Source organism: Carassius gibelio, chromosome B1 (assembly GCF_023724105.1).
Source record: "Carassius gibelio isolate Cgi1373 ecotype wild population from Czech Republic chromosome B1, carGib1.2-hapl.c, whole genome shotgun sequence".
NCBI classification, from domain to species: domain Eukaryota; kingdom Metazoa; phylum Chordata; class Actinopteri; order Cypriniformes; family Cyprinidae; genus Carassius; species Carassius gibelio.
The window spans coordinates 20,574,083-20,718,261 of record NC_068396.1 but is presented as its reverse complement, the minus strand read 5'-3'; the positions used below and the strand labels follow the sequence as shown (position 1 = coordinate 20,718,261).

At 35.9% G+C, this 144,179-nt stretch overlaps 1 protein-coding gene across 1 annotated transcript; it reads right to left on the bottom strand.

The window, feature by feature from the left end:
- Positions 1–37,746: 37,746 nt before the first annotated feature.
- On the bottom strand, positions 37,747–138,911 carry nlgn4xa (neuroligin 4 X-linked a). Its single transcript, XM_052544760.1, has 6 exons — positions 138,608–138,911; positions 131,935–132,695; positions 110,590–110,742; positions 61,733–61,918; positions 57,255–58,044; positions 37,747–40,340 (listed from the first exon to the last, which is right to left on the bottom strand). The coding sequence occupies exons 2-6, from the start codon at positions 132,395–132,397 to the stop codon at positions 39,449–39,451; spliced, it is 2,484 nt and encodes an 827-aa protein (XP_052400720.1). The 5' UTR covers positions 132,398–132,695; positions 138,608–138,911; the 3' UTR covers positions 37,747–39,448.
- Positions 138,912–144,179: the final 5,268 nt, after the last annotated feature.

The window sequence follows — 144,179 nt, the reverse complement described above, 5'->3', positions numbered from 1 at the left end:
TATCTACAATATCTTCAGGATTCATATCTCACCCTGTTGATTAATTCTATCAGTGGCAATCTTTATATCTCTCCCTGAAGACCTCTTGAAGGGTAAGCTTTACTGGGCTCTGTTCACAATGCATGCAGATTCATTTTGCTTCAGTTTTCTAAAAAGACAATGAGCCTTTTTATGACAATTCTGTGGTATTTTAGATGTAATGGATGTAGATTATAGGTGTCTGTCACACTAGTGCAATGCTAATAATGATAATACTGGGTATAAAGACAGTTATATAATGAAAACTCAGCTGCTGCTCCAACTGGTTTTGCTTCACCTGTTTGTATGAGCCTCCCAGCTATTAGCTGTTACATTCCTTTCTTTCAAACTACTGTGCGACCTTCCACACGACCCCCATTCACCCTCTAATAGATTCTGTGCGCAGTTTCTAAATGAGCTTCAGCCTGAGAAACACCTCTGCTGGATCTTTTCAGAACAATTGATTCACAAAAAAAATAAAATAAAATAAAAAATAAAAAAAAATTGCACAAGATTTAATGGTCATTTACTATATTAAAATATTACATTTCTGCTTTCTCTGCCTCTATAAGGGACAAGTGGTTTGGAAAATTAATGTTACTGTTGAAATCAATGCAGGTAAGGTTATTTACACAGTCAATGTGTACAAGTGATTTAAAATCAAACAGTAAATAAATACTTGTTTTAGTGTAAAAATATTGTTAAATAAAATCAGTATTACCCTCACAGTCCTGCTGAATATATATATATATATATATATATATATATATATATATATATATATATATATATATATATATATATATATATATATATATATATATATATATGAGAAAATTATATCACATGAATAGATGTCAGCAGTCTTGCAACACTGCATGCATTATACATTTTTCTATATCAAAGTTTTGTCATTTTGTCACAGTTATAGGATGATGCAGAGTGTGAATCAGATTAAGACAGCCATAACTTGCTAAAACACTTACAGATTCTGAAATAACTGGGATTCCATTTTGTCTTTGAGGATGATGAAGAGTGTGATCAAACAGTAAATAAATAATTGTTTTACTGTAGAAGTATGGTTAAATAAAAACAATATCACGCTCACAGTCCTGCTGAATATACAGTACATAAGACAGTCATGACAGTCAACTTGCTAAAACACTTACAGATTCGGAAATAACTGGGATTGATAAATTATGTTTAATCTATTGCACACAGGCACACCATAAGGTGCACGTTTATTTAAATAATTTAGCAAAAACTGAAAAATTATAGCTTCGCTTCAGTATACAAAGTTAGTAGATAAGATTTCATACCAAATTGTTAATAGATCAAAGTCTACTGTAAATTATAATACAGAAAATATAATTTTTTGTGATCTTTCAAATGCTTAGGTGTCAAAGTGTTACTTTGGTGAGCTATTGTAAGTGGTTTGTCACACTTTTGTTGTTGTTGTAATGACGCACGAAGAAGGAGTAGAGGTGCAGTAAAGGTGCTTTTTTTGATAAAAATAAACCCACATTGACCATTGACATTAACATTAAAGGGGTCATATGATGCAATTTTAAGTTTTTCTTTCTCTTTGGAGTGTTACAAGTTGATTGTGCATAGATAAGATCCCTGAAGTTAAAAAGACTAAAGTCTCAAAACCAAAGAGATATTCTAAGTTAAGAGCATGCCACACACCCCAAAACGGCTCATTCAAACATGCCACCACATTTCTACATCACAATGTGGCAATATTTGTGTAAAGCCACCCAAATATTCATGCAAAGAAATAAGGCATGGTTTCAGTAACTGCAATTAGTGTTGAAGCAGCCATGTCAGGGAGATGCTTTTTGTGATGCGAAAACAAAAGCACTTTATTTTGGCCTTCCAAAAGTATATGCATTTAGTAATCTTTAAGATTACTTACAACAGAACAGCAATACATTTTATGGACGACTGTTTCTTGAACCTACGAGAGGAGGTAATTCTGACTTTGCTACGATATTGTCATACAATTAGATATTGAGCAGATCTACAGCCTGAAGGAAACATCAGTTTCTTAGTTCAAACACACCTTTGTAAAATGTGCATATGATACTTTAAGGTACATATTGCAGGACCTGCCACTAGAGGGCACACTACCAAAACAATAACAATCGTGTGGTTTGATGACGCTAAGAAGGAGCATGGAATAATGGGATTTGTTGTCTTCTATCGAACCGCTAACAGCCATCAATCAGATGGAAAAATAAATCATTTATTTAATGCAAGTAAACAATTTGCGCGAGTAGATTACATACAAAGTCAATGTAAAGATCCTCGCCCGGGTCTAGAGATGCGATGCCCCGCCTTTGGCGTGTATACCCCACAATACTAATCTTGTTGATCATTATAATAGCATACATTTTCTGTAAAGATACAAATCAAAACAACTCACCTGTCAAGTAAAACACAAGCGAGATCTGGCCCAGGCGCAGGCGGATTTTATAGCTCTTAGCTCAGCATCTTCTCCTGGAATTCCTGAATCTAAAACAAATGCCCCGATCTGGTGATCAGTGATCTATATATTGTGTCATTGTCACACCCTCTGGATTCAAGTGAGCCAATGTTGAATGGTACCTTTTGGAGGGAAGTTTTACAACTCTTTGTTTCTAGTATGGTAGCTAGCATATGAAATTAGATTGGGGGATTCAAGAGAAGAATCTTTAAGATTCTTATAAAAATAATTTGTTGCATAGGCATCAACATGTAATACACTCTTATTTCGATCATGAAAATACGAACTCATAGATACCAAACATCATATAGATGAGGTTATATTAACTAGTGATCCATCTTAAGCATTTATAAAACATATACAATACACAAAACACAATGCACAAGAACAGTAACAGCATACACAATGCCCTAATGCCCTAAATATGTGAATGAATTCAAATAAAGGTTTTTCTATGAATTAATTAGAGAAGAGTCTCTTTTTTATGTACCTGATTTTGAAACACTTGAGTTGCTTAGCCACATTCCTGGGTGTCATAAACCTAAAGTCTTATCAGATAGTGTGCCTTTGATTGCTATGGAACCAGAGGCCTGTTCTGCCTTTTTTGAGGTGACAGTTGCATTTTGGGGTGGAAGGGTCCATAGACCATGTGGTTAGATGAAGAGGTGTTAGATATTATTTCTTAACTATAATGTGTCTGATTGGTCCAAATGCTACTAAACAATAAAATAATGATCTTTAAAAATAGCATCATATGACCCCATTAATCCAGGATGAAGAACAGAACAAGACAAGAGTGTTTATAAGGACAAGAAAACAAAGGAGCAAACAAGAAGATTAATCAACACAAGTGAACTGAATGAATGATGATTAACTAATAACTAGAACAGGAACTAAACCAAATAAGGGCAAACAGGAACAGAACAGGAACATGCATGTGACAGATATTGCCCTTCTTCCAGAAGGTGCAGAGTTCAGTGAGCCATGGCAGATCAGGGGACTCAGTAGGCTGTGGTGGACCAGAAGACTCCAGAGGCCATGGCGGATGAGGGAATTTAGGAGGCCATGGTGGATCCTCCATTGCCTTAGATGGCTTGGCCAAGGGTATTTGCCAAAAAAAAAAAAAAAATGGGGGGAGAAAAATAAATCCAGGTGGGAAACCTAGAGGGCACTTTTGTGGAGCGGGCTCTGGGGGCACAGAGCTGACAAACTCTGGGGACTCAGGAGACAGAGGGCTGGACAGGGCCAGCGTTGGCAAAGGAGACTTATGAGATGATGGAGAGCTGGATGGGACCAGCAGAAATGAAGGAGAGCTTTCTGAAGTGGACTGTGGAGAGATGATGGGGCAGAGAACTCTGGAGGCAGCGCCATGTCCAAAAGCGTGGAGCCAGTGATGGCCGAGGGGCCTGGGTCAGCAGCAGCTGGTGTGCCTAATTTAGCGGCGGCTGGCAGGCTTGACAGCAGGTAGACTGTCAATCCTGGGCTGAGGACTAGGGAGAAGCTTTATAGGACTTGGGGAAGTGTGGAAGGAAAGGAGGGAATGGACTCATTGGAGCAGTATGTGGAAGGAGCTGGCTTGTTGTGAGCTGGATTGTCCACATGCTTCTGGATGGGAGGAGGATGTGAATCCTCCACATCTACAAAGAACTTGGAACCATTTATGGCTAGCACCTTATTAATAAAATCTGCTACGGGTCTGCAGCAATTGCCAGAAGTCAATAAACTAAACAAATTATCAACTTTTAATCCCATCCCTCAAATTCACTAGATGAAACACGCTCAAAAAACTCCACATACTCCTCCAAAGCCCATCCCTTCTGCTGAATATTTAGAAGGAAATCTTTAGCCAAGTTCATCTTTGTGTTTGGGGGTCGTGGCTGTAGTAATGGTGCACGAAGAAGCACAGAGTTTTTAATAAACAGCAACACACATTGTCCAATTAAATTAACATTATTTCAGAATGAAGAACAGAACAAAACTGAGGGTTTATAAGGACTAGGAAAACAAGGAGCAAACAAGATGATTAATCAGCACAGGTGAACTGAATGAATGAATATTAAATAATAACTAGAACAGGAACTAAACCAAATGAGGGTGAACAGGAACAGGTGTAACATTGAGTCAGAAGGTCGGATCCATATGCAGTAGTTTATTAAAGAGAATGGTCAGACAGGCAGAATTCAGGTAACACCGTCAGGTGTGTCAAGGGATCCAGAATCCAGAATCCAGATCCAGAATCAATAATAATAAAACGCAGAGGTCGGGGCAGGCAGCAGAGAATCACAGTCGTTATAAACAATCCAAAGTCACACATGGAAGGAACAAACACTAGGGAAACGCTTGGAAATGCAGGACAGAACTAAACAAGACATTGCCCTATAGAGAGTCCAAACACAGTTTATATAGGGGAGAGGTAATGGGGAACACCTGGTGGTTATTAGCCCTAAGCACGGGATTATGGGAAATGGAGTTGGTAATGGAAATACAAGATGCCAGAGTCCTTAGTGGAGTGCCCTATATTGGAGTTCATGGGCACTCCAACTGATGATTGTGACATAGCCCCCCACCCCAAGCATCAGCTTCCAGATGCTCTAAACAATCTAGGAGGGCGGCGGAGCAGAGGCAGAACATGGGGAGGGATGGAGTTCCAGGTCCGTGCGGAAGTGGAGTGGCCGGGGACTGGGGCAGAGCCAGCAGAAAGGAACCCAGGGTGGATCACGTGGACCTGCAGCCCTTCCTGGGCCTAACATGGAGAACAGAAGACCCCCTTGGCCTAACATGGGGAAAAGGAGCCCTTCCTGGGCTTAACTGGGCAAAAGGAGCCCTTCCTTGGCTTGAATGGGGAACAGGAGCCCTTACTGGGCTTAAGTGGGGAACAATTGTGCCTGGCATTTTGTGTACGGGTGTTGGGCTGGTGGCCATCTCATGCAGTGGGGCTGGGCTGGCAGCCATCTTGTGCAAAGGCTCTGTGGCAGCCATGACAGGATGAGTCTCAGGGAGCGGCGGCCATTTTGTGAACATCCTCTGGGCTGGCAGCCATTTTGTGAGAAGACTTAGGGACTTTAAGGTCCTCTGCCTCTCCCACAGTGAAAGGAGAACCACATAACAAGAGAGCACAGTCCATAATGTCTCTTAAACTACAGATAAATTTCCCCTCAGGCAACCATGATTTTGATGGTTCATTATGTCCAAAACAGAACAAGTCCTTAAACAAAACTTCATCATGAAATGGTACTTGATAAGACAACTCACAGAACCGGTGAACATACTCCTCAACAAATAGTCCTCCTTGACGAAGACTTAATATCTGGTCTACTGGGTCCATGGTTGTGCTGGGTAGCTGAAACACTAGCTGCGTTTACATGGACACTACTAATCCGATCGTTATAGGACTGGAAGCACAATCAGAATAAAAAAGTCACATGTAAACACGTCAATCAGATTGAATTGGCTCGATCCAACAACATTTTTTATGGGATTGTAAGGGATGGATAATACCTTTTGTAATCCAAGCGAGTGGACATGTAAACATTTGATCGGATTGAAAACCGAAATGGGAAAGTACTGTGCATTCGCAGTGACGTAGACACAGCGTAATGACGTATGACCCGCTGAACGAGCTGTTCTTCCCGGTGACTAAAGTGTCCCCTTGCACTCAGCGTATGTGAAGTGGAACAGGATCACGTTCCACCAGTCCTAGAAGACTAGTTTTGGGTGCGGGAAGGGACAATTTTACACTTTTTTTTAAGTAACGTTAAGCAGCACAACAGTTCATGTGGTGGTTGTCGCCTAATTATGACCCAAAGTAGATAAATATCCTGTGTGCTTTTTAAAACAGCATGCGACAGCAGCGGGTATATTCATGCAGTGTGGGCATGTCAAAAGAGTAAATCCGATCAGAAGCCTGTGACATGTAAACGCACATATCAACCCAAACACTTTATTCAGTGTTCATGTAAACACTACGTTCGGATTCGTCAATCAGATTGAATTCAATCCGATGGAAGAAAAAAAAGTGTCCATGTAAACGCACCTATTGACATAGGGGTGGGAACAGATATCTAGGTAATGAGAGGATACCAGACTGCTGGATCCTGATATGGCGAAGTCTTCTGTAACATGGAGTCAGAGACGGTCGGATCCATATGCAGTAGTTTATTAAAGAATTCAGGTAACAGCATCAGGTGTGTCAAGGGATATCCAGAATCAATAACAATTACAAGCAGAGGTTGGGGCAGGCAGCAGAGACTCACAGTCAGTATAAACAATCCAAAGTAGGGCTGAAACGATTCCTTGAGTAACTCTATTACAAAAAATGATCGAGGCAAATTTCTTTGCCTCGAAGCCTCTTTTAATTTATTTTAAATCTCACATCAGGTTCTTTGGCAATGATTTTTTTTTTTTATGTGACAACGCGATTACGTCACCCACAAAGCGGAAGGAGAAACAAGCTCTGCGTCGGAAGTCGCATACTGCAAGGAGTCAGCAGTGTTTTGATATGAGTGTGCGGGCAAACGTAAAGAGAACCTCGTGGCGTGTGTCCATTGCAAGATAGAGCTGGCATACCACAACTAGGGCCCTCTGATTTCCGCGATGCAGAAAACACGGAGGGAATCGCGGAATCCAGTCATAAAAACGGAATTTACAGTTTAACGCGGAATGGCAAGGAATTTGCCAAATTTTGAATGAATTCATCAAAAATAGCTCATTGCACTTACATCAAATCATGATATGGACTAATATCTGTAAATATTAAGCCGGAATAGTCTGTTTAAATATGAATCCTGCATGTTCTGCGTGTCTTTGTTAATGAATGGAGCAGAAGCGCGTCTTCATTCATTAAAAACACTGAAGCGCGCATGAAGCTCGCGGTGAATTCAGCATCTGCTGTCTCTCTAAATAAGACGTGAAGACATGAACAACATCTCCAGAACTGCTTTGACAGTCACTTCATGAGCATTTGACCGTTTGAGTTGAGTAAAACTAGCGTCACATCACACTGTAAAGGCACGCCAACCCGTCAAAATAAAAGTCAGGTTAAAGACTGTTGTTCAGCAGAATGTACATAGCCTACTACAAAAAAACAAAAATAAATCTTACTTTCTTTTTTAGTTTTAATCACACAACATTTCTTCCATGTTTTATTTTTTTATAGTAAATCCCCTCTGTTTACCAAAAAGTTAAGTAAATTTTAAATAATTAAAAGATAAATTAATGTTTTATGTGTTTAATGTGCATCTCAGAAAATGCTTTATTTAAAACCCCAACTGAATGGCACTTAAATGTACTTAATTCATCTGTCAACTTTATTGTCATTGTTCACAGTACAAGTAAAGACAGAGAAACAATGGGTAATAATTAAATGCTTATTTTTGATGTATGCATTGCATTCTATGCATTTAAAAAATAAATAAAATAAAAATCTAAAAAAGGAAACTTAGTTGTTCTTTTAAGTGACCCAGGAGTGTTATTTTCTCTTGCCTAATTAATATTGCACTTTAATTAAGCAAAAACAAATTTTATCCGATTACTCGATTAATCGATGGAATTTTTGGTAGAATACTCGATTACTAAAATATTCGATAGCTACAGCCCTAATCCAAAGTCACACACGGAAGGAGCAAACACTAGGAAACCGCTCGGAAATACCAGACAGAACTAAACAAGACTTCGCCCTATTAGAGAGTCCAAACACAGATTATATAGGGGAGTGGTAATGGGAACACTTGGTGGTTATTAGCCCTAAGCACGGGATTATGGGAAATGGAGCTGGGAATGGAAATACAAGATGCCAGAGTTCTGAATGGAGTGCCCTCTATTGGAGTTCATGGGCACTCCAGCTGATGATTGTGACAACGGGAACATGCATATGACATGGTTGTTGTTTCTTTGTTGATTTTTTATTTTAGATTACCAATACGGCATACAATCAGCATATAAAACCTGGTTAAAAAACACATAAGTGATGGTGCATACAGTTCAATCTCTATCCGTAACTGTGATGTGTTATGGGATACAGAAGGCATTTTTTTTTTTTTTTGGTGTGTGTGTGTGTGTGTGTGCGTGCGTGTGTGTGCATGTCCAGATGACTGTGCAAGTAACGTCTAATTAGTAGACATATAAAAATGGACACCCTACCCAGTGCTGTTAAGATTATAGCGCTCTTTTACACAGTCTCTAATGAACCCACTGGACTGCCTGCTGGAGTAACTTGGGCTTATTAATTGTAAAGAAAGTTGAAGAGAAATAATGTATTTGTGCACATTAGTGGTGGTAGTGTGAGTGTGTGTGTGTGTGTGTGTGTGTGTGTGTGTGTGACTGAATGTTTTGGAAGGCATTAGTGCAGACAAGCAGCTTCTCACGGTGGCAATTAACACTTAACGAGATGTGATAATTAGTCTGTTTGGATATCCTTGCCAACCACGGTGAGTTTCTTTCCTCTTCACTCTCTTTGAGTTATTACACTGTTGATGCTAGTGACCACTGGATCCAAACCCCAAACCCCCCCCCCCCCCCCAAATAGCTAAACCCTCCCTGCCCAAACTAATACAGGCAGTTAACAGCAGTGGAGCCATGCATTACTCAACAGAGCATTCTCAATCATATTAACACATCTCTCCAGAGACAACAACATACATCTGCCAAACAAGTAGTTTCTTCAGCCTTGTCTAATGCATTGCAATTTTTGCTAATATAAATTTAACTCAAAAATGCATACACTGGTAGCAAAAAAATAAAATAAAATAAGAAACTTGGTAACTACATATGTTACATTAAATAACATTCATTTTAAGAACTATATTTAGTAAGAAAATTAATAACAAGCTGTTGCTTCGAAGATGCTGTGATCCATAACCATTCAGTCTATACTTATTACAGTTATTCACATATACTAAATCTGGCTATTATTAACATTTATTTTCATTGTCAGAAGAAGCTGTGTTATAAATATACATTTAAGTGTCAGAAAAAGTTAGCTATGCATTCTAGGGTTAATTGAAGCATGCAAGTTTTATATCTTGTAATTATCTTTATAAATTTAACGGCTTGCAATCCATAAAAATAATAATAATAATAATTATAATAATAATAATCTTGTATAACTTTTTTTATCTGAACAGTTACCATTTTAATATCCCAAACCGTTAACTTGCTTAGAAAAACTTCTGGTAGAGGATTTTGTGTATAGGCATCTTGATATTTTTAACTGAAGACTGAGCTGTCACATCATTATTTGGCCCCTGTGCGGTAGCTAATACGCTAACTCGGGCTGGATGATGGACATTCAATTAGATGGCAGTCAACCTTATCTGTAAATGGCAGCTCTATGACTGATTATAACAAGAACCACATTTGTGAATCAAATACACACACACACACACACACACACACACACACACACACACACATATATATATATATATATATATATATATGTGTGTGTGTGTGTGTGTGTGTGTGTGTGTATTTGATGCACAAATGTGGTTCTGTGTGTGTGTGTGTGTGTGTGTTTACTGCTTGTGAGTCACTATTGTGGCCTTGAATGGCAAGAGGTTCACTCTCTCTCATGGAATATTGCTATACTTCAGCAGATCCGCGACAGCATGATGGCCAAATAATGATGAGTCATAAGAGAGCATTTTTGAGTATTTATTTTCAGTCGTTTGTTTCTTAGTTAAAATTAAGTATATATAAGTATGTATATATAAGTATTTTTGGTTAAACTTTATTTTAAGGTGCCCTTGTTACAGTGAAATAATACATGAATGTACTGGGTAATATCAATTAATTACATGTACTTACTATTCGATTAGGGTCAAGATTAGGGTTTGGTTTAGGGATACTTGCATGTTATTATGCATCATTTCTTGTTATTATAGTATTAAGTACTTGTAACACGTAACAATGACACCTTAAAGTAAAATGTAAACATTGTTTTTTGTTTTAGCAATCCTTCAAACAGCTTAACTTGAATTTGAATGCACATGCTAACAGAATAATCAGGAAGCCTCTGCTCAGTGGAGTGGTCAGAATAAATTTTCACTTTAAACTGTCTAATCAAATTTGAAGTGTAGAGACTTATTGCCAATCAGTCAATCAATCAAACAATCAATAACACACACACACACACACACACACACACATAAATATATATATATATATATATATATATATATATATATATATATATATATGAGTATGTGATTTTTGTTACAAACACGCCAGGTTCCACCTCCACACAATCACGGCACACACCCTCATCTGAATTCTAACCATCACCACCTGATCCTCATCACCTGCCATCCATCACAGCCCTACATAAACCACACACACGCACCCAGTCATTGTCCGGTCACGTTTGCGACAAGATCATTCATCTGCGCTAACTATAAGGACTAACTCCTCTTTACCTTCTCTCCAAGGATATTCTCCGAAGTCTACTCCTCCTTCATCTTCTCTCTAAGGATTGTTCCCGAAGACTCCTACAAGCCCTCACGGTGCGTGTGTGTGTTCATCTCCATCCCGGCATGGATCCCAATCCCTCATCCACTCCTCACTACCTGCTCCTCTGCTTGTGTCTTTAAATAAACATTTTACTCATCTGTTACTCCTCTGTCTCCGAGTGATCCGTAACAATTTTACCGTGTACTGTGTATGTGATATATATATATATATATATATATATATATATATATATATATATAGACCAAAGGTTGGACACACCTTCTCATTCAAAGAGTTTTCTTTATTTTCATGACTATGAGTCACACTGAAGGCATCAAGACCTATGTGACCAAGAAGGAGAGTGATGGGGAGCTGCGCCAGATGACCTGACCTCAACAGTCACGAGACCTGACTGTTGAGATGGTTTAGGGGTGAGCTGGGCCGCAGACAGAAGGGAAAAGGGCCAACAAGTGCTAAGCATCTCTCGGGGAACTCCTTCAAGACTGTTGGAAGACCATTTCAGGTGACTACCTCTTGAAGCTCATCAAGAGAATGCCAAAAGGTGGCTACTTTGAAGAACCTAGAATATGACATATTTTCAGCTGTTTCACACTTTTTTGTTATTTATATAATTCAATATATATTATTACTTATGTGTTAATTCATAGTTTTGATGCCTTCAGTATGAATCTACAATTTTTATAGTCATGAAAATAAAGAAAACTCTTTGAATGAGAAGGTGTGTCCAAACTTTTGGTCTGTACTGTATATATATATATATATATATATATATATATATATATATATATATATATATATATATATATTAGGGGTGTAACGATACGCGTATTCGTATTGAACCGTTCGGTACGACGCTTTCGGTTCGGTACGCGGTACGCATTATGTATACCGAACGGTTCGTTGGAGTAATTAATTATATTTGAAAAAAAAAAAAAAGAGAGAGAGAGAGAAATATAATGATATGCGTTCAACAAGGTAGCCCAATAACCCAAACAACGTAACAGGCAACGCCCCTGACACTCCCGAAGAAGAAAAAAACACCATCTTATATGTTTATGTTAGGCTACTCAGCAGGCGCTCGCTCACTCAGTACGCGCTGAAGGCTCGTTGCAAAATAGCCAATGCGTTTAACAGACTAGAAATGAGAAGATCCTCCAATAACCAACAGGTCTGGTGTTTGGGTGCACTTTGGATTCCCTTTAAGCTATAATGGTGATGGCAAGAGAGTGGTGGATAAAAAAACAACGGTATGTCGCATCTGCAACATGACAGGGTACACCAGCGGAAAAAAAAAAAAAAAAAAAAAACACCAGCGGGAATATCTGGGATATATGCGTCAGTACTATCTGGGAAAAGACGAAAAAAAGGAGAAACATGCACGCAGCAAACTATCCCTGCAGCATTTAGAAACTATAGCTTACAGGGAATCCAACCCAAACACCAGACCTGTTGGTTATTTTAGGATCTTATATTTCTGGTCTGTTAAAGGCATTCGACATTTTGCAACGAGCCTTCAGCGCGTGCTGAGTGAGCGAGCGCCTTAGGGGCCGTTCACATATCGTGCCTAAAAACGCATGGAAAACGCTAAGCGCGTCTTTCTCCTCCTTTCCAAAGCGCTTGGGCAGAAGCGCTCATGAGGCGTCTGTCTTTGCTAAGCAACAATGACGTGCTCTCTCCATGAGACGCGGAAATTTCAGCGAAGGATAAATGGATTTGCAGCTCTAAAAATCGCTTGCAGTAGCTCTGCTACTAAATTTATTTCAAAATTGCAATCCATATACAACTATGATCAGCTGATCCTTCATCTTGGCTGAGCTCTCAACATTGTTACGGGAAAGGATGAAGCTGATTGGTTAGTTCTTGTCACATGACCCGCGGTGCGCTTGCGGCATTCTGAAAAGTTGAGATGTTTTTACATTTTGCTGTATCTAAAACGTATCGAACCGAACCGAACCGAACCGTGACATCAGTGTATCGTATCGAACCGAACCGTGAATTTTGTGAACCGTTACACCCCTAATATATATATATATATATATATATATATATATATATATATATATATATATATATATATATATATATATATATATATATATATTCCAATCAGTGACTGAGCATACAAAGCCTTGCAATGTTAACTTTCCAGTCATGTAGCAATTACCATATCAGGTCTGTAGAACTTGCTTTATACTACAAAAACTCACAGGAAAGTTTTAAGGTGTTTGTGTTGGCTGTGCTGTAAGGTGGCCTAAGACCTAAGACTAGCTAACCCAAGATATCCAAAAATATGCATTTTGGATCACGAGGAACGAGGGATGTCAAGAATACCATCTGTGTCACCTCCACAGCTTCAACCACAAGCCACAAGCCGTGCAAAATGCCACCAGGACCGTTTATGTGCCAAGAAACAACATGAAATTAGTTAGGAGGCACTGGAATTGGTAATGCCCCACCAATCATAAGCAAAAAAAAAAAAAAAAAAAAAAAAAAAAAAAATATATATATATATATATATATATATATATATATAAATAAACAAAATGAAACCGCAATATCATAGAAGAACCATTTTGATGTAACCAAAGAACATCTCAATAAGAAATACATTTATTTGCAATGGAAAACTTCAATGAATGTTAAAATGTATTTATTTAATTTACTTATTTTTGTTATTTTTATTATTAATAATATATGCCAAGAAAAGGACCTTTTTTTAAGAACTTTATTTTTTATTTTTTTTTTTTTTTTTTTTTTATGATTACATGTTTGTGTGAAAACACAAATGCAAATGCTGTACGTTAAACTTTTCAAAATCTCTCTTCCAAAGAAAAACTGCCAGTAATTAGTTCTTTCTCCTTGACTTCCCCCTCAAAGAGAACTGTATTGTGTTTTGCATGCAAGTTATCTGAGGACAGCAATAATCAGTCTGACAGTCACTAACAGTAGGTCGTAGTGACTGGAAAAAATATGGCCATATGCTTGTGTGAACATGAGGGATCGGAAAGCCACTGGAAGACAATGATTGATTATGTTCACTGTAATGCTGAAAGAGGTCAAACAGTTTCAGCACTTTTACATCAATTTTACAATGTGAATGTTGGACTAGTGTCCTGAAAGAATGGTGGTTGTGGTTAAAGTATTATTAGAGCAAAGTCTGCCATTTAAGGGAAATTTCTGTAGCCCATAACAATTTTTTTGAAGAACTGCTTTAAATAGTTGTCCTTTATGTCCTTAAAAATCATGATGTGGGCCAGCAGGTGATTGCTAAATTAATCATTCTAATTAAAGCAGGGGTGTCTAGTCCTGCTCCTGGAAGGCCACTTGTTTAGCTCCAGTCCTAATTAAACACACCTCAACAAGAGGCCCATTTCAGAAAGGAGTTTAAGAGAAAACTCTGAGTATGTTAAACCTGAAATGAGGGAAACAGGGTTTTCTGTTTCAGAATGGGAAGGATGTCAAACCCAAGAAAGCTGTGTAAGTCAAGCCTGTTTACGGTGCCTGGGAGAGGATATGGTCGGTTCACTTAGTTTTGTTGTGGCCACGGACATAAGAACTTGTGGGAATGTGATATTATGTCGCGACCAGGAGCTAATTTTGTCGAGGTAACGATATCCTTATGTCATGGCCTCGAGATGCTATGTTTAGGGAACTACATGTTTTTCTCGTGGCCACGACTTCTTATGTTGAGGGAACAACATGTTTTTCTATGACAAAACTCTCTTTAGATTCGATGCATCAGTCCAAGTCGAATTACGCATTAAACTTGTGGCCACGAGAAAAACATCTTGTCTGTCAACATTAGAAGTCGTGGCCACAAGTTTAATGCGTAATTCGACTTGGACTGATGCATCAAATCTAAAGAGAGTTTTGTCATTTTTGGCCCAACCATTCAGAAGTTATAAGCAAAAACATTGCATTTTCTTATCTCATGACCACTAGGTGGTGCAGTGCTGAAATGTTGCAGGTAGTCTCCGTTCATGCTTGTTATAGCACACACCAAGTGTGGTCTCAATATGTCTAACCATTGTGGAGATATAGCCTCACATTAATTTTTGCATACTTTTCGTAGAATTCTTTTTGCATGCTACTCAAGAACGGTTGTACGAATCAACTTGAATTCCATAAATTTTGCCAGCATGGTCTGAAGATAATATGCTTACATTTTTGTGACGACCGGTGCAACAACCTAGGACGAGTTCGAAAAAGTAGATTTTATTAAACAAATATAAAAAACAAAAGCGACCTTGCGATTTTGGAATTTTGTAGTTTTGTCAACAAGGCATTAGCCAAGGATTCATTTTCATTTTCTGGCTTATGATTCAAAAGTTACTACCAGAAACATGAGTGCAAATTTGGACAAGTGGTGGCGCTAGAGAGTTTGAGTTAGAGACTCCAAATTTGCTATGATGACTTTTCTCAGTGACCTCTAACAGTGTGACACATTTCACAACCCTCCCGGAAGCTGATCTACAGTATGGGTGGCCGTAGACTTGGAGCGGAAAGAAGAAGAAGAAAATCATGCTAACCGATGCAATAGTTGCCTAAGCACCTTTGGTGCTTGGCCCCTAATAATCTTAATGCAAATGGGCCCCAGATACTAGGTTTTCAGGAATCCTAGAAACTTCCAGGCAAGTGTTCTGGAGCAGGTTTGAAGAATCTGAGGATCCTCAAATGCAAACTGTGGGTGTTTTGCTTCAATAGCGCAGTCACACATTTGTGCTGTGTTTTACTTTCTTTCTTTTATATTAATTTATTCTTCATTCATTTATTTATTTATAATCAGGCATTATTTAATAATTTTAATATTCGATTTTAAAATATAAATATTTATGATAGTCATTATAGTCATTTATATACCCATTTAATTGATTTATTGATTAATTAATTAATTAGTCATTTATATTATATTATATTATATTATATTATATTATATCATATTATAGTTTTAGATCGTTTTTTTTTTTTTTTTTCATTGTTGTTTAGACTGTGGTTTCAAGGACTTTTTGTCTTCATGAATAAGAGATACGAGAGAATGTTTCTGGAAACTCAGGATTTATGGGATATTGTTGTGAATCAGTTTGGTATAACAGTACTTGTTAAATTTGAGCTGGTCAGATTAAATCTGAGCATTGAAACACACAAAAATATTCAATAAACTCGTCAGTCAACATCTTGTTTAATAGAAGTCTGTTAATAGAGTTTCTGTATTTTAGGTAACAGAAAAGACTTCCTGTTAACAGGTTTTTGGGTATTAGACTACTTTGGGTTGTTCTATTACAAAAGAAAACAAATATTTTCTGAAGGAATCTGGCATCCGACTGGAGATGAATGGGAATAAACAGCCCTCCTGCTTTAACTATAAGGTTGCAATAGCAAGCATCAAGTTATTATTATTATTTTTTTTATTATTATTATTTTTAAATAAATTAATTTTGCATTTCAACAGTTAAATAGAAGCCAAAGGACAATATATTTTCACATAGTTTTGCATTAGTATGGGTCTTCACCTCATGGTTTACCACCAAATAATTCAACCACACATAAAAAAAAAAAAAAAAAACAGTTGCTTCAAATTGAGAACAACACAGAATCAGCACAGCTATGAGTCACTGGTGCTGCATTCACAGCTGTCAAGCTCATTTCACTCCAATTAGGTGTCCCTAGTGGTGCCTAAAGCCACGTACATATAACTCTGACTGAGCTGTTTGAAACTTGCGTTTGGAAAGACGAGGCTGTGATTCTGTTTGACAGCTCTCCTCCGCTCAGTGGCCGAGCTCAGTGGGAAACATGGCAGATTCCTGTGTTTAAAGACCTCTGGTCCCATTCTCTTTCATTATTCTCTTTCTCGCTCTCTCCAGTAAGCTCACGGGTAAGAGATGAAGCTGCGTTTATTCTGCAAAAGGAAGTGAGGAGAATTAAATTGAGAGATGTGTCTCTCTTAGGTGCTTTCAAAGATGATGAGCAGAAACAAGGGTGTGTTGACAAGTCTGTAAGGCACTTTGAATTGTTCCTCTAGGTGGCTCAGCGATGCCTTGATAAATGTCTGGTTGGAGAGGCAGAGCCTTGCAACTTTGCAGATAATTGTAGGGCTGATTGATGAGATGTAGGGAGCACCCTAAGGTGATGTCAGCCTCTGGAGGTTGTTTGTGGTAAATGATCTGAACCTCAGGTGCTCTATAGAAGGAAGAGGCAGACAATAGTGAATAGTTCTGTGGTCAAGCACTCAGGAGAATTGAGTTGGCCAGCACAGACCAACTCACAGGCCTACATTTCACTCCCCACCTAACACAACCCTGACCCAACCCAGTGCACCAAGTTTTTTTTAAATTTATATTTGTAAAATGTATTATTAATAGGTCAGTTGAACCAATGGCAGGAATTGATCATGGGAAAGGATAAAGGCCAATCTGCCTGAAGCAGTGTTGCTCTGCTGTGGTTCCTGCTTTGTTTTTCAGTGCTAAAAATAGTATGAAATACCAGAAAATTATTTGTAAATTGCTGATAGGTTAACTTTAAGTAACTTCTCATCAAATACAAACAAGCTTCTGTATTAAATGAAATCAATAACGATCACACATCACAGCACATAAGTAAATTGAACTGGTACATATTTATATTTACAAATACTCATTTCCATTTCATGGGACTATTAAGTGCTCGCTTTTATGAGGCGCCGTGTAGGATTTAAATCAAACTTCACTTATCAATACATACATAAAACATGTGCATATACACGGATAAATTATACACATATACATGCATACTACTGGATGTTCAAAAATACATATATAAAATACACGTGAACACTAATATGAAATCGATACATATAATGTTAGCAATGTATGCATTCGTACTTGTGAATAATTTGGGTATAGGCTACATATAAACTTGACGTGTGCATAACCTACACACACTCGCATATACATATAAACTTGATCTGTGCATATACACCTATTAGACACTCGCACATACATACATATAAACTCGCTGCAAAAACACACCTGCATATACTCGCACATACATATAAACTCGATGTGCGCATACAATAACATTTACTAACTGTTCAGATAAGAAAAACATATGCATTATCTGTGTACATATATATATATATATGCAAGTGATTTCATATGTGGATGTGCGTGAATTTTCAGTGTGAATGGAAGGCATTTCAGTGTAAAAGGAAGTTCAGACAGGAACCACTTTGGCAAGTTTACTTGAGTTTACTGAACACAATTTATCTTTGGCGGTATGGTTCCTTATGGGGGTTCTTGCTCCCAGAATAATTGAACATACAAGAGCTTTAACATTAACCCCCCGGAACCATGAATTTAGAAATACATAATAATTAAGACTTTTAATAAAGTCTTTAAAGCAAACGGTGATAATCATGTAGATGTGGCAGTGGTACGTCTATCCTGTAGCCTGGTTATGAAGATGGGTGTCTCTCCGCAAAGAGGTCCATGCCAGCTAAGATTTTTGGAAGCCTTAGTGATCTGAAACAAACAAGACAACAGCCAGAAGGTGCGCAGTAATGTGCTCATGCATATAATGGGGAGGGAGGGAGGGTTGCGAGTTGTTGAGCATACTTACCGAGCAGTAGTGGCATGTATATATATGTCCCGTGTCTAATAGGAAAGATGTGGTGATTGGAGCGATTTGACAGCTGACCGCATCAGCTGTTCACAGCCTTGCCTCCGTGGCCTGACTGAACTGACGCTGCTCTCGATTTGTTTAAGCATGAATGGAAGTAACCACATTTGCAATCATGGACAGGGATGTGTGTCATTCCTAACTGTTTGCTCAATCATTAAAAAAAAAAAAAAAGTTTTCAATAACAAAGCGAAAGCTGGAGGTTTTTTTTTTTTTTTTTTAATACACTAATGAACTGGAATATTAAGAATCTTCTTTTTATTTTTATTTTTTTGCCCAAAAATTATACATTTAGTAGATAAAATGTACTATATAGTTAAAAAAAGGTTGTAAAATGTCTTTATACACTTTGTTTTTGTCTTTAATCAAATTTTTGATTAAATTTAATTGAGATTAGTTATCCATGTACCATGATATTTCTTACAATACCCTTTATTCAAGAAACATGTTTTTATACAAGTTTTTTATTTTTTTTTCTTTGCATATGTTTAACTATTACACTGATAAAGTAAACATCCACCATCCCCTGCATCAGAAAAAAAAAAAGAAGAAAAAAAAAAAAAGTTAATTGTGAGAATGTTTACCCATGTCTTCATGTATATGTGCAATAGTGGCTCATATATAACTTGAGGAAATGTAAGTCTCACCCATTAGAAGAGCTTCTGCAAACTAGTAAAAAAAAATAACAGGCAGAAGTGCAAGTTTCAAACTCTGCTGATTTGTAACATATACATTAACTACAAACAAACAGCTTCTCCACATGACCTGTAGGGTCCATTTCCATATGAAACCTTTTTTGAGGAGAAAAATGTTAAATAGTTGTTACTGCATACAAGTCTTTATATAGAGTTCTTTATTCTCTATGACACCAAATATCTCAGACACTGATAGTTTCAGAACGCCGGCGAGTTCATGGACCATGATATTACACTCGCCAGCAGTAAGTTAATTGGCAGTTCCGATATAGAAAAAGGTGAGAATTTCACAATTTTACTATGCAATCTTCACGAAATACCTTCCAAAAGCTACACAAATTACATTGAGAGAGAGAGTAAAATGTCCTGCCTCTAGTTAAAAAATAGAAAATGTGTTCCCAACTAAGTCCCAGTCCTACTTGAGCTTAGCCATTTTCAGAACTAAAACCCTTTTGCACATGATTTAAAAATATTCTAGCTGAGCCCCAGCGTGAGTTTCTTTAGGCGACCGTTATTTTAGAATGTACCGCTCTCTCTCTGTGTGTGTGTAACTTGCATAGCGTTTGGAAGGTATTTTGTGAAAATTGCATAGAAGTAAAATTCTCACCTTTTCTGGATCGAGACTGTCAGTTACCTTAATGCTGGCTAGTGTGATATCATGGTCCGTGAACTTCGAGGGCGGATGATGTTGGCAACGTTTGCGTGTTATTGGCAACGTTTGCGTGTGTGTGTGTGTGTGTGTGTGTGTGCACAAATAATGCATATCGTCCCCTTGGAATTATAAAGTTCTATCTGACATTTTTGTCAAAATTGAGTTATTCACATATTCTTATTCAGTGTCAGTGTATTTACATTATGTGATAGATTTGTTTTTTTTATTTTATGTACAAAATGGGATTTAAAAAAACAAACAAACAAAAAAAAAACAATAAGGTTCTATCTACACAGTCGAATGGAACACAAAAACTTTGAAGCTCAATATCTCAAAAATACTCGGAATGCGGATAGAACCTTATAATTCCAAGGGGCACAATATGTTTTTCTTATCTGAACTGTATACGTTAGTAATTGTTATTGTATGCGCACATCGATTTTAAATGTGCAAGTGTTAGGTGTATATGCACGGATCAAGTTTGTATGTATGGGTGAGTGTTTAGTAGGTGTATATGCATGGATCAAGTTTATATGTATATAGTGTATGTAGGTGTATGCACGCATCAAGTTATTCGCAAGTGTGTATGCACACATTGCTAACATTATATGTATTGATATATATATATATATATATATATATATATATATATATATATATATATATATATATATATATATATATATATATATATATATATATATATATACATATATTATTTTTTTAATAATATTGCACAGTACCAGTGGTGGCTCGTTGGGAGAGGCTCACCTTCCTCATAATTCTGAGGTGAAATGCTAGCCTAGAAGTCTGCATGGGCTTTAAACTGAAGCCTGTACCCATCCCGTACCCAAGTGCTGAGTTCTGCAAGATTGTGAATCATGTCATTATAACAAAGTGTAGATACAATATAAATAATAGATTCATTGTGCAGTGTAGAGAGCTTACTAACATAATGTCTGTGAGTGACAGCTTTTAGTGATCATATGAGGGTGCGCTCTTTACAAGTATTCTAGGTTGTATAATACTGTCTCAGAACCGAGATATTCCCCTTAGTAAAGAAAGTATTGTGTTTCAAGTCTTAATTTTATTCGTCTTGATGTTTCAAAATTACTCTCTTGCATTTCCTAGGTGCGCCAACGCAAACTTTGTTTCTCAGGAAACACTACTGTATGCTTTTATAGACAATGTTGCATGGGATAATTTTATATTTTTAATCTAACCGGCAGCAATGGCGACACGCAAAAGTTTCTATTTATGCAAAGTCACAGCTGGAGTTACAACATATAAGCTATGACAACGACAGTCGCAGGTACTAATTATGTGCTTTATTCAAAGTTAATAGTGTCTAATGTGAGTTTGGATATCATATTGCATGACATTTATAGCCATACTGAATGCAACAATAGATACCTCAGATCTGGTAAATAAAATAAAACAAGCATGTAGGTGTAAGCTGACATTGTGAACTAAATACGAACTAGTAGGTGTTATCCATAACAAAAATGATATCAGTCACTCAGGATGTAATTTGATAATGGTAAAAAGGTTTTATATTTTTGAATTAGGTTTCAAACTTGTCCATTTCATTGGGAGTGCAGTGTGCCTCTGAGTGATTATGTTGTGGTGCATTGTGGACAGCCAAACTGCTTGTCACTGGAATTTTGTGAGTGAAAAAAGCGACATGTACTCAGAATCCGTGCTCTGCATTTCACCCATCCAAAGTGCACACACACAGAGCAGTGAACACACATCCAGAGCAGTGGGCAGCCATTTATGCTGCTGCCCCCGGGGAGCAGTTTGGGGGTTTGATACCTTGCTCAAGGGATAGTCGTGGTATTGCCAGCATGAGATTCAAACCCACAACCGTAGGGTTAGGAGTCAAACTCTCTAACCACTAGGCCACGACATGTAGTTAAGACATAGTTTAATATGGTTATAGAACAGCATCAGGTTGACTAAACATTTACTGGTTGTGGAGGGATGAACACAAACTATAAACTATGAGAATGAGCAAGCAAAATAAGGGTTAGTTTTAAAAGAGGACACAATTGTTGTATTGGGGCCCCAAACCTGAAATTTTCCCTAAGTCTGCCCCATCTAGACTTTTAAGGCATTAATGAAATTGAAAATATGCACAAAAAAAAAAATATATATATATATATATATATATATATATATATATATATATATATATATATATGCAAGAAAACAAAACAATCTGAAACTGCTCACTTAGACAATCTTGCTCATCTCAGTCTGCTCAATCTTGGTGATGTCAGTGCCCTAATGGACTATTTCACATCCAGAGATGAAGGATCGGATGACGAAGTTACTAAAGAGGAGGAGTCTGATTACAGTCTCTTATTTGCACAGGTGAGCTGCACTCTCTTTTCTAAATGTAAACTACAATTTACACTATTCTTGCTATCTAAACATACAATGGATGATCAAAAGTTCAGAGACTGTGCCCATTATGACAAACAATGGAAAACTGCCCTCTTTAGGGTAACGTTAGTCTGTTTGTGTAATGATGCAGTATAGTGCTCCTGACAGACAGCTATCGTTCAGTGGTCATCACCACATCACTCTCTGTGGTCGAAAAAGAGTATGGGTGTAACCCCGGCATCCTGGCCAAATTCACCAATTGGCCTCTGACAAGCATGGCTTCCTAACCATCCTAATATCTGCTGATTGGCTTCATCTCTATGTTTCCTCTCCACCAATAAAATCTGGTGTATGGTGGGCGTTCTGGCAAAATATGGCTGCCGTCTCATAATTCAGGTGGATGCTGACAACTGGTGGTGGTTGAGGAGATTCCCCCCTTCTATGCAAGCGCTTTGAGTGCACAGAAAAGTGCTATATAAATGAAACAAATTATCATTATTATTATTTTAATTATTATTTTTAAGTAGAAGTGAAAGTGAAACCCGTCTTACTTTGAACCTGCTTTTCTCGAAATTCAATTCCCAAAAATCATAGCTGTCAGCCAAATCAATTTTTTTTTTTTTTTTTTTTTTTTTTTTTTTTTTACGTTCAAGCTATGGACAACATAAAAACAGTTTTGGAAGGGGCTTGAAGATTTCATATGATGTCAAAACCTAAAAAAAAAAAAAAATCCACCATGTGTTGGATTTTCCAAGATCACATCACATATACTCAAACAGCTAGTTCACAGAGCAATGTATAGTCACAGTGTTGAGCAATGAAGTAAGTTAAGTTTAAATTATTAAAAAAATCACCTGTCTTAGTAAGATCAGGAAAACACTAGATGAAAGTTTACCCTTTTTCACTCTTTTTCTCTTTTGAATGCCTCTTTTCTTCCCTCCTTACATCCATTTTGATTCCATGTGCCGTACCGTACTCATGAATTTGCTTTACGCAGCAATTCTTCTGTGCTCCATCAAAGCAAATAGAATCCATCAACATGTAGATAATCACCTGCAAATAATTCATTATAACCTGCACTAGTATGCAAGTCTTCACAGTTACTCTCCGAATAGCCACAGAACACGCTGAAAGTGTGATATAGCATGTCATTTATTTCAGTGTCTCACCTCATGTGAAATCTTGATGCATTAGCAGTTTTTACTTTCTCTTCTCCATAACCTGAACAAGGCCTTTTGCTATGTAGAGGACACAGATTTTACGAAGCATAAAGCGATCACCTTTGTATACATTAAAGATGTGAAGCGGGAAGTGGTGAACTGAAAATCAATGCAATCTCCTGCAGCTGTCAGCATGCTGCATCTTGTTTCCTGCTTGATGGACGAGCCTGCTCTCATTTAAGCTCTTAACATGCCCCAGATTGTATCCCTCAACAGCCCTGTAGCGCACTCGGCCGCATCTTAATGCCCTCCATTTTGCCGTGTGCCTCAGGTGAGGTTCTCAAAAAACAGAATTCCTTGTCTTAATATTTTTCCTCTGTGTAATTAAAATATGCATGGCACCACTGCAGCCATGATAATTATGTGTGACCTCGTTGATATACAGTTGACTAATCCTCTGAGGTCGGGAGAATGCTATATGTCCTTGACGGACTTCCATAAACAGATGTTAATGACTGCATTGACAAAACCAGTGTGAAGAGGAACATTAGAATTTTTTTTATATGTTTTTCAATGTTTTATTATTATTATTATTATTATTATTATTATTATTATTATTATTATTATTATTATTATTATTATTATTATTAACACTAATATGAAAATGACTGACAAATAAAAAGAGACACATCTGAAAGGTAAACCTGTCCTATAAATTATACGTTTAATATCACAGACACAATTGTGATGCAGCAGGACTGTACGTGCTTTTGTTTTTATACAACAATTTTATGAACAAGAAATGAATTTAACACTATTATTCTAATGCCATAACATTAAGTTATTTAGTCTCACCCATGAGAGCAACAACACAAATAAAACACTGGTTTCAATGGTGACAATTTGCTCCTTAGCAACAAAGCTACCATAATTGGCATCAACCATCAACTAACCAGTGTTCCACCTCTTCTCTGAATATACCCAAATAAATAGGCAAAAAAAAAAAAAAAAAAAAATCCATACAATCATTTGCAAATAAATCTTTTTTTTTTTTTTTTTTCTCAATATCAGCTTTCCGTTTTAAATAAACACATTAAATGTAGATCTAGGGTGCACAATATATACATATATAAAATAATGAAACTAAACAAATAATTAACAAATGTGTTGTTGCATTACTATGGAGTTTTAGACATATCATTGCTGGTCACACCTAATTTTAAGGTCCAATTCCAGGTTCAAACTATCAATAACTTGTGCCTCAATAAACTACTAATTTACTGCTTATTAATAGTTAGTAAGGTTGGGATAGGATTGGGGATGTAGAATGTGATCATGCAGAATATGTGCTTTATAAGTACTAATAAACAGCCAACATGCTAACAAGAAACTAGTTAATAGTGAGAAATTGCACAATACTAAAGTGTCACCTGCTTTGCTTTCATAGATTTTTTTTTTTTCTCTACTAATGTAAGAAGCCTAAACGTCAAGTTCTGTATGTCACCAAGCAACAAACAGGCAGAGCTGTGTGTGGAGCAGGGCGACAGCAATTTTCCCTCAATGCTCAGAGCATTCTGTAATCACCCTGGCTTTTCCAGCTCCACTCAGAGTTTTCCATTTCCTGCTCCTCACTTGCTCTGAGCGATCTTGGAGTGAGAGTAAGCACCAACACTAAAACCTGCACCTTGCTCCAAGCAAAATCACACAACTCTGTTTTCACCACACACCACTCACATACTCTGGTTTGGAAGGCTGTAAGCACAGACAAACAGAGTGAAACAATGAATTGTCCCTGTGCTGCTCTACTAAAGGCAGCAATCAATCACATTTGTTATTGACTTTTCAAGTTTTTTTAATATGAAGTTTAGAGCTGTAAAATGCCATATGCAATATATAATGTTTTTAAATTAGGTATCTTGGAGTGTCATGGGTCTATGAGTGTCTTTGGTGGTTACCAAACTTAGGTTATGTAGAGTTGTTCAAGACTATAAGGTCACTCATAGACCCATGACACTAATCACATACTGAATAAAGGTCTTTACACAAAACAAGCATGCTCCTTACGGACCTAAGATCAAAGCCTTCTTGACCGAGTATTCATTATGACCCTTTCACCAGCTAACAGCATTCCTAACAGGGGTTCAGGTCAATAATTCATGGCTCTTCAAATAAAAAGGAAATATCAATATTAATGATGTTCAATCAGATCTTGTTAGTTTTATACTATGATGTGAACATATAAGTGTGAAAAATGAAACAGCTGCAAAGCGCCAACACTGCATTACCATGTTAAAATGAGGGTATGTAGTTTTTCACTGGAGTTGTGAATCACTCATCATCTGCCTGACTTTCCCTCTGACGTTTCCATTGAAATATCGACAGTGGTATAAACACCTTGTTCAGCATCCAACCAGATGTCAATATTGGCACTTTTCCACTGCATGGTACAGCACGGTACAGTTGACTATTCTGGTGGATTTTCCACTGGGTACAGTATCTGGTACTTTTTTTTTTTTTTTTTTTTTCTTTGGACCACCTCGGTTGAGGTTCCAAGTGAACTGTACCATTACCAAACTGGTCTGTTGAGGAAGTACAGATGTTCATCTTGTGGCAGCAGAGGCGGCACAACTATAATGACATTTGAATAATACCACCCACTCTAAAGCGTTACTAAACTGCAGTGGAAAATCAAACTGAGCCGAGCCGAGTCATAGGTGCCATATGAGTTTGCCTGCTTACATGGGATTTTGCATTGTGTACATTGCAGAGTTCCTTGTACTGAAACCAACATCTCACATCCTAATTATGCATGGTTATTCTCTTGCAAATAAAAGTACACTTTTGCTTTGAAATTCTTGAATAGCACTAAACTAATGGTTATGTCTATGTGCAAACAGGAAGGTACTATCCCTGCATTTACAAAGCCTAGAACAGGCTGAAGAATAACCAACAAGTACCTGAGTGGTAGGAGAAACAAATTAATTATTTGTTACCCTGCAAAATGAAAAAGAGCAAAGCTTTATCAGATTTAGATGTTTGAGAACAAATGTATGGAGATATGCTCATACAAAAATGCTGCAGAGCTTCTGCAGTTTATTCTCTTTCAGGACTGTTTCGCAAACAATATGGATGTGACTTACTGTAGAGCATAGCTAGGAACTTTGTGTCTGACACAATTAATGTCCCCCCATTTTTCAGATGTACGATACTTATAGGTGACTTAACAAATATTTAAGTAACAAGACTGCTATTAAATTGTAACTATGAAATGTATGTTAAATGCTATCAGTCTACTGAAAATAAACACAGTACATATAAATATTGATGTGTGTAAAAGATCAGAAGATCAATAGATAAAATAGAACTGATATATTTTCAAAACTTTGTTATTTTTAAATAATATAAAACCAAACATGGCATGAGCTTGACCTGTTGGTTAAAGAGATACTCCAATCAAAAATGTACCCCTGTGTCGTTCAAAACCCATAAAACTTTGTTCGTCTTTGGTAAACAATTTAAGATGTTTTGGATGAAAACTGGGAGGCTTGTGACTGTCCCATAGACTGCCAAGTAAGTTACACTGTCAAAGTCCAGAAAAGTATGAAAGACATCATCAGAATAGTCCATCTTCCATCAGTGGTTCAAACGTAACATTATGAAGTGACGAGAATAATTTTTGTAAAGAAAACAAAAATAATGAAAATACCATGTCGTTTTCAAATAAGCCTGAAGGACTTGATTATTTGGACCAGGTGTGTTTAATTAGGGTTTAATCTAAACACTGCAGGACTCCGGCCCTCCAGGAATTAAGTTAGACATCCCTGTCCTACATTGTTTAACCAAGTGGTTTTCAAACCAGTCCTGCAAGCACCTCGTAACACCTCACATTTTGTATGTCTCCCTATATCTGACACATCCATTTCAGGTCTTGCAGTCTCAACTAATGAGCTGATGAGATGAATCAGGAGTGATAGATGAGGGAGACACAGAAAATGTGCAGGACCAGTTGGAAAGCCACTGGTTTAACACACAAAGTTTGGTTGTGTAAATTAATGTTTAGGTTGATTCTGTGGTAGAAAAAAAAAAAAAAAAAAAAAAAAAAAAACATATAATATAATAATATAATATAATATAATATAATATAATATAATATAATATAATATAATATAATATAATATAATATAATATAATATAAGGAACCAGTATGAATATCAAATGAAATGAGACATGAATTTACTTTAAAATAAAATAACAACAACAGAAATAAAGTATTACTTAATGGAATAGTTCACTCCAAAATAGCTATTGTGTACACACACACACACACAAAAAATATATATATAATAATAATTATTATGTGTGTGATTGTTCTCAAGCTGTACAGTGGTTTTATATGATGAACAGAATAATATTTAAGCTGTTATTTCCTTATAACCTTGACAGCTCAAAAAAAAAGGAGGCGGGTGGGGGGGATTCCTAATTCCAGAAGCCCACGCCAGGTCACTGGATTACAACTGTAACCATATTATCTATCTAATCACTGATATCCTTAAATAAAACGTTACACAGATGGCCTGCCATTTTAAATCCAATCACTTTTTCCACTCTGTATTTTACCAGAGATTACAGTCCAACTATTCTAAGGATGCTGTTTTGTGAAATTCCCAAAAGACTAGGTATAGAGATTGCATTTTGTTTGGCAAGGGATCCCTGTCATGTGGCGTTATTAAAATGACCTCCAGGGATAGGATGACTGATTGAGTTTGTAAGGCTGAAACGAAGCCCTTTGCATTTTGTGAGTAACCCAATTTCAGTTGCATCTTCTGGGCCACTAAAAAAGTTGCCTTGCTCGGCATGTGTCATCCCTCAGATTCCCAATAAATCATTGCTGTCTTTTCATCCCCTTGGTGAAAGGGGAAAAAATAATCTCTCTGATAGGGCAGAAAATAATAATCTCTCTCCGCCCTTTTGTCCTACATAGCAAGAACTGTCAACTAGGTTCTCATATACTGTAGATGCATCATTCCAACTAATTGGAATGTCTAATAATGTAAGACCCCCTGTGGTTAAAATCATTTTTTAAATGTTGTTTACATATCTATTGGTTGCTTTCAATATACTTAAATACAAACCATGTGCAAATACATCAGTCAACACCAGTGCCGAACATTTTTACCTTGTGGTTTGAAACCACTCATTGCCTATATCAACTTGCTGGGTGGGGCTTTTAATATCATTAGCATATCATAGGCACATAGTTAATGTAAATTTGGCAACACATTAATTAGAGAGTCAAGCCAAATGCTAATGATATCAAGTATTGTTAGCTGCTGTGATGTTGTAGAAAGCGATACACAAAATACATTAATCTGTATAATTCACTCTTCCACTTCTTCTTTGGAATCAGTTTTGGGTTTAAACCTATATGGCTGAATTAATCCAATATTGTCACTTGCATTCTGGAGTGTTTACGACTTCACTTTACTGAGAAAACTAGTTTGCATGTTCATAGCTATGCTAAATGGGGTAAGAATAGTTATATTCAAGCCATTTTATAGAATGAAACAAATTATTTTACGGATAAAATTGTTTAGATATTTCATTTTGATTATCTAAGATGAATTTTAAGGGATACAATTTGTGACTGCAAGGGGACTAATGATTTAACACTATAAAGAATCAGTCCTACTGGTTAATGAGAAAGGGTTCCTAATTAAGATAAATACAGGTTCTGAAAAGTAGGTGACTATGTCTTTAAAATGATTAGATCAAACTGCAGGTGGCGTCACATAATCTGCTCAACTCCAACCTATTGTATTATTCCTATAGATAATCTGTCCAATAACATCCAATAACAATCATCTAATAGCGCTTAAGCGCTGCACACATGTCCACAATCAGCCCGCTATAACAAACTGGAAGCACTCCATGGCAAATATGGCTTAGGAAGCAAGATGGTGCTACATCTGTTACAAAATCAGGCAACTTGAAATTATATTATTAGATTTTCCCTTTCCCCCACCCAAAAAAAGGCTGTCACATTTGCTGTATCTTTGATGGCACTGGCTGTTCGTGTCGATGTAATTGACTTACATTAGTCAAATGAGCTGGTGATGGGAAGCAAACCATTTAGAAAAATGAACATATTAGAAAATCACAGCTGGCTGCCCAGCTGCTCAAAGTGAACTCCGTATCACTGTGTATCACCATTCTCTCCGTGTTCAACTAGGTCATTTCCACCACTTACGCCAGCAGGGACAACACTTAACCTGGAATTAGCTTGGCCTCTCACACTGATCTTGGATTGGTTTTGCAGTCCTCCTCGTAAGAAGGAAGGTTAGTACTTTAGATGTGAATGCTGGTCCTGGATCAGAGGCAATAGGGGAGCCTTACAGCTTTTAATCTAATCAACACAGTCAGGAAGAGCGATGAGCACATTTACTCTGTTTTGTTGGACCTCTTCCCTGCTAACCGTGTAGTGCATGCACAGCCTGCCATTAAGACGAATTAGATTTCAGCTTAGCTCTGGATGTGAATGAGGGCTAATGTTTTGAATTTGACAAATTGCTGATAGGAGCCATTAAGTGTCCCAGCGGCACTGAAAAAAAAAAAAAAAGTGAATTGAAATTTCCCTTTAAGGAATTTCAACTGAATTTATTTATTTTACGGAAAGTATTTCAAAGGGTCAGGCTAGATCCATTTGAATATTACAATCTTGTTTGTTGTTTTACTGCTAATGAGTAATAAGTGTAGGATAAAGTATCATTAAGCATCACTTAATGGAACAATTTACCCTAAAATGCATTATTTACTCACCCCGATGTTGTTCCAAATCTATGTGATGTTATTATTTCATTTCTTGTACTTCTGTGGACATTTCTGTCTTTTAATGTTCAAAGAAAATGCAATCTTTTTTTTTATTTATGTATTTATTTCTATTGAGTAAAATGAATGAGAGGGGAGGTCAAGTTTTAAAATGAATAAATAAATAAAAATATCATAAAAGTGATCTATACGGTTTATATTTTTCAGGTCTTTTGAAGCCATAGGCCAACACTAGCTTCGTGTGAGGGGCAGAATGGATCACTGACGACCTTGACATCTCCTCTTGCTGCATTTTGGAATAAAATTTTGAGCCTGAAAGAAATGGGTCATTTTATGAAGTCCACAAAACCCATATAAAAATCTGAATGATCTGAAATGAAAGATTTAAATTAATCATGCTGATTCAGTTCATAAGTTCAACTCCCTCAGTGATTTGCTTGCAGTGAATAAGTACTCCATTCTAATTTATTTTCTCGACACAATGCTAGCGTATGCAAATTCAGTCAAAAGGTTTCTTTTTGTGTCATTTTGGAATTCTTGAAAACTCCATTCATCATTCATCATCAAAAAAAGGAAAGAAAGAAAACCACATGAATGATAACATTTGTAGATTTCTAAAGATTACTACTTAATTATTGAATTCCCTGACTGTAACGGAGTGCTTGGGTTGGCAGTTTATAACTTAAATGTGTGGCACCGTGCTAGACTCATTCACTTATACATGCTGGTTGTGTTGTGTAGTTTTTGAATGTGTGATTAGCTTCTGCTTTTACATGTCAACGTTTAGTCCTCATCATTCATCACGCTGCCTCCTCTCTGTCCACTTAGCTAGCGGCAGATTGCAGATTACATCAGTAACCATGGAAATGCCTTTCCAAGGGGACACAGAGCTCGACTTCATACCGTTAGTAGAGAGAGAAAGAGCCGAACTCCTCAGTGTGAATTATTTTCCATTTCTCCCTGACAGCTTGTCTTGATAAGATTTCAAGTATCATGACAGGATCCATCTTACACTGAAGTTACTTTCCTATTTAGCTATTCAGCTGAGAAATACTGAGTCTGCCTATTACACATGATGTCCTACAGTTAATAAACCAGATTATGAAGTGGCGGTTTAATATTTGGACTAGGATACTACTTAAATCTAAGTTACGAATGATGCATATACTGAGACTCTGAATAACTCTGATTGCAAAGCATCTTATGAGGCTAATATTCTATAGTGGTTAGATAGAGATGCATATTAAAAATCTCAAGAAAATACAAAAGACGGCAATAAGTCAAATCAATTGTTCTGTTATCATTTAATTACTTAACTAATTATGTAGTCCTTAACAGGCTAATGGAATCTTACAGTTGATTTGGAGATTCTTCACTAGAAGTTCCCTGAAAGCTGTTGCCAATTGGACATGTTGTGCCGAGCCGCTCAGAAATAATGAAGTATGTTATTAAGTTGTAATTGGGAGCCGCTTGTTTTTGGATGCTGCGCAAGCAAGTGTATGTCTGTTTGTATGAGATAAAGACAGAGACAAAAATAAACAAAACAAGAGGGGGAAAATGATGAAGCCATAAGAATTACAGACTGAAACATTTATCATCAATATTCTGTCAGAGGATAGGCAGCAGCGGCCAACAGGGCATCAAAATCTAAATAAAATCGATGTGACTGTGTAATTAAAAACAACTGAATTGCCAATTATTAATCAGTTTCACATAAATAAAGATTACTTATTCATTTATTTAGCTTTCCATAAATAAAGTGTTTTCAAGCAGCTGAGAGAGCATGAAGAGGATAATATATGTAAAATATCAAGAGCACTAAACCTAATGCACTCCATCATTCTCAGTTATGTCAAACTCAAATCAAGTTTCCCCAAAACTGTGTTTTCTTCAAAAGCTATCCTTAGAAAATTTAGTGAAATAAGCATAAAAGGAAAATGAATCCAGGACAGTCTCATAAGGGATATATCACTCTTTTATTCTACGACTCATAGCTCTTGTGACATTCTCATCTCAGTTTCGGATCAGCTTTGACAATCCTCAGATATTATCAAGTTTGCATGACAAAAAAATGGACATTTAGCTGCATTTTTTTTTTTCCAAGTCGTGGCCTAATGGTTAGAGAGTCGGACTCCCAATCGAAAGGTTAGGAGTTTGAGTCCCAGGCCGGAAGGAATTGTGGGTGGGGAGAGTGCATGTACAGTTCTCTCTCCACCTTCAATACCACGACTTAGGTGCCCTTGAGCAAGGCACCGAACCCCCAACTGCTCCCCGGGCGCCGCAGCATAAATGGCTGCCCACTGCTCCGGGTGTGTGTTCACAGTGTGTGTGTGTGTGTGTGTGTGTGTTCACTGCTCTGTGTGTGTGCACTTCGGATGGGTTAAATGCAGAGCACAAATTCTGAGTATGGGTCACCATACTTGGCTGAATGTCACGTCACTTTCACTTTTTCACTTTCACTTATATTTTTGAGCGATAACATTCACAATTATTTACATTCAATATCACTGATGTCAAACCTGATATAACCTGTCAAAGCCTGTCAAAAACTAAACTAAGCCAACAAGCAAACAGATCATTATGACATAAAACTTTATACAATTATAAAATTATGCTTTTTGTTTGTTTGTTTTACAAAATTAAATAATTATTATTTTCAACTCTATTTATGACATAGTAATAACATAAAAAATGGTAGAAGGAACACAGAGGGGAACAAGAAGAAAGAAGTTTCTCTGGGCTATACTCATTACCTAGGCAGGGTGGCACAGATGAGTGTTCCTCTCCACTTAACTGTTCAGCATATATATTGGCTCAGAAGATTTCATATTCATCTATTAAGGTCTTGCCACAGAGGGAGCAAAAGCAATCAGCTGAATTGGATGCAGAGGTATTTACCTGAATCTTAATTCGTGTTTAGAGAAGAAGTGCAGAAAGATGGAGATAATAATGGGGAAAGAGTGTGAGTTTGTTGGAGTGAGAATGAATAGTTTTGTTGAATTTTTATTCTTAAAAAAAAATAATAATAAATAAATAAATAAAGAAATACAACTCTTGATAGTTGGTAACTTTCTTAATTTCCATACATTTGCCCTTTGAACACCCTTGACCATACATTCCCTTTCCGTATAGTCCTCTTCCCTTCACACTCCTCCACTTTGGATGGCTACCTTGTCACTGCTTGGATCGATTTGCCACGGTAATGACTGCTTAGAAGGGCCCACGCTTGGATGACAGACAGGGGGTAGGGAGACTGATGGAATGCTGGAGCAGGCTTAATTAACTTCCAGTTGAGTCAAGAATATTCAGGCCCACTCACTTTCCCTTCTCCTGCTGATTTTGCCTCTTATAAACAATCAGTGTGGTTTGAGAGTTTAGCTTCACAGGCTGAACCCTTTAGGTGTGAGTGTGTAGAAGTAGTTTCTGTTGGATACAGGGCTTGACATTAACTTCTTTTTTTTGCTTACCAGCCACTGTGACTAGTGGTTTTCCAAAATAAGCCAAAGCCAAAATTTTGTTGCTGGGAAATTATATTTCATATGATTAAACTTCATGACTGCATACTTAAATTTACTTAAATTGATTTCTAGGTCATTTGTACCTTTTTTAATGCATATTTTTTTTATAATTGTACTAATAATTACAGTTAATATAATAAGACACAATAGGACTGTAACCAATCAAATGAAATCAGAATCAACAAAAGAGATCTTTTCACTGTCTAAAAAGTGAAGCAGCTGAAGAGGCATTTAGAAGCATTTTTACATAGATTAATGTAATAAAGCTCAAATGTAGCATGCCATGAATGCATTTAACATAACTGCATAAATAATGTTATGTTTTAAATTACAGTTTTATATAAATGTCAATGTCAAATTTGCAGTCATACTGATTTTCACGGTAAACTGCACTCTTTTGGTCGTGTCATGTTGCGTTAGACTATATATATATATATATATATATATATATATATATATATATATATATATAAATTACATTGTTACATTTTCACTGCAGTATGTTTCTTATGTGTGCAGTTGCGTTAATTTGTTTTGATTTCTTCCCTAGATTCTTTCACACACGGACAGGCTGTGTAAACCTCAACTGCTCAATCTTGTCACTGTTATCTTTTTATCTTTAATTATCTTACACTTGTCCAAAACAAGCATTAAAGGGGTCATATTATACAATTTAAATTTTGCCTTTCTCTTGAAGTGTTACAAGCTCTTGGTGCATAAAGAAGATCTGTAAAGTTGCAAAGACTGAAGTCTCAAATCCAAAGAGATATAGAAGTTAAGACTTGTTTTAACGTGCCCCCACGTCTACGTCACTGTGTGGAAAGATTTGCATAACGCTGCCCAAATGTTCGTGCAAAGAAAGAAGGTGTACAGTACCTTTATTCTCGCTGTTGCTTTCGGAGCCATGTTGTGGAGTCACTATGTGTTTCATTCTGAAAGTGAAACTACTTTGTTAGGCCTTCCAAAAGAGGATGTTCTGTGCTGGTCGCTGGATCGGCATTCACCATGGACAAAGCAGAGTCCAGCCCAAGGTTATCACATGTGGTTGCTGCAAGCGCCTGGCTGCTCCTTCGTTGAATCCACCAGCCGTTCCTCACTCAAACCACTGGCCTTCCCTCACTCTTTGCAAGGACAGTCTGGCGCCTCTTACTGATTTTTTTTTTTTTTTTTTTTTTTTTTTTTATATATAAGATTTTGCCACTGATGATTCAAACACATATTTAGAACAGTGTGGAATAGCACTTGTTTGTCAATTCTCCGATCACAAATGCAGACATGGTTTTATTTTTACGCGGCCTGATACACAATGCGTAAAATGACAATTTAAGTCAGTATAATCAGTAATTATGCCCCCACTGGATGCAACAACGGCCTTGTTTGTAATGGGTTTTATTGTTTTTGTCCTGTTGCACTGGTGTTCTGACCAGGATAGGCCATAACAGTATGATGAGGGGTGTAACATTTCCATCACATGCTTGAGGCGTTTGGCCAATCACAACGTACTGGATAGCAAGCCAATCTGAGCACACCTTGCTTTTTAGACCAATGACTTTTGTAAAAAAAACAATGGATTTCAGAAAGGTCAGGGCATAGAGGAGAAACAATAATGTACATTATGTGGAAAATATGTGTTTTTTTAACCTTAAACCCCATTAACACTTTTCATTACACCAAATACACAAAATAACGTCCTTTTTTTAGCAACTTTAATGTCAAGCTCAGTTACTGTACAGAAAATTCAACCCACCAAAGTGGCTAGTAATAGTGACCTTGTTACTCGTCACAGGTGTAATCCACCCATATCTGGCAGGTTGGCGGGTGTTACTGTCAAGCCCTGATAGGAAATGAATTTGATAAAACTTGTAACACTGTTATATACTGTATGGATATATTATTTTTAAAGTTATTTTTTTTATTACATTGGGATTGCAATGTAATTACAATGTGACGAATGTGTAGTGTAATAAACAACTGCATGCACTTGATATGTAATTATTTAAAATTTTGTTAATTCTCTTGTAATTAATTATATTCACATTAATATCTGTAGCAGACCCAGAAAAGACTAATATTAGCTTGCCATTAAGTTTTTAAATGTATTATGCATTATGAAAGCACAAGGTGCCATTGCCCTCTCTTTGCTGAGAGATTGTGCCATTAAATTTTGCTAGGTTCAAAGAATCCATTAAATTCCATGTCTGACTTTCAATCCCTGAAAGACTCAGCATACTCTATGGAATGTATAAGGGCATCTATCACGCTTGAGTAACTGCAAATAACTATTTAAGCTTTTGTTTTTCTTCTCCTGTCATTTCAGTTTTAACTCAAAAGCTAATTTACTACCGTAATTTTAGGAAAGATCAATAAAAGCAATGAAAGTGAGTGGCAGAATTTCAAAGCAATTTATTGCACCTCTAGATGAACTCAATGCTGATTCCTACTGGGGAACATGCAAGGCTCAACTTGATGTATTGTGCCTTTAATTTTCATCTCTCTCTCTCTCCCTCTCTCTTTCTCTCTCTCTCTCTTCCAGCTATCGTAACCAATCACAAAGTCAGTTGCTCTGACTAAACAATTTAGAATTCAATTTAGTGTTCTGAAGTTCCAGTGGCTAGATTGCTGGAATTGATAACTCTGATTTGAGAACTCAATGAAGTAAAAAACTGTGAAAGTGATTTCCTCTCCCAACGCCCTGCTCTACTCTCATTTGAGTGTTTCTGTGTGGCACATACAACCATTGAGTAACCATTGAGAAACTAGTGAGCTTCAGGACAACTCTTTGACTTTTGTTGATGGTTTACTCTTTCATCACTGATGCAACATGCTACAAACATAAAGCTTCAATATCTACATTAAAAGGCAAATGGAAGGCTTTACAAATTCAAAACTTTCTACACCCCGTCTTAGCTTATCTGAAAATCTGAATTGGCAGTTTAACAAAAAGGAACTGCAGGTTGTAAAATGAGAGATTGCTCTAGCAAATGACGAACAGATGAACCGGCATTAAGGGAAATATTTGAGGACCACCTGCAGAACAGCTGATCAATTTCAATCGTAATCTAAATAAATAAATGTGTGTGTGCATATAGCTATGTTAGAAAGAAAGAAAGAAAGAAAGAAAGAAAGAAAGGAAAGAATATGATGATACTACTACTACTACTACTAATAATAATAATAATTAGGAGAATTGATTGAACCTGAAGGACAGAGGTGTCAAGAACAGCAGAGCTGTTTGTCTGTTCACAGAATGTTAATGAGAAATACTGTTCACATCACTTGTCAAGAGGGATGGGGTGCAAAAGAAATTGAATAGCAGGCATTTATGTGTGTTTATTTGTTCTCAGCTGTCATATGTTGGTATAGGAGCCAGTGACTACAGAACATTACTTGTTTTGTGTCTCCTTGAAAGTACAGACATAGGTTGTATTTCTTAAGAGAAGAGAGCGTAGTAGGGAAGTCAAATAAAGCAAGCATGAGCTTTAGTTTTCTGCCCCCTACTGCTGTATAATTGATTTGGCTTTGCTTGACATTATCATGAACTTTTCAAAGAACAGGCGCCATCAGTTTATCTTGTAAAAACCATAACAATTACTGATTTTCGAAAATAGATCATCTACAATTAACAAGACATGCAGAGGGCACTGACATTGAAAAAAAAAGGGCTGTAGCCTTAAGGTTAGTATAATTTATTTCAAAGCAAAATGGAGTGGAACCTATTTTAATAAGCTTATCCAATATAGTAAGGTAAGTCAAATGTATTTTCCATTTAAAATGCATTAAAATTTGTACCAATGCTATCAGCTACATATTGATATCACATACAGGGTGCATATAAGTTTTTCCATTTAAGTTCAACAAAAAGTCAACAAATCTGAAAACACTGTTTTTAGAAAATACTGTGATATTTTATTAAAAATGCGGCAGAAAATTTTTATACAGGTGTCCAGCCAGAAATATCATCTATCACTTAAGGCAAAAACTGCAAACAATATAAGACAAACTATTATTTAGAACCCTACATTTGATCCTTGTTGTACTGACAGGTAACAAACCAAGGGCTAACATGAATCATGAACTGGTTTAATATACAAATGTAACATTATAAACTCATTTATTTTTAAATTATTTCTTGCGCTTTCAACATCTTTGTTATAGGATGCAGAACTGGAAAATATCAGTTTTTTTTTTTCCTTTGTTTGTATTTATAGTAATCATAATTATTTGTATTTACACTCATTCACTTACATTTTAACCCAAAGTATCACAAGCCTGGCACAATACTTTACATATTGCTAGCATGTTACAAATAGAAATATCTAACATATACTTCTTTACAAACAAATCCAACTAATATAGATACCCAAATCCACTGCCTGTGTTATTTATTTATAGATATTTTTTAATTATACAATGCTGGTCACATCTGAAGCTCAGGCAGTGATTATACAGAAAAAAAAAAAAAAAAAAAAAAAAAAAAAAAAATACAAGTAGTAAAAAATAGAGATATTTATGCAGGTAAAACAAATTGGTTGTAGGTAGAAGTTGCCCTGATTTACATCAATTCCACCTTCCTCCATCAAATCAACAAAAAAAAAAAAAAAAAAAAAAAAAAAAAAAACTTTACAACTACTCTCTGAACAGCTTGAATAGGCAACTTCACCCACCACTGTAATTTAATAAGAAGCAACATTTTATTTTTAATATCTGTATGAGGTCAAGGTATGGGGTTATCAAATGTAAAGCAGCAATCAAACATGCAATATTCATCAAACATTGGGACAAAGGAACACTCAGATGACTGAAATGGATATTTAGAGACTTTGGAATAAGAATACTGTCTTGTCCTTTATTTATTTTTTCAGGTGTAAAGGCTGTTTAGCACAGACAATTTCAAAAAGAAAAAGAAAAGATAATGATTGATATATTTACACCGCACCTTAACAAAAGCGTAAGCTCATAATAGTCATATTTTGAACTAAACAACAGTAAAAGCTTTTGTAATTATTTTAATATTTGTATTTGACTCACAAGTATTTACATTTTGTCACCTTTACAAAGTTTTGTTATAATTACATTTCAGGCTGGGATTTTTCAGTTCAGTCCACAGGTTCGGTATGTGACAACACTCGGAAAATAATATGAATGTGTTCGTCTGAAATATATTATAATAACATTGCTCTCATTGTTGCTCTTGGTATATGACATATGGTATGGCACATACAAAGCTTCGTCAGATCCTTCAAGCTCTCTGTCGTTTATGTAGTATATGTCGTCTACGCAAGCAAAATAGTCCTTCAGAAAGAGTTCTCATCTTTTGGTGTAAAGTCCCTTGCCCTAAACAAGCTTGACTCCAAATAAAGTATTACTTTAGTAACATTCATTTTTTTTCACAAGTAGGTCATATTTGACTTTGATATATTCTGCAAGAAGGCTTCATAGGAAAATAACATCTCATCCACCAAGGTAAGTCTCAGAGTGGAACAAAGTCAGCACAGTTTGACACCATGACAAACAAATGTACTCAACCCCCGATGCCTTAGCAGACCATGTCCTATAGTTCTGATCTTTCAGTGCATAGCACAAAGTTATACCCTGGTGGTGGAGTGCCCATGGGGCAGGTTGGTACTGTTCTGACTACCTCCGAACGTGTTAAAATTGTGCAGGGGCTGCATTCCAGGCAGAGAGTTAGGAATCATTGATATGGTACTTGGTGTCATGAGTGGGATGTCATCAGGCGAACGTCGCAGAGTAAGTGTGTAATCAGCTGGGCAGGTAAGACGAAGTGTATCGCGGGCTGGCAGAGAATCGCACTCATGATGGTGCTCGTGTTCCATCTGCTGCTGTTTCATCTGGAACGACATCATCTCCTCACTCTGCAAATGTGCTATGTCATTAGCGTTAGCCGCCGCTACGGTAGCTGCCGCAGAGTTCCGCTGCGGGCTGGGCCCACGTCGGTTGGATTCATGTCGCCGCTTATCCTTCTTGTAGTAGAGTGCTGCAAAGGCCAGGATGTTGAGGAACAGGAGAGAAGCACCCACCGCAATGGTCACACTGAGCTCAGTGGAGTAGTCTCGCTTTGTCTCAATAACCACCGCAGAGTCATCGCCCAGATCGTTGCCTTTACGCTGGTCTGTAGTTTGTTTGGTGTTGGCGGGAGGAACACCAGGATGGCGTGTGGTGGACGGCCATGTTTTACTTAGTCTCTTGGTGTACGGGAATGGCGTGGTATCCTGAGGAGGTATCTTAGTCGTGGTCGAGACGTATTGAAAGAGTTCATTGATGTTATGAAGATGAGGTACCAGTTCTAACCAGAAGGCAACCTTAGTTGCACGATAGTGATCTCTCACCCTTGGCTTCAATCCAATGTGTAAGTAGAGCTGGTCTTTGGGGTTGTATTTAGACCAAGCCACTTCCTCGAAGCGGTTAGGCTTTGTGTGGATGAATTTGGTGTCTTGTGGAACTGGCTGATTCGGATCCCTAAAATGAGAATTAAAAAAAAAAGAAGAAATAATCAGCATTTGTTCCAGTTACAGTTCAGAAGCAAATAGCTTTAGAAATGCAATGCAGTGTGTGATTTAAAACTGCAGTATTAAAGACCAAGTCTACACAGATGCTCACAAACCCACATACAGCAATAGCTTTAACCTCTGTGCACTGTATGTGTTTAAGAACACAAATACGCTATAATAATAGCTTAACCTTAGGTTGTTGAACCTAAGGGTATTATAACATAGAGATGCCTACTACATGTGATTGTTTGCGAAGATTCGTGACCTCAAGAGTGTTCTGGGTTATGATGCCTCTTCATCAGTCTTTTTGCGTTTCATTGCACACACACACACAAAAAAAATCACACACACACACACACACACACACACACAAAAAAATCTGCTCAGTACAATTTCATAACTGACACACTTGAACTAAAAAATACAGAACTGTGCTGTATTTGAACAGTCATTACTGGTATAGCATTCATAGCCACCAAAAAAAAAAAAAAATAAATAATAAATGAACATACCATGTGATAAAGGTTTTAACCGGAAAGCCAATTTACCACTCCTACACATTATTCAGTCTGGGAGCAGCAGACAACCTAGCCGGGCATAAAAGGTTTCTAAATATGGAGACGAGGTGGTAAAAACCGGGCCGGCATTTCTCTCTGAGTGCATTAGCGTTGTCAAGGTTTGTTTCTAAAGCAATAGCTTCACTTCTCCACAGATTTTGCTCAAATTTGTTTGTTTAAAAATTGGCCTCACTAGTCATCTTTTTGTCATCAGGCTTTTTACATAGAATTGCAGAGCACAAATAATAATCATTTGACAATGATTTGGCATGACAGGGAGGAAAAATAAGTAGGCGTTATAGTGGTTTAGAGATATTGAGAAACACAGTTTGGAATGCATGAACTTAAACCTTGAAGGCTTGTGAGGACAAATGTACCGTTTTATTGTAATTTGCTTCAATATGCATTTGCGGACAATGGAAATAATTGGCCAAATACAAATTTTCAAGGAATGTAGGTAAGACTTTCGTTTAAGGACCAATTCTCACCATCAACTTATTTGCATGCATATCGGTGTTCATTAGAACTTATAAAAAAATATTAATGCCTTATTCTGCATGACCATATTTTAGATCCCTTAATCCTACCCATTCATAAACAAATACCCAACTATTCATAATGTTAACACTTTAATACAGAGACCAATTCTCAATATTAATTTGTGCTTATTAACATGCCTTTTATAGCATATTGGTTGTTTATTAGTGTTTATAAACCACATATTCTGCATGACAATCTCCTGCATCCTTAATTATCCCCAATACCTAAACTTATTAACAACTACCTTTCTAACTACTAATAAGCAGCAAATTAGGAGTTTACTGAGGCAGAAGTCTTAGTTATTATTTAATTAATAGTGAGAATTGGTCCCTAAATTAAAGTGAGACCGAAATGAGTAGCATTATCATGTGTTATGAAAGTAATGGAACCCTAAAATCACCCCCCCCCCAAATAAAAAAGACAATGCATGCATATTTGGATGCATTTTTGCAGCCATTTATGTCCCCATGGATGTAGATGTACCCACTCTGGACATGGTGCCCCTGAACACATAACCAGTGTCCATATGGTTAATCCGACCCCGCCAGACAGTGAGCTTGAATGCATGTCTGACAGAGCAGATCTAGAGAATATGGGTTTAATAGGGTGACTCTACCGGGGGCCATTACTAAATCATAATGTTTAAATGTAAATTAACAGAAAATAGATTGAAATTCAATATGTTGCAAAGCCACTGACTCTTTATTAATTTACATTATCACTTTCAATATTAATAAATGGTTTTGTGTCATGGATGGATTGCTGTTATAGATTTAAATGTTGTTATGTAAATGTGAACAGTCTCTAGTGAGTAAATATCAATGTCAATCAGGTTAAATGGGAATTTAGTTTTCTGAGCAACACAATTACATATGTAGGGATTTACGATATAGATAGCAACTATGTCGTTGTTCCTATAGCAGCTTAGAATTATGCTTACCACTACATATTCTGAAAATAGAAAGCTAATGTAAATTAGCTTGCATTTTTGTATTACAAGCTGGCTGATTTCTAGTTTCAAAATGGTATGATGATTTCAGTCAATCGTCCAAACTATTCCCAAGCTTTGTTCAGCTGCTATATTTATTCAAGTTATTATGGCTTTTGAATGGTATGTCATTGTGTGAAACTTTCAAGGATGACAGGTTCAGTATTCTGTTGTTCTTCTTGGCCTAATTTTAGATTATTATCACATTTCATAACAGCATAAAATAAAATATATCCCATATAGAATTGGACTCCTGGGGCCCTATCATACAACCGGTGCAATGCTGCCTTTTTTCCCATCCAGCGTCACGTCGTTTAATTAACAAATTATTTTGCGCCCAATGACTGTTGGTCTAAAAAAAGAGGTGTGTTCAGGTGCATTGCTGGTGCAATTGCTATTTTAAGGAGCTGAAAATAGACAGCGCCATAGACCAACTCAAACCTGGTCAAATATTTATAATTAATAACATGCTAAATATTAAAAACAAAAGGATTACAGTATAAAATAATGCTATTGTGTAGGCTACATAAATATAAAACTGTAATGGTGGATAGTCATTGCATGTATTAAAATTAGGCTACCTATCTGCAATCCAGCCTATTACTACTTATAATGATGAATGAAATTGGCTAATTAATTGAACAATCATGCCAGTACACACACATATACTATATATTAACTGACTCATCATGTGGAGCTTTGGTGGATTCATGCTTGTCCCGTAGATGATCTGCTTGCGCAATTTAACTTCGCGCACGACCAGATTCGTTTCTTTGCTTGAGAAGCGTTCAGCTTTTCCGCCAACAAATTCCGCCTTGTAAATAACGATCCGCCCTGGTGCGAGCGCATTTTTCTCTTAAAGGAAATGAGAGATGACACTCTGATTGGTGTATTGAATGTTACACCAATTACTCATTAAGAGAATAAGGTCAACCCATTCCAAAAATGCGCCCGTCGCAAAGACCGTTTTTCCGTCGTTAAAATGGCAAAAGTGGATTTGGACACACCCTGAGTGCACCTGCGCCGTGCACTTTACACTTTGCCTTTAGATCGTTAAAATAGGGCCCCTAAACATTCCATGATATGGCCATATGAGTTGTTGTGATATGGTGTGCTGTTTTATCATTCAATTCTAAGAAATGTGCATCACTGAAATTGAACAAGAGCCCTTTTCACCATACTAAGAGCAAAACAATACATGAATAAACAATATTAAATAAGCATTACTAAATAAGATAATTAATTTATGCTTTCAAATGTGCATGGTTGAAAAATAAGTGGATGAGATTAATTAGTTAGTTTGGTAATTTTAATGGAGGAAACATGTGTCCAACAGGGGAAGAAAAAAATAAATAAAGGTTTGTCTGTCAGTATGTAGAGGCCTAAAGGAATAGTTTACTGAAAACAAATCCTGTCATCATATCCTTCATGTCATTTCAAAACTGCATGACTCTCTTTGTATTCATAGAACACAAAAGGTGATATTTATGTGATTTTATTAGAAAGTGAATAATGACTTGGGCTGTCATATTGATTACTTTTTGATGCGTTTCTGTCTCTTTTTTAAAGTTTGAAAGCGCTAGTTTCTGTTTATTGTAATTGCGCAAATAAAGTAGTTAGTCATAATTTTGTGTTTTATGGAAGAAAGAAAGTCATATGGGCATGGAATTATGTGAGTGTGAATAAACAATGACACAAATGGCACTAGTAAAACTATGGCAATGATGTCGTGACATTTGAAATTTGTTACTGATGGAATGAAATGTAATGGACGGCAGCTGATGGCAAATGTTGCATTTATTCATGGTTTGACTATATTATTTATTATGGCTTGCAAGGTAAATTATTATGGAAAACATAATATACTTTTCTTTTCCACAAATGATCTTCTCAAAGAGCACCAACACAGTGCAATCATATATGGTAGGGAATCAACAATCTAATCTAGCAACAAACAAACATGAGAGAGCATTTATGCTATTTTACTTGTTTGCTTTAACCTCTGGTTATGCTAAAATATGTATGTACTGTAAGCAATAACAATACTAGCTAGATTAAAAAGTTTATAGAGAAGTAGCTAGTAGCTAGAAAGTTTAAAAATGTTTTAATAGCTTGCAATCTGAAAGTTTTCAGTTTTAAGTAGTTTGAAAGTTAAATAGTTTTAATTATATTTTCAGTGAATTAACAGTCTTAACCGCTTAAATCCTGAGGCCATTTTTGCCTCACTAAATTTAAGTTTTTTTTTTTTTTTTTTTTTCTCACATACTTAAAAATAATGACTAAAGACTGTATCAAGGAGAGTCAAAAGGTCGGTATCTTTCAATAGAAAGCTTTCTGTACTTTCAGTGAAAAAAATTAAAATAATAATAATAATAATAAATTAAATTCATTTGGACATTCTCCTGCTGAGATATGTCTGGTAAAAATGTAAGAAATATTTGTCTATTTCATATCTGTCTTATTTGACATGCAATATCTCAGGAAAGAAATAAGGTAGGAGGAAAATTATTCCCCAGCATGTTAGCTATATCTGATACAATTGCATTTTGTGGTGATAGCATAAAGTATCCAAAAGTTAGTATTTTGTATCAAAACAGTCTTTTTTGTTAAGCTCTTGACTCCTTGAAAGAATTTTAAAAACTGTTATTTTCAGAGTGCCATACACAAAAATAATGGCTCATAAAGAAAAATAATGGCTCATAAAGAGTAATAAAGTAGGTATAGTCAAGTTTAGTGAAAGCCTTAGAAAATATAATTATTTTATTCTACTTGATGAGACCTTTCAAATGACATATGACAAATAACTATCTGAGCTGTATGGTGTTTCTGACATATTACAGTACATGGCACAATTTTTTTTTTCATAAATTATGAAAACATATTTCTTCTATTTATCAGCAAATAACTCAGCACTACTCAGGAATTACTCAAACCACATGGTTTGTAAAGGTCAGACTCCAAGCTTTCAAACGACACCTATTTTGTGTTGATTAAGGTAGATATTTTGAGAAATATGCTTAATATGTTTTTCTTTGCTAGAGGGCGCCTGCCGGCTGTACACTACGGTTTAGAGGAACTAAACAGCACTGGTTAGGAGTTTATCAAAATGGTTTGATGCATGTGAAATTTGAATTTTTAAGCTTTAAAATGATACCTAATTATATATATATATATATATATATATATATATATATATATATATATATATATATATATATATATATATATATATATATATATATATAAACATTCTAGGTACATCATTCTGCTTGCCAAGTGTTCAATAGAGATTTCTTCAATTCATGGGTTTAATAATTTGTCCCGCTGTGCCTGAAGCGCGCCCATTGGGTTTTATATGTTATAGCATTATGAACAATATCGTTGGATCTCATGACGGATTATGGTAACTCTGGGCTCTCTTTAATGGGGATAATTTTCTCGAAAGATAATGACACGCAGGTGTCAGAAAAAAAGATTAATAATGTAAAACATATTTTTTTAGCATGATTAACATGTTACTAGCATGTTTCAAACATGGTCAACATGTTACTAGCTTAATTAGCAAGTTATTAACATGTTGCTAACATGATTAGCATGTTACTAGCATGGTGTTAAGATTTTGTTAACATGATTGACAAGTTATTAACGTTTCTAACATGATTAGCATGTTACTATCATGATTCTGGCATGATTCACATGTCACTACCATTGTGTTAACATTTTGTTAACATAATTAGCAAATTACTAGCATTTTGTATCATGATTAATTTACTAGCATTTTGTTGGCATAATAGCATGATTAACAAATTGCTAGAATGTTTCTAGCATGATTAGACAGTTACTAGCATGTTGATAGCATGATTCTAGCATGATAAGCATGTTACTAGCATGATTCTATTATGATTACCATGTAACCATGTTAATTTGGTATCAGAAGAAGAAAAAGAAGAAGAAGCAGAAGAAGAAGAAGAAGAGAGAGGAAGAGGAAAAGGAAGAGCAAGAGGAAGTGTAGATCAGATTTCAGTAACTTAATGACTATTTCAGAAAATTCAGACCTTAGAAAAGCAAGCAATACTCACTAGCTATTTACCCAAGCTATTTACCCACTGAGCCAATCTACAGCTCCTTAATTTCTGTGTTTCACATAAGAGCAGCACTTCACTAAAGTGGCACAGTGTACAGCATATGTCCCATTACATCCATTTTTCTTTTATCATTTATATAATCACAGTTAGATAAATACTAGGAAGCTGAAACTATGCACAGAAAATTATCAGAAAATAATAATAATAATAATAACTTTGCATTTTAAAGACAACATGAAATGTAAATCGTTATTATGATGTATATATGTATATGTGAGTCACATGGCTTAACAAACAAGAAAAACAAATGTATATTAGGAATGGTGTGCCCAATTTTTATAATAAACACTGAAATATTCTATTAAAATAAATAAACAAATATCACTTAAATATTGCAATTTGCCTAAATCAATACATTTGACACAGAGTGGCCTTAACTTGCTAGTTCCTTTGAATGGATACCAAGAGAGCTGATATTTAGTTTAAAGACAGTAGTAAGTTTCACTGTTTGTATCAGTTGTCTGTTTTCCAGATCATTTGGTGAGCTGTGCAAAATATGGAAGCGGAGCAGAAAAGTGGAGTACCTGTTTTTTAATCACTCCTTATTGCTCAGGACGGGGTTTCTAGCACCAGTGATCAAGGAGTAAACAGAGAGTGGAAAATGGGAAATATTTTAGTATTTACTGATAAATACTATACTATATATATATATATATATATATATATATATATATATATATATATATATATATATATATATATATATATATATATATATATATATATATAAAACATACATTAAATATATATTACATTATATACAGGACAGAAATATATGTCAGCATTGGCCATTTCACATAGAGAGAAAAACAGGAAAGAAATGCCTGTTGTCCTGTATAAACAGATTATAAAATTTTTATTTTGTAATAATACTGGATTTTATTGGTTTGGATGTTAAAATATTTTATACCTATATCTTTCAGCTTGAGATAAACATTTCCTCCTCCAAACATCATTCCAACAGCTTAGATATCAGCAACACACCAGCACGAGAGCCAGCACGATTTCAACGGAAAATTGTTTTTTTATTATTATTATTTTTTTTTTATTTTTATGTTTGTTAAATGAGTTTAAGGGTATGCTTGAACAAAAATAACAATTGCATTCATCCAACAAAAAAAAATAAAATACAATAATAATAATAATAATAATAAAAATAATAAAATAAATAAATAAATAAAGATGCATACAATGGTTGTGTACAGGATTTCAAGATTTTAATTTAAATAAATCTAGAAATATTAACTTAAATATTAAGTGTGAAGTATGAAGTAAAAATAACACATTATTCCTTTAAAAAATAACTAGAATAAGTCAACCTATTTCGCTACATTTTATTAAACTCAAAATGGGTTTCAAAACATCTCAAATTGGGTTACTTTCATTAACAATTTAAGAGTTTGGAACATGACGTACACTATGTATTTATGTAATTGTATGTATCATTTTCTTTCATTCAGGCTACTAACAATGTTGAAACAGGTCAGGGCTATACAACTGTTGGACATGCGGTCCACCAACAGTTCTGAAGAGTGTATTGCACTACTGTGAATCTTCACTGTTTGTATTACTCCATTTGTCTGTGTTTGCAACACTCCAGACAAGCTGCCAGTCTATGCGTTGCTCAGTAACACCAATCATTTTACAAACTGCATAGCCTTGTGCATACAGCCAAATCACAGCCACGCTGATATTCAGTCAAACAGCACTCACATTATTTAATTATTGCCTGAAGTATACAGTCATCACAGGTTTATATTCAGATTGTTCACACTGTAGGCAATGGTACATTCTTTTGAATTACAAAAGCATTTTCCATGGTTAAATCCACTGTATCCTTAGACAGCATCAGGGAATGCTATGCTTCATTTCAGTCAGTGAGTATATTTCTGTAATGGCTGAAATCTATATTGATTTTCATTTTCATTACCGGATTTGACTCTTCCAGACAGAATTTGGCAAACGGTGTGATTCCATGATGCAGAAAGGCATTTACTTAAAGATCCACTTAATGGTGTATGCAGAATATAACTGGGAATAGTCATTTCTTCACTTGTGTTTTCTGGAACTAATATCTCTGTAGAGCCATTATCATCATTTGTATTGTTATGCACACATCTGACAATATTTCAGGGCTTGTAAAGCTAACTGGTGTGTCACGCACTAACAATAAACAACTAAATTGTGCAAGCATTCAAGCAGGAAGTGTCACATAAAGAGTCATTTACATCACCTCATTCAATTCGTAGTATGACAAGGTGATATTACTAAAGTGGAGTACTAATCTTATTATTCCTCTAAAACACACAGTGGAAGTATTATGCCTTCAGAGAGTGATAGACCTTCACTATAAAACATGCAGTTTTATTTTTTCTTATTCTTTCATTTTTAGTCTGTCTGATCTTTTTTTTTTTTAGTTTTTTTTTTTTTTTTTCTGTATTACCCAATCACTGGGTAAGTGGTTAGTTTAAATTTCAGGGATCCCAATATATCCCTGTCCTCAAACACCCCTTAGCAGCAGCGTTTCTCCAACCCAGCCATTGACTTACACAAGCACAGGCTTTTTGCATCAACTTCAGGAGAAAGCTGTTCTTAGTGCTGCTTAATTTGTTTATTTCTTTGGTGATTTATTTTTTTTTTTTTTTAATGCAACACAACATACAGGGATGAGATGGCAGTTCTGTAATGCTCTGTGTGTTTTGTGATCTGTTTCAGTTTCATTGTCACATGAAGCCAGAGCTTTCCTTATCTGATTATTTTTCCCCACGTCTCAAGAAATATATGCATCCATATGAAACCAACACAAAACAATTTACTATACATGCCAGACCAGTATCGTAATCACAAAAATTGGAGAAGAAGACTTGGACTATGCGCATAAACCTTGCGTGCGGAATACAAACGAACATGATACAATACATTGTGTTAATGTTAGTTAATAAAAAGGCAAACGTCCATGTTTTTGTTGCTGTTACGTGAAGTAGCAGTGTCTGACTAGGGGCAAGACGTTGGCTAATGACGTTATTGTTTCAGAAAATATACAAATTCCCTGAATTTAGCTAAAGAATGGCATTTTCAGATTTATCCACTCTGGCACCAGCTTTAAAAAAATATCGGTTTCGCTCTCCCAAAATGCCAGATCAGTGTGGATGAAATGCCTCTATGATGTAATAAATGTATGCGTATACAGCCAAACGCATATCTGTGTGGATGGGGCCTTACTATTGGTCTGATCTCCATTATGATTAGGTGTGTTATCACTGTCTCTTGGCTCCTGAGTTGTTTATTAAAGTGTTCCATGTTTGAATCACACTCTGATTCTCAAGTCAAGAAGCACAGAGAAGAGAGCAAAACAAAACACTGGCCATGGATTAGAAGTTTAAGACAATATTTTTTTATAGAAAAATGTCTGAGGATTTCGATGTAATATAAGAGGAGACTAGTTTTCCTTTGCTGTAAACCAAATTGAGTCCTAGCAAGACTAGCATAATCTCAAGGAAGCTTATGCTACGTCTATGTCCTACGTCTTCTGATGGAACACCACTCCCTTGTGAACCTGCATACAATAGTTAAGGGGAAGCTAGAGATTACGGTTTAGATTGTTTTAACCCTCCAAAGTAGTGTGGAGCACCTTTTATAATGGATGGATGCATTTTACTTGACTTTTGAACATAAACAGCCAGTCAATGCAATTATAAAGCATGGGAGTTCCAGGACATGTTTTAATATAACTCAGATTGTATTCTTTTGAAAGAAGAAAGTCATATACACCTAGAATGGCTTGAGGATGAATAAATCATGGGGTAATTCTCATTTTAGGGTGAAAGATCTCTTTAGGATTATCTGGAAATAACCTCAAGATAATTAAATAACACTCTCTATTTCCTGCACACAGGAAACCAGCTGAAGTTTACTTCACTTAAGAACACAGATTTGTGCTACACCATCGCCTGCATCGTCATGGACGAAACTTACTACAGAAGTGTGAAAATGTATTTAACCGTAATCATGATATTTGCCTAGCTGTCACATCTTGCAGATTTGAATGCCCCTTTAATGGAACATTTACACTCCTTTCAAACTGGAATCATGGCAGAATATCCTGTGATGTCCACTTTGCAGGGCACTTACGGTTGAATGGAATAGACATATGAAGTAATAAGAGAAACATACAAAATGCGCAAAGCAAAGGGTCACAGGAACTAGGATTAAGAACTACTGCTGTCGAACACTCTTGACTCTCAGACATGGATTGAAGTGCATGCCAGATGACTCCATATCTGTGGAAGATGTGTTGGTTGCAGTTATTGAACAGGTTGGTGGGCTACATATTAAGTCAGCTTCTAGAATGAAGAAAGCTGTAGTTGTTTGTCTTGCCAGTGTTCAAATGGTTGATTATTTTTTGGACGTGGAATTACACTTAATTACACGTTTTTACTAGTAGTGATAAAATAACATAGTATATTGAATGTTTTTTTTATAAGTCACTTTGGATAAAAGCATCTGCTAAATGCATAAATGTAATTTTAAATTTAATTTAAATTTAATTTAATTTAATTGTCCATTCATTAAGAACAAAGTTATTCAGGCAGTGCTAGAAAGATATGGTAAACTTAACAGTTTTTATAAAGATGATCCTGTTAGGTCTGAAATATCCAGATATCGAGCACGTCTTGTCTTTTCGGCGATATATACATGATATTAAATGTGCAACAAGATCTGCTTAGCTAGGCCGTGAAACTAAAAAATAAGGCCAAAGATTATACAATCTTTATTTGCTCTGATCAAATGCTGTGTTTTGTTTTTGTTTTTTTGTGCGGAGAACAGAGACATGCTAAGCCAATGTTACCAAATAAACAAACAAGCCATCTCATTCAAAAATAACCGAACAAGATGTTGGCCAAGAAAATGAATACGTCCCTGACGTTGAAACAGCGCTTTTAAAGCAAAAAGATGTGACGTTAAATAAAGGCACTGGGTCACCACCGATAATCTACTACTAAATAGTATAGAAACATCAATTTTGTGCAAAGCTGCTTTGCAATGATTTGTATTGTAAAAAGCGCTATATAAATAAATTTGAACTGAGTTTAATTGAACACAGAAAATGATGATAGTGCTGAAGCAATCAAAATCAATATGGTGTTTGGGAAAAATCCATGTCAATAGTAAACAATGATGAAAAACGATCAGAAAAAGAACAAATGGGAATAAAAGATACTGAAGTGGATGGTGAAAGTGAAACAGCTGTGAAAAGCTACATTCAGATGTCCACTATGAGTTCAGGATATTCTCATTCTGAAAATGATTCAGGGAATGATCTAAAGAGTTTAGGTAGTCTGTCGGATGGAGAGGATGCTGAAAGAATGGAATCATTTATTTGTAATTTGTGTTTACAATAAAACAAATAAGTGACTTTCTCGATGAATCCAAAGGAGTTCCTAAACCAAAAATTGAGGCTTTATTTACAGATTTGAAGCAGTTTTTGATGTAAGCACTATAACATTCTTGAATTTTGGATGTCTAAATGTTAATGGATCCCATAGAGCGGAAAAAAATATTGTTTTGGTATAGGTCTGTATAGGTTTGAAAATAAAAAGCAGATAATAGTTTTCTCTTATTAATGTTGATGCTCTGAATGATGGTGTAGAAAGTTAAAAAGTTAAAAGATGTCATCTCAGAAATTCCAAATAATAGAATAATAATTTTAGCTGGTAATTTTAATTGTACTCTTGATTACACTATGAGTAGCAATCATGGCCAGCCTCACTTAATTTCTCACGCTGTAACTCTCAAAACCATTGTTCAGTATTTTTGATTTTTTACATCTTTTAAATATGGAGAGAGGCTTTTCCAATTAATATACTGTACATGGTTAAAAATTCATGCTAACAAAGTTTCTGGTGCACGACTTGATAGGATATATGTTCAAGTGGATAACAGAGGGAGAATTTTAACAGTTATATTTTGCAGTATGTTGCTGTAGCTATGTCTATAACACAGAACACTTCCTAATATAATTATTAATAATATATTGTTGAAAGGTGTCCTTTGTATAATGTTTTTTTTTTTTTTATCTTTTGGGGAGAATGGAGGGAGAGAATGTCACCGTACAAAACTTTTCTGCAGTTTTATTTTTTGCAGTTTTTGTCAAAGCAGCAAATTCTTAAGTTAAACCGCAGCAGCAGCAAAGTATAACTTGCTTCTAAAGAATTTGTATGAAGATAGGAGCCATAACACATCTATTCATGGGAAATTTATTTAGCTAAACAGTATGGATTCTTCAAAAACTTTCCTCTAATCATTGGAGAAGAAGATTTAAGAAAAGAAGAACATAAATTACCTCAAACTGTTAAATTGAAAATAAATAACTGAAAAGAAAGATATAATGTTTTTAATAAAGATTTATATAGTGCACAACCTTGTAATTTTGAAGCAACTGTTCAACTTCTAGATGGACTTCTACAGCTTGGAAAAGAAAATACTGCTGAGTTAGAAGTAACATTGTTCTTCCAGGAGAAGATGAAATGTAAATTTACTGAAACTTAAAATTTAAGCGAAATGAACCAATGAACAATGCACATTTTTGGAATTTGTTTTTTTTGTACAAAAAAAAAAAAAAAACAAACAAAAAAAAAAAAAAAAATATATATATATATATATATATATATATATATATATATATATATATATATATATATATATATATATATATATATATATATATATATATATATATATATTATTTTATTTTTTTTTTTTTTTTTGTTTTTTTTTGTTTTTTTTGTTTTTTGCTTATCAACTCTCATCTTGTTTTTGTTTTTTTTTGTTTTTTTTAATTGCAAGACCAGAACTAATCCATGGTGTAGAGTCCGAAGAATACAGCAACTTTAGAGCAGTTTGTAATCTCATGGTTTACACCATAGAGGTCAGACGGATTACCCCTTGACTGCCTTCATTGAGAGGAAAACAAAGTACTCCGGGGGGAGGCAATAACGGACACCCCAGAAGAAGTCCACAAAATATTTTTGAAGTTTTGACAAAAGGTCTTTTGGAGGATCATATACTGTCAGATGATGCCACAGCATTGAGGCAGCAAGATTGTTTACTGCTAATACTCTCCCTCTGTAAGAAAGCTGAGCTTGAATCCATTATCATCTCTTCAGCTTTCCAGTCACCTCCTCTATAAGTCCTTCTCAATTATTTTTCATATATTGCTCAGTCCCAAATAAAAATACAAGTATCTTAACACCCTCTACATTCCAAAGGCACTGATATGGAAGCTGAGGTGGATTCTGATCTGATCGACAACCCAGTAAAAGGGTGTCCGTTTTTTTTCTTCCAAATTAACCCATGCAGAAGATGCACTTTGACATATATTAAGAAAATCTTTTGAGTTATAAAATTTGTTTTTGTTTGTGAGGTTGTTTTTAATGGTAAAATAAATTGCTTTTAATAATAAATAAAAAAAGACCCCCCCCCCCCCATCTCTCTCTCCCCCTCTCTCTCTGTGTTCAAAAGTCAATAGGGTTCAGAGTTGTTTTGGACTACATTGACTTTTCACAGAAAAAGTGAAATAATACTGGATTGGAACAATGTGATAGTGAGTCCCAAAGACTTCCATCTATCCATTTCAGGTTTGTATCTCCAGTCTGCTGTTGATGTATAATACAATATGTGTGTACAATTTTCCTGACCCATAAAATCCACAAAGCCAATGTTGACACTTGACATCCAGAACAACAGTGTATGCTAATTTCCGTCAATGATACCATTAATGACCCATGTCTTGCTCTCTCTAGACTGAGCACTGAAGCTTGACAGCCATAGCGACAAATGAAGGCTACAAATGAGACATTATGTTCTGCACATTTCTCTGCAGGTTATTTATTCGCTGTCATTTTTTTTTTTTTTTTTTTTTTTTTGTGGAAACACTCAGAGAGGCTGATATCACCACTGGAGTGTTTACCAGAGGCTGGAGTGACTCTCTTGCAAAGCGAGCATTCTCCAAGTGCTGCTGAAATTGCTTTCGTTTTTCCTCCTCTGTTTTAAAGTACTCGCTCTGAGAGAAACACTTAGCTAGCGGAGGGAGAGCAGGCTGACGTGAGGTGTTGATGAGCCTGCCAATCTATCTCCTGACACACAGGTATCATCTGGAGTGGTGCCAAACAGCAGTGCCTGTTCTGCCTATAAATGGCGAATGGGACCCTGAAAGTATGAGGGGGCCTCAGTCACTTACATCTGAAGTACGTTCGGGATGAACTGGGCTTGCCCTGAGTGCAGTGATGCTGTATGAGGAAAAGGATAGAGAGAACCCCATAATTCAAGAGGCTTGTTAAGAGCTGGTCCGATACCATTAAAATAATAATCTGACTGACATTGTTGAGTCTTCAAATCGTGAAATGTGAGGAGACAGCAAAGGCCACCGAAGGTTCTTTAATCAAAACCATGACTCATTTAGGACAAGTTCCTTAAATAGAATGTGATGTTCCACATTGTGTGCTTGAGACAGTTAAAACAAGCATTCTTTATAGAGTAAGACTCTTAATCTTAAGAAATCTTAATGGACATCTGCTAAACATGCTAAAATGATCACGTAATTAAATTTTTAAGTGCAGCTTAAGATGTCACTTACAAATTTCCAAGATATCATTAGTTAATTACATTAGTTAACATATAAATAACATAAATAACAATGAACAATATTTCCACAGGATTTAATTAATCTCAGTTCATGTTAATTTCAGCATTTGTTTATGCATTATTAAAATCATAAATTGTAATTTGTAAATATGAATTAGTTCTAACATGAACAATGAATGGCTATTTTTATTTACATTAACAAAGACTAATAAAATGTGTAATAAATGTATTGTCCATTGTTCATTCCTGTTAGTTAATAATGTTAATATATTACATCTTAGTGTAAAAGGTTACCATTAATATTTATTCATGATACTGTTAAACATAACAGTATTTTCTCTCTTGTTATTTCAAACAAAAATGCTGCAAAGAAGATGGAGAAAGAGTCTTCTGCCCTACGTTTATCAGTATCTTTATGTTCGTTGGGTGAAAAGGAAAAACTCAATAAACAAAGTAAAAAATAATTTGAATGATATCTTTTTCCCCCAAGGTTTCCATAGATGTCACGATATATCGATATGGCCACAATAACCGTGATATGACAAATCTAATATCGTGAAAGCCCTAGAAGAAATCTATCAGTGATAAGAAAACAATCCTGCTCCTAGTCAGTGAAAATTAATATTAGCTGGTTCAGTCCCAATTTGTGGCCTATAAAAAGGTGTCTTATGACTAGGGTTGGGAATGGAATGCGGTTCCATTTTACAACCAGTTCCAAATTTCCAAGAACTGGTTATTTGATAATAAGCGTGCATTTCGATTATGCTTAACCATTCCAGCATTCACATTTTAATGTGATTTAAAACTATTTATTTGCAGGAATGGAACAAACTTGCACCCTGTTTGCATGCAGAGCACATGAAGCACAAGCGCGTGCACAGAGAACAGCAGTCACGGTGCGGGTTCCCGGTTTGTGTCCACTCTCAGAACATTCAGAGTATTTCCACTGCAGAAAAGGTTGTTCCAGGCCAAAACTACCTTGTTTCACATTTATCGATCAGTATGCAGAAAACTATATAAGTATATCATCATAAACACAGGCATTTTTGTCTTAAATGAATGAAAACAGATTAGAAAGAAAATGCATGTACAGTATTTTTATAATTTTTATAATTATTTTATAAAAGTGCTGCCTATCATTAATGTTAAACATTAAAAGAACAAAGAACAAAAGAACAAAATAAAATCATTCACTGATCTTGACTAAATATACTTTATAATAACTAGATTAATAACTTTTATCAATCTTAATTTTAATTTATGAAAAGAAAACGGCAATGTTCATGATTTTTTTATTACACTGTCTGTAACTGAAATTTCGTTCAGTTGTATTTATTTATGCTATTAATTTATTAGTTTGTTTCTATTTTATTACTGACAGTTTACTTGTCTTTAACAAGTGTTTTTTGTACATCTGGGCATTGCAGAGAACACACGCTCTATATGAATGCATTGTGTATTGTCATTTGGATTGATTATCATTAGTATAACCATATTTCTACTACAAATACGATGGTCAAGCTATGGATAGTATAGCAAAACCACGGTTAATTTGTGGTTCTATAGTTTTTATATAATATTAATATCATTTGCAGAAAAACCATGTTTAATTTTCATAATGGTATGTAATTAAAACATTATGTAATTGAGTAGCCAGTCTTAACAGTTTACATGGTCTGGCACTTAATTTTATTATTATTATTATCATTTATTAATGTTTAATTTCTTTGCTGGGAGGCAAACATATCAAAAATGTACACCACTTCATACCAGAAGTGGTGTATTAAAAAAAAAAAAAAAAAAAAAAACACTCATATTTAACTACATATTAGTGTAAACTACATATTGAAGGATTTTTCTTTTGAAGAAAAAGAAAAAGAAGAATAAACTGAAACAAAAAATGTTGAAATAACAAGTGAAAGAGTGTTCAGATAACTATTCATACGTATCCGATACTGAAGGCATTGAGCAAGATTAATTAACAGAACAAATAAAATGCTTCAACTTACCCAGTTTTTGCGAAATTCGTCCAGTAAGTCATTACCACCGCTGAAAGCATGACATCGTTCTTGGAGAAATTACAGTTAAAGAGATCAGTGGGGCCAATCATGGGAATTCCAAACACATAAGGCACCTCGTCTCCATGTGCTGAATCTGACCAGCTAGGTTTCATTTCGCTCTGACAGTGGTGGTAGAAAGCATAAAAATACGTAGGAGATCCGTATTGAGCATGAAGGTCCGCCGTAGCTACTGCTGGCGCCACCCATTGGTGATCAGTAAACAGTGCAACTAGAGTCTTTCGCCTGGTCTCCGGGTTCTCCTTGTCAGCCCAGTCGGTATACATGAACTTGATGGTTTCTCGAAGCGTGTCCTTGCCCTCTGGATAACCATAGAGGTGGTCCACAAAATCAGACACAGCAAAGTCAAAGTCGTTTGCAGAGACACCATCCTCACTGTCCACGATGCCATCCACAAATTTAAAACCCTCACCCTGGTTGACGCCCAACATGATGTCATAGTTGAGAAACTCTCCCTGTTCCATCAGAATTTGGGGGTCATCGGGGATGACATCACCATCAATAACCGGACCAAAAGCAATGTGGTACTTGGCCTGAGTGATGTACTGTTCAATCAGCTCCTTGTAGTTTTTGTTCTGTAGACATTCCACCAGATCTATAGTGTCTAGCATATTGCAGCCCACCTTCTCAGCTAGTATGCGGGTGTATTTGGCTGGCTGGTAGTTGACGGCCCAGCTTGACAAAGCAGTCCCACTCTGGATGATGGCTTTCTGAAATAAATCTGAAAAAAAAAAAAAAAAAAAAAAACATTGATTTAAATTGGATCATTATTTCACCCCAAAATTTACATTGCTTAATATGTGTCATGTGTTGCACATTTAAGCTTCTTCAAGAACCAGTGAGTTTTGTTTGCATGTCAAGCAAGTACATTTCAGCTTCCATGAACCATTTTTGATGTGCACTATGCATGTGTGTTGATCAGTGTTTATATGTAAATAAAAGCCTAAATTAAAACCTATTCATCATATGAATGGATTGTGTCAGAAGACTTTAAGCAGCTTGATTCATATGGATTGCTTGGTTGATGAAAACTTTATGAAGCATCCAAATTTTAGGTGGATGGACTTTCAGTGGAAGAACTGCAATCTCTCAAGTTTCATTAAAAATATTGGTAACACTTTAGTATTAGCATGCCTATTATTAACATATTGGCGGTATATTAGTACTTATGAAGCACATATTCTCTGTGACCATATTCTACATCCCTAATCCTATGCAATACCTAACTTAACTACCTTATTAATTATTAATGAACAGCAAATTAGGAGTTTACTGAGGCAAAAGTCTTATTATTATTATTATTATTATTATTATTATTATTATTATTATTAGTGTCTATCTGACACAAATGAAAGTGAGAACTGAGGGGAAATAATAATATTAATAATAATAATAAGAAGAAGAAGAAGAAGAAGAAGAAGAAGAAGAAGAAGAAGAAGAAGAAGAAGAAGAAGAAGAAGAATGAAAATGAAAATATAATTATAATAATACGGAAGGTGCTTGTTTATTTCATATTGTATATTACAATGTGTCATCAAATACTTAATTTGGACCTGGCCAAAAATGGCTTGAAAATGAAAGTGCATGTAGAATGAGAATGCTTTGTAATGACGCCTGCTGGAGTCTTTGTCCCTGCATAATGTTATATGGGTAAGTAATATCAGACAGTGCCTGACATAGACGCCAACTAATATGCATATGCATTGATGCTATACCTTTGTCAGCTCAGCCAGCCGTGGCCATAACACGTTGACACAGATTGTGTCCTAGAAAATAGCAATACCTCAGGGCACCGATCTCACTAGGCTGAACCGAGGCTTCTGCCGCACTGACACGGAGTGAAAAATAGCCTTCACTCAAGTTTAAAATATCAAAAATGTGGAGACGGCACTACTGTCAAGAGCTTTCTAATGTACAAGCCATTAAAAATATCAATATCAATGCCCAGACAATGGAGCTTAGCAGACCCTTCCCATAAAACAAAGACACATTACTCATAATATGTTTTAAACTAGTTAAAGGAAGTCCAAACCCAAACCCAAATGCATGATGGCTTTGCCAGGCACATTTAATGCATTTTGAGTGGCTTCTGAACAATTTTACATTAGATATAACACTAGAGTGCCTGAAGACAAGGGCTCAGGAAAACAGCAGGGGCAGCAAGTGAAATTAAATGCCCTTCTGCTTATTTTACAATTTACATTATGTAATTCATTCATAAATCATGGCCGACCTTTCAGACAGAACACCAGGAGGGAACTGTACATCTTGTCCTGTTATTTTGATCAAATATGGCACTTCCTTATTTGGTGTTGTGTTAGTGTTAGAGTAACTGTAGCCAGAGGTCATTTGATCCATTACTAGATTTCGTCTGCTATCTACCCAGACTGGACATTGAATGTAAAATCTATTTTTATAGTGGGACAATTGAGTTCCAGATGAATGCCTTGTAGGGGTTGTTGCAATGAAAATGACATGCAGCCAGGCACACTGGAACCAAGGGCTTTTGGTTCATAAAAGATCTTTCAATATATCAGGAAAGAGAAAAGAGGGGATTGTATGTTTGTTGTAAATGTAGATAATAATGGTTTGGAAAATGAATTTTGAATCAGAGAGAGAGAGACAAAGAGAAACAAAATGGAACATAATCACAGTTTATTTTCTCATAATTGTAATTTAGGGCATGCTCAGATCTGTATTTCACTGATTCTTTAGACATAGGACAAAATATGTCCGGCAGTGGAAACTGCTAATAAGTTTAAAAATTGTACAGTTGTAAATGTTATGGGGGATTAAAAAAAATAATAATGATATGGGGGATCAATAAAAATGTGTTTAACACAATTATTCACTTCAATTTAATTGTATCATTATTATATCAATGTTATGGCACTTATTGTCTTCTCACTACAGTGTGTCCACAGAGAAGGGTTCAATTATTCATATTCACATCCTAATGTGTTTTTTTTTTTTTTTTTTTTTTTTTTTTTTTTTTTTAATGTTTGTTAAACTTGAAAGAGTAATCTGTCTGCTAACATGAGAATGCTCCATAGAACATTTTTTTTTTTTTTTTTTTTTGCAACATTTCAAAACATCTTGATTGCTGTTAAAGTTAATATTGAAATGATATTTCACAGTCCAAGGTGAAAAGCTTCATTTGATAAAAAAAAAAAAAAAAGTTGGGAGGTTGCATCAAAGCATAGCTCAGTAGCTTAGTCAAATTTGTATTTCATTTATTTATCCATTAAAATTTTTTGTACCCTGCTTTGGCCCACTTTACAAGAATCAGTTATTGATTTGTTTATTTATTTGCTTTTTGTCCTAGAACAGGGATTAAAATAGTTTTTATTTTAATTACAATTTTTTTAGTTTGCTTTTACAAGGCAACATCTAAATGGACCACAATTTGTTGATGCAAGTCATATTATTCAAATGCAACTGGTCTCGTAGCAGGACAACAGTTTAGCAGGCTTGCAGCGTTCTTTCTAATCATTACTTATATTTATTTATGAGTCTGGACGTAAATTAAGGCGACATCAGGACAGCAGTGCTTCACTAGACCTGTTTCGCAATTAGAAGGTATTTTCAGATAAAAAGCGGGCATATTGATTATGCATTGCAGTGATGTGCTAGTACACTGATTCTGCCTCATCTTTGCTCAGGTTAACTGATTTATTCTGTTAGCCAAACAAACAGTGCTGTCCTTCATGCAGCAGAAATCATGCAGAAAGATATCGGTTCGTTCATCCGCTGGGTCAGATTGCTATCTTTCCAGATACATATCTTTCTAGAGTTTGTCTTAAATCAAGCCAAGATCACTTGACGATTGTTCTGGTGTACATCTGAATTCAAATGACTTTTTCATATATGCCTAAATGAAATTAAGGGAAAAGTGCACTATGTAGCAAAAAACAAAAAAAAACAAACTATAAAACAAAAAAAAAACAAATGCTGAACGATGAAAATGGTCTTAAAGGGAGAGTTCACCTCATGTCGTTCCAAAACTGTAAGAGTTTATTTCTCACGTTAAACACAAAAGAAGATACTTTGAGGAATGCTGGTAATCAAACAGTACTTCTATGGAAGTCACTGGTGACCAACAACTGTTTGGTTCTTCAACATTCTTCAAAATGTCTTCTTAAATGATGACAAAATATTCATTTTTTTTGGTGATTGTGACTGTGACTTTTTCGTCAATGACATTTTATCTCATAATTGAAACGTTTCATAATGCAATTCACAATTGCGACTTAATATTTCACATAAGCAGCTTTACATATATAACATTGTGACTACATTTAATTTTCATTTAATCTCACAATTACCCAATTTGGTCAGAAACTGGTTCCCAAAGAACGGCCAGATAACACAGTACTATATCTAATTGTCAATTACAGAATGCTTTTTACCTTCTGAATAGTGTGACAGGGTCAGCAAGCTAACACAGGACGCCCCAGCTCCTGATCCAAATATAGTCACCCTTTTCGGGTCGCCTTTGAAAGCCAGGATATTCTCTTTGATCCACCGGAGTGCTTGGATCTGGTCCAACAGCCCATAATTCCCTTTGGCTGCCTGGTCACCTGTACTCAGGAACCCTAGTGACACACAAACACACACAAATGCATTTAGAAGAAATCTCAAAAAGCTTTTAAAGGTGTTATTCTGAAGTAATTCATTGCTTATAAATATTCATTCTTTCAATATTTCATTTTATTTTTAATTTTTTTCACAATTCTTTTATTTCTCATATACCTGTACATCCATGGGCCATTTGATTAAAACTTTTTTTTTTTTTTTTTAATCTAATTTAAGGTTGTTGTTTTTTTGACACATTACCTTCCACTCACAAACACATGTACATAAAAGAATCGCTGCACTTGACATCCGAATAGGCAGAGCACAGAATTCTAAAAAGAGACTCTTAATGGCATGCCTTGGTTACTTCATGTTAAGGGCACTAATGGCTGCCCTCAAAACCCGCTCATTATTTACCTCGGGACCCTGTCTGTCCCTATAGCCTTTCTATAAAGTCATCATTGTGAAGAAAGAATAAAAAAGGCACCACTTTGGGTGCAAGAGACATGCTGTTAAGGCAAAGAAGATAGTTCAAGGTTACTTTTTAGACACTAATAGGGTCATTCGACCATCTTTATAGAAAAAGGTTGAGGTTACTTCCATGTTAATTGATGCAATTTAGATACTCATTCAAAGTTGAATGTAGAGATGCCCGTAATTTCCAATGGGTGAAGGGTCCATTGGCTTGATGGCATCTTTTTGCAGGGTTCTCCATGTGGATAAAAGCTAGATTCTAATCAAAATTGACATTCAGATTGCTAAAGGAGGGCAGTGCCTTCTCGTTAAATGGTGATTTGTCTTTAGGCATTGTTTGACAAAATCACTTCTTATTTGAGGCGACACTACATCAAAGTGACAACATGCAGCTACAAACATTTCCTAAAGACTTTTTAAATAATCCCCATTGCTCCGATCGGCTTACAGTAAGTGTGCCAACCTTTAACAGGCTTGTCAATGTGCACAAAATCACAAACAGGTTGACAAATTAGCCAACTGTCTTAAACCCATTAGCAAGACCCGGAAAAGCCTCAGGGGTATCAATTCTGTTCCTTTGCCCGGTCTTGGATTTCCGATTCTGGCCCATGGCAAAGGCACTTTCCTCATACACCCGCTTAGGGCCGGGTCCCAGACAGCTCTGGACAAATAGGATGAGGAGCAAGGGAAGCAGGGCTAGCCACTGTGGCTTTTTGATAGAGGGACAGATCCAGTTGGTCATGCCTACACAGAAGGGTCTTGCTGTGGGAGAGGGATTACAAAGCCCAGGAAAGCATCACTACTGTAGCTCGACTGGATAACCCGCGGCCATGGTCACATACAGAACATCATCATGACAAAGAGGGAAAAGAAGTCAGAGGAATTCTGTGAGTACAGCATTACAAGTAACCTTAATAGAAATGTAAAAAGTGCTACAAGATATGCATGCAGATGATGAAATCATTTCTCGAAACAGCCAGGCCTGATCCAGTCTCATCCGGTATCAAATAGAATATTGCTGGCAGTGTGATGAGGCACACCTGGTGCATACTGCACCTCGTCCACTTTTGCGTGTCTGCGATCTGTGAACCCGTCCATTCACAAGGTATTCTTCAAAACCACTTCTTAGCCTGTCTCTCTGCATGGACTTTATAATGACTGTATAAGTGAGGGCACTTTATCTCTAGACTGAATCGATATAGAAAGAACCGTAAATGACTTTGAAATAAATGTTGATGCTGTAACTTTGACTATTCAAAACTAAAATGATCATTTATTAAATAATACTTGCAAAAAAAGGGAAAATGGAAGGGCTGGAAAAAGTTTTATTTGACAGCAATTATTTGGGGATTTAGGGAAAGGTAAATTTGAAATAATTATTTAAACATGTTAGTTTGCTATTTTAAACTGGAAACTGGAGCTTTTATTCAAAATTATATATATATATATATATATATATATATATATATATATATATATATATATATATATATATATATATATATATATATATATATATATATATATATATATATTAAGATGGTACATTAAAATTCCTTTAATTTATCTTAAATTACTATTGTATACTATCCACCCTTTTCCTGTGTCCCATGATGCTTTGTGTGAATAATAATAATAACTTTTGTAAAGCAGCAGACAATCAGCAGAAGGTTTGCTCTATGAACACAATAATAAGCAATGTCAATGAGGTGACATTATTTTCTCCAAAAGGAAATTTAAAAGTCATTGTTGTAATATATGTCTATATTACATAACAATTCCATTTTAAAGTGTCTCTGTGAAAACACTGGAAAGAATTGTCAGGGCTGAAAAAATGTTTTGTGATTCTCAGTGCATGTCAGATAATTATTCATGGAATATATCATAAATAGAATGGGAAAAGCAGACCAAAAATGCAAAGTATAGGTTGTCTTTTTTTCTTCTTCTTCCAAACAGTAAAGAACAGGGGGTTTGGGGGGTTTGGGGAGAAGAAAATAATTAGGAGGAAGAGAATGCAGTGAACTGAAAAGTATTCTTATGTTGGTATCATTGTTATATCCCATCACGTTAAAATACCAAGCATTACATTGACTTCTGAAAATAGAAAAAGAAGGGAAATGTACAGCTAATTCAGTCAGAATTTTTTTTAAAGTAATGTGTTTCAGTCTTTTTGAGCATATCTTTTTCAAACCAGAAGTGCCTCCAATAATTTAAAATGCAGCGGCCTCATTCACAAAAAAAAAAAAAAAAAAAAAAAAAGTGATTGAACGATTGATATTTCCTAAGTAGTCTCGATATGTAGTTAATGTCAAATAGTTCTTAAAAAATGGCAGAACTAAATTGATTATGTATGTGGGGGGCAGGGGGTCACAGACTTCAAAAAGAATGTACAAGGCTTCATTTGGTTTGGCAGGAAACATCTGAAAATGACATCTTAAAAAGTATTGAAATTAAATTGTATTGAACAGCATGGTACACCATAATACAATCCTGAATTCAAGGCATTTAGCATGAAAGTTGCACTAAATTGCTAACAATAAAAATGGAACAGTCAACCACCATGTAAATTCTGCACTTTTCTGAATAATTACTTTATTATTATTATTATTATTATTATTATTATTATTATTATTATTATTAATCTTTTTTATGTTTTTTTTTTTTTTTTTTTTTGAGTGTGCATCTTCACCAATGTGTTCTGCTGCAGACGTCACAGGTATAAAAGAGTCAGGAGCATAACAAATGCTTATTAGTTATTTTAGTTATTTTATTTTATTTTTTTATTTTTTTTATGTGTCTATATACAGTTAGACACAATCTTGACACCTGCTTCCGGTTCTTATAAAGCTTAATGTGATGTTATTTTCTCTTTACAGACCAAAGTATTATATTAATACTTGGCCACATGATGTGGACGGTTTTGTATTAGTGTTGGGAAAGACACTCCGGAACATTCAACAAGGATTGATGCCGTTCCTGGTGTGTTGTTCAAAGTAAGACCCTCACTAATCCTTTGCTGTATTAAATGGTGAAGCCAGCGAGAGCCGTTTGCAGAAATGTAGGTCACCCCTCCAAATACTTTGGAGAGATCAGAAGCCTGAGCGACAGTGACAAAAAGATCTTGCCAGGCTCACAGCTAGCTGCTGTTGCTAAAACACTTCCAAATGTATCCCTAACACACCTCAGCAGGATGTATGGAAGAAAAGGGCGCTCACACTGATGTCACCACAGCAGTGTCAGCTGTACAATTATACACTAGCAACAATCCCCAACGCAGTCTACGATGACAGTTAAGACTTCTGGGGGAGCAGTAAAGTAAACCGAGAACAAACACACCATAACAGGGTAGTTTAGTGGAGAAGAGCAGTAAAAATATTGAATAAAAAATAAATAATAAATAATGGCTAACATGTCTCTCGGGATGAAAGACCATTGATTGATTGATTGATTGATTGATTGATTGATTTGTTTATTTTGTAGAATGGACAAGCAGAAGTTACAGTTACATATTTAACATATTTAATGCAATTCAATTTCATTCCACAGAAAAGATCATCATGAACACTGATGATCAAATATTTCCTTGTTCACGTATGAAAAATATATATATATATATATATATATATATTTTTTTTTTTTTTTTGGGGGGGGGGGGGTGAACGATACCTTTAATACACCAAGTTAACAAAGGATTAAAATATTGTGTGAAAAAACAAGCACAGCTTTGGCCCAAGCAATCAACCAAATCTAACCTCAGGAATGTAATGTAACACAGACATGTAATCTTTTATGTACCTTTTATTCTGGCCTGTGCCTGTAAGAGGATGGATGGTGTAGGCAACCATAAACCATACAGATAAATCTCAGCAGAGAAAGACAGCAGCATAAAGGATACGAGTATAAAGTAATATCTAGGATTAATCAGAAGTTTCGCAATATCTAATCTCTGTTGTTCATTATATATATATATATATATATATATATATATATATATATATATATATATATATATATATATATATATATATATATATATATATATATATATATATATGTATGTATGTATAAATATATCATATATATGTTTGTTTGTGTGTGTGTGTGTGTGTTAGGGCTGTCAGTTTAATGTGTTAACTTAATTAGTTATGAAAAACTAAAGCAATTAAAATATTACACAAGCCCCGCCACCAGACCTGTACGTTATCTGACATTTCATACAGTTGATGCAGGACAACAACTCCATAAAGACAGTTCTGCCCCAAAATTCAAGATATTGGTGCAAAAATGAATAAATAAATAAATAAAAAATGATGTGCATGTTTTTTTGTCTCATATATATATATCAAAGAATGTGCCCACACCATATTCCCAAACTTCCCCCACTGTGCCCACAATATGCCCACACCCAGCCTACAGTGTGGACATACTGTGGGCATGTTATGGGCCAACAACTGGCACCATTTGGGACCCACTCTGGGCCAGCCCACACTCATCCCACACTTTGGGCTGTCCCACTTGGGCCCCACCTGGCCTCATAGTGTCCATTCCATCAACACTAGAACCACCATGGTGTAATTTTTACCCATGGCTGTTATTCAAATGTGCATGCCAGATTTCCAATAAAACATCCAAGTCTCCCAGTCACTGACTTTTGCCAAAATTGTGTAATGTACAATCCCCTAGTTAAAAATTGGGTAACACTTTAGAATAAGGTTCCATTAGTTAATGTTAGTTAATGTATTAATTAACATGAACAAACAATGAATAATACATTTATTACTGCATTTATTCATCTTCGTTAATGTTAGTTAATGAAAATACAGTTATTCATTGTTAGTTCATGGTAATTCACAGTGCATTAACTAATGTTAACAAGCACAACTTTTGATTTAAATAATGCATTAGTAAATGTTGAAATTAACATGAACAAAGACTTATAAATGCTGTAGAAGGATTGTTCTTGCTTAGTTCATGTTAACGAAAGTAGTTAACTAACATTAACTAATGGAACCTTATTCTAAAGTGTTACCAAAAATTGTTTAGAAAACCAGAACAAACCACATTGCATTTATAACTATAAGCGCCAGCCAGTCAGATTTACCCACCTATATAATGTCTGTATTATCGTGTTCTTTTTATTGCTGCTTCTGTTAATTGTACATTGCTAGGCAATGCCTTTTACTTGTGTTGTTATTTCTGTCCAATCTATCCAATCTATTATATAATGATTAAAACCATTTTTTGATTAACCAAATTTTGTTGCCATTGCTCTCTTATTCAAATAATAAATTATACAACAACAACAACAACAACAATAACAAAAAATCATTAGGTGAAGCTGTGTGATTGAATGTGTCATCGCATCATCATATTCACTGTGGTGAATAATCATTTCTCATGATCTATAGGATTTTTAGTCATTTAAGTAGCATAGGTTGTCTTAATATATTGATTAATAACATTGTATTACGATATTACACCATCCAAATATTATTTACTTCCTTCTATTTGTCGCTGTCAATGCAGGGTTGTTTAGATTATATTGACCGTTGAAAAGTGATTAGTGGCCTGCATAAAAAAAATGCAATAAAATAAAAATACAATAAAAAAAGGCCTTGAATAAAAACAACAGGCCGAAATTACAGCTGATGACTAGACATAATCATTTCATGACTCTAGACACTTTATTTGTGAAGACAGTGGCATAATACAATTAAACAATATGTTATAAAATACACTGTCTTTATGATGTTTGTACATTAATTGGAAAATGATTGCAACATAAATGTATATTTAAAAAGCTTACAGTGGGATTAATCATACAGTATATATATATATATATATATATATATATATATATATATATATATATATATATATATATATATACACACACACACACACACACACACACACACACACACACACACTGTACATATACAGTATCAAAAACTACTTGTCCATTCGATTTTAATGTGTTAAAGCATGGATTGAAAACACGTTGTATCACATTGTAGCTAAATCTTAAGTAGACTTAACAATTAAGAGTGTAAACATTTCTGTCAAGTTTCTGTCAACTGTCAAGTTTTCTAGAGATTTAGTTTTCTTGATGACCTGGTACTTCTAGACAGCCCATGAGTGCATGGATTGCTTTCTTTTTTGGACGACAAGAGGAGATTCAATGAAGATTTAAGTTCACTTTGAAGAACAAACTGGTAACCACTGCATCCCACTGACTTCACTGTATTTTGTCCTTCCAATGGAAATCAATGGGAGCTGAAAATATTTATGAAGGTTCTTAAAAAAATAAAAAAATAATCTTTTACATTCCACTGAAAAAGACATACAAGTTTTGAATGACATGAGAGTAAATGTGTATCAAACATTTATTGGAAAGTTTCTGAAATATGCAGTGACTTCCTGTACTGACAGTGACTGGTACTTCTAGAAGAGCTATCGGTTAGTTTAATAAATAAAGTTTCAGTCAGGACACACTAACATCCACTAGAAATGGAGTGAGTTCAGTCCTTGGTATTGATAGTAATAACTATGTCATATCCAAGTGAACATTTGTGGAAAAAAAACAACAACAAAAAAAAAAACAACAACAACAACATTGATTTAATTTCTTTGTGATGACACCCTCTGATTTTATAATGACATAATAACAGCCACATTGTCAAAACTTGTCTTTAATGCCAAATCCTCTTTAATATATGCATTCAGCAATCATTAACTAATGTTTTTTTAATCAAAATATGCAAAGGCAGCAAGAGAAAGAATGAATGAAGAAAAAGAAAGCCATATTCTGACAGGCTGATGGTGATAGTGTTTAATTGTGCTCACTGTCAGGAAGATAATCCCTTTGGCTCTCTGATGAAATATGATTTTTTTTAAAGAAGGAGACGTGAGATAAACATTCTGGATTAGCTCAGTTGAGGTCATGTCATGCACGTGCACCATACCAGGAATTTTATTTGAGACTTTATTGGTCAATTTCTTTTGTTTGAGAATGACGTCAAAAGAGCGGTAATGAAGTCTGGTAAAGCATCTCTAAGGTGCAGGTGCTGGTTATAATGACCGCCATTAGGGCTGATGGGAAATTAACCTCAGTCCATCAACTCCGATCACTGCATTCACACTAGACCTCAATCTGCAGTTGAGATGATACAGCACCCATACAAATTTATTCTGGGATAATTATTCTAAAAAAAAAATAAAATAAAAAATAATAAAAAAAGATCAAACCTGGGGGAAGTAATTGTGGCCAAAGCTGAGTCTATCGACCGGAAGAAACTGGAACCATTATAGCTGAGCACAGCAGGGACAGACTCTAAAATAAGTGAACTCTTAGTCACCCTGGAAAAAAGTGTCTGCTTACTTACATAAGTAGGTGCTCAAAGACATGTCTGTAAAGGGACTTTGACTACAACATATGTGATGCATGGATACATTAGAACATAATATGAGTAGTCACAACTAGATAATGTCATCATTTCTGCAGTTTCTATCATTCTGCTACAGACATGTTTGACTTTTTTTTTCTGTGGAAGATAAAATATTATTTTTAAAATCTTCCTTAGTTCTTTTGTTTTTGAAAGAAGTAGTAATGACTGTTTTGTAAAAGAACAGTTCTTTCAACTGTCCAGTTTATTTCACTGACTCAAAAATATGGTCACAATGATTAATAGCCCAAATTATATAATGAATTTAGACTTCTGTCACCGTTTACTATGTATTTATAATGTATGGCTTCAGAAAATGTTTAATAAATGTTTTATGTTTATGGTGCTTCTGCATCCTATTGACTCTTGGAAGTTCCATGAAAGTCCATGGAAAAACAACATCTAGCACAATGTATCATTTTGTATTAAGAAAGCAAGCACGCCCACCACCATTCACACACTCTCACACACACACACACACACACACGTTTGTTTTTGTAAAAAGTGGGGACATCCCATAGGCATAATGGTTTTTATACTGTAGAAACATTCTATGGGCCTACACCAACCCTACACCTAACCCTTACCCTCACAGGAAACTTTGTGCATTTTTACTTTCTCAAAAAGACTTTCTGTATGGAGTTATATGTCCTCATAAGTCACCCTGTCCTTTTAATACCTGTGTCATACCCATTTCATTGTGTCCTGATATGTCACAAAAACAAGATCACACACACACACACACACTTTAATTATGATAGATGATTAGAGGATTGTTACAAAATCACTGACGAGTTACTATGAAATCCATCAAAAAAAAAAAAAAAATATTTTATTGTATGTGCGTTTATGTTTCAGCACTGATGTACGTGAATAAATCATGTCTTGTAGATTATTTTAATCATGTGCAGTGTCAAGCAAACAAAGCTATAAACACTTGGCCTTAAAAGACATCCCTTTTCTGTCTGTTTGATTAAAAGATGCCTTAAAGGGTTTGTTTGACATTGCAGCTTAGTTTCTTTATCTGTGTATTTCAAGCCTTAACAAGTAAACAAAGCCCTTGTTTTTAAGCCTGTCAGCAGCAGTTGATTGTTTCACACACAGATACTGGGAGAAAGATGCTCACGATCAAAAAAAAATAAATATATCAGTTTAAATGAAAACATTTATTTATATCTCTATGTGTTTCTTACATTTCATATGAAGATATTTTTATTCTTCACGACCCATCACAATGCATGAAAAATCATTAAACAGACCTTTGTAGTCCACCAACTATAATGACTGAGTGGGTTAGCCTTACATTCGTTTATTATTTCCATAAATGATACACCTAATATGATTCATCACTGATATCAGGAGAAAGCTCAGTGGGTTTATTTACCAAAGCAAACCTCTATTTAAAGCTTTGGATTGCATTCAGATTGTGCATCTAGTGAAAGCTGCATGTATTAACACATTGGTTATACAATAACAGCTGTGTTACTGATCACACTCCAAATGACTCTGACCAATACTCAATCCTGACTTCTTTTTTTTTTTTTTTTTTTTGCTGCCTTTTATTGAGATTACATAAACAGCAATCTGGCGCAATATTTGGTGAATGTTTATATAAAATGTTTAATCAAATGCTTTATGCCACTGGCTCTGAGCAAACAACTGGATCCAGTCTGTCACTTTGGACTTAATGTAGAACTGTGCCATCAGCCCGAGGTCCTATTCTGATGATACGCTTGCAGGATGTCAGACTGCATGATTTATATTATTTATGACTTTCAGTGAACTTCAGATATTTTTTGAAGAAATAAAAGCACCAGCTATGCTGTTCCTGTGGCTTGTTTCATAAAGAATTACGCCACTTATGGTAATTGTCTAGCCGTGAGTGTTTCTGAGCCTTCCTGTTTGTTATTTACATTTCAGAGTTACAGCACGCCATCTTCCCTGACTCAGTTGCAAAATAGTCAATCTGTCAAGTTGCAATTGAGTCACTCTATCACAATGCTCCTTCACGACTAGGACAATCTGGACCAACATCTTTGTAAGTCTGTTGCGACTATAGTAGAGATGTTCTGTATGGAGCTTATTTCCAATATCAGATTAAAAAGGAATTACAAATCTGATGTTATCCCTTGCATTAAGAGTTTATATCTCTCTATGTATGTTTTTATTTCACAATTATTACTTTATAGGTCACAATTATGAAAAAGATTTTTACTATCTTTATGTATTTATTTATTTTTATCCTGCGGTGGAAACAAGCATCCATAGAGATTCCATAATTTTAAATATAAGCAGCATCTAAAATGTAACTGAAAATACTGTACTTGCGATACTTGCTTCAAACAAATGAAAGCAATAAACATTGGTTTTATTAAGATGTGTCAGGCGATGGAGCAACAGAAAATAGTGCTCCAGCACACCTACTGCACAAAACACAGAAGCACACTGATTAAAATGAGCGCGTGTAATTATCAGGGAGTCTGTCTGATGTGTGGTGAAAACGCCATCTGTTCTTTATTTAGTGAGAATTGTGCTGTTGAGAAAGTGTATTTTCTACCATCAGCGCTGCTGATTTTATGCTGTATAAAAGGTTATGATATTGCAGGAAAATGTTCAAATTCTGTAACTTAACAATCAGATATTCTGTAGAAGTGAACACACACCCAGAGCAGTGGGCAGCTATTTATCCGGACTACACTATATATTCCTTAAATATCCATAGAGAAAGGGATATATAATTCAGTAGTAACTCAAAGCACAATGAAACGAAAGCCCGGTTCACTAATCAAATTGCATTATTCATTGTAAAGCCCCGCATTATAGTGAACTGCATGCATTTTAAATGAGTGCTCTTGGTTGACTGCTCTCCTGAAGTCATTCGAGGTCCATACAAGTGAGGACTCCTGCAGCTTACAGGCCATCTATAATGTCCCACAATCTTTCCTTGTTTCTCTCTTTTTATAGTGGGCACCTCTGTGTAGTGAATTCCCAGAATTCCTGGAAACGCTGTGTGAAGAGTGTTGCGGGGCTGAGAGCCGTGGGAACGGAGCGAGGACGGTGGAGTGATTTGGAAATGAGCGACACCTGCGCCACTCACCGGTCTCGAGTCCCACAGAGGAGATCGGAAGTATGAAGAGGAGGAGTAACGACGGTGAAGGACGAGAGAGTACCAGGCCTGGGCTTAATTTTGTGTTTGGTTTTGTTTGTGCGCAGTAGTCGTCAGTGAGGGGCTGTCTTTTTTTCTTTTCTTTTTTTTCATACTGTCATGTGTTTATGTCTCATCTTTTCTTGACTTTATCAGCATTTTAATCCATCTTGTAGGTGACCTGGGGACTAAGGCTCACTTAAAGTGGGAACTAAATGTATTTTCCAACTTGAAATATACAGTCATGCATTGTTTATTACACATAATCTGTACCAATACCATGGACCATAAAAATCAGTTAGCCACTAACTGTAGTGTGGGCTCCTCCTCAATGCATCGTTTAAATGATAACACACTCTTAAAAATAAAGGTGCTTCATGATGCCATTGAATAACTTTTTTTTTTTTTTTTTTTTTGTCTAAATGGCTTCATAAATGTTTCAAAAAAGGTTATTGGTGGTGAAAGAGGGTTCTTCAGATGATAAAAAGTTATAATAATATATAACTAAAATGACCTTTGACTGAATGGCTCTTACTGGAACCAAAAATGGATCTTCTATGGCATCACTGTGAAGAATATTTTAAGTAGCTTTATTTTTAAGGGTGTGTCTTTCATACTTTCAGTCTGTTTTTCTTAATTAGTAAAATGTAATTTTATAGGAGTTGAATCATGTAGACAACAGAATAAATATTAAAATGAAGTGCATACCAAAATGCCTCTTTATAATTATTTTTCTAGCTGACTGATGAGTTTATGGGCACTGAATGGTTATTCTGAGGTCAATATATATTACGTTGCAATGTTTAAGCTTTACACATTTTGAGCCATTTGAAAAACTGAATGAGCTTTTACATTAAACATTTCAATAAGTTGTACTGTAGGTTCTCTTATATAAAATAGCCTATATTTTGATGTTAGTTCATGATCATTATGTACTTTACATTATTAAAGAGAATGATTAAATGGGTTTAATTGCCGCTTGAACTGAGGCGCTAAAGCGACCGCACCTGCCGCATTAAACAGTGGCAATAACAAAACAGTTTTTATTGTTTGTATTTCGTTATTAATTATGAATTATTTTAAAGCTGATACTTAGTTGTTGTTGTTTTTTTAAAGTAACGAAGCACTTTTTTTTTTTTTTTACTGGACGGCAAGTGCGCTTTAAATAATATGAGGTTCACGCATTAACAGAAAATCTCGATAAGGAGAAGCATTTTAGTAATGATTATAACCGAGAATTGTTAACAATATTGCCAATATCCACTCAACTGACTGTGCTTTTCTGTACTTTCACTTTTGCACGTCTCCGTGATCTCTCTCTCTCTCACGCTGCACAATTGAGCTGTGTTTAGCAGGTGTGTGACAAGGCTGCTGTGTGGCAGCAATGAAGACTGTTTGAAACTCTTTTTTTTTTCATTAAACCTTTGATGCACATAATCTCAGTTTAATACACAAACAAAAAAAGATGTGATTGCAAAACAATAAGGAAAAAGGGATTACATGCCAATTTTTAAGTAATAACATGTATATACAATAGTCGCGAGTGGCGACATAAGCAAAAACTACACTCGCAATTTAATATTTTTGGTCGTAAATGTGACTGTTTTAGTCGCAGTTTGGAGCACTGAAGTTCACATTTCTCTTCTGATTAAATAAAAGTTATCCTTAGAAAAAATACATTTCATAATACACAAACTGAAAGAACCATAATCATTTACATATTTCCTTGTTCATTCTAAAGCCAGTGGGTAACTCTTTTTCTTGCATTTTCCATTTCCATTTATGCACTTAGCACTTTTATCCAGTGAAACAAAAGAGGAACAAAGCAATTTGTGAGAATCAACTATAGTTATAATACACATACACATTGCAAGACAATTATTAGACAGATAGATTAATATGCAGACTAGACTGATTGATTGATTGATTGATTGATTGATTGATGCATGTCTATATCAAATTATGATATTAGACCGAACATGAATGGATGAATAAATGCCCATGATAACATGTATTACTGCAAATCCATTGTGGTACAGTGTTATGACAATGTTCATATTTTCTAAATTTTGTCAAAGTTGACATTTAAATGAATGAATGAATGAATGAATTCCTTATGTATTATGAATATTGAACAGCATAATTTTAGACAACGTCTCGTCTTTCGGCATGAAAAGACAAATGTCAAGGTTTTATTATTATTATTTTTTTTTTTTTTGCAGTCTGCCCTTCTAGATATTCAGGTAATTTTCTTAATTGTTTCAAGTTCCAAGAAAGTGAAGTAACGTGATATGCTGTCATACCATATGGCTACAAAATCCCTGCCTTAAAGGGTTAAGCAAGTAGTCCTAAGCACAGTCAGATCCCAGTAATTTCATAGGAGGGAAAATCTCCAGGCACCTAGTAACTGCAGTGCCCTTCCTCATACAGGGCATTGCCATATGTCTCTCAAATTCGCTATCTTTCTCTTTTTGAGTAAAATCCTCACCGACTCAGTCAAGTGTAATTTGGTTTAAAATGATATAGTGAGGTAATACATACAGAAGGTCTGGTGTGAAGTGACTCCTCTACTCCCTCTGAACCATGAAGAGTGCAATTGGTTACACATCCTTGGAGCCAGGCTATGCCTCCCATGATCCATTAGCGTATGTTCATTTAATTCTGCCGAGGTAATTAGAATCTATTTGACACCCCTAAGAGAAGGACTGCAAGGCTTGCAGGATCATACGGTAAAAAATAGTCCTAAAGCTGAGGGAAAGTACAGTGCATAACTCTTAATAAGTTCTCATGCAAGTTCAGAAGGAAGTTTATGTTTGTGTGTGTGTGTGTGTGTGTGAGAGAGAATGTTTGAGTTAAGAGGTGGTTAGACCTTACTTGCACTCAGTTCTACCAATTTGTGCTGCAAATGTAATTGGATTCATAAATTTATGAATTAATTTCCATAGACAGTTATAAAATTAGCCACTGCAAGATGTTGAATCTTCACCCCTTGCGGTGTTTTATCTTTGGCCCTCGAGGCACAAATAAGTAAGTCTTTAATATATGACTCTATTAGACTAAGTCTTGGCAGCACTGTGTAAAAGCAGGATAAGCTTCAGGGGCATGATGTTGTAAAGGACAAAATATTCCCCATCTATCAGCAAAAACCTCTGTAGCTGTAATTGATGGAGTCCTCTTTCTGCTCCACTTCCTGTCACTCTGCCATTGTCAGATAGACATATTTTGATGGATGATGTCTTTTTCTGGACCATGATATATTCTTAACATACTCTCTCCTTTTATTTTTTTCACTCTATTTTCTCCCACTGGTTATTCTCATATATAAGATGTCTCAAGGATGTCTGTGTGTTTTCATGCCTGTTGAATCTCCACTGTCCTTTTTGCTATTTATGTATTTATTTATTTTTAAATCAAATGCAGGATGTAAGTTACTGTCCTTAAGTCTGAGATCAGTATGAGTTAGCTTTTAAAAGAAAGAAAATTGTTACACCAAGGCTGCATATATTTGATCAAAACTACATCAAATAAGTACTATTGTGAAATACCATTAGTTTAAATGAACTGTTTTCTATATTTCATATATTAAAAACTAAAAATATAATATAATTGTTGAGTTGAAAATGGTTCTGCTGTTTAATGAGGTCTAGAAACTGCAATAAACACACACACACACACACACACACACACACACACACACACACACACACACACACACACACACACACGCATATGTGCTCAAATTTAATTTAGTGTCTTTAATTTCATTTTTACAAGAAGACATTAACTGAGAAACCAAAATTGTGGCATTGTATTATAAAATACATTCTGTACGTTTCAGAACTCAAAACGTTCTTATTAGTCTAAAAAGCAGCTTATATTGAAGGCAGTTTGCCAAAACAACAGCTTGTGGAATGTCACTCTATGATGTAATAGTGTGGCTAAACACTGCCTTGCTGCCTGTTTAGCCCCGTCTACTATGTGAAGAACCATTGGTAAAGAATAAAGCTGAAAGACATTGCTGTGCCAACTAAACTGGATCTAACATTAATGTCTCAACACACAAGTGTGAGTGAATGTTTTTATATTGCTTTGTCTGTTATTACAGATCATTTGAAATGTATTGAGCATTTACAGTATGTGTTTTTGACCTAAACGTTAATAGGGTTAAAAACAGGACAGAACATAGCCTATTACTATTACTACCTTTTATTTTAATTGTATTTTTTATGTAAAAACATTGAATCTTGTAAAACCAAAAAAAAAAAAAAAAAAGTCAGTTCATTACCCCTTTAATTTATTTTAAAAATCTCAGTGAGGTCAATCTGAAATACGCAGACTCTAAATGAAGAGAGAAAGGAAGTAATCTTTCTATGTATTTTTTTTTTTCTCAATATAAATCAGTAAATACAGAACACAGGTGAAATATAGCGCAAATAATATTTTCAGTCTTTAGCACAGAATAAAGACTGAACTTCTCATTTTCCTCTGAGTTTGTTGTACTTTTCATCTTGGATGAAGTTGAAGTTGAGCTCATTGAAATGGATTCTGGCAATGCCTTATCTGTGAAGGATGCATGCTATGCTGCATAAGAGTCTAAAGCCAAATGAAATTTTTAAAAGGCAGCATCATTTTTCTACCAACAGTTTCAAACAACATTTGCATCAGAAGAGTGCCTATGATGCCTAAAATGCCATTTAGGTTGGCAGCTCTGCAGTTATTTTTGGAATGGTGCTCCTCACAGAACTTGCACATCATATTATGCTCACACACACACACACACACACACACATACACTCTGTTGAACAGAATGGATAGAGCATCTTAGAAAGACATTTAAGACACTTTCTGACGCTTTTATTGGCAAAATGCAGAGAAAGAAACGACTGTGACTTGACTGGAATCAAAGAAAATTCTGTCATCATTTGTTCATTATCAATGGCCTTAAAACATACATGACTTCCATTCTTCTGTGGAATATAAAAGCAGATATTTAGAGTGATTTTGTCCATAGAAATAGCCCTGCTTTCACCAATCCAAATGGGATTCAAACAAGCGTATACCGGCATGGAAGGCAGAAGAATTAACAAGGATGTTTCAGCCTCTGGCTTCAGAGTCTATTGCACCTTTTCAGGCCAGAGAAGTGGCACAGCTCTTCCCAGCCTGCCTCCATAAACCTCACTCTCATCCGGGTCATGGTAACCTGTCCTACTCAAACTGTTTCAAGAGGAGTTTAAACTTGCTTCAAATGGTATGGGAGGTTGGTGGGCTTCCTAGCTGGCCTCCATTACATTCATCTCCCTAAACTGCGAATTAGAATTTATTCTAATTAATTTATCCTATTCTATAAATCTTTCCAGTCCTCCTGTTTAATCTCCCTCATTTTCTATGCTTTTTTTTTTTTTCTCCTTTCTGTGTTGGACAGCATATCCATACCCATAGGCCCCTACCTATCATCTTTAGCCTTCTTTCTGTCTGTCTCATACTTCATATTAAGACAGGTGTCCAGTCTACTCAGTTTGACTGGACAAGGATCAGCAGTGAGTGGGAGTCTGATGAGGGGCCCTTTGGGTGATGGAGTCCAGACACTCCCTGCTCATGAAGCTCTCTCCTGCTCTGATGTATAGTTAAACTGTCACAGGAATCAGAGCTGCTTCTGGTGGGTATTCAGAATGACAGGTCACTCAGGTGAAGGGCACCAGTTTTTTATGGGTGGACAATGACAGCTCGGCTGAAGACAGATATGTGACATTGACAGAAAGGAAAGGGGGATGTAGTGTATGTTTGAGCTTTATATTTCTCTCTAGAATATTTCTCTATTAGGCACTTCAGAATACCTCCTCTCATCGGTTGTCACAGGATGGGTCAGAAACCCAGACACGAGTCTCATTCCTCATCCCGCACATCAATAAAACACGGCCCGCACTTCATTTTGTCCCAAAGCAGGAATGTGAATTCTGATCAAAACCTTTTACTCTGGCTTCAGCAGTATCTCTGAGTCAAGAGAGCCACAGATGAATCTCTGCAGTGAAGGCTGATTTCCCAAAACATATGTGAGGGATTTTTTTTTCCATTTTCATGTCTGATAAAATGCGAATTTGCCCTTGACCAGAAGCTGCAGGGAAGAACAGAGGCAAAACAGGCCTCCATAAATACTCTGGGATTGAACAGAGGAGAAAAAACACATATATCACAGTAGCAAAGAACACATTGTCATCCCCAGGATTCCAACAACCTCGGACAGGGGGAAAACGTGGAGACTGCTTAACTGAGATCAGGGTCAGAGAGAATTAAATCCCCCTGTTGCGAGTCCATATCCACACACGCGCACACACATCACCTCAGCACAAGCCATCTGTCCTCCAAAAGCATGGCAATCAGACCCATCAGGGTCTCCCAGGTCGCTATCTGCAGGGCAGCGAAACCCACGTGCCCGTGCCATCTGACAAATACACTGAGCTCTCTCTTACTAACACCCAACTCTCTGCAAGAGCTGGCAAACAACAGGCCAGATTCTTCTATGTCTGCATATAGAGTACAGCATTACTATATTAACTTGGGTTGTTGCTTATGACCAGATCTATGCTGATCCATAAGGACTGGGGCTAGAGAAAAATGTTTTTTTCAACAATGAATTAGATATAGCATTGGTGTATACTATATATACTATTTTATTTTTTTCAGTAATGTGACTGTAGTTCTGTAGCTGATATATCCAACGAGTACTGATATATTATAGTCACACTGTACAGATTCTATCATTTATGTTTTTAGTATAACTATTAAAAGAAAGAAAGAAAGAAAGAAAGAAATGTATAATTTATGAGTAGCTCATAGCTACAGTTTCCAGATAGCTTCTTCAACCCTTATTTTAGCACATCTGCTATGAACGCATAAATTAAGGCATATGGTTGATGACTAAATCTTTTTCAGTTCATACAAGGAAAGGTGTTGACAATCAGTCAAAATTGCGGTTTTGAACCTTTTCGTCTTGAAGGCTCCCAGTGGTAATGTATTTTCTTACCTTAAAGGGATAGTTCACCCCAGAATAAAAATTACCCAATGATTTACTCACCCTCAAGCCATCCAAGGAACACAATCAGAGTTATATTAAAAAATGGCCTGATTCCAAGCTTTATTATGGCAGCGAATGGTATAATTATAAATATAATTATATCCTATAAGCTCCCCAATGATTCACACAAACCCATTGATTCACTTCAGAAGGCCTTTATTGTCTGAAGTCACAAGAAATTATTGTGGGCAGTGACACAGATCAATATATCACATCAGACTAAAACCTGTATAGCTCATTTGGGCACCAGAACCCCATTTGTCAAGAACACATGCACAGACCGCTTTAGCTCCAATTCCAGGCCCTGTTTTGTCACACAGTAGTAAGAAGATCTATCCAGTTTTTTACCTCTAGCCAATCATCAAAACTTGCAAAGACTGTCACAATAAGTTTCAGTTTTAAACTTTGGGCAACTGCAGTTCGCTCCATCAAACATTAAGACAGTTCCAGGGGTGAGAGTACACATCCCTCAGCACTTTAGTGGTAACCACACAGGTCCATGATGAAGTCTGCTGTCCCTTACAGGCCACTATCCTTCACTCACAAGATGAACATCACGCCTGGGAAATGCTTTCCTGTCAGTGTCGATGATGGATGTCAGAGTCAGTTGTACTCATTAAGACAGGTGGTCTTCACCTCAAGGCTCAGAAGAACCTACAGACAGTATATGATGTGTTTCTCCTTCACCTTTGACATGGAGCATTAGTCAGTCAGTGACAAAGCCAGTGTGAAGATGGAACACAGTGATATTTAAGTTACATAACATGAACATGCCATGAGCATTATTACTCTAGTGTTAGAGGATGTTAAAAGTAGGGCCCTATGATTTTAGCAGTGCTGGAAATGCAGACAGGCGGAACGTTAAAGAACGCGACACACAAGTCTCGTGGAAATCCTGTAGAATTTAACCAATCTGATAATGACTTTGACACTCCTGAAAGTGTTTCCACTTTTGTGTCCCATATGCAACAGATGTTTAGCTAACGGTCTGTGGGTGTGACGTCTGAGGCTGAGACTATATAATAATTAACTTGATATATATATATATATATATATATATCGTGTATAACTTAGAGTTTTCTGAGCGCACACATCTGAAAGCTGTGACAGAGCATAACATGAAAACTAAACTAAGTTATCTTTCTTATTGTGCTTAAACTGTCAAATATACATGTCACAAAATTGCAAAGTCCACATAAACACAGATAGTTATGTCTGTGAATGTAAAATGATGGGAAATAAATTACATGTGTATATGAGATCTGTGCATTTCTGAACAGCTTATTTTGAGACATTTCTGTTTAATGGGAAAAACGGCAAACAGAGTAGTAATACTACTACAACTAATAATAAGATAGTTTATAAAAACAAGCTTTACCGAACATTGTGGAATCAAATTAAAGTTGTATCCATGTTTTAATTGATAAAGTATAGTACACTATCACAGTTTTGATGAAAAAGATGGATTACATTATAAACAGTGACTAGAGAAAAAAAAAAAAAGAAACAGATTGTGCGCTGTCAAAATTTTTATAAGTTCTTAAACTGTGAATATTTTATAAATTGAATCAATAAGACATGCTGTTCAAGAAAAAAATAAATAATAATAATAATAAAAATAATAATTAAACCATCCAAGTGGAATCCAAATAATAATCATTTGAATTTCCTGCATCTAAAAATTGACAATTTTACTAACAATAACCTAAACAAGTAGTTAACCTTAACTACACAGGTGGTTATAAGGAGATTTTAATAGGAAATATTAAATGACTCTTTCATACAATGACAGTTTATCCTCTGATATTCTAGGGTTAACTGTGTGATAATCAACAGCTGCTTTACGTTGACGAACAAAGAAACAGTTTTATTGTTCAACCAAAACCTAAGCTAAAGAGCAACTTTAATGGTCCAATATGGATCCAGTAAAATTAAAGATGGCACCAATTAGTGATGGCATTTAGCCTCATTTTGTCTCTAATTCATTCATCTGGCAGAAGCTTCTTGATAGAGTTTGTTCTTTTAGTAGAAAGTACTTGGCCACTAAGAATCTTTGTTGTGTCATTGAAACGGTTTACGCAGCCCTGAGAGGGGAGTGGAGAGGACACATTAGGGGTAGATCGATACTAAGTAAATATATAACCATGTCAAAACACAAACAAATCCTCTTTATCAACAAGAGCTAGAGGTTTTTTTTTTTTTTTTTTTTCAAAGGCAAGGATCCACACAAACACTAGCACTCTACAAATGATGCCAACAGGTTACCAATGAGCCATGACAGCAACTCAAATGGGTCTCCTTTGTACAATATATCGAATTTGTCTGTCAGTGTTCTACATGTGTAGAGTTTTGCCTCCGCTGCAACATCTAGTTAGAACCTCAGGACTCAATCCATGTCTCAACAGCATCATGCAGCACTTTAATGACATTGCTGTGGCTACTTGACTCATATTTCACATCACTGTGACTGTGGATGCTGAACGACCAATTAAAATCTTAGACTAACTTGCTCGTCTCTCCTGCATAGACTAAGTTGTATTAACACACAGTTGAAGTAAATGAAGCAATGATATGAAAATAAGAGGAACACCATCAAATCCAAACATCCAAATTAAATTTTAAATGACGAAATGTGTAAGCTATGCTCAGAGCTGGCTTGAGCACCACAGGGATCGAGACTATCTCTGTAATACTTACCTGGTCATCAAGCAAATAGTTTTCTTCCTTTAATGTAACCAGACAATCTTAAATCATGCTTTATGCTTTTACCCGGAGCAGATAAATACAAAGAAAAAAAAAATGCTGTCATGGCAACATAGCTGTTATCTTCTGATGTGACCTCCATGTAGTTGGCACCTCATAAAAAGAAATAATCATCAAAACTATGCCATTCGTTTGTACTATCTTTGTGCTGATTTGGGACACAAGAACAAACGTTTGTGCTGGTCTGGTGTTTGAGATATTAAACATTTACACATTTTTTTTGATCATGTGATGTCACTAACCACCCCATGTTGCCTAAATCACTCCAAATCAGCACAGTTCATTTGTGCTGGTTTGTGCCGTTAAAACAAATGCTGTATCTAGTTTCCTTTCTTAGATATAACCAAAATGTTTTCGGGAGCTGTGGTGTCACTCTCCACCCAGTTTGTCTAAATTACACAAAAACGGTGTCATTTGTCTGTGCTTGATTAGAGCTGTTTTGTGCCAATCATTTGTATCAATCATCAATTTCCCCTTCTTAGAAATAACAAACAGAATTTGAGGCAGTGATGTCACTCTCCACCCCATGCCGTCCAAATCCCTTTAAATATAATGGAAACTTTATTGTCCATCCCATTCAGTGCGACCAGAGTTATTATTATTATTATTATTATTATTATTATTATTATTATTATTATTATTATTATTATTATTTTATTTTAGAGTGAATCTAAATCCTTTCGTTTGCGCTTGATTTGTGCTGTTAAATTGAATACTGCATTTATCCACATAAATAAATAAATAAATAAATAAATAAATAAATAAATAAATAAATAAATAAATGCCTATGCTTCAGGGTACTCTTCACAACAAATACCACATTCACTTGTGCTCAATTTGTACTTTGAAAAGTAATCTTTGTTGTAACTAAAACTCTGGCTATAACTAAAATTCTTCATGAATATATCATTAAGACAAAATAAGTTGTTAATATGCCATTACAGACTATATATAGGATAAAATGTAATAACATTGTATGACTGCATTTACCATCTATGCATTTAGCCGCTAGGGATATCCCGGTATTAAATTTTCCTGTTGCGGTTAATTGATCATGCTTTTATCGCGGTATACGGTATTATCACAGTATTGAAATTTTTATTTAAAAAAAGTTGTCATAATACAGTATAACTGGTTAAATAACTTTTTTCTCTAAATTTTATATAGAAGTTATTAATCTTTGTTAAAAAATACAAGTCTTAGTTCATGTTAGCTCATTAAATAACACAGTTGCAACTTAACATTTTAACAATGTGTTATTAAATATTGGAATACCTAAGATTAATGAATGTTCAGAATATTCAGAATACTTATTCAGAATATAAGTCTAAATATTTCAGTAGTTGGCTCTGTAATAAACACCATAGGGAAAACACAAATCTGAATTGTTATTTAATATTATTTAAATATGGTTTAGAAAGTAACAGCTGCTTTATTTACTGTGTTTACAGGGTAAGGGCTGCATCCAGCGCCATCTGCTGTCAGAGAGTGAATGTGCTTTCATTCAGCTCGACTCTCACTTGTTCCTCCATGTGCTTCTAATGCATGCTTGTTTACATCAGAGCACATGCACTCTTTCAAGCAACATACAGCGATGTTGTGCATTTTAAGCAGCTGATGGGAATACTATTCTTAATATGCATTCCAAATTCAGAATAATTTGTAATGTATATTTATTCATGCCATTTAGAAGTGCCCAAGATAACAATATCGTACATATTAATCACCACAATGTATTGCATTACCAAATACCGGCACAAGTCTAATAACCGCAGGAATATATAACAATTGTCTTCGTTGTTGCTGTGTTTTCATATACAAAAAAAAAAAAAAAAAAAAAAAAAAAACATAATGAACCATTAACGTTTTAAGGGAAAATACCTTATTTGACATTGTATTTTATGACTGATGTGTTTCAATTAATAGGCTAATACGGAACCACAAAAGAGGATCTTTTTAAGGTAAGGGGAAATCCAAAGACCATTATTTCAGAGCCGTGCATTTTAGCCTGGTTCCAACTTATATGCCCTACAGGGCCGGGCTTCGAGCTAATTTTCACGTCAAAGCAACTGGAAGAGTTAGTTAAAAAGGGCACCGGATTATAACTAGGCCTGCTCTACAAGAGATAAAAAAAAAAAAAAAAAAAAAAAAAAAAAAATACCATGATATGCATCTGGGCAAATAGTAAGGATATTGAATTATTTATTAATAAAATGTTTCCTGAGCCAGTGTCGCAAGTCAATCCTTAAGAGAGAAATGCATCTCCAAGGATTACATAATGAAATAATTTGTTGTTAACTATTCAAAGAGTTTTATTGAACACTTTTAATTATTTTGTTTTATGGTAGTAATTTAAAGTTTTCCATAGATATACAGGTGCTGGTCATGTAATTAGAATATCATCATAGAGTTATTTCACCAATTACATTCAAAAAGTATTCATATCCATTCATTACACACAGAATGATATATTTCAAATGTTTATTTATTTTAATTTTGATGTTTATAACTGACAACTAAGGAAAATCCCAAATTCAGTATCTCAGAAGATTAGAATATTGTGAAAAGGTTCAATATTGAAGACACCCGGTGCCACACTCTAATCAGCTAATTAACTCAAAAGACCTTTAATGGTCTCTCAGTCTAGTTCTGTAGGCTACACAATCATGGGGAAAAGACGACCAAGGAGGGCAAGACACAAAAGGTCATTGTAAAAGAGGCTGGTTGTTCACAGAGTTCTGTGTCCAAGCACGTTAATAGAGAAGCGAAGGGAAGGAAAAGATGTGGTAGAAAAAAAGTGTACAGGCAAAAGGGATAACCGCACCATGGATATTATTGTGAAACAAAACCCATTCAAAAATGTAGGAGAGATTCACAAAGAGTTGACTGCAGCTGGAGTCAGTGCTTCAAGAACCACTATGCACAGACATATGCAAGACATGGGTTTCAGCTGTCACATTCCTTGTGTCAAGCCACTCTTGAACAACAGACAGCGTCAGAAGCACCTGCACTCAGTGCCAAAGCTACCAGTACCTGGCTTAAGGACCATGGTATCCCTGTTCTTAATCGGCCAGCAAACTCGCCTGACCTTAACCCCATAGAAAATCTATGGGGTGTTGTGAAGAGGAAGATGTGATATGCCAGAACCAAGAATGCAGAAGAGCTGAAGGCACCTATTAGAGAAACCTGGGCTCTCATAACACCTGAGCAGTGCCACAGACTGACCGACTCCATGCCACGCCGCATTGCTGCAGTAATTCAGGCAAAAGAAGCCCCAAGTAAGTTTTGAGTGCTGTACATGCTCACACTTTTCAGTTTCATACTTTTTAGTTGGCCAAGATTTCTAAAAATCCTTTCTTTGTATTGGTCTTAAGTTATATTCTAATTTTCTGAGATACTGAATTTGGGAATTTATAATCATCAAAATTAAAAGAAATAAACATTTGACATATATCAGTCTGTGTGTAATGAATGAATATAATACACACATTTTACTTTTTTAAAGGGGGGTGAAATGCTCGTTTTCACTCAATATCCTGTTAATCTTGAGTACCTATAGAGTAGTACTGCATCCTTCATAACTCCAAAAAGTCTTTAGTTGTATTATATTCATAAGAGAAAGATAGTCTGTACCGATTTTTCCCGGAAAAACACGAGTGGCTAGAGGCGTGACGTGTGGGCGGAGCTAAAGAATCACGAGCCCCAGTAGGCTTTTGGGTTGAGCGCGTCTGGAAACTGTGACACCGTGAGGACAAAACCAACCAAAATAAAACCACGGCTAACAGTCAGATTCAGCGTATATTTATGATCCAGAATCAGATCCAGAGGCTGAAATTGAACAAGAGCAGCATCAGCAATCAGTCTCTATGTGGTATGTACTAAAACTGTATATATTTGCTTATCGTTTTTTTTTTTTTTAAGCTGTACATGTGGAAAGTGCAGTTTGATGACAACATCGCATGTTGTGTACTTGATGTGCTTACGCGCCGATAGCTAAGTTAACAACACAGAGATATTTGAAGCAGTTTTACTCGTGCAGTTTGATGACAACATTGCATGTTGTTTACTTGATGTGCTTACACGCCGATAGCTAAGTTAACAACACAGAGATATTTGAAGCAGTTTTACTCACCGCATGTGGTTCCAACACACGATCGTGACCCTTTTTCGTTGGGACTGCATTATCCTTAAGAAATAAACGATACGCAAACCCGGCGTCAAACTGGACCTTGTTTGTAAAACAAGCATCTTCGAAATGCAGGGGAACAAACACTTGCACAACTCCGTTGATGCTCTGTAAAAATAAACTCCATCCACTGGTCCCTTAATGCTGTTTCTCTTTTGGTAATCTCTGCAGGGTTGTCTTGCCCTGACAACCAAAAACACACTCCTTTTGTGACATTTTGCGACGATCTCGCTCTGATCAGTGAATGTCTGTTGTGCTCTCATTGCTCTGCTATACGGGAGCGCGCGCTCTTCCGGCAGACGTGCCCTCAGGACCCATATAAGGAAATTCCGCTCCATCTAACGTCACACAGAGCCATACTCGAAAAAAACTTTCCGAAACTTGTGACAAACCGGAAGTAGTATTTTTGGAACAGAAATACTCCTTCAAAACGTACAACTTAAGTTTTGAAACTTTGTCCATGTTTAGCATGGGAATCCAACTCTTTAACAGTGTAAAAAACTCAGTATGCATGAAATAGCATTTCACCCCCCCTTTAATGGAATTAGTGAAATAAATCAACTTTTTGATGATATTCTAATAATATGACCAGCACCTGTATTTATCATGTGAGGCAAACAGGCTATTTGCTGAGTTGTGGTTCATCAGTGTGAAATGCAGGTTGATTTAGTGATATTTGTATAGACCAGTTTATTTAGTCATGTTGATTTTTTGAATAACAAATTAGATTAGTTAAGCAACAAACTAGAACACAGATGTGATGAGTTGCAATAGCCTGCAGACACATTTTCAAACACTGTCATACACACAAAGAAAATTTTGAATTTGGAGCTTGATGAAATCACTGGCAATAAAACGTAGAAAAACATCATAACACACCATCAGATTTGCAAACAATAGAAGACGGGAATTTGGGTGAGTGGTTTGTGTTACACTTTTCCATACGGAGGAGATCTAAACTGAATGTTAATTTTAACGTTGCAAATAGACCACAAATGAACGGAACATGTCCTAAATTAGCATACTTTTTTTTTTGGTTGGGGGGGTTGGAGGTAAATACAGTGTTAAATATTCTAATGGCACAAACTGAGCACAAATGGATAAGAATGATTTAGACTCACTGTTAAAAAAAAGGGGAACAGCTTAATGCTGACTTGAAATTTAAGCTTCGTCAAACTGAAATATGAGATTAGTGAAAACTTGGATATTTGAGTTGACAACAAAGTTTCAACGCAGCACGGACACTAATTAAAAAAAATAAATAATAATAATAATAATTATAATAACACTGGGGTGGGGAGGAAGAAGTCATGGTTACACTGTTTATTTTAACAGTACAAACTGGCAAAAATCAAGCACAAACAAATGGCACCGGTTTGGAGGGATTTGGAGGGCATGGAATGAAGAGTGAAGTCACTGCCCCATTTTGTATTTGTTATCTCTGAGGACTGGAAATAGATACAATGTTTATTTTAACAGCATAAATCAGCACAAATCGAGCACAAACGAATGGCACCATTTTGGAACTATTTAGATGGCATGGGGTGGAGAGTGATGTCACTGTTCCTAAAAAGTGTATTTTAGTTATATAAAAGAAGCGGTCATAGTTACAGCACAAACCAGCACAAATCGACCACAAACAATTTTGTTTTATATTATATTTATTTTGCTCCCTCTGCTGAAAATAGAACTGAACATTTTAATTGCTTAAGTTATGATTATATTATTAATCAATGTCACTGGTAAACTGGTAAAATATTTTAAACCATCAAAGGAAATGTCTCCTGTTTCATAAGATCTGTACATAAATCAGTGTAAATCAGTTTAAAAGAGCTTGTTTACATTGGGTAACATGGGTTATAAGAAGAGTTCTTTCAACAGGACGTTTAAAAACAAGTTGATAATGAAAGTTAAAAAAACTGAAAGTCGTTTTTAAAGTCATTTACACCTATCTGGGAAGTCGCATATGTCCAAGTCCAGCTGTCAGTCACTGATTTCAAAAAGTGCACACAGTAAAAGGTATGTCAGTGCAGTCAGGACCATGAAATATTATTGAAAATAGGTTAGCACTATATAATAACATTCAGTTGTAAATCATTCATATTAGTTAATGATTAGCTAATCATAAAAAAAAAAAACTATGACTTTACGCTCATACATGGTGAATAAGTGATATGTTAGTATTTATATCTATGCTTTGTAGTTTAAGTTATAAATCATTTAAAGACTTTCAAATCACATGAGCCAATATTTTATTCACAATAGAACATAGGTAACATAAATGTTTAAACGGATAAATTTTATGCACAAAATGAGCTCATTTAAAATCTGATACCTGCTATTGGTGTGGCATCTCCTCTTCTTTTCAAAAGAGTTTAAAGACGTCTGGGCATCGAAGTTATGAGTTTTTATGGAGTTTTGGTGTTGGAATTTGGTCCCATTCTCGTCTGATATAGGTTTCCAACTGCTGAAGAATCTTTTTTAATAAGTTTTAATCATTAAACATATTTTTTGGTTTTGTTCTATTTAGGTAAAAGATCTAGACTGCAGGCAGGGTGATTCAGCACCCGACTCTTCTAATATGAAGCCATGCTGTCGTAATAGCTGCAGTATGTGGTTTTGCATTGTTCTGCTGAAATACACAAGCTCTTCCCTGAAATAGACATCATCTGGAGGGGAACATATATTGGTCTATAACCTTTGTGTACATTTCAGCATTAAAAGTTAAATCACTGGACTCAACAAATACTTATCGGTGCATTGATCAGTAAAAATCGAAATTACTTCAAATGAAAACAGCAGGATCTGTACTCACTTCTAAACTTAATCAATGTATTTAGGTTTATATTATACAACAGTCACAAATGGATCATCAGGATCATCAAATGGATCATCAAATCATCAAAACACTAGGCCTTCCTCAGTAAAAGCTATCACTGATTTTTTTTTTTTTTTCCAATTGAAGTAATTCCCTCAGACAAAAGATTATAGTTTGTGAAACATGTAGATACGATGCACAAATTTGTGCATATGCACACTTGAAAGAGAGGCATTCATCTTTAATCTAGAAAAGAGTAAATTCAAATTAAAGAGTTAAAAACAAATTATCGTCTGTGGCCATTTTCTGAAGATAACAAAACAACTATAGAAATGCCATCAGTTTTATGGAAGCATAGGGGTAGCATTATTCAATTTGGGGTGTAATGTGCAAAATGACAATGCAATATGTAAAATGGCAATCCATTTCTGTATTTACATTTACATTTTCCAATACATTTGTGCAACGTTTGGTGCAAAATGAAAATTAAAATTAAATTACATAAGTTGAATTTGCCATTTGATACACCAGTTTTAATATGTAAAATGAATACTAATTTTAACGCTTTATAAGTTGCAAAATTAAAATTAAAATGTATTACAGATATAATTAGATATGTCTAACATGTTCAAGCAAAAACTGTGGCAAAATGATAATTTAAATGCTATTTTTCTTAAATGCATTAACACTCACAGTCAAGACACTTACGATTGCATTTTCATTCAATGTCCCGCAATGAATGTAGCAAAATTCAATGTGCACATTGAAAATGCATTCCGACTCCGCCCCCTCCCGCCCTGTCAATCACTGCGTGAACAAGGCGGGGCTTACAGAAGGTCAAGAGACTCAAGTGAGAGAACATGGACAAGACAGTGGCCCGTGTACGTTTTGATCATTTCGGTTTATGGCTTCAATATTTCATTCGCACTTGTGGGCGGAGCTGAAAGGCTGCTTTCATCTGATTGGTCGAATCGCTCCGCTTTCAGCTAGGTCTTTTTATTCTTTCAGGCAGAGTCAGTGCGAGTGAATCACTGTAATGTCTGAAACCACCGCTCACTGTTAATTAGCATAATATTTGAATCAGATATAGTAGCTGGGCACATAATTTGTGCTGCTGAGACCTGCAAGAGAACCCGTTAAATTATTGTGTGAATATTGTCCCACTGATAAGTGCATACAGTGCAAATAGTTCTGTCTCCTTGGATAACAGTGAAGTGGAAATAAATATAGTTAAATTTATGAAATAAAATGAAATAGGATATTTTGGGAAGGTAAGTCTGGCCAGTTATACAAGCAACACGAGTCGGACAAGTCTGAAGATCTGAGCTGAATTGGGTGAAACATTTAAATTCTAGTCTGTGTCATTTAGCCTACTCTCATAATAAATAATAGTAATAAAGTTAACTGCATTTTTCGGTATAATTTGCATCAGTCCAAAAATACGTCATGATGAGGAAAAAAACATATATAAGTCGCACTGGACTATAAGTCGCATTTATTCAGGACCAAGAGAAAACATTACCGTCTACAGCCGCGAGAGGGCGCTCTGGGGTAGGCTACGGGAGCACTGAGCAGTATAGAGCTATTTTTACTATTTTTATTTAGAAATTTAACTATATTAATTTTTACAATTATTTATTATTGTCACACACACACATAGTGCCTTATGACTTAAAAGATGAGAGTGGTAAATGTTACAGACATGGAACTGTTCAGTCTATTATTGATTTTTATTTCCACTTAACTTTTATCCAAAGAGATAATATTTGCACTGTATTTATCAGTGGGACAATATTCATACAATACTACAACCTAGAAATAATTTGCAGGTCTGGACAGCACAAATTATGTGCCCAGCTACTATATCTGATTCAAATATTATGCTAATTAACAGTGAGCGGTGGTTTCAGACATTACAGTGATTCACTCGCACTGACTCTTATTCTGCCTGAAAGAATAAAAAGACCTAGCTGAAAGCGGAGCGATTCGACCAATCAGATGAAAGCAGCCTTTCAGCTCCGCCCACAAGTGCGAATGAAATATTGAAGCCATAAACCGAAATGATCAAAACGTACACGTGCCACTGTCTTGTCCATGTTCTCTCACTTGAGTCTCTTGACCTTCTGTAAGCCCCGCCTTGTTCACGCAGTGATTGACAGGGCGGGAGGGGGCGGAGTCGGAATGCATTTTCAATGTGCACATTGAATTTTGCTACATTCATTGCGGGACATTGAATGAAAATGCAATCGCAAGTGTCTTGACTGTGAGTGTTAATGCATTTAAGAAAAATAGCATTTAAATGATCATTTTGCCACAGTTTTTGCTTGAACATGTTAGACATATCTAATCATTTCTGTAATACATTTTCATTTTCATTTTGCATCTTATAAAGCGTTAAAATTAATATTCATTTTACATATTAAAACTGGTGTAGGAAATGGCAAATGAAAATTATGTAATTTAATTTTCATTTTCATTTTGCACCAAACGTTGCACAAATGTATTGGAAAATGTAAATGTAAATACAGAAATGCATTGCCATTTTACATATTGCATTGTCATTTTGCATATTACACCCCAAATTGAATAATGCTACCCATATGCTTCCATACAGTTTAAGATGTGAGCTTGTAAATGTCAAAGCATTACTTGCTATCATCTGAAATGTTATGCACAGCACAAAGACATGCATGATTTTTAAATATAGATACACGCATAGTGTCAGCATGTCACATGAATTAAACTCTTTGATAGACAAGGAACTGATGCTTGAGTCTTCAGACATCATATGTTCTAAAATCTTAGTGGAGAGCAAAGGATTTATGACATTGAGGGCTTAGACTGCTCTCTTTCAGCTTGAGTTGCTAGAAAGGTCTACGTTCCACTGCATTCTGTTTTCCTTCCGTCTTTATCTAAGAATTGCTATGGATGGACGACATCTGCTCTGACAGGTCTCAGTTTCAGCTCCTCGGGCAGATACCTGCTTCAGTGAACAGCTTTGTATAGAATGTAATTCGAGCATCCATTCTGAAGGATCCACATTGTGCCCTTGGCCTAAAACACCACCAGCAGATGGATTAGCTAAACACTACGACAAACTGAGCAATTGTGTAACCATAAGCGTTGTTGTTGTGAAAAATTTCATGGTTTCTAAATTAGATCTCTTGTCTTTCATCGCAGCATGGTGGATGAAAATGTGTTCATGTGTATCATTTGGATGAAGCAGAACATAGGGAAAGGCACGCTGTTACAGGATTTCCTTAGTCTTTTCTAAACATCATCCGGAGAACAGCTGTGGCACAAATCTGCTCATACATACAATTACAGACAGTAATAAGCGCTCATCTAACAGTATGGTCTTTGGTCAAAGTCTGATATAAAATTCTCAATCAAGACTAATTTTAGAGTACTAGGGCTTGGAGAAATCCAAGCCCTAAAATTACTCTCAAGTTCACGCTTAGTCATCAGACAAACATAAGATGTCTACCAATACAGTGAATACTCATTTTTTAAATTTCTAAAGCCTTTGATATGTCACCTGCAAAATAAGCAACATCAAGAAACAGCTGTGTATTTGCACAGTAGATCAGAGATATCCACACAAAGAAGCGCTTATATATATATAAATAAAACCATAGTGTATATATATATATATATATATATATATTATGGTTTTTCTCAGTGACTTAAAAACCCAGACCCACTCTATAACTTGTAAACAGGCATTGCAGTAAATTTGGTATATTTGGAGGAACTTATAATATGTGCTGCTCATGTTGACATTCTGAATATCAACTTTTAGTGAAGGCCTTAATCGGATCCAAGCTCATGTAATTAAAATCATTCTCAGCAGGGATCATCCAGTAATTAGTGTCAAGCCATTAACGTTCCTTTATATGTCTGTTAACAGCATATTTAAAACATTTCTCATGAATTCTAATCAGACCACCACATCAAAACAGTATGCATAATTTAAAATTAGCCAAAAGTGCAAGACAGGAAATGAATAGGAGAAATGGGGGTCTGAATGATGATTATGTTGATAAGGCAAGTGATGTCAAAGAGGACAGTCATGACAATGATTCTAATTAGAACAAAAAACAGCAGTATCTTTGGGACCTTTAACCTCAAGAACTAATTTAAAACATGAAAGTGCACACTCCATTCAGCAGCTTTGTGACATTTTCTACATTAGAGTTTCTAATTGTTTTACTTCGTAAGCAGCATTTTTACACATCGCACTCCTTTTATATCTCAGTACATCTAATGGCATAATCCATTTTAATCTGCTTTATATATATCAGGCCAATAGGCTAATGAAGAATTTAAATGAAGGCAAAATGGAAATCTGCACCACAATTTCCCAGTTCTTACCCAGTTCATCCATTGGAATCTGGAGAGATTCAGCATTACATCACTGAATCACCATTGGATCCTCTGCAGTGAATGGGTGCCGTCAGAATGATAATCCATCAACTAAAGTTGTTTATTCATTAAGACAGCTTTTTGCTTCACAAGACATTTGTGATGGACTGAAGTCATGTGGATTGTGATGTTTCTACCAGCTGCATAAAGCTGTGGATCTCTCAGTTGGTTGTGCATCTTTTTCTTCCTCAAGTTTTCCTTCCACTCAACTGTCTGTTTACATGCTTGGATACAGCACTCTGTGAACATCCAGCTTATTTGGCAATGAATGTCTTTGGCTTACCCTCCTTGTGAAGGGTGTCAATGATTCTCTTCTGGACCACTGTCAGATCACTTAAACTACTTCAATGTGTGTGCACTGAATTTATTTAATACACGAGTTTCCCAATTTGAGTTGAATTACTGAAATAAATGAACTTTCCCACAACATTATACATTACTGAGATGCACCTGTATATATCATTATGCAGTATTAATTAGTGAATCATTGGAGTGTTACACACTCCTAAGGTGTTGATATGTACTGCTAGAACAATTCATATTGCAATAATGTCTAATTATAAGTGAAAACTTGTATTTCATCTAGCTGCACTGTTCCATTGCATTCGTAAATCCCATTGCTTACAACATTTCATGTTTTCAGTTCATGGTGTGGTCAGATGACCATTTAGCAGCCAAGTTCAGCTGAGCCCATCACATTTTCCCTCCACCCTCATTTCCAAAGCACCCATGTACAAATGTGAGAATGTCTTGATAAGAGCATTTAAGTAATGTCCTCTGACAGAGGCTTAAGTGTCTGCACTGTATAAAGAAAATAATCTTTGATGTAAAAGTGTTAGCCATCTGAAGCTACACAAGATATCCTGTGGAGAGATAAGGCTCTTAACACAGCCTGGTCCTCATTCAAAAGTAAATGAAGCGAGAAGTTGAGGGGGTTGGAGGGAAGGACATGAAGGAGAAAAAAAAATGTTGCATGTTTTGAACATCATGGTTATCAAACTAAGCATTTTTGATTTAATAGGAAGGTAAAATGTGCAATATTGTGCTACAGCACATTTGGCAACACATTAGTGTCCCTCCTTCTCTGGGAAAACAAAGAGGATATTTTTTCACATAATTAGCTAAACACAGTTTATTTAACACTTGGCACACTTTAGCAGCTTTTAGAACTGCTTGTTTGGCAAGCTGTGTGCTTGCAAAATTAACATTATTTTACAGGTATATTCACAAGAAAGAGAGAATAACCAATTCTGACAACAAGCCTTGACCAGTGTCAAGTGGTGTGACCATATTGGATACGATGACAAATTATTGAATGATGTTAAATAATAATGTCATTATTATTATTTTTTTTTCTTTGTGCAGAAAAAGTATTCCCGTAGCTTTGTAAAATAACAGTGGAACCACTGGTGACACATGGATTATTTTAGCGATCTCTCTTGATTGTGTAAGGATCATTGCTATCAATGGGAAGGTCAGAGAATGCTTTCAGAATGCATCAACATACCTCAATTTTTTTTTTCCAAAGATGAACGAAGGTCTTACAGGTTTGGAACGGCATGATGTTGAGCAATCAGTGACAGAATCTTTTGGTGAACATTTCATTTAAGTATTATAAAAAAATTAAAATACAAAAAAAAAAAAAAAAAAAAAAAAGTTTTTGCATTCTGAACTAACCTGACCTTGTAATAAAACGTCATATTTAGGTATGATACAATAGTTCCCAGAAGGAATAGAGACACTGCTTCGAGATGCTTAGGGAACACCTTCAAGATGGCAACACTCTGAATCACGTGTGTAATCTGTCCAATGAATGGGTGAGACGTCATGGATGGGGGGACATAGTGGCATGTGTGGTGAAAACAGTGGCAGCTTCTGGTAGAATGAAGGAAGTTCTCGTAGGGGTGCTGGAAGTATGGCAGGAGGTGCAACGTCTCCTCCTGAGATCCACCTGAGCCTGGCCAAACATTCTCCAAATTTGACACACCACATCTGGGTGGAATCTCCATTCCACAAGCCTTGGCCCCTGTCTTGACAGGATGTCTGCTCCCTGATTGTGATTTCCAGAAATGTGAACAGCTCTTAGTGAAAGGAATTTTCTCTGGGTCCACACAAGGATCTGGTGAACAAGCTTGTATAAGGGAAGTGAACACAGAACTCCCTGGTGATTGATGTACTAGACCAATGCTGTGTTGTCAGTGCGCACCAACAAATTGCCTCTTAGGTCTGTAAAGAAATATTTCAGTGCTCGAAACACAGCCAACATCTCTAGGCAGTTGATGTGCCACATGAGATGGTGGCCGCTCCACAGACTGCGGGCAGGGTGGCCAATCAAGACTGCACCCCAAACAGTGAGGGACATGTCCATTGTTAATGTTTCGCAATGACAAGGAGCTCCCAGCACCATGCCCTGTGACAAGAACCAATGTTTCCTCTACTGTACATGTCTAAGCCATGAAAGCATCAACGCATTACCTTAATCATGTGAAGCGGATTTCCCCTCTGGGAAAACCCCTTGGTCTTGAGCCACAACAGTAGGGATCTCATGGACAGCAGGTCAATAGGTATTGCATTGGATGCAGTTGCCCTCAGACCCAACAGGTGTGCCGATTATGGTCTCAACCATGATCTCGACACCTTGGTGTGGAGAAGGGTGAAAAACAGCAAGCCCCGGCGTGGAGGAAGCGGCTTCAACCATAAAAAGAGCACATCTAACTTGCTTTTCATTAGCTCAGCCTGCTTCTCGGCAGGCCACTCAAGATTTAACTTGGACACTGCATGAGTTATCACCTCCACAAACACTGCATAATGGGTGGACTGAGGGGACTCGTCGATGCCCTTGACATCACCCTCCTGTGTCGAGCCCTCTCCCCAGGGGGAAGAACCCGCAGAGCGTGGCTCCGAATCCTGGGAGGGGGCACTGGATCTGGAGGTTGAGGAAGAAGGGACTCCATTCCTTCCAGCAGATCCATTTGCAATCCTTGCGCCCACTACTCTGCCTTGGCAGCAGCGGGACCTGAGCCGTGAGGACTGCTGGTGAGGAACACTAGAGAGGGCTCCTCTGCAGCCAGAGGAGCTTACAGTGCAGTCAGCCCCCTCGAGACCTCATTCATTGGAATGATTACACACATGATTCAGAGAGTGGTCATGCTGAAGGCGTTCCCAAAGCATATTGATGCAGTTCAAATTCCTGAAGGTGAACTTAATATATAAGGTATGCATGAATACCACTTTTTTACCCCTAACAAGTCCAATACAGTATGTTTTCTTCATTATGAGTAAAAAAGGAGTGAAGATCAGGTCTTCGTTTGGCTAGAGCAAGGCAATGTTTAAGTTTTTGCACTGTAGCCCTGCTGAGCAAAGCAATGACATTGCCAACGTAATTACAATTTTATTATCTCTATGCCACAGTCCCAAATCAAGCTTTCTCCTTCAATCAAATTGTCACTAGTCCGTTCTTTTGCTGTTGCTGTTCATGCATACTAATGCAGATGTTTGAATGGTTTGCATGTGTATGCAAATAAACCTAGGTTTGCATGTGTATGCAATTAAACCTAGTGTTGATATTAGTGTTGTGGATAATGACAATTCCATGCATTATTAAAAAAAAACATGAAATTATGATCTAATGAATTTAAATGGGTGCTTCATTTCTATTATCGTTGCTAGTCCTGTGGCAGTAAGCTGACATCTTGTCACCCTGTTCCTTGAGTTTCTATCATGTTTTCTATATCTGTCAGTTTTATTACACCTAAATCATTGCTTTATAGTAAGTTTCTTGACATAGTGTTCACGCAGTATGCAGAGCCTAAATATAAAATATAGTGTTTCCACTGAATCTGCTAGCCTACCTCTACTGCTAGAGGTTAGTGGAGTCATGATGAGTATCTAGAAGTGCACTGCATAGAGGACACCCGACAGCCCTCCGGGGGGATTGGGTTGGCATTTATGTAATGATTCAAAGAGCATCCTATGTCAGCTGCTATCATGTGACGCGTAGCAAATATTTTATTTTGGAACTCCTTTCAAGAATCTTTTGTGATTATAGTTGTGATGTTAGCTATGATGTTCATACTCAAACCAACAGTCATATTGGCTCCACACAGGATTAACCATTGTGTTATACATTTAAATTAACATGCCTAAAGTAATCAGTCAATTCCTATTTATTTTTTTTTTTTCTGTTATTCAGTAAAACTGGCTTTAAGTTTCACTATATAGTACACCACTGTTCAAATGTTTAGGGTCTGCAAGATGTTTATTTATTTATATATATATATATATATATATATATATATATATATATATATATATATATATATATATATATATATATATTTATTTATATATATATATATATATATATATATATATATATATATATATATATATATATATATATATATATATGTTCTTTTATGCTCACAAAGGCTGAATTTATTTAATCAAAAATAAACTAAAAACTGTAATATTGTGAAATGTTATTACATTTCAAATGACTGTTTTTCTATATTCATATATTTAAAGGGGAGGGGGGGTGAAATGCTATTTCATGCATACTGAGTTTTTTACACTGGTAAAGAGTTGGATTCCCATGCTAAACATGGACAAAGTTTAGAAAATTAAGTTGTACGTTTGAAGGAGTATTTCTGTTCCAAAAGTACTCCGGTTTGTCACAAGTTTCGGAAAGTTTTTTTCGAGTATGGCTCTGTGTGACGTTAGATGGAGCAGAATTTCCTTATATGGGTCCTGAGGGCACGTCTGCCGGAAGAGCATGCGGTCCCGTATAGCAGAGCACTGAGAGCACAACAGACGTTCACTGATCAGAGCGAGAGCGTTGCAAAATGTCACAAAAGGAGTGTGTTTTTGGTTGCCAGGGCAAGACAACCCTTCACAGATTACCAAAAGAGAAACAGCATTAAGGGACCAGTGGATGGAGTTTATTTTTACAGAGCATCAACGGAGTTGTGCAAGTGTTTGTGTTTTGTCCTCACTGTAATGTCACATCTTCCAAACGCTCTCAACGCAAAAGCCTACTGGCGCTCGTGATTCTTTAGCTCCGCCCACATGTCACGCCTCCAGGCGCTCGTGTTTTTCCGGGAAAAATCGGTACGGACTATCTTTCTCTTATGAATATAATAAAACTAAAGACTTTTTGGAGTTATGAAGGATGCAGTACTACTCTATAGGTACTCAAGATTATCAGGATATTGAGTGGAAACGAGCATTTCACGCCCCCTTTAAATATTTATCATATTTAGCTGTCATGACTCTAGTCTTCAGTGTCACATGATTCTTCAAAATATTTTTTGGTATTCTGATTTGTTGCTCAGGAGACATTTATTATTATTATCAATGCTGAAAACAGTTGTCAGTGTTTTTATTTTTTTTAATTTTTTTTATTATTATTATTAGAAATGGTGAAGAGCAGTTATAAAAAGAACATTAATTTATTGATTGATTGATTGAACCATCTTATATATATATATATAATTTAATCCAAAAGATTCAATCAATTAATCAGTTCTTACCAACCCCAAACGTTCGAAAGTAATCCAAAAATTAAAATTCAGTTATTAACTACTCACCCTCATGTTGTTCCCAACCAGTAAGAATTTTGTTCATCTTCGGGTCACAAATTAAGATATTTTTTTTTATTACATTCAAGAGCTTTCTGTCCCAGAATAGACAGCAACACAACTGACATGTTCAAGGTCCAGAAGGGTAGTAAGGACATCGATAAAATGGTTAAACATTTTTGCTTAAACTATCCCTTTAATGTAGACATTGATTTTTCCACCACACCACATGATATTTAACCCCTCAAACAAACCAAGTGAGCCATGTTTGAAGATCTGTACAAAGAAAATCATTGTTGTAACTGGCTGCATGTAAATTGCATTTGAGAGCCCTCTTTATCCCCATTTACCGGTAGAATACTAAATGAACTGACACAAATAAAACAATTTAGTCTGCCTAAATGACTTATGTCAAGTCAAGGTCATGCCATTGCATGTTTACATGTTTTTTTTCCCATAATGCCTCATTATGTTTCTCCCTACTTTTGTCAATGCTCTCAATGTGACTGTAATTTCAAGATTTAATGCCCTACACAATTCCATCCTCCATCCAGTGGCACTGCTATGACACAGCTCAAAACAAAAACAAGCAAACAGCACATTAGCATCCGAACGTGTGCAGGGCAAAGAGTTCCGCATGTCCCACGGCACAGCAGCACAAAACAGGGTAAGCATGACTGAACACAAGGCTTCAAACAGCCAGAGAGGCAGCGGCCAGATTCACATTAACCATTTGCCCTCTTGTGCCCGAGCACACTGCATCCCTGAGTGACAAGCTGCCATCCACAGATCTTCAGAGAGAAATTACAGGATTAACCAATCAACATAGTGAGGTCTCCTCCTCGCACAGGGACCAGGCCATCTGGAGTTATGGTGAAAACAAGGCCCGATCTCTCCAGTACATCTGGTTCATGAAGAAGGTCCACTTTGAGGGCAAACTGAGCTCGCCAAATCAGTGTAGAGATATGATGATTCCAAACTGTGCATATCTGAGATGAGAGTCAGATGACAGGGCGAGGAATGTTGACTGATGGTGTGTTAACAGGTGTGTTAACAACCATGGACATTTTTTTGATATAGTTTCTGATCTAGTTATTGCAGGACTAGGCAAAATTCAAAATGAAAGAACATGCTGCATCCTGGAGATGAAATTTGAATTGAATTAGCTATGCGCTACCGAAGTTTCCACAGGAACTAAAGTTTCATTTGGAATTACTGAATTGCAGTTTAAAGAAAATCTGGAAATTACTATATTGCTAATTTATATCCATAAGCAAGGTTTCTATAAATAAAATTAAATAAATACATACAAATGGGGACATGTATTTATTTAACAGGTACTAATATATTCATTTATACCAACTGTGGGTTAAATCATGTAGAAATATATATTTAAGGTAACAGCTGCAGTTTACCACATATTACAGTGTAAAACCCCTTAAATATTCAAGATTTATGCAAAGCTTCTCTTAATTATATATATATATATATATATATATATATATATATATATATATATATATATATATATATATATATATATATATATAATTTTTTTTTTTTTTTTTGATTGTTATATATAACTTTTTTATATATGCAGTAAATAAATCCAGAAACAGCTATTTTATATATGCAATAAATAAATGCAACCCTGGTCAGCATATACGACTTAAAAATAAATAAATAAATAAATAAATGAATGAATGAATCAATGAATCAATAAATCCCAAACTTCTAAATAGTAGTGTAGAAAAACCATCACCATTAGATATGAAGACAACACAGCTGAGTACACACAAAATACTTCAGAGCCCATTATAATACTGGCTTTATAGAGAAATATGAAAACAATGACCTTTACGATGGAAGCCACGCATATGCATCCAAACTTCAGAAGGGCAGAACTGGGGATGGATTTCAGTCTGTATTCTTTAAAGGTTCTTAAGACAAAAGCTATTGTAAAAGCTAAATCTTCATCAACAATGACTTAAGACAAAATACTTTTTTTTTTTTTTTCTTTTTTAACAGCATACCATATTTAATGTTTGAAAGATTCAGGCTACTAGGTAAAATTACAAAATGGAGGCATTTCAACAAATGACTCTCAAGGTAGCCTTCCTTATCTGAGCTGCCAGACACTCTCACAGAGCCACAATGATTCAAAATGTCTGAATAATCACTACAAGAGGGCTTGCATCATCCGGAGAGGATTCTGCTTATTTATATAAATCCTAGAGGTTTGTGTTTCTATAAGCCATTAGAGGTGTGTGTTTATGTGTCAGAAGGCAAACGTCAATTGGGGCTTTATCTGTCTTTAATTAGGTTTTGTTTTTATTCTTTTGGTACAGGCAAATCAGCTTTCTCACCCGCCTTGGGCATCAGTGCCATTCAAAAGACGCTTGTTTGCTTATTGTTTGTGTTCTGAGCTGATTGTAATGGGAAGACGTTAACCAGCGCAGTATGCGCTGCATGTGCCACGCTTTGAAGACTCGCCTCAGGCAGTCACCTCAATTTCTCAACCTTAACCTCCTTCCTCATCCATCCTATCCTTTGCATTTTTTTTTTTTATCATCAATAAAGAAGTGAAATAACAGGGAAATATGAGCGAGGAATGCAACAAGAAAATCAGTTGTTTTAAATATCAGGGATTGAGCACACTGTAAATGTGCTGTCCTGCAACTGTTACCTTAATGAGCTATTTCTACCTAATGTTAAAGGATTAGTTCACCCAAAAATGAAAAATATTCAGTCATTAATGACTCACCCTCATGTTGTTCCAAACTCGTGAGACCTCCGTTCATCTTCAGAACACAGTTTAAGATATTTTAGATTTAGTCTGAGAGCTTTCTGTCCCTCCATTGAAAATGTTTGTATGGTATACTGTCCATGTCCAGAAAGGTAAGAAAAACATCATCAAAGTAGTCCATGTGACATCAGAGGGTCAGTTAGAATTTGTTGAAGCATCGGAAATAAATTTTGGTCCAAAATAACAAAAAATATGATTTTATTCAGCATTAACCCTCCAAAAAAAAAAAAAAAAGTTTAGTTGGTAAAAATTGATGTATTTGATTCAGCGATTTCAAATACAATTTTTTTTTTAAACCTAACTGTCGTTAAATATTTTTCAAGGTAATGATTTACAGAAATATCATAAGATAATAATTCATAAATATCATTAAAAAAAAAATAATCTTCAGATGCCATTTTACAACCTGAACTAACCTAGCCACGTCACGAAACAGTGAAGTTATCTGACATTTTAGAAGATTTAAAATTGTTCATATAGTTTAAAGGTTCAAAAAGGTAATTTTATATTAGTAATAAATAAGAACTATAAGAACTATTTGGTAATAGTAATATGATTATTGTTGTTATTAGTAATAGTATTAACCTTTAAGATTATACTATGGTAATTTCCATGCTAAATTATAGGAGTAGGGGAAAAAAATCTCTAATGCATTGCAAGTCTGTCTTTAATGATTCTGAAAACTTCATAATGCATGTGAGAAACGTACGCTTTGCTTAACAACTTGCCCTTTTAAATCCCGATGTCAGTTTGCTCTTGCATTATGCCATTTAGAATGCAGTACATACTGTATACACAAAGCTCACCCTCACTTTGTGTGTGTTTGCAGGTGTGCACTATCTGTGTATGCAGCTCAATCAACTTGAATCTCCAAATGTTTGTACGATGCAAGAGTACTGTAATGGCAGTCAGTTATATTTTCAGGAGAAAAGAGAAAAATCCATAACTGTGTCTGTCTGGAAACTTTCAGATACTTAAAGCAGATATTGAAAGTAATTTTTGTTTATCGCCTGTAATATGTTTTTTTTTTTTTTTTTTTTTTGTTCCTCTCATTACTTTATAATTGCTTGTATATTTTGAATCTATATTTAGTTTATACAATTGGTTTAATTTATTATTAATTTGCAATTCTTAAATTATATATATATATATATATATATATATATATATATATATATATATATATATATATATATATATATATATATGTATATATACATACATACATATACGAAGAATGTAGATCAAGAACACTTCCATTTGTTTAATTAATAACAGATATTAGCAGCAAATTCACCATAGATTGTATGTATCGAAGTACCAAGGGAGAAAAGTAAATACTATACATATAAAAAAAAAGCATCAAGATGCATCAATAATCGTTTTATGATTACAGTGCAGCCTTCTGAATCAGAACTCAAATCGTGAGGGGCCTAGAGATTCCAATCCAGATTCCCTACTAAATAAACAGTGAAATCAGGAGTTCAAAAACACTTTGGAGCTGCCTTTACACAGGAGGATCGTTCATCTCTATATAAAAGCAGTAACAGAGATATTCATATTTAAAGTTGTATCTGACCATCTTCACATGAATCAAATTCAGACTGAGCTCAAATCTTTTCTCTGAGAATATACCTGAAACACGCGCTAACTTCTAGGCTGTGATCTAATGTCCATAACAATTTATGTTCTTGTCCCTTATGTCCCATGTCGTCTCTCCCATTCTCTGGCAGCCTCTTCTGCCCTTCCTCTCCTAGTGTTGACATGCTATCTTTAATCTACTCAATAGTCTGTGATCCCTCACTCCTGTCCACTCCAACTCTCAACACATTTTACCTGGAGCAGTCCTCCACTGACCTCTCCTGCCATTACCTTACATCACCTCGCCTCTCTCTGCTTTTGTGTAAAAGAAAGCAAAGTCATTAGAACTACCACAACGAGACCACAACAAACAACTCTGCCTTTCGGCATTTGAGGACAGCATGACATGCCCACAGACACCCAAGCCCATTCTCACCTTTATTACAGCATCATTGTATTGCTATTGCTTAAAATGCGACCAAAAAATAAAAAAAGCCCTCTGTTTCTCATTCTCTGTCGCTCCTAATCTCTCTATTTCTCTTCCCACATGCAAGCATTTCAGAGGACTGAAGCCCATTTGGCTTTGCTCCCCTGGGCTGTGCCTGTCCTTGCCCTGCTGTGGAGACTCTACTCACAGAGGCCTCAGGGAAACTGTAAGAGCCTTCCAGGCCAGACAGACTGACAGAGACAGAAGTGAATAGGATAAAGGCTCCACTGAGATTGACCCACTGCAAAGGGGTCTATTAGCGCAAGCTACTGTCTGTTAAACGACTCTGGGGGTGATTTGGGAAGGTTTTTTAGAGTCTTGCTTGACAAAAGCCAGAGTGAGATTCTGCAGGACTCTCTGCAGTGCACTTTTATGGTTATAGACTGTAAAACCTCAAGAAGCAGATTTCCGATGTGCATGTCTACTGGAGGTTCAGCAAGAAATCAGTTATACAGGGAACTTTAATCTGATTGGCTACATTCACTGTGTCACTGTTTAGGAATGGCAGGAGTATTTACTAACAGATGTGAAGCAATTAAATTGAACTGTTCATACTTACAGATTTATCAGTTCAGTACAGTATCAGTACAGTACTTCATGTTGCTCAAGTGTGTGTGTGTGTGTGTGTGTGTGTGTGCGTGTGCAGCAGAAAAATAAAAAAATAAAAAAAGCAATACTGGTGTCTACCAACATGAGGACAAATAAATGAACATTTCCATTTTTGGGTGAACTATACCTAAATATTTCAGGGCACTTGGCAGTCTTCTCTTAAAGAAAGAAAGAAAGAAAGAAAGAAAGAAAGAAAGAAAGAAAGAAAGAAAGAAAGAAAGAAAGGAAGGAAGGCTGTTCAGTGCTGCTGTTTGAACACAGACATTGTAATTCTTCATTTAGTGCCGCATACATAAGTACTTCATTATGAAGCACATCAGCAGTCTGCTCACGTTGCCATGTGTGAGAGAGAGAGAGAGAGAGAGAGAGAGAGAGAGAGAGAAACAGAGTCATGTGCCAGTGACACATCTCAGTTAATTCTAACAGCCTCCACTGGATCATCGCAGGCCACATGTGCCCCACTGCAGATGAAGCAATTACTATGAAGGCACACACACAGTTACATTCAACAGCAAAAAGCACATCCGTACAAATGCATACCCATGCAGCCTATATGAAATGAATACAAATAAACAACCATGCAGTCGTATCACTTCCTACATGATTATGACACTAACAACCCTGTTATACATACCAAACAGTCAGTGTACAGTATCAATCTTAAATGTGCCTACATATGTTCAGCCACAGTTTTTATTCTCCAACAAGCCATTTGAGAAAGGAGTGCATGACTTTCTGAAAACCGTTTTTTCACATCGGAATGCTCCTCTCTCCCTTGGCTGGCTAATCAGTGAGCATGTGTCTAAAAGCTGGATAAAGCCATTACAACACTAGGTCTAAAAACAGCTGAGAAGAAAATCTGTCTCGCTGGTGGCGGACTGGGCACGGGCCAACTAGACAGCAGTCTGTGCAGTGTGCACACACACATGCTGGATCCAAGATACCTCCGAGGTGTTAAAATATGACTTTTGTTGTGGAGAAAGAGCTCTCGCTCTCTGAAGAAGGTGTACAAAAGGGAAACGATCCTGCAATTTTATATGCTTGGGAACATGTTCCAATCTCACTTTATCCTCCATCTAGGGCTCAGCTTTTCACTGCCACCACACTTCAAACTGTTCTCCATAAAGAAGGAGACAGCCAGACACTTTAGAACATCTCCATCACCTTCATGCTGCGCACTGTCAGGCAGAGAAGCAGAAACTCGTTTAACAAAGGCCTCGCTCGCGCTCTCTCACTCCTGTCCTCAGTCTTGCTGCAAATTTCCTCTATTTCCCCCAACTACTGTCTTTTTCCTGCAGTGCACACTTTTGCAGAGGCCTATACCCTTTCCTCCAACACGTCTAAATATAGCCAGCCTCAAACAGAGCTGTGGCTGATAATGAGTTACAAAAACAGCTGAAGTGGAGGACTGTGAATAAAACGATGATCCTTTTTAATGTTTACCCACCACATCCGATAGGAGAAGTGACACTCCGAGAGACTGAGATTCGTAAACTTAAATTATTAATCATACTTAATCATATTAAATATTATTATGTATTTCCTACTGAAACATAACTGTTTACTGGAATGAAAGGTGAAAGAAGAGTTTATGAAATCCAGAGTGGACTTTTAGACAGCACAAATTCTGAATTTGATGACTTGTAAATTAGGAACATTCCTTTCTCATATTTTGAAAGTACTGCATGTTTCCCTTCTCAAAAACCTGGAAGATAATCATTGTGTTTTATGAGGGCACTATTGCCTGGTCATGATGCAACGACAAATAAACAATGACTGGCTATGTAAAACAACATCAGTCATATCATGCATTACATTTAAATTTTGTTAATTGTAATAAAGCTGAAAAAAGATACAATTTTAACGGATGTTAAATCTTAAATAAATAAGTGACAAATTTTGCTGTAATATCATAAATACAATTACAAAATGTATTAGAAAAAATAGTCTAATAATAATAATAATAATAATAATAATAATAATAATAATAATAATAATAATACATTGATAAACTGTTAATTTATTAAGTTTTAAATTTTATGTATGGGTAGGGTTAAAGGATCTAAAATATGGTCATGCAGAAAAAAACATTAATATTTAAAAGTATTAATAAATGGCAAGTATGCTAGTAATATGCAGAGGTGTCAAGTAACGAAGTACAAATACTTCGTTACTGTACTTAAGTAGAAATTTGGGGTATCTATACTTTACTTGAGTGATTATTTTTCAGCCGACTTTTTACTTCTACTCCTTACATTTTCAGGCAAGTATCTGTACTTTCTACTCCTTACATTTTAAAAATAGCTTCGTTACTTCGGCTTGTTTACATTCCGGCTTGTCATCATTAATAAAAAATAAAATAAATAAAAAAAAATAATAATAAAAATAAAACCTATCCAGATAAATCGCGCCATCCGGATGGAGTGAATTTGATTGTGGTTGGATGAGAAGTATAAACATATACCATTCCGACACCCTATTGGTCTGTACGCGATCCATCGCACCTGCACGCGACACAAATCACATCACAGTCCAGCCAGGACATAGACAGTTTTGGGTTCGTTCATCAAAAAATATATTTCTTAAAAGTAGGGTTGGGTATGGAACCGGTATCTGATCGCCTCAGAGTCAGTCCGCTTAAATTTCACATGAAACCAGCGTCAGACCGTCTCCTCCCGTCTTTCAGCGCGCTCTTCAATCCGCAGAGGCGCAGACCGGGAACGGAGCAGCGCATGCGCACTTGAACAAACAGAGGACACAAGGTGTGTGTTTATCGATAGATTGTTAGAATATCCATATCTGTGCAGTTCTTTGTCATAAATACAGTTTACAAAAGGTCACGAGGTAGCAGTCGGTTTCTCATCTGTAAAGTTTTCGCTCATCACACCACAGCCGTTTCCTCCAGCGAAAATCTAGCCCTTAACACATATGAACGAACGTATACTTTAATTACACTTATTTAAATATACTTAATTTAATCATACGTACTTTATACATACACTACTGTGCAAAAGTCTTAGACACTTTAGTATTTTCACTTAAAAGAATGGTGTTCGGACAGTTATTTATATATTTTGCTGTAGTGTGTCAGTATAAAATATCAGTTTACATTTCCAAACATTAATTTTGCCGTTGTCAGACTGCTTGTGCATTCAAAATCGTACTAGATTATTATTAAAATTAATGGCAAACTGATATTTCCAACTGACACACTACAGCAAAAGATATAAATAACTGGCTTAAAACCCTTTTTGGGGAGAAAATACTCATTTTTCCATAAGACTTTTGCACAGTACTGTATTTTAAAAACGAGATTGTTGCTACTTTATAAAGAATGAGCATACAGTAATTCACAGAACTGATTTAAGACAGTGACAGACAGCACTCATCTTAACTAAATATCAGAGTGAGTGACAGAGATACAGCAGAAACATTATGTGTGGTTTTGTATTAAATAATGACCCAGATTGTGAAATACATTTATTAGCCTTAGATTAAGGGAAGCACAACTTGCACAACAAGCTATGGATTTATTTAAAATATTTGTAATGTTCTTTAAAGTTATCCATAGTTTTTTTGTGGTTCTTTTTTTTAAAGTATCGGTTCAGGCACCGTTTAGGAGCCGGTACCGTTTTAAAAGTATTGAAAAGGCACTGGACCCTACTTAAAAGTTATTATTTCTCACTGGCTCATTTACCAAATGAGTGCTTTTTCTTCGTCCTCCACAAATTAAGCTACTGTAGGTAGTTTGGTAGCGAGACGTTTGAATAATTTAGCGTTTTCGATTGACGATGCGATTGACAAAGTTGTGATAAGTAGGCTATACCAACTTTGTAACTCGTTCCCCCCCGAACACTGGACATAGCAGACGTATGTACCAAATACAAGAAGCTATCAATCAAGAAATGATTTCTTGATTGATATTATTATGATTTCTTTTTCAGTTTTAGTTTTTGATTTATCACTTGGATTAATCATTCATTTTGACAGCACTATAATGTTTACTGTAAATAGACAACCATACAAGTTTAATTGTTACTAACCCTGCACCAATGTTCTTGTCCATTGCCCTCGCAGATTCCTGCAGCTAATCATGGATGTACATAAACATTCCATTAAAAGTTATTGATGACAAGTTTGACTTTTTGCACCATAACAATACTTATTGGCAACTAGTCATCATATCTCTAGTCCTTTAATGTATTTGCATTGTACTTAAGTGCGTTCATTTTAAATGGGCATATATGCGGCTGATGAACACCTGAAGGTCGAAACGTTGTTTGATTAAATTCCTCTGGAGCAGTAGTTTTCAGTGTTTAGACTTCACTTCTTTATTTGTCTATATCATTTAGTTGTCTTGCACCTGTGTCCTAATTGGATGTTTGGGATGTGCACTCCATTTTTGTATTTTCATATATGCGGCTGAAACAGGAAGCCTAGTGCATCCCAAATTTTTCAACATGAACATTTTAATATAACATTATAGTCATTATGGCCTATGGCCTTTAGAAAAATGTTTTTTGAAGAGGTGGGGTAGTACACAATAGGCCCCTGTGCCACGGCCTAAGCTTTTGTTCTTAATGGCATTTTTTCCCCCTTACATTACTTTTACTTTTATACTTTAAGTAGTTTTTTAAACCAGTACTTTTACATTTTTACTTGAGTAAAAAGCTTGAGTTGATACTTCAACTTCTACAAAAGTCTTTTTAAACCCTAGTATCTATACTTCTACTTGAGTAATGAATGCCAGTACTTTTGACACCACTGGTAATATGCATGCTAATAAGCAGCTAAATAATAGTGAAAATCGGTCCTTAATATATATATATATATATATATATATATATATATATATATATATATATATATATATATATATATATATATATATATATATATATATATATATAAGAAATGGCCTCCTTCTAAATATTAATAAATACTATAATAGCATAATAACACTGAGGCATTATTGGTCAAGAAACTGAAATTATTTGGGAAAATTACATTGTATATGCATGTCATGACCATAGCTGCTTGCAGGAAATTAAACTAGACCTTATAAAACATTTCAACACCTCTTATTTTTACACACTTATACACAAAATGAAATCTTCATTTTAAAGCCTGTGACTTTTAAGCCTGAGACCCTTTTATTTCTCAGCTATTCCAAGATCATGAGCCACTTTAACACGTGTATATCTTTATTGCGTGTGTAGGAGGGTGAACATAAAACAGGAGGTCAGCAAGACATTCCATAATCAAAACCATCCACCATTTAAAGAAAAACCAATGACTTACCAAGCACTCCCAGCCTATAGTTCAGGGTCACCACGATTACATTTCCGTAGCTGGCCAGAATGCTGCCGTCAATCATGTTACCTGTGCCTTCCATGTAGGACCCACCATGGATATAAACCATAACAGGCCTCAGTCCATTCTCATCATGGATGTCTGCAGGAAGAAAAAGAAAAAAATCATTTGAACATAAAGTAAACGCTTTTTATATTTGTAGGATAATTAAACAACCCTTTCTCACCAACTATTAGTGGCCTGACAAAAGCACTGGCTGTTTTTCTCAAAAAACGAACATCAGTAGAATACATTAGGCTTTACACTCTGACAAGCAAATCCAATAGTAAAATCCCAAATGAGAAGATTAGACAAATATCCCAAATTAAAGTGCTTCTTTTATACCATTACCAAGCCACATTTCCATTGAAACTAATCGTACCTCGGCGAGATTCACCTCAAGATGTGGCTCATGCACAGGGAAGTCCGTAATTGCTGCAAGATGAGTTGGTTATTTGTGGGTCTTTCTTGTTCTGATTAAAGCCCCTGATTAGTACATGTGTAGGAGGCTGATTATAAAACACGAGACATGAAGCCCTAGGATGAGGAAGTCTTTGATAACATTTCACAAATTGCAGGCAGGCTTACCGGACTATAGATTTCTCACACCAGATATCTAATGGTCTCGAACGGAACAACAAAGGTAGATACAGATGTATCCTTTCGTTTAGTCACAATAAAAACACGCACTGAAACGTTCTAGATGAGTGATTTTACTGCAGACGCCGAACAATATAATAATATCAACTAATGCATCTTAAGGGAAGCTGTAAACCACTGGCCTATATTTCCACTTAACGGCCACTTTATTAGGTACAGCTGTTAAACTACTTGTTAATGCAAATATCTATTCAGCCAATCACATGCAAGCAATTCAGTGCAGACTGATCATAAACACAGCTAAAAGGCTTCCATCAGCCATCCTTCCCCAAACTTAACATCTACCACAGTTTTAGCAGTTTCAATACAAGCAATTCAGGCAAATGTAATTTATGCAATATTTCACACCTTTAAACCACAGGAGAAAATCAACCCTTCACAATAGTTCAAAATCAGCCCAATTTCATTAAAAAATAAAAATAAAATAAAAAAGTGGATTTGGCAACCCTGCTTCCAACATGAGCTGCATCCAAAGTGATTTTAACTCTGCATATTGGTAGCGGCTCCCTGATGTGCGAAAATTATATTAAATATTACAATGTTTCTGGGAGTAGGCAATAATGGTCAGAAATTCAGCGGGAGCAGAATTAAGAAAACAGCAGGGCTTTAATACAAAAACACACACAATGAATGGCAACTTTTGGTAAAAAGCCAAAACCAAATCCAAGACATTTTGGGCAAACTAGAAACACTGGCCAGATGCATTTTTTTTTTAGGTCCAAAAAGAGGACATGTCCGGGAAAAATAGGACGTATGGTCACCCTATATTTTGGTTCATAAACAATCTGGAGAAGTTCAAACTGGGCATCAGAATGGGGAAAACTTAAAAAACTTTGCACATAACTCAGTTGTTGGTACCAGATGGGCTAGTCTGAGTACTGTATTTCACAAACCGCTGATCTGCTGGGATTGGGATACATAGAGTGGTCAGAAAAAAGAGAACATTTCCAGTGAGCGGCAGTTCTGTGGGCGAAAATGCCTTGTTGATGCCAGAGTTCAGATGAGAATGGCCAGACTGGTTTGAGCTGATAGAAAGGCTACAGTAACTCAAATAACCACTCGCTACAACTGAGATATGCAGAGCAAGATCTCTGAAACCACAGCATATCAAACCAACAGAAGAACACAGCGGTTACCAGCTGTCAGCTAAGAATAGGAAACTAATGAGACAATTTTTACAGGGTTACCGAAATTGACAATGGAAGATCGGAAAAAGGTTGCCTGGTCTGTTGAGTCTCGGTTTCTTCTGTGATTTTCAGATGGCAGTTTTAGAATTCGATGTAAAGAACATGAAAGCATGGATCCATCCTGCCTTGTATCAATGGTTCAGGATGCTGCTGTTGGTGCAGTGGTGTAGGGGATATTTTCTTATTACGTTGAGAATTGTTTAAGGGCCATGACCTACCTGAATACTATTGTTGATCATATCCCTTTCTGACCACTTCCAGCAGGACAATGCTCCATGTCACAAAGCTTAAATAATCTCAAACTGGTTTCTTGAACATGACAATGAGTTCACAATACTGGAATAGCCTCCACAAGTGACCAGATCTCAAACCAACAGAGCACAGTTGGGATGTTGTGGAACAGGAGATTTGCATCATGGATGAGCAGCCAACAAATCTGCAGTACCTGTGTGATGCTTTCATGTCAATATGGACCAGAATCTCTAAGAAATGCTTCCAGCACCTTGTTGAATCTGTGCCATAAAGAATTAAGGCAGTTCTGAATGGTTGGTGGGTGTTTATTTGTACTGTACATTCCATAGAAGAAAGAAAGTCATACAGATTTGGAATGGCACGGGGGTGCTTAAATGAAATCAGAATTTTCATTTGTGGGTGAACTATTTCTTTAAGACAGTTAACTTTTCTGAATGTTCACAAAATCACCTACGTAGCAATGAATTACAATTGATTCAACGACTCCTTAAAAAATACTGTTTACAAACAAGTCATAACACTGTTTTTTTTTTGTTTTGTTTTTTTTTTCAGGGTGAATAATCAGTTTGCATCTTTAATTAAGTGTGTTTTAATGCTCTGTGGTTTGCACTGTTACTCTTATTAGGATAATGTGTATACTAATATTTCATCAAAGCTTCCTCAGTCTGCTCAAAACTGCTGATGGAATGAGAGCTAATGGCTTCAAAAAGGGGTTATGACATTTGGTGTGTGTTTGTGTGTGTATGTGTGTGTGTGTGTGTGTGTGTTTGTTTGCATCCACTTCTGTAAACACACTTACTGCAAACAGTCTCGTCTCAGTGGGAGTGGTATATCTGCATTAGAAACGCCCTTGTTGGCTTCTCAGACTGGAGTGGAGTCCAGCAGGGGTACGGCGTAAGACCCAGAGTAATTGGTGTTCAGCCAAAGCCACCTCACTGTACTTTGATTATTGGTTTCTGTTGCATATGGCTTCATTAACAGCATAGAGGTGGTGCACAAACACGCAGACAAATGCACACAAACACACAGCGTGGTCTGCTGCAGCGCTGGCACAATACTACAGTGCCTGTGGGCAGGCGTGCAGAATTAAAGGCAAGCCTGTGTATCGTTCTCCCCCGCAAAGGAAAACAGAAAGAAGGAGAGAGAGGGAAACAGAGTGAGAGAGAAAGAGAAAGAGAGGGAAAGCTGGAAAACAACCCGTCGTGACAGGTGATTAATCTCGGTCGGGTTCTGAGTGGGCGCCAGGCAGCGCACTAATGCGAGTGCATCTATTTTGCAGCTCTTTGCTGGTGTACAACTTTCAGCGTCGCAGCGCCTTTATTGCGCTGGACCATCAGCAAGGCCAGAACCTCCTGTCTAATACTCTGCCTCTCAACCAGGCAGACTAATAGCTGCGCAAGGACTTCTTGTTTAGTGGAGATGTTACACAGGTATTGTGTTGATGTTTTACCTTTTTATACCAGTCTAGGATTACCTATCCTGACCCATTACTACCAACGCTGACAAAACTTTCCACCCACGTAATTGGAGAGCTCTATTAGGGAGAATCTTAACTGACAAACTTGACCCAGTAGAAGCAGTTTAGGTACTAATTTCATGGGCTCCTTCCAAGAAAACCATTTAAATCCTTCATCGCCACAGCTATTGGAAGGAGAACTATCCAGAAACACATTACGAGAATGGAGTGCTGCCATGAACTTGTTAAAAGTAGATGCCGATACACATCTTAAGGCTCTTCACAGTGAAACCCATAGATCAAGGGGACATATTGGAGGGGCTGTTAGCAGAGAAGGCAGCACATTTTGCATCCCAGGTGTGTTGAAACTCAACTGGCATTGGAAACCTGCAAAGTTGGCAAACATGTTGGCCCTTGGGATTGATGATTCGGGGGCTGTACACCCAGAATTAGTTCTTGCATGCAAAAACAGCTACTGCTGGCACAGTGAAATGGAACCGAACATCTCGTTTTTAAAAGCTGAACTGAATTTTTTTTTTTTTTTTTTTAGCTTTTGTCAAAAAAAAAAAAGTAATTCACAATATTAATTTTATCAGTTATGCACTCCAGTGGAATTTAACCACTTTGAGTTACTACTGCAATACTCTACAGTTTCACTTTTCCTTATTGCAAACAAATGTTATGGTTAAAGTGTTACTTAACCCTTAATTAAAAATTCAGCCATTATTTACTCACCCTTTATGTGTTCCAAACACTAAGAAACACAGATTAAAACATTTGTAATATTCTCTCATGAGACTCCATGCACTGACAAAATGTTCAAGTTTCAGAAAGTTCATAAAGACATCATACAAGTAATCCAAATACGTTGCATAGCTATTATCAGTAAATAACAACAACCAATCTTTAATTTGCTCATAAAATGTGTTGCTTCACCTTATTAGTTATTGGAAACAGTTTATCTTTAGTCCATTTGGTAACTTAACTCTGCGGTAGCAACAACCAAATTAATCACTTATATTCTATGCATCTTATCCACTTTATTTCTTTATCCATTCCTGATAGTAGTTGTGTTAGTTACTCATTCACTCACTTCTTCTAGAGCATATTTACATGGAAGAACAGCCCAGGCAGATACAAGAACATCTTCGGAGTGAATGGGCCTTTAGGCGTCCACTTTGACCCCATCTTGTCAGTGCCAAGGCTTAGATGTTATACAAGTTCCCTTTCTTGTTTTGTCTGTGGAACTGTGCAGTGACAAGAAGACACTGGTAAAGAGGATGAGAGAACATGAAAGACAGAAATAAAATAAAAGGAAAAGATATAGAGAGCAAGAGTGTCAAAGAGATAGAGAGAAAAGGGAAGGGTTGAATGAACGAAAGGAGAGAGTGAGTGGGGGTGACTCTGCAGTGCACACACCCTGGACATTCATCATTGCCAGGACAGGCCGAGGAGGATAATATATTCCCTCATGTGCTGCACGGCACTGCACACATTACTCATCTTTATACAGGGCAAGAATGAGAGAGAAAGAGCTGAATTCTTCATTAGACTCAACAGTTCTTATTAAAGAGATAGTTCACCCCAAAATGAAAATTCTGTCAGCATTTCCTCGTCCTCGTGTCATCTCAGACCTGTATGACTACTATGGAAAACAGAAGGAGCTATTTAGCAGAATGTACTGGCTTTTCAAAAAAAGTCTATTATGCTCGCCAAAGTTTTTATTTGATCAGGAAATACAGTGTAAAATGTGTGTAAAATGAAATACAGTGTAGCATGTATACAATGTGTAATATTGTGAAATTATTCAAAAGAACACATTGTAATTGTCTGTTGCAGTAATTTATTCATGTGGTGCAAAGATGAACTTTAGCAGCCATTATTCTACTCTGCAGTGTCACATGAAACTTGCTCAAGAAAATGTCCTTGGTATTAGCATTTGAAACTGGTTTTGCTGATTGATTTTTTTTTTTTTTTACGTTAAAAAAATAACATTTTACAGAATGTATTTATGTATAATCTATTATAAAGGGATATATACAAAAGTATAATACATTTGTGTGTCTAGTCATGAATGATTATAACCAAATTCACATCTAAAATGCATAATGTAACAATCAATTGATAAGTGTCATGTAATGCATGTAGTGCACTAACTGTGGTTACAACTATTCATGAGACTGTACAATGCATTATAAGGTGCATTAAAAGACATAATTTAGCATTAATACTACAGTTATAATGATTATACATAAAGGCTTTAGATAAAATTTTACCAAAAATACTTTGATCTGAACTGACCCCAAACTTACATATAAATATTTTAGTATATGCATAAATCAAAGTATATATACTGTATGTATGCATACATAATGAAATATATACAGATAGTATATTTGGAGAAACAGATAACTCCCTTTTTTTCTTCTTTTTATTGTTGTTGTCAGGTTTTTATTGTGTTTTACTGTTAGCTGCAATTTTTTTTTTTTTTACTTAATCGAAATAACCAAACTGCAGTTTCATCGAGATTCATTAGAATCCACAATTGTTAAAAATTGAGTTATCTGTTTTTTTTTCTGCAAATAAACTCTTCATATATAGTTTAATTTTACATTTTCTACTTTTGCTATAACATTTAACATAAAAAAAATACAAATCATGTATTTATGTTACACAAAAGAAAGCAAGTCATACAGGTTTTGAAAGATAAGAAAATAATGATTGAATTTTCATTTTTGAATAACCTGTTCCCAGAAGTGTTAGTGGGGAAGGATGGCTGTTAATGACCATGCAGTCTGTACAGTGCTGAGCTGTTCAGTCAGTCTGTTCAGCTGTAACACAGAATTGTTATGCACAGCAATACAGGGCAGGCACGCCAGCGAAAACCTAGCTCTAATATATCATTAAAGGCAATTGTATGCCAATTATTGGCCTCATATCAAGCAGAAGTCAACCGTGGCTTCTGGACATGCACCATATTTGATATTCATGTACTGCTACTGGATCTCAAATGTAAGCTTTCAACATAAACCTTTAATAAAGCGGTTAAAGTAATGCCGTAGGCCCTTCATTCAGAACCCATGTTAACCAATTAAGGCATGGTTGACAAGTGATATTCTTTCACTCATTCATTTCCAAACTAAAGCTCTTCCTTTCTGTACAGGCTGAGTCTAAATAGTGTCATCCTTTTAAAAGGGACAACAGCCTGAAAGAATAGCTTTCTCTTTCATTTCCATGCATTTAAAGAGTCTTTCTGGGTGAGTTTTCAAAGGTGGCAGGGAATTGCATAGGCTGGTGCATTGCTGTAGGGTGATTTTGCAGGGGAGTCTTATGGTATAGGTACAACCTCAAGGGAGCCAGGAAGAGTAATTCATCGCCACTGCAGATGTTCACACAGACAGAGAGCATCGATCCTGCCCTTCTGAAAACACCACCTTCGTCTCTTCAGAACAAGAAGCGTTCGGTAGAGGTATTACAGGACTTAACAGTGTTTCTTTTGAAGGCAGCCTAATTTCAAAATGCAGAGATTAAACAGGCATTTGTAAATGTTAATATGCCATCTGGGCAACTCAGTCCACAGTCTAAGTCTATTCTTATAGCTGATATTTCCCTTTTAATTACCAATTCACTGATGAGAAACATGATTTTCCCCCCATATATGTATGCATATTTTATATTATAGAAAATGTGCCGTAAGCAATATTTTCAATTATACACGAAACACCACACACAAATAATTGGCCTGTAGAAAACATGTGTCCAGACTAAATAAAGAAATGTTCAATTGCTCATACTCAACATTACAACATTGTTAAACTATATGGAACATGAGAAAATTATTTAAAAATCCTCAATATTAACTAGTTGCTTATTAGCAGTGAGTAATCATGAGTAAAGGATGACAGACTTGAATTTTTTGTTTGGGAACTGCTTTAAAAAATATATATAATAATAATAATAAATAACTGTTGATGTTGACAATTTTACCATTATGTGTCCACACAGTGACGGGTTGCAAGAGGAATGCAATCTCTTTCAGCAAACTTTGTGAGCGATAGTATTCAGGTTATTGCTCAAGCTGAACCTTGTAAAAGAGCAAAAATAAGATCTCAAAAAAATTCTTCTTGTAGTATTTTCCCAGCTGGCTACAAACATGTGTTTGCTCTATTCCATACAGATACAGGTATCAGAGGGCAATCAGAAAGTACAACAAGTCTGGACAGCAGCAATCAATGATCGCACACATCACTCACAGATCATGACAGCTGACTCCTCGGCAGCCACAAACCACAGTCAGATCCACAAAAGCAATTTATCAGACGTGTCAAGAGACACCACTACATCCTGTGCCCAATACAGATCAAGTCAGTTATCATATATGTTATATATCAGATATCATATATCTGGCTCTAAACTACCTTACTATTAATAAGCAGACAATTAGGACTTTATTGAGGAAAATGTTGTAGTTAATGGTTTGTTAATGTGACCGTTGTTTTTTATATTAAACTTTTAATGCAAATGAAATATTACAGTTCTCTACGTATGATAATTTATGAACTAAATAACGCCAACTGGGCAATTAGAACTCAATATGAGCTGCACAATACAAGCTCAAGCAAGGTTTATTTATTGATTTATTGATTTTTTTTTTTTTTTTCATGCAAAATGGTCCAAGCACAACTTTTGACGTTCTTTTTAAAGAAGTCAACAGAACGTATTATACTTTCTTGATTCAAGTTTAAAGACATTCCCCTTACATAACATTATTATGCTAAATGTGTGACTGTGAGGGACGAAGAGATGATACACTATTGAGTAATTAAAGAAATTATTATTATTATTTTTTATTTTCTTTTTATCACGTAAGCAAGCGTGCTTTCCTGAATATCAGCATGTGTACATAATTGCAAATGTGCTATTAATTGTATGCAACAGTGCAGAGCAACACAGCAGTGTTTTGTTCCTGATTGAATTAATTTTTGAACGAATCGAGTGAGCCAATTAGTCAACGTTCCATTAATGAAGATTGCTTCGTTTCTAATTGAATCAGCTATTTTGAACAAATCATTTGATTTGAATAATTCAGTTAATCATTTAATAAACCGGGCTTGCTGCCACCTACTAACAATTTTAGTGTCATGTTTATTAATGACACATTCTGCAAAATATTGAGTTATTTTTGACAATAATAATCTACCATTTAAAGGTTTTAATCGCAAAATGAATCTTTATCGACATTTATTTAATAGTTTTTTTTTTTTTTTTTTTTCATTATTGCATGGAGTCAGCTAAAAGCATCCACCTTGTTTTTTCTTTTCTTTTTTTCATACACTTTGACCACCGTGTATAAAACATACATTCACACGGCTCTACCCTTTCATGGCATCTTATAATGTGTTGTGTCTTACAAAATATTATCTGTCCAAGTATAATGGGATGCAAAAGAGCAAGCCATTAATATTACGGTGAGAAGAGTTTCTTTAACACAGCATCCGACAGGAGTTACAAATGAACAGATTTCCACCGTCAAAACAACACAGGTTAGTGCTCATGCTTCACCGGGCAATGAAAGAAAAATAATGGCAAAACTGAGAAAAAAGAGGGAAACATGACTTGTTTAATCTTTTCTTTGAGGAGGAGAGGAAAAAAAGGCATGCAGACTTTCGTCGACCATCTTTCACTTTGCAGCACTGGGAGAAGGCAGTATTTATGTGGGAACAAGTGTTTTTTTATGGATGTTCTTGTATTTTCTGCGGAGGCAAACTTTAGCCTTTTCACTCAGTCCTTCAGCGCGGTGCTAGGAATCGCCAAAGAGGAAAGAGGTGTCAAAAAGATGTGCATTATGATGGTGTGCTTCGATGGCCAAAAACATAAGAACAAAATTAAATAAACCTAAAGAATTCATTACAGGAAAAAATTGGTTTCGCTTTCATGCAGGTTTCAGGCTGGAATCTTTTTTTTTTGTTGTTGTTGTTGTTGTTAAAAATAGAAAAAAGATGGAAAAAATACCTTTATTTTCGCCACTCTCATTATTGGTGAAATCATCGCCTTTGACTGTGTTGGCTCCTACTGTCAACAACAGGGGAGAAGTAAAGAGGATAAAATGGGGGAACAGATTTTAAAACAGCAGCTTAAATATTAAAAGAAAATCATTTCCAGAATGATTTATTTCAAGTTTGAAGAAAGTCTGCTGAAACCAACTATTGTAACACAATGAGGATTAGTCATTACAACTTGGAAATATTTCTCTAAATGAATAAATACATGTTGTAGATAACATATTTTCCTGAACAATGTTTTACTATTATAAAATATTAATAATATTAATTGTAATCTTCAGTAGTCTTGCATTTTGGTCTGCAAATGAGGGGGAGAATAAAGTGCCCAAAAAAGATAAATAATAAACAGTCAAAAATAAACCTTTAATGAAATGCAGAATGAGCATCAGGTTTCTGGTGTTTCTGTAAATGACCTTGGCTCATTATATATGCAGCACTGTGTGTTAACATTGGCTCACACTGAGAGTGTATGCAGGTTCCAATATGTCTTCAGTTAACAGAGGATTGTTGGATGTCAAGCTGTATAAACTAAAGCAAGTAGCATGTAAATCACTAGAGTGTGAATAACACACCCATGCTGGGCCATAAGCACCACACAACAGGGATTATGAGGTTGGACTAGAAAAAAAAAAAAAAAGCAAAAAAAAGACATGTAATAACTTTGCCAAGAGGTGATCACGATTAGATCCTGAATAATTATACACTGCTTTTCTCTTCTTTTGTTTTATTAGTTTGGGTTCATCACAAGATATGATATTAATAATACAGCACAAAAGTCTCAGCCTAAAGGCTAGACTTTTTAATTAAATGAATGACTTGCATGATACAGTTGGATACCCTATGATTAGCAACCTTGTAAGACTGCATTTCTCTCTCCTTTCCTCTATGAATGATGACCCAGCAGTAAACGCTTGAATCTTAAAATCTGCAGATACTGTTCCAGTGTGTTTGTACCTTTACCAAATTACAAATACAGTGTGATTGCATTTAGGTTCACTCAAAATGTATTAAGCTGTAAAATATGTTCATGTTTTTTTTTTTTTCATGTAATACAATATTGTTGACAAAAAGTGATGCAACTTTAGCATCAATTCCCACATTTAGATATTTTTAGGTTATGTAGCCTAACATGGAATTGAGTTATTGATCTTTTCAAAGATGAGCTACCAAGATTCAGTTTATATCAAGTCAAATGATATTCTCTTGCATTATTTCTCTGCATTGGGTCTTCCATTTTTCTTTCTTTTAATAAGATGTTCTGTTCCTGCTGATGCAAAGTAACCCTATGGCGTGATACTTCCACCACCATACTTCATTCTAGATGTGGTGTGCTCTGTGTATTGTTAGGTTTGCATCACACAGATCGGTTTGACTTCTAGCTAAACAGCTCTGTCCTGGACTCTAAATCTTTCCCTTCACCAATGCATCAGTGTTATGAATTTTGGCAAACTGCACAGATCCTTTTACATGGTTCTTTCTGAGTAATGACTTCTTTTGTACAACCCTCCTAAAGAGGCGTGTATTATACAAAGCTCTGCAATGGTGCAGCTTTACAGTATATGTTTCCAGCCACAAAAGTGAATGTTGCATAGCTTCAGACTAAAGGACTTTGCACACAGAGTTCGAAGTTTTGCATGCCTTTTTTGGCGTGTTTTTTTTTTTTTAATTTTATTGACCATCCTTAAAAAAAAAATCATGCTACAGATGCTAAGGAACAACTTGAGCCAGGATTGGATGACGCATTTATAAATATGTAATCAGTAAAATGTCACACATTCTACTCTTTCCCAAACTACTCTTTCATAAATTTTTAACATCCAGTTACCTAAAATAATTAATAATGTCATTTTCAGACTTCTTGTTTTTCAAAAAATAAAAAAGTAAATAAAAAATAAATATATATTTGGTGAATTTGACAGCATCAAATCTGCTATGCTGAACATTTTAGATGTTTGCCTTTCTATTCTACTTCACAATTTCAAATTTAACATATTTTCAACTTTGTGAAATCAATATTTGGCAGGATTTTGGCAGCACTTTATTCGAACTGAAAAGTGAGAAGGCAATGCATTTTGACATTGCATATTATATACAATGTTTCTCATTCTATATTTCACATTTATCCTCTCATATAATATATATATATATATATATATATATATATATATATATATATATATATATATATATATATATATATATATATATATATATATATATATATATATATATATATATATAAATTAATCAACTATTAAATACAGGCAATTTCTAGCAATTAGGGACCTTATAGACAACATTTTTCAATTAGATAACAACTGGTACCTTCTAAGTCACACAAGTGTTTAAGAAAGTATTTAGGAAACCTTTTTGATAACTATCATTATTTTTGCAGTTCCATTTAGTCCCACTAGTGACACTTTGTTTTAAAGCACACAACTCTTCATTTTGGCAGTGGAGATCAGGTTAATGTTTAAAATAACTGTGAAAAGTGTGTTTTGGCTAAGAGCACACAGCTGCTTCATGGGTATATGCCCGAGCGATAGCACATATGTGTGTAGGACAGTAGATCTCTCTCCTCTGACAGAAGATGGAGATGAGTGAAAAGAAAGGGGTAAGTGTCTGTGGAACTGGTGAGCCATAGAAAGCAAATGTCTTAGATCTTCACTGCAGGGTCATGTGTTCATAGACACATATACCTATGCCTAATTACATACTGTATGCACAAAATGTGCATGTGACCACATAGTTTTGGTGTACCCCCTTTTCTAATGTTCCAGAGTGGTGGCAGTATGAATGCATTTGGAATATGTGCAGTGCCCTTTTTAAGGACGCTTAATGAATGTCCAGTCTAACAGATTGTGCGTTAGCTTTGTGGGCATTTTGCTGGTGATGTACTAAGCAAAATTGCACACAAATCAAAATGTGAAAATATAATGGACAGTTATTTAAATAAGACTTTTTGCATGCAGTAATACCAAATTTTATCCATACAACTTGTTTGCTGATGCGGTGGAATACATGGAGTAAAATATTTAGGATTTGCATCTACACATGTCAAATGATTAATTGGAATGCCTGTTGGATATTCACAAATCCATTTCAGAAAGATATGAATACACAAATAACAAACATTTGTTCATTCATGCAGACACACTTTAATAATTCCGGGCTTATTTTGAGAGAAAATACATTTATGTGTACCTTTAATAATGCATTAGAATTAATCAGTTTAATTATTAGCAAACCATTAATTATTTATCCTTTGATTCACATCATTAATATGGCCCATTGTCATTTGTTTCTTTTCCACCAGGTCAATATTGACACAGTTCGCCTTTAGATTAATTAAGGAGCCACCAGGGCAGTATAACAGGTCTAACATCTTTGAGCTTGATTTATTAAAAATCTGTCATTCTCATATTTTTATGAGGAGATTCCAAAAGAGAGAAAAAAATAAAAATAAAGTGATTTGTCTTATTCAAGGCATAATCCTGGGCCATAACTATAAATACTGAGGTGGACATGCCTGACCCAATATTTAAATGTATAGGTTGATCAATATAGGTTTTCTCATGAGTGATCATTGAACTTTACCATCTCCTGGAATGTTGTATATTTTAGATCCTTGGCACAATCCCTAATTGCTCTAAATTGCCTGTAATTATTAGTTGAAAGAGAAAACAAACAAAGAAACAGCCTCCCTTATAATAAGTCAATTAAATTGCCTGAGGAACCGAGGTTAACAACAATTTCTAGTTACCAATGCCATGCTTGGTTTGGTACAGTGTGTTAAAATAAGACAGATAATGTTGGTATTGTTATATTGGTATGTTCTTATTGACTGTACCATTTTCCCATTAACTATTAGTCAGTACAACAGAAGTCGTTGGGAATCAAAACTGTTTAATTATCAACATTCTACAATGATTTGTATCTAACCGAATAATATTTGAATTGGTGTCATTTTCTGTATTGCTATTTATTTATTTGTGGTATGAAAAAAAAAGAAAAAGAAAGAAAGAAAGAAAGAAAAGGGGGAAAGAATATATATATTAGGGGTGTAACGGTTCACAAAATGCACGGTTCGGTTCGATACAATACACTGATGTCACGGTTCGGTTCGGTTCGGTACGTTTTAGATACAGCAAAATGTAAAAACATCTCAACTTTTCAGAATGCCGCAAGCGCACCACGGGTCATGTGACAAGAACTAACCAATCAGCTTCATCCTTTCCCGTAACAACGTTGGAAGCTCAGCCAAGATGAAGGAACAGCTGATCATAGTTGTATATGGATTGCAATTTTGAAATAAATTTAGTAGCAGAGCTAGCCTACTGCAAGCGATTTTTAGAGCTGCAAATCCATTTATCCTTTGCTGAAATTTCCGCGTCTCATGGAGAGAGCATGTCATTGTTGCTTAGCAAAGACAGACGCCTCATGAGCGCAAGAGCCCGAGCGCTTTGGAAAGGAGGAGAAAGACGCGCCTAGTGTTTTCCACGCGTTTTTAGGCGCGATATGTGAACGGCCCCAAAGGCGCTCACTCACTCAGTATGCGCTGAAGGCTCGTTGCAAAATGTCTAATGCATTTAACAGACCAGAAATAGAAGATCCTCCAATAACCAACAGGTCTGGTTTGGGTGCACTTTGGATTCCCTGTAAGCTATAATGGTGATGACAGAATGAATGGTAAATAGTAAGGTCTCATATCCGCGGCTATAACGTAAATGAAGCCTACCAAACACTGCGGTGATGTCTTTTGCCCTGTTTGAATCAGTTGGAAATGTCGGTCTAAATGCTGCGGGGATAGTTTGTTGCGTGCATGTTTCTCCTTTTTTTCGTCTTTTCCCAGATACTGACACACTAAGGTGATGTCGGCATAAATGAGTTGACATGTTTCAGGTATTCCCGCTGGTGTTTTTTTGTTTTTGTTTTTTTGCATTCCCGCTGGTGTACCCTATCGTCATGTAGCAGATGCGACATACCGTTGTTTTTTTATCCACCACTCTCTTGCCATCACCATTATAGCTTAAAGGGAATCCAAAGTGCACCCAAACACCAGACCTGTTGGTTATTGGAGGATCTTCTATTTCTGGTCTGTTAAACGCATTGGCCATTTTGCAACGAGCCTTCAGCGCGTACTGAGTGAGCGAGCACCTGACTGAGTAGCCTAACATAAACATTGCAGTTGGTGATTTTTTCTTCTTTGGGAGTATCAGGGGCGTTGCCTGTTACGTCTTTGGGTTATTGGGCTACCTTGTTGAACGCATATCATTATATTTCTCTTTTTTTTTTTTTTTTTCAAATATAATTAATTAGTCCAACGAACCATTCGGTATACATAATGCGTACCGTGTACCGAACCGAAAGCCTCGTACCGAACGGTTCAATACGAATACGCGTATCGTTACACCCCTAATATATATATATATAAATCAAAATCATGTTTGATATAATAGTTTTGACTGATAGACAAATGCATGTGTCTCAAAATGTGATTTACAGTTTAATTGCTGCTGTACAGCCCCTGCTAGATTTTTTTTTTATAATACCTTGAAATATATACTTTAGAATATATTTAAAAAAATAACTATAAATACACAGAAAATTACCCAAAGTTGAGCCTACTAGTTACTAGCTGCAAGCTTATGTAGCTTAAAATACATGAACTATTCAAGAAATGTTTATACACTGCCCTAGAGTCTTTCAGCATTAGCTTACACAAAAGACTGCATAAGTGATGTTATGGTTGCATTGGCTTAGACAGATTAGCTTGATGTGCTTACATAAAATTATTTAATTAATGTCAAGACTGGGGAAAATTTCATTCAGAGGTCGCAAAAGCAATTTTAACAGCTAAATGTTCATCTCTGTAATGTTGATGTGCTATTAAACAAATGCAAGATTCCACAGAAAATAAGACTTGCCCCATTTCATAAAAGGAAATCAGTTTTTTTTTTTTTTTTTTTTCATAGGATTTCCAGTGCTATTCAAGATTATCCTGAATACTGTACCAGTGCCAAGATAATGTTTCAAATGGTGGACCCACTAGGAAAATGAAACCCATTTGGTGAAGTAGGAAAAATATTGGATGTCATTGTATCATTTGTCATTCTCAGTTTCCAGGATGAGTGTTGAAACTTCGACACTAATATGGTTGTGATATGCATACTTCAAAAAAAAATAAAATAAAATAAAAAAATACAAATTCCAGGGATACCCTCCACCCCTGTGTGCCCAGGTATGATACTTAAAACATGGATGCACTTTTTCTTTTCTTCTCAACACAGGTTAAATCAGTATTTTTAGCATGTACAAAGCACATATATTAATCCCTTAGTTCAGAAGCTCATTACATTATATTCATTAATAATTCAACCTGAAGAATGTGAGGAACTAAGTTACAATAGCTTTGAACACTTTTTTTGGGCTGAGCTTCAAAGGACATCTCATTACCCAGCAGTCGATACTATCCCCACAGCTCAAATAAAGGTTTCACACAAAACACATTAACCACAAGAAATGGCCAATTATTCATAGATGATTGACAGCAGCAAATTAAAAGCCACAGCAGGACGCAAAATGAGAGATGAACATACGTGATTGTATGAGGAGCCTCAAAGATTCACCTTAAAAGAACCTATGCTATGTTATTTTATTTATGTTTTTTTTTTTTTTATGTTAACTTCAAGAATAAAAAAATCCTGATAATTTATTCATCCCTGTGTAATTGAAGATGTTCATGTCTTTCTTTCTTCAGTCAAAAGATGATTAAGGTATTTGAGGATTTCATGATTTTTCTCCATATAGTGGACTTTATTGGGATGCAGCAGATTGAAGCTCCAGAATGCAGTTTCAATGCAGCTCTGTGATCCCAGTTGAGGAATGTAAGTTTTTAGTGAAACGATCTGTCATTCTTATATACTTTTTAACCAAAATTGATTGTATTAGCTCTGCGACGTGTGACTTTCCGCATTATATAATCATGCTGGAAAGGTCAAGTGCACGGTTAGTTCTTCATCTGTATACTCTGTTTAAAAAAAAAGAGCAGGGCGAAAAACATCTCATCTTCTCTTCCAACTTTAAAATCGTCAGACATCATTGTTTTACTTTCTTTTTTAATTTTATTTTTTTTTTGTAAATGGTGTTTGACTTTCTTTGCACTTTCGCTTTGTAAACACTGGGTCAGTACTTCTGCATACGTCTCACATAAACTTTCCAACGTGACTGCAATGTGTGAAGTCGAGCTAGTGCAAGAAGAGCATTTGTGGTTAAAAAGTATTATATATATATATATATATATATATATATATATATATATATATATATATATATATATATATATACATTTTTTTTTTTTTTTTGTTTTGCTAGATAAGACCCTTATTCCTTGGGCTGGGATTGTGTAGAAACCCTTGAAGCAGCACTGAAACTGGACCTTGAACCCATTGGCTCCCATTGAAGTCCATTATACTGAGAAGAATTCTGGAATGTTTTCCTCAAAACCTTATTTTCTTTTCGACTGAAGAAAGAAACACATGAATATCTCGGATGACATGGGGGTGAGTAAATTATTCTATTGTTTTTTTGTTTTTTTTTTCTGGAAGTGAACTAATCCTTTAAATTCTAATGACTAATTTAACTGGCATGAATTCTTGATGGAATGGATTTAACAAGCAGAAACATTCCTTGGAGGTTCTAGTCCGTATTGACATGAGAATATCACACATTAGCATCAGCTGCACATTCATGCCATTCCCAGGAGACCATTGTCCTAAACTCAATGACATCACCTGTCTTTGTGACATGGCATGTTATCATGCTGGAACGAGCTATTAGACAATGGGTAGACTGTGTGTGTCCATAAAGAGATGCATGTAGTCCGCAATGATGCAGGATCACAGCAGGTTGGATGTGAGGTTGGATGTGGAATTTAAATGATGCTCAAAAAGCCTGGAAAGGAGGTGTGCCAAGGAAATATTCACAACATTTCATCAGCAGGAGCAGCCTGAACCAAAACAATATTAATAACTAAAAATTAAAAAAGCAGGATGGATCCATGAATTAATGTTGATAACACCAAATTTTGACCCTACCATCTGTATCACATCTGAAATCTTGATTCATCAGAAAATCAATGTTTTCCAACTGTCTAATGTCCAGTTTGGCGAGCATATGCTCACTGTAGCTGTTCTTAGCTGACAGAGGAATCTGCTGTTTGTCTGCTGCTCCGGCCAACCACTTAAAGGTTCAAGGTGGATAGCACCGTTGTCATACATTGCTATTTTAGTTAGCCACCTTCCTGAAAGCTTGAACCATTCTAGCCACTCTCTGTCAAACCCTCTCATTAACAAAGCAGTTTCACCAGCAACTGCTGCTCATCTGATTTCCCCCCCCCTCCAAACTCCAGAGACTGTTGTGTCTGACAATCCCAGGAGATCGGCAGCTTCTGAGATGCATTCTGAGATATATTTAGTGGCGTGAAGAAGTTTGAGATGACATTGAGAGTCTGGGATTCAAAATACAACTTCAAGGTGAAAAAAGTTTTATGATTTACAAAAAGAAATAAATGTTATGACTTTAAATAGGAAACATTTATATGACTGTTACCTTTTCTAGGTCACTTATCAAATCATTACATTTGACAATATATGAACTGTTTGGTCAGATTATTATTATTATTATTATTATTATTATTATTATTATTATTATTATTGCTTCCATTAAAGTTATTTGGAAACTTCTAAATGATGCCAGACAATGAATTATTGTGGGTATTGCATATACTTATAAAATCCATATCAGCTGGAGAGGGCTGTCATCAAAGAAGAACATACACAAGTCTTGAAAAGTCTATTATATGAAAATCCTCAAATTCATTTTAGATTTAACTCTCTCAGTTTGCTATGCAACCAAACAATAGATAGATAGATAGATAGATAGATAGATAGATAGATAGATAGATAGATAGATAGATAGATAGATAGATAGATAGATAGTGTTTGTGTTATAGTGATAGTGATAGATAGTGATAGTGTTCGGACTATAAGTCGCACCTGAGTATAAGTCGCATTAGTCCAAAAATACGTCATGATGAGGAAAAAAGCATATATAAGTCGCACTGGACTATAAGTCGCATTTATTAAGAACCAAGAGAAAACATTACCGTCTCCAGCCGCGAGAGGGCGCTATATGTCTTCATTATAGACTACAGGAGCACTGAGCAGCATAGAGCGCCCTCTCGCGGCTGTAGACGGTAATGTTTTCTCTTGGTGCTTGGTTTTAAATAAATGCGACTTATAGTCCAGTTCTCTTGATTCATGTCAAATACATTTTTATAAATAAGTCGCACCTGATTGTAAGTCGCAAGACCAGCCAAACTATGAAAAAAAGGGTGACTTATAGTCCGGAAAATATGGTAGATAGATAGACAGTCAGACAGACAGACAGACATTGCTAAAAATCTTGAAATAATCAGTTTAATCCTCTCCTAAGAAAGGAATTTTGTCACAAAAGGGTTTGTGCATTTATACAATAAAATTAAATAAAATACTAAAGTATTCACTAAAAAGAAAAGTGTGACAGCTAACATGAAAACATAGGCCTGCAGGCTGTGGAAGAACAATGAGCGGTATTAATTACACTACATGATCACAGGTGTCAGTTCCCCATTTACACTCTACGAGTAGATCTCAATTATCTTTAAAACAAGATTGGATTGCAGATGTTAAAGAAGTACACCCATTGAGATAGACAATGAGGGTAACAAGCACTGATTCATTTCAACACCTTTCTGTTTCTCTGAATGTTTTTTTTTTTTTTTTTTTTGAATAGTCCAACTGAAATTAAATTGCTTAGCATTCCCAATTAAAGAATGGAAGGGAGCCTGCATTGTCTCCTCACACAGACTTTTCCTTCAGGCTGAAGCACTCATTGTGATTAATTCACAACAAAACAGGATGCCACCTCCACAGCCTTCACTCGTAACTGCACTGAAAGATAAAGCTGACTCACTAACGTCACTAACAGACTGCAGTCTCTTTTGTGCGTCTAGCTAACAAAGGAAGCGGGCAAGTAAAACACAAAGAGAATTTATGTGTCTCTAACCTGTTTTCTACAGATCAGGAAGAGGGGATCCCAGTTTTCCATTCTAGCCTTGAACGCCATGCTTTTTTCTTTTGATATGGTCTTTGCACTAAAGGGCTTTTTTACATCTATCATCCTGCTTCAACACTGCCACAACTGTAGTGAAAGTCCCTCTTTGAGTCAAAAATGCCAGGATGGTCCCATAGTACACAGGATTTTGAAAAGGGCAATTTGGAGAGCCGAAGCATGATGGGCGGTTAGTGCATGAAAGCTAACAGGGGATGACTTCAGTACGGCACAAAAAAAGGATTGAGTTCCAGCATCACAGAAGGGACTTTTTTAAGCAAAAGTGCGGGCTGTCACAATATGCTGACACATTCTGTTAGAAATTTACTGCACACTGGTGCAGCAACAGTCATGGAATCAGAAGAATACAGTAATGTTGATTTAAACTCAGCAACATGGAGTTACTCCGAAAAAGAAAATAAAAAGAAAAGAATCCAAATTATTTAATATTACATATCACAAAAAAAAAAAAAAAAATACTATTATAACGAACCACTATGTGCTGAGCAGGAAGATTCATATCTTCAAGATACAGATTATCCCCATATGGCTGAATAATTGAATCATTGGCAAAATGTTTCATTAAGATGATGTCACAATAATAAGACAAGAATAATTTGAAGATGCAGACATTGCTGCTCCACTCTTTGAGAAATTTTAATTTGTAAGTTAGTCACTTTTCCTTAATCTTTCAGTCCAGTGTCCATTTTAAATTAATTTTAAATTAACTTTGTTTAAATAAAAAAATAAACACTATTATTCAATTCAAGACTAGAGGACACACAATCTGCAAGAGCTGAGTCCTATCTGTGAATTGTTATTATTTATGGTAACATTTAATTTTAAGGTGTCTTTGTTAAACAGGTTACATGTACTTATTATAATAACAATTAATTATGCATCATTACATATAAGTAACCCTAAGCCAAACCCTAATATTAACCCTTATCCATTTAGTAAGTACATGTAGTTAATTTATATTACTTAGTACTTAAATGTATAATTATACTGTGATAAGGACACCTTAAAATAGTGTTTACAATTACATAACAGCAACTTTCAAATAAAAAAAAAGACATTTATACTGTAAGATTTACAGTAGCCAGGACATACAGGGTCAAAACTATATAAAGAAGTAGACTACCCAGCTAAGCTTTTGGATTGTTCTGTGATGATAATAATCATAACAAAATGACTAGTTTACTTTGGGTTGATAGTCATGAGCTTTACCAGCAAATCAGAAGTTTATTAAGGCAAAAGCTGTTAGTTAATAGTGAGAACTTGACCTTAAAATCAAGTGTGACAAAAATAAATACATAAAAATCTAATTTTGGAATGTCTGCAACAATTCGCTGAATTTGGGAAATCTTCACAGATTAAGTTGTGATGATGCCAACTAAGCAAAAAAAAAAGAAAAGAAAAAGGTGCTAAAAACATATGAGATGAACCAAATCGGCAAACTAACAATGAAACATTTCAAGAAAACGATATACATCAAATTATAATTAGAAAGAAAATGACATACCATCCTCCGTGGGAACATAAATGTTTAAGTACAGGCAGTCTTCACTTTGATCTTGTACGTAGGTTACAACGGTATCCAAGTTGGCGGTGAACCATACAGGTAACATATCATTGAGTAAAAACCGATCTTCCAGAAACTGAGGACAAACGGGAGCAAACTGTGTGGCATTTCGAATCCCTGGCCACGACATGGGGGGCTCGGGGGGCTGAAACCTTCTCTCCCCCGTGGGTGGGAGGGCATAGGGAATCCCAAGATACTGTTCCACCGGCCCTAGAATCTCATTGGGCAGAGCCGTTTTCAAGCCTCTTAGCTTGCCGTAGTTTGTCGTGACAATAGGGTGATGCTGGGCCTGTGTAATGGCTAGCCAAGCAGCTGCGAGCACAATCCAGGTAAAAAGGCGTGGAGTAGCCAGCGGATGAACCATGGTGAGTGGTATCCATGGGGTTCCTCTGAGCCGTGACATGGTCCAGCTGCGGTTAGCAGAGTTGGTTGAATTCACAGTCCTCCACTCCTTCCACAGCCAAGGTCAAATCCCGCCCTCAGGCTGCAAAGGACAGATGATTGACAGCGCGTACACCAATCAGATCAGCAATCATGTCATTCCCCCATGCCATGAGGGGGATTCTGGATCTCAGTTGTATTTTTTTTTGTTGTTCTTTAACTGCTATCCTTTTGATGAGAAAGAGAATGCAGTTCCTTGCCCCTGAGCTGTCCTCTGGTTTAACTAGTCCCTCCTTTCAATGCCTCCTTTATTGGTTTGCCTGTGGGAAAGAAAGAACAGCCCATAAATTCTCATTCATTGTCATAAACAAAAACAGAGGAATTCCATTTCCTTCATTCTATTGCATGCTTTGTGTTAAGAGTTAGAGGCACCAAGGTAACCTTGCACTGCGTAAATAGCAAACAAATGCTAACACTTAGACATCATTATACTCTAGATTCAAACAATAGCTATTTTGAAATATGACTCTATGTTTGTATTGACTGGGTCACAATTTATACAGTAAGTGGTCTGGTAAATTGATAGGCTCAAATAACTGCGTGTGGAGCACTGTAGCGTATACACAAAATAGTGTATAATATATCCATTTATGAGGTTATTTGCACTAAATAAGGCTGTTTAGAACATATCGATCTATTTGCTTGGAAACTATCTATGACCGAAGCAAGCACTTTGATTGAAGCAGTTGTGTTTTAGAACAACAACTGAGTTCGATATATATATATATATATATATATATATATATATATATATATATATATATATATATATATATATATATATATATATATATATATATATATATATATATATATATATATATATATATATATTCTCTCTTCTCTTTCTAATCACTTAGTGTAGATATGCCCAATCTATGACTCTGAAGTGTTCTGATGACTTGGTCCTAAAAAAAGAAGTTCCAATATTCATTTATTTGGCAGACATTTTTAACTTGCATTGCATTCAAGGTATACATTTATTCAGTTCATGCATTCCCTGGGATTCAAGCCCATGACCTTCCATGAGTTTAGCATTGCTAACAGTTTGAGCTACATGAGCTACTACTCTTCATAGTCATCATCAGTAAAAGCATGAGATGTGAAGTCAGTGAGCATGATCAGAGCGTGAAATTAATGGTCTGTCATCTACACAAATCCAAACATTTATCCATTATCCTTTGACTCTGGCCTGTTGTTCAAGTACAAATTTGGGAATTTGGCAATAGGAAACGTTTTGTGTAATTATGAAAGAATGAAAGTCAAGAAAGACTTTGGTTTGAGACTCCTCTAGATTTGGAAATGCTAAAGTTCACGGTGTTTCCAGGAATCTTTCCAGGACGATCCTCTGGAACAAATCAAATGCATTCAACAGAAACTTCCTTAGAGACATATATCGGAGTAGACAGGAATACAAATTTGCCTCTGATTTAAATATATGTGAATTGTAAAATGGTATGTCTGCATCACATTTACTGTCTGAACAAATGATAATCTTTCCACCTGAATGAGCAAACAAAAGAAGCGCACAAAGCTGAGAGCAGATTATGCACCAGAAATGCTACCCGGCGTGTGAATTTGAATAATGAATGCTCCATGCACTTCATCCACATACAAGTAAGAGGAGGAAGAGAGTGGGTGTGAAACAAGAATCGAGAAGATCCTCATCAGCTGGTGTTTTTGATACTCTTGAACTTCACCACCATCATACAACACAAACCATAGCTCTGACTTGTTTAACTTCATATACAGTTCAAGATCATCACACGGACTGCTCGTGCACATTTACCTCAAATTACTGAACTAGGCTCGCTGGAGCCTCTGGAGGGAAACTTTAATGACTTGAGTCCTTGAGTAAATCTGCAAGCGATGAACTGTTTGGTTCGCTCTGATCCCCCATTAATAGCTCTGTCAGTGAAAACTAAGTGAAGTTTCCTATGAGACTGTTCTTGAATCAGTACCTCTTATTTAAACAGTAATAAAAGGCCATCATCCCGCCAACATCTTCAAAATATGGTGTGTTTAACAGATGTCACACCCGGCGTTATCAGTGCTGTCATTTTCAAAGCCTGTCTAAATAATTCTTCAAGAAATCTAAGATTGATAACTGATAAATTTTTAATTTCACAAAGCAATTTCAGCAGAGATCACATGGAAGACAGTATAACCCAAGGAAAGTTAATTGTGCGAACAAAGCAGTGATGCTTTAATGGACTCATTGAGACAGTCACATTAACTGAAATTGGTGTTGAACAATGCTAAATTACAAAAGGATTAGGGTTATCTTTACTTCCCCACTTCACAACAGTACAACGGCAGGATGTTTTAAGCACTGCCAGTCACAAGAGAAAACTAAGAAGCACAAGAAAACAAACAAAACAGAAGCATTATCTCCTTTATACAGTGCATAGAACATCCCCAGATACAGCACATGCCTGTAAAATATCATTCTGATAAATATTTAGTGGCAGTTTAGAGCATTTGAAAGGGGATATTCCTATAAGGCAGCATCTAATGAAGGAGTAGAACTTTAATAAGGCTCGAGTCCCAGTGCACATGACATGCTTTAAAAGATCTTTATTGGTGGTCTCAGACAGACCCATCCTGTAACACCCTGGGGTTTTCAGTCCACACTTTTTTCAAATTAAAGCCATCATTTAGCCCAGATATCAAGACATGTGCTCTGTGCACACAGCAATGGCTTCATTATAAAGGGATACAAAAAAGTGAGAAAACTCGTTCTCTTTAAATAAAACATTTTAATAGACTCAGTAAAGAAATAAGACGTAACACAGCATTATCCATCAACGGGCCTTTGTTGATCTAAGAGGGAAGGCCTACTGATTTTTAAGTCCTAAGCTTTCTTTAGTTCTCTCTTTGTTGATCATAATTGTACATCACGACATTGAGATTGGCATTTCAGAAAATCTTTCACGTACATATTTTGTCCTCTGAAGCAAATGGGCCTGCATGTCTGGCCGGCAATTTAATTTCCAACACAGACAAAAAGCTATGTAGCATCCACCAGTTTGCATGCACTCTCATCTGATGTCCAGCTAGACCAGACAGGGGGGATTTATTCAATAACCATACGCCAATATAGCTACATCCTCAAGGAATGCTTACATTTAAGAGGCTCAGTAAATGGACACACCTTCTGCCAAAATGCCATATTACAACAGAGAAGAACAAAGAACAAAGTTGTCCATACTGGCTACCAGCCCAAAGAGATACTTCACCTAAAATAAAAAATAAAAATATATATAAAAAAAAAATATATAAAAAAAAAAAAAAAATATATATATATATATATATATATATATATATATATATATATATATATATATATATATATATATATATATATATATATATATATATATATATATATATAATTCATTCACCCTCATTGTTCAAAATCATTGTCATTTTTTTTTTTTTTTTCTTGACAAAACAACATTGGATCCCAATCACTTTCCCATCCATTGATTGTCTGGGGAAAGTAAGTAAATAATTACTTCTTATTAAACAAATTAATACATATATATGGATGGATGGATGGATGGACAGACAGAATGATAGATAGATAAAACATGCTGTTTTCTAGTATTAAATGTGTCAAATCTTTTAGGAAGAGAGAATGTGTTTTTGTCAGTTATATTTAGATAAAGGTGATTGGGTGGAATTTATATTCTAAATGTTCTGCACACTTCACTTAAATGCACACTTGGTACATGAGTGAGTATGACAAATAAAAAGGAGAGAAATGAGACCAAAGAGAATAAAAGGAGAGAAAATAGTATTCACTGCCTGTGTGATCACTGAAGATAACTCACGCGAATCTCAATGAAGGTGCCGGGTCTCTCTCTGAATTTTAATTATAATAAATGATCTGCTTGAAGGAGGCTCTAACAATTGCACTGTTCAAAGAGTGACTCGTGATGCAAAGGAGACAGTATTGATTCGGTCCAAGCAAACGACAAAAGACCATGGAATAAAACACAGAAACCGCTGTGACCTTTGGGTGAACTTCGGATGAACGCGGTGCGATTCCGCCGCAAATGCACCTGCTATGACTTATTCAACATGGCGTCTGGGCTGGCAAGTCAGCTGGAATTAGTTTCCTCAAGCTGTATTCTCTCCTTCTATCTTTCTGTCAGCTGACTGAGTGTGGAAAGGAACCCCAGAAAGCAAAGAGAAAGAGTGATACTAACAGCCAACCAAGAGAGAATGGATGAGAAATTAATAGTGAACTGAACCTCTAAACCTCAGCAGCGATCAAGACCAGAATTTGTGAAAGCACCCTGCCTATTGTTAACTACAACTTCAAAACAACTGTGATGATTACAAGTATGTTTGCATTTCCAGGTAGGCGATTCCTATTCCAAGGTATTTCCTATTGTCTATCCAACAAAATATTTTCAGTCACATAATCAGAATAGGTTTAGCCCTTTCTACACCCTTATTATGCCACCTGTATGAAAGTTTTTCAAAACTGACAAATTTCCAAGTTTTAACACATCTCAGAATATGCATGTTTTGTATTGTATAATGTGCAACAAGCAGTACATCAAATTATTTAGATACTATAAATATTCATGAAACAGTAGGTGAACAATACCAAAATGATGTACAAGATTATGTCTAATATCCAAAAGTACCACAAGAGGTTAAAAAAATAAAAAGCCAGAAAGAGCACTCTTTTTAAAATGTGTCCTCCTAAAGATACCAAGAAAGTTGCCCCAGAAGCCCTAGGCCAACTTAAGTTACAGCACCCAGTTAAATTACTTTCCTTTTATTGTTGGACAGTTATATGTCAAAGAATATAGGCTATTTGTCAAAGAACAATTCAACATTGTGGATGAAGTATGTATGTATGAAGCCTAGGCCTAATTACACACTTAGCCTACCTAAAAAAAAAAAAAAAAAAAAAACCCTTTACCAGTCAGTTTTTCTAATTTAGTTACTACTTTTAAACCGCAGCTGATTACTGTCTTTTGAGTTTTACATTACAGAGAGACTGAACTTGTTGGCACGTTTTTAATGTACATCAGTTGTGAACCTAAACCGATACTAGCCTAATGTCAGTGCGAATGTTCGAGAGGCGGCCCAGTTTCCCCTCCTCCCTAGGCTAGCCTACTCCATCCCCAAAACACGCACGTATGCAGGAGATATCCACAGTACCACCTTGTGGTTCACCGCTGTATAAGCGGGGCAGCTTGGCTTGAAACAGTGGTCCCTGTGATGAAAGTCTGGACTCACCGCATCTTTTGAGGAGAATCTGGTTCGTCTGTAAGCATAGCAAAGCCAGGCGAAAGTTAACACAACATCCCATATAGCTTCTTCAATCTCAGCGTACCTTTTCAGTGTCCAATCACTGACTGTTATTGTATTTAATCTCAAACAAAATACGTTTTAAATAATAACCTCGCATATTTCTTTCAAACCCCTGGCCCAACATTATGGCTCTCGAGAAACGACATTTGGAAAGATTTATCGCCACCACATAGGCTACTTAAGCCGGGTAAATGGTTAGCACGCATGTGAATTTGAACCGCTATAAATGTACATTGAGGAAAACAATCATACATCAATCAACACAGTATCTTGTTGTTCAGAGGTTTGGTTAGCCACAGGTTCACGTAGTGATATACCGAAACACTTCTGCCATGAGCCCCCTGCTAAAAAAACAATTTCCTCATCATCAAGTGCGTACATTTACAATGACTCATATGAAAGACTCTTTCATGCACTGTATTTGCACTTCATCTTTAACGTGGATTCTGACAGTAACGATGGAGAGTAGAACAAGTGTTTCATTAAGCATAATTTTCGATGAGGAAAACATGTCTACGCAAATCGTGTTGGCCAAAAACTACTGAAACAGGGTCAGAGGTATTTTTTTTTTTTTTTTTTTTTTTTATGCAAATCAGCGCTACTAGCCGGTGTGAATTAAACACGCAAAGCAAAATCGTTGCGTCGTTCGTCCGGATGGATGAAGCTTTCAGAGAGCGCGAAAGAGAGGGAGAGAGAAAGAGAGAGAGAGGGGAAAAAATCCTGGGAACCAGCTGGAAATAAGCGTGTACGCGGCGACTGGCAAACTGTTCAACTCAGTATCAGCACAAAATAAAAGATACGTTCACTTCCATGCAGGGTTGTTCTCGTGGCTTACCTTTGCGGTTTCTGCATTGTACGGTTTCTGTCCTGCCGCCGCGACTTCCTGAGGTACGGTCAAAATGTATGTGCCACACAAGGGAAAAAAACAAACTCCGTCCTGCCCCTGCTAAAATCCAACGTGATGCTGCCGTCCGAAAGAGAGGTGGCACACCGGAGACTATTCAGCAGAGACGCGGCAACATATCTGATGTAAATGACCCACATAGATTAAGGTAATTCATTGAAATCACTGCGGAGGAACAGTAAATTGTATAGAGAATCTGATTGTCTCCATAGAAAGAGGCAGCACTGACTGGAAAAAAAAAGAGATTAAAGGGAGAGGGACTGAGTCTCTCTCTCTCTCTCTCTCTCTCTCTCTCTCTCTCCCGCTGCCATTGGACTGCACTGAATGAAATTTACAATGCTTACAACCAATAGATTGCCGCATTCGCTCTATCACCCTTTAACCAGCTTTAATACGTTTATAATAGCTGTGTTGTTTGTTTTGGGTTATACAGCTATATGGTGAATGTAATGTCACACTGAAAAAAAAAAAATGGGTCTGGAATAGTGTATAAGTTCCCTTCTCATCACTCAGTATGAGATCCACTCCATGTTTCCCTGAAGCTGCTCACCAGGTTTTCCTTGCTCTGAGTGTTCATTAAGTGAGAAAAAATGTGTAGATAGTCTGACTTTCAACATATTCTACAAATGTTCAATGAGTGAAAACTCTAAAAAACTCATTTTCAATGTCCATCATTCATACGGACAATTTCAAATGACTGTTTCTCAACTAGATTGGGTTAAGCCGCTTCAGACAAAGTCTTTCCACTTTACACCAATCATACAATCATATGGTCTTGTCCACGAACAATGAAATGTCTCGGTAGTAATTAACAGCCTTTCTTGAAATAACTTTCTAAGTTTGGGCTACGTGCAACTATAGCCTTTGGTTTGTTTATTTGGGGTCAGTAACAGTGTCACGGGTAACTCATTTACAAGTAATGCCAGTTATGTAATTAAATTATTTTTTTAATAAACTAGTAAAGTAACACAGTACTCAAAATGAAGAAAAAACAGTCAAATGCAAACTCAGAATATTAGACAAACCTGCAATAATTAAATATGTCAAATAAGACAATTATAATTCTTAATAACATTTTAATAACCAATGTCTTTGCTACTGGCTTCTATGATGTAATTAAACCATTTTAAACAGTAATCACACATTTGTGTTTAATTTTTGTCATTGGTGAATAGTGTTGAACTTTATTCTCCGGCATCATATTCTTCATGCAATTTGTTTGAGCCGTGCCCTCTGCTGTACAGACATAAATTTGCATTTCCTACAGCCTGTAGTGTATTAATTCAACTTTTGTTGTGAAAAGGCTTTTTACATTTGTAAAATAACTTTTTTATATATATTAAAACAAACAAGCAATTCCTGCCCAGATAAAAAAAGAAAAGAAAAGGTAACGTAACACATTACTGTCCATAATAAGTAATTAAGTAATGTAATTAGTTAATTTTTATGGAGTAATGCCATATTGTAATGCATTACTTTTAAAAGTACCTTAGTATTACCCAACACAGTAATATCGAATTGACACCACTGACACTACTGGATGAGTACTAAACTTGAACTGATTTTTTTTTTTTTTTTTTTTGCATCGTTGATTTATGTTAATTTCCTGTTTAATGCTGTGATATTCTATTTTATAAAGTTCTATAAAAATAAACGTGGGGTATAAATAAAAGTGATATATACTGTATATGATGTACACTTGTAAATCACAGTTTTTCTGGCATACATACAGACACTGAACTTTAGATTTACTGAGAACAGACTTCATATGAGTTCAGAATTACATTTTCAGGATGACAAGGATCACTGCCATTTTCTGGAGAGCTCTCTCTATTGGAAAAGCTTCTGTCATTTATTAACTAGTTTGTTTTAAATTTTGATATTATTATTACTGATCACAGCTGTAATTGGATGTTTAGATTAAAAGGGCAAATGCAACAGGGGCTGATGCACTGTGGTGAGGTGGCTGTAGAGGAAATTACCGAGCGTGCCTAAGTGCTTCGAATTGCAAAGATACAATCACGCGCGAGAGACTTGGATCAAAGACCATGGGCGCTCATTTCTCCAGGCGTTCAAACTCCCGGCACAGATGAAGCTTGTTGCCTCAGGGCAGCAAATGGATTCATATGGCAGCCGAGGGCCCACGCGAGTATAATGTGAGTAGATCCCTGCCACTGTTTACTCCCTATTCTTCATATCTGTTACAAAACAGCACTTTTAAAAACATAATCATATACCAGATACTTTATAGTTTTGTCTCTCCAGCGAAAGCCTGAGGAAATAAATGTTTCCAGCCTCTGGCTGAGACTGAAAAAGACTTTTCAAAGGGATTGTGTCAATACAATAATCAGTACAAACTTTATCGGCAATACATATTACTGTATTATATACAGGTGCTTCTCAATAAAATAGAATGTCAAGGAAAAGTTAATTTATTTCAGTAATTCAACTCAAATTGTGAAACTCACGTATTAAATTCAATGCACACAGACTGAAGTAGTTTAAGTCTTTGGTACTATAAATTGTGCTGATTTTGGCTTACATTTAACAAACCCCCCCCCCAATTCACTCTCTTAACAAATTAGAATACTTCATAAAACTAATAAAAACATTTAGTGAATTGTTGGCCTTCTGGAAAGTATGTTCTTTTACTGCACATGTACTCAATACTTGATAGGGGCTCATCTTGCTTTAATTACTGCATCAATTCGGCGTGGCATGGAGGTGATCAGTTTGTGGCACTGCAAACTGCAGATGGTAGCAAAACTTGCTATCATCTGAAACAAGGACTTTGGACCAATGGCAACAGTCCATTTATTTTTCTACTTAGCCCAGGTAAGATGCCTCTGATGTTGTCTGTGGTACAGGAGTGGCTTAACAAGAGGAATACGACAACTGTAGCCAAATTCCTTGACACATCTGTGGTGGCTCTTGATGCCTTGTCCCCAGCCTCAGTGCATTCTTTGTGAAGTTCTCTAAAATTCTTGAATCTAGTTTGCTTGACAATCCTCATAAACCTGCGGTTCTCTCAGTTGGTTGTGCATCTTTTTCTTCCACACTTTTTTTGTTCCACTCAACTTTCTGTTAGCATGCTTGGATACAGCACTCTGTGAACAGGCAGGTTATTGGCCATTTATTTTTGTGACTTACACTCCTTGTGAAGGGTGTCAATGATTGTCAGAGACCATTTTGAAAGCTCAGGAAACCTTTGTAGGTGTTTTGAGTTGATTAGCTGAATGGCCTGTCATCATATTCTAATTTGTTGAGATAGTGAATTGGTGGGTTTTTGTTAAATGTAAGCCAAAATCATCACAATTAAAAGAACCAAAGACTGCAGTCTGTGTGCACTGAATTTATATAATACATGAGTCTCACAATTTAAGATGAATTACTGAAATTTACTTTTCCTCGACATTCTGGATATATATATATATATATATATATATATATATATATATATATATACACACACACACACACACACACACATATATATATATATATATATATATATATATATAGATAGATAGATAGATAGATAGATAGATAGAGAGAGAGAGAGAGAGAGAGAGAGAGAGAGAGAGATTCTTCTTTTGAGATGCATCTGATGTTAAAGGTTGTTTTAGAAAGACAAGACTTTTTCCATTAGTTCCCAAATCAGTGCTGAGTCTCCAGATCTTTCTTCCACCTTCCATCCCATTCTTCCACTGCTATTATATTTGAGTAACCCAGCAACAGAAACTTTTCTACATCTCTCATTTTTCAGATTTTCTCATGTCTCGAGTCGAGACAATGAAGCTCATTTTGCCGCACTGTCTTCCTCATCCCAGTCTAATAACAGGGATCTGTCTAGTGCCTGCTGACCCCAAACATGGTTACACATTTAATCTGGCCGCATCCCGCAGTCACGTAACAATTTCTATGTCTCTAGTGGAAAGCCGGTGATGTATCAGACATGACACCCGCATCAGTGGCTGCTGAGAGCTGACCAAGTGCTATGGGCGGTATGGAATAGCATATCAGCTTTTACACCTGAAGTTTGCCTGTCAAAAGCAATGAGAGTAAGAGCAAGACTGAGCCTACTGTTCTTTAATAATTTATGTTCTGTACTTGACATACAGCACTGTTTGTATTGATGTAATATTAAATATTACGTTTGGCTGTGGCATAGTGAAAAAGTGCACTGTTAGTGTGCATCGAACCGTGAAAGGTTCAGGGTGAGAGTTTAAATACACAATATCCTTGTCTAGTTTTGAATAAATCCAAATCGCAGTTCTCTTATGAAAGGCTGGATCTTCAAAATATGATATATATAAAGAGTGATACTGAGTGAAGGCAAGGCAAGTTTATTTCTATACCACATTTCATACATAATGGTAACTCAAAGTGCTTTATATAAAATAAAATAAAACAATAACAATAATAAAAAAATAATCACAACAATAAAAAAGGGAATTTAAAAAAAGTTGAAAATGATTTATAATTGATTTAAAAGGTTTAAAATTAATTTAAAACAGAAAATGATTATACATAAATATAGTGCAGTGAGTTCAGACATTGCAAAGAGGTCATTAAATAAATGCATAGTTAAACAGATAAGTTTGGAGTCCGTATTTAAATGTGACAAATTTTTGCCACATCTGATCTCTTCTCGAAGCTAGTTCCACTGCGGGCGGCATGATACCCAAAAGCAGATTCCCCATTTGTTATGTGTGAACCGAAGGTATTTCTAATTGACTTGATCCTAATGATCTAAGTGGTCTGTTAGGTTTATATGTAGTTAGCATATCTGCAATGTATATCAGTCCCTAGGCCATGGAGTGATTTGTAAACAAGTAAAAGTACTTTAAAATCAATAATAAATTTAACTGGAAGCCAGTGTGAGGACCCGAGGATTGGTGTGATATGTTCAGATTCTCTGGTTCCTCAATCCTGACAGCAGCATTCTGGATGAGCTGCAGCTGTCTAATGGTCTTTTTGGGAAGGCCAGTGAGAAGACCATTACAATAGTCCACCCTGCTTGTGATAAAGGCATGAACAAATTTCTCCAAGTCTTGACTGGAAACAAAACATCTAAATCAATGTTTTTATTCATTTATTTATTTATATATATTTTTTATGCTGATTTAGATACTGCTTTGACATGACTACTGAAACTAAGGTCTGTCTCCGGAATCACAACAAGATTCCTGACTTGAATTTTAGTTGTTAGACGCCTAGAGTCAAGGTATGCAGTCACCTTGAGGACTTTCATCAATGCATTGGCAGAGGGAGTCAATGGGGCTGTAGTCATTTGGTGATAAGGATAGGTAATAGTAGTGGGTCTTTCTTAAATGATAAGTTCATTTTGACAGAACATTTAATGTGACACGGAAAGAACAAATAATCTCAAATGCACAAAAGTCTATAGGTTCTGTACTGGAATTAGTCTAGTAGTTCACCTGTTTCAGTCAATGCAGTTTGAGACAGAAAGATAATTAATCTATCGAGATCTTCAGGTATT

Coding starts and splice junctions, on each gene's coding strand:
- nlgn4xa (XM_052544760.1), bottom strand. CDS start 132,397: ATGTCACGGCTCAGAGGAACCCCATGGATACCACTCACCATGGTTCAT. Junction 61,919..110,589: donor CTATAGGCTGGGAGTGCTTG/GTAAGTCATTGG, acceptor GTGTGTCACTAG/GGTTCCTGAGTACAGGTGAC. Junction 40,341..57,254: donor ACGAATTTCGCAAAAACTGG/GTAAGTTGAAGC, acceptor TTCTCATTTTAG/GGATCCGAATCAGCCAGTTC.